General features: G+C 39.5%; 5 protein-coding genes across 13 annotated transcripts; 2 read left to right on the top strand and 3 right to left on the bottom strand.

The window, feature by feature from the left end:
* Nucleotides 1-553: 553 nt before the first annotated feature.
* Nucleotides 554-19250, bottom strand: pgap1 (post-GPI attachment to proteins inositol deacylase 1). Its single transcript, XM_022209959.2, has 26 exons — nucleotides 18800-19250; nucleotides 16836-16989; nucleotides 15144-15319; nucleotides 14426-14597; nucleotides 14143-14303; nucleotides 13349-13401; nucleotides 13176-13242; nucleotides 12262-12367; nucleotides 12019-12077; nucleotides 11730-11813; nucleotides 11344-11393; nucleotides 11203-11254; nucleotides 11045-11122; nucleotides 9593-9668; nucleotides 9434-9507; nucleotides 9296-9347; nucleotides 9154-9220; nucleotides 8973-9078; nucleotides 8825-8863; nucleotides 8498-8682; nucleotides 8083-8313; nucleotides 7838-7973; nucleotides 7497-7547; nucleotides 6757-6968; nucleotides 6269-6373; nucleotides 554-6182 (listed from the first exon to the last, which is right to left on the bottom strand). The coding sequence occupies exons 1-26, from the start codon at nucleotides 18929-18931 to the stop codon at nucleotides 6044-6046; spliced, it is 2817 nt and encodes a 938-aa protein (XP_022065651.2). The 5' UTR covers nucleotides 18932-19250; the 3' UTR covers nucleotides 554-6043.
* A 119-nt stretch (nucleotides 19251-19369) lies between these two features.
* On the bottom strand, nucleotides 19370-23714 carry maip1 (matrix AAA peptidase interacting protein 1). The gene is made up of 5 exons (XM_022209941.2): nucleotides 23363-23714; nucleotides 23170-23241; nucleotides 21562-21688; nucleotides 20542-20695; nucleotides 19370-20440 (listed from the first exon to the last, which is right to left on the bottom strand). Exons 1-5 carry the CDS (start codon nucleotides 23669-23671, stop codon nucleotides 20362-20364), a joined length of 741 nt encoding a protein of 246 aa, XP_022065633.1. The 5' UTR covers nucleotides 23672-23714; the 3' UTR covers nucleotides 19370-20361.
* Nucleotides 23715-23884: 170 nt separating this feature from the next.
* Nucleotides 23885-34023, top strand: tyw5 (tRNA-yW synthesizing protein 5). Of its 2 annotated transcripts, none has more exons than XM_022209938.2 (8): nucleotides 23885-24063; nucleotides 24697-24851; nucleotides 26401-26470; nucleotides 26564-26608; nucleotides 28353-28490; nucleotides 29013-29100; nucleotides 29244-29360; nucleotides 29576-34023. In XM_022209938.2, exons 1-8 carry the CDS (start codon nucleotides 23983-23985, stop codon nucleotides 29893-29895), a joined length of 1014 nt encoding a protein of 337 aa, XP_022065630.2. In that variant the 5' UTR covers nucleotides 23885-23982; the 3' UTR covers nucleotides 29896-34023. The 2 variants fall into 2 exon arrangements, with proteins under 2 accessions (XP_022065630.2, XP_022065632.2); XM_022209940.2 differs by having other exon boundaries at nucleotides 23918-24063; nucleotides 24702-24851.
* Nucleotides 34024-35080: 1057 nt separating this feature from the next.
* lrrfip1a (leucine rich repeat (in FLII) interacting protein 1a) lies at nucleotides 35081-88978 on the bottom strand. Of its 8 annotated transcripts, XM_051958429.1 has the most exons (19): nucleotides 88334-88940; nucleotides 68004-68090; nucleotides 59937-59954; nucleotides 59713-59784; nucleotides 58022-58063; nucleotides 57287-57337; nucleotides 48249-48275; nucleotides 47972-48097; nucleotides 47247-47318; nucleotides 45930-46100; nucleotides 44368-44460; nucleotides 44045-44137; nucleotides 43764-43856; nucleotides 43482-43626; nucleotides 37387-37436; nucleotides 36561-36675; nucleotides 36394-36473; nucleotides 36202-36306; nucleotides 35081-36108 (listed from the first exon to the last, which is right to left on the bottom strand). In XM_051958429.1, exons 1-19 carry the CDS (start codon nucleotides 88421-88423, stop codon nucleotides 36001-36003), a joined length of 1638 nt encoding a protein of 545 aa, XP_051814389.1. In that variant the 5' UTR covers nucleotides 88424-88940; the 3' UTR covers nucleotides 35081-36000. The 8 variants fall into 8 exon arrangements, 7 of the variants coding, with proteins under 7 accessions (XP_051814389.1, XP_051814383.1, XP_051814385.1 ...); XM_051958423.1 differs by lacking the exons at nucleotides 35081-36108; nucleotides 36202-36306; nucleotides 36394-36473; nucleotides 36561-36675; nucleotides 37387-37436 and adding an exon at nucleotides 37834-42069 and having other exon boundaries at nucleotides 88334-88971; XM_051958425.1 differs by lacking the exons at nucleotides 35081-36108; nucleotides 36202-36306; nucleotides 36394-36473; ... (1 more) ...; nucleotides 37387-37436; nucleotides 47247-47318 and adding an exon at nucleotides 37834-42069 and having other exon boundaries at nucleotides 88334-88972.
* Nucleotides 88979-92789: 3811 nt separating this feature from the next.
* LOC110952764 (ras-related protein Rab-17-like) lies at nucleotides 92790-95911 on the top strand. The gene is made up of 6 exons (XM_022196476.2): nucleotides 92790-92809; nucleotides 93075-93196; nucleotides 94713-94864; nucleotides 94960-95085; nucleotides 95209-95302; nucleotides 95757-95911. Exons 1-6 carry the CDS (start codon nucleotides 92790-92792, stop codon nucleotides 95885-95887), a joined length of 645 nt encoding a protein of 214 aa, XP_022052168.2. The 3' UTR covers nucleotides 95888-95911.
* Nucleotides 95912-107916: the final 12005 nt, after the last annotated feature.

Below are 107916 nucleotides of genomic sequence, written 5' to 3'. Positions count from 1 at the left end.
CGCTTTCTGTTGTCCATGTTCAGTGTGGTACACACCTTTTCACCAAACAGCAGGGTGACTACTTGTCTCCCTTTAAATAGGCAGACTGACTGATTATGAGTTTGGAAACACCTGTGATGTCAATTAAATGACACACCTGAGTTAATCATGTCACTCTGGTCAAATAGTTTTCAATCTTTTATAGAGGTACCATCATTTTTGTCCAGGCCTGTTTCATTAGTTTGTTTTTTTAAATAATTATGTTAATCAACAATTCAAAAGTAATGTCTGTTTTTGATTATTTAATTTTCAATAAATTTTTATTTATTGTTACTTTTGTGAGTTTCAAGTGATTTCAGTGAGAATTGTGGGTTTTTCCTTCTTTAACTGAGGGGTACCAACAATTTTGTCCACGTGTGTACATCATCTTAAAATTCTAAAATTCACATTGAACTAAAGCTGAATGTATGTATGTGTGCAGAAATTGCAGTTTAAGCAGATTCACGACAGGATGAAGTGTTTTTCAGTTCTTCAGTCATTTCATCATAGTTGGAAAAAACAAACAAAACTCCAGTTATTTTCATAGTTTTATTGAAACAGCAATGGTGCCAAAAAATTGCCCATTTACAATGACATCAGATAAAAATGTGATAAATATAAAAACATCAAAGCAACCAATTTTGACAATGCAGAAACCTGAGGATTAAATACTCTTCCACACTAGAGCCTCGCCCGAAAATATGAATGAAATAAACTCGATGTAAATATTGTCATGTCTCTCATCTACCTGCCTGGGATATCAGCAAGGGTTAGAGGACTAACTAGTTCTGCACGAAAAGGAGCAGCTAGCAGGAGGTTGCAGGTTTCAAAATCCCTCTAGGCAGAAGCAAGAGAAGGGAAACTACCAGACTTTAAAGCACTTCTAGACAGTTCTAACATTTATTCTAATTTACTTCCATGTTACCAGATGACCACTGTTGAATGTGACTTCTTCATTACTTGGTACAGAAAATGAGACTAAATACAAACAACCAGGTGTCTCTCAATTAAAATGAACACAAATAACTTTTCTGCAATAATCAGTTTTGTTACTGAATTTTATAGTTTTGTTGAGTTTCACGTCGGTCGCCATTTAACAGTAACTTCTCAGTAAGAAGTGGTAGAACAAAAAAAGTCTGCACTGGTGAGAGCGCCTGATTCTAAAAGCGAACTTTGCTTGGCAGTGCAAAATCTTGAAGTATGACCCTCTGTGTTTTTTTGGTAAAAGCAGCGTAAGCTTTTGGCAGCTGCACAGAAAGTTTCAAGTGGATGCTTACAGGGATCTATCCAGTCAGGGGGAGGAGAGGATACCTTTTTCTTAGTGTGCTTTGATTGAAATGCAAACTAGTTTCTGTGAAAGAAAAATGAGTTCCTTAAAAAAAAAGAGAGAGAGATTTCGGTGCAAAAGTCCATTTGCTGACTGGCATTCAATATCTTAAAAAAACTGTCACTCATCCGTAAGTGTCAAAGTACAGACACCATGATAAAGCTTTCTGGAATTCTGGGATGCTGAAATATGCAATTTAGACTGAAGACAAATGAGTTTAAATGAAGGCATTTTAAGAGGTAATTTGGACAAATAATGTGGTGACTGGCTTCATCCCTGTGAACACCCCTTGATCTGAATTGGATCTAAATTGCCAAATGTTACACAAATTAACAGATGTTAGACACTGTTCACGGACATCAACAGAGTAACAGTAACTGATTTTTAAACTGCAGTATTTAAGATTTTACTTTCGTTAAATTTGATTCCCTGACTTAAAGTTATGAACCTAACCCTCAGATATGGCACAGAACACATTTGAACTGCCAAATATTCCAAAACAACCAATTGGAAATGAAATATTGTGACTTCTTTTTCTAAGTGTGGATTTTTCAGTTTGGAAAGAAAACCCTCGAGTGTAAATCTGAACATTTGGAAGTACATAATCACAGTGAACACCGATACAAATTACAAGTATATTTATATAAAACATAACTCATCTCTACTAATTTGTTCTACAAAGTAGTGTTTGCCACTAATTCACAACGAGGCAGACAATGTGCGTCTCAAAGCACTAAAACTGCACCAAACGGACAAGTGCACAGAAAAGCTGATCACTTCCACTACTAGTAATTGCACAAATTCAAACACACGTAGAGACATTCAGTGCAAGTACATTCACATTGGGAACAACAGCGGCGTCTTTGCAGAGCATGTTCACTTATGACTGTGTGCTTGCCTGAGGGGGCAAGCTTGATTGGTCCCTAATGAACTTATCTTTAGCATCTAGTTCTTAGAAAGTCACACAAAAGTTGAAGACTTCTTAATGTGCCGAGTCGTGAAGTACACATACATTCACTGTAGGCCGTTGTCGCTCAGCCAGCACACTGCTGCTGAGCACTGAATGGGTTTAAACTGGGTGGCAGGTCTGAATGATGTGCACTGCTGCATGCACGAGAAAGCAGAAAGGCACAGCAGCTGCTTCGCTGACAGGAAGGGAAGGGAGCGAGAGCAACAACAGGAGGTCACAGGGAAAAAACAAAAGTGTAAGACACAGATTTCAACATAAAAAGGCGTAAAATTAATAAAAAATAAGCTGCACTTGATGAGCGACAAACCCTTTTGTTTTGATATCATCCCAATGTTGTTGTTTTTTTCAGAAATATGTGTCTGAAATCATCCTTCAAAGACTAAAATATTACTAAACTGATTTATAGCTAAGGAGTGTCATTCTGAGTGCAACTGATTTAAATAAAGTAATTGGCAACAAAAACTGAACTCCAAATGCAACAAAATGTGAGGCCTACATGAATGCCATAACAACACACCATACCGAAACACACACCATCACACATTGTTTACGACAATCATGAAAACGGTTTGACAGCAATTGTGACAGAAGAATTTCCCCCTTCCTGGTTTTATCCATTTAAAGATCCCCATAAGATCAAATAACACCTTCAATTGAAGAATAAGTCTGGTCTTGTCATTTAAATGGCTCTTCAAATGTTAGAATCTGATCCACAAGAAATACACGTGTACTTTTATATGGACCAATAACATTCAAATCATCACAAGATTTTTTTTGTTGCTGATACGCTAGTCCATGTGTGGTTGACTTTAGTTTGCAATAGTTTCATCAATTTCCGATATAAAGGTATTCAGCTACAAATTCAACAAATAAACCAAAGCTAAATATACAGTTAAAATATATTAGCCAAATCCCTCACCTACCCAAACACTGCAACAGCGAAAAGCAAATTTCATTATTTCTATATAAACAAACAAAAAGGCTTGAAATTCTTATTTGAATCTCAAATCATATTTCATATGTGCATCAGCTGCAATACTACACAGACATCCCATTACCCCTGAACATAAATCTGAGACTCAGAGAAAGTAAGTAGTTCAAAACTTCAAAATAGAACGACGCAAGACTTCTGCATTCATTTCCAGTACGCCCACAGACTGTATGGTGAACGACGCGATCCTAAGTCCATAATGAAAAATCCAATGAAAATGAAAGATTTGTTACGCCCCTTGAAGCTAATTTGCCTGTTTAGAATTTTTACTTTTATCAGCTTATTTTATTTTTTCCACAATCAGCCCATAATCTTTTTGTGTAACTGCATTTAACCTTCTGCACTGCAGCTATTCTGACACATAAAGACACACTGCAGTGTGCTGGAAACATGGAGGTTCCTGGATCAAAACTAAGTACTCACTTCAATTTTTTAACTTTTCATGCAGCATTGTTTTTAAACTAACTCAAGCCCATCACAATTCAGATTTTGTAACACAGATCAGCAGAAAAACTACTTCAATGTAGAAATTATTTCAGAAGCTTCTCATACATTCCTGTTTAGAATTATTTAAGAGTTGTGTCTCTTATAACACCTCTGGTATAATGCTGATTTTGATAGCAATAAGTTGTGTGCATTTTATTATGAAAAAAAATTCAAATAAAAAAAATTGCAGGTGGGCTAATTTGCTAACACAATGTAGCATTAGAACACAGGAGTGATGGTTGCTGGAAATGCTCCTCTGTATCCCTATGTAGATATTTCATTAAAAATGAGTCATTTTCAGGTAGAATAGTCATTTACCACGTTAACAATGCCTAGACTGTATTTCTGATTGATTTAATGTTATTTTTATTGAAAAAAATGCTTTTCTTTCAAAAATAAGGACATTTTTAAGTGACCCTCTACTTCTGTACAGTCGTGTATGTACGTATGCATACAGATATGCTGTTCACTCACTTATGAGACCTCCCTGCTGTTTTTATTACAATCTACAGACAATTATAGTAAAATTGCACTGGTATTTCAAATTAAATGCCTACAATGAACAAAGTAAAATACTACCCATTGGCCCACTGGGAAGCTTTTTTTTTTTTTTTTTTGGAAAGATCTGACCAGCCAGTTTTGAGTTTCATTGGCAAATTTTAATTGATGGGCAAGAATAATATTTCAGATGTTTTTTATATTTTTGAAAACTGTGTATACCAGATCACAGAGTAAGGCATGGCTGTAATGTTGGAATGAGCAGTGTGAAGGAGAACAGGCAAACATGGAAGTCTGAGTTGGACTAGTGCTGAAATTCTCAACTGCTTTTCCACTTTTGAGCTTTTGGCGTATTTCTTCAGGACAGGGAAATGTGTGGCTATTATTTCTGCCCACAAGACTATAAGATGCTTCTTTTAAATAAGCCCCAAGGCAATTAACAGTCACAGCTGCCAACAGTAAGTGAATGCATGAATGACCTCACATTGTGAGTATCTGGTACAGGACATATACATTTGTACCATTGAAAAATAAATACTGCTGTCAGTTTGACTATGCTTCTGAAGCTCTTTAGCTACACCGCTGTAGCGTAGAGATCATGGAACAAACCGTAACATCTGTCTTCTGTGAGCCATTTTAGAATCTGCACATACACTTAGACATTCTCCACTGCAATCCTTCATTATGCTAGCCTAGCCGCGCTAGACCCATGCTCTGAAGACGCAAGGGTCTAGGCACGCTCGACAGGGAGGGAGGCGGGCTAAAAGGTTGTCTATCAAATCACTCTGCAGCAACTGGATAGGTATACAACCAATCAGCGCAACGAATACAGACATGTTAACAGAAAGATTATTCAGAGTCGGTGCTAATGGAGCTCAACGACTGTTGTCGTTTTTGTTGTCGACCCTGGCAGAGAATTAAATTCGTTGCCGTGGGTTGTCTAGCGCGGCTAGGCTAGTTGTTTCCGGTTGTTTCTGTCAGAATCGTCACGCCTCTGTCGTCACTTAGTTACGGCCGCCTTCTGACTCTACACTTCATGGTGATTGGTCCGGCCAGTTTTAGGAGAATCCAGCCTCGAGCCTTATGGAGGGTAACTAGACCCACCCTGGCAGAGAATTAAATTCGTTGCCGTGGGTTGTCTAGCGCGGCTAGGCTATCATTATGCAGCAGCTGCATGTAAAAAAAATTGGGAGAATGTAAACATGATTGCTTTGGATTTTTCTGATGGAATGAATGTATGACACTGCCACTGGTTTGGTGGCGGTGCTACATCAGACACGTACAGCTGTAAGTCATTGCTAAGCAGTAGGCAGTGTAGGATTTGACAGCATTATGACCACAGTGAACAATGCCACTGTTGACACTAGAAACAGTAACACCCTGTTGAAAATCTCTAGCATCAGTAGCTTCACTGGTTGTGGAGTTCTTGCTCCCTGAAGGCAGAGCTATAGATATACAGAGTAAGGCAAACATGGTTTCAGGTCAATCCAACAGTGCCACATTCGCACCAAATGTTCCAAGGCCATTACATCGTCTTATTTTAAAACCTAGTGTAATTGCCATGGAGCTTTTAGTGCTAACGTAGAGCAGGCAGTTCCCCAGGCTATGTATGTCTATGGCTCTGCTCCATGGCAGCTTGATACAGAAAGTCTTCTCTGTACAAATCTGTCTCAACCAGCTTCACTGAGTCATGCTGTAAATTAGAGAGAGGCATGTTATGGTAGAGATGGAGACTGAAACCAGCCAGATACCGTCAGAGGAGACAACACAAGGCCAGAGGGACGAGTGCTGCCAACAAGAAGTAGACGACTCTGTAGAGGTGAAGTGGAGAGAAGGTCACCATGGTGATGGCCAAAGGGAGAGGGAGGCAGGAGGCCAGAGGCAGGAGTTTACTGAAAAAGATTAAGGAACAGTCGGATACTTGTGAAGATAAGAAAACTCAAAGGGAATATGTGTGCTAGAGATGGTGTGTTCATACCTGTTGCTGAGTTTTAAAGTGTTGCAGTTAATGAGCAGCATGTAGACAATAATTAGAGGCACAATGTGTGGCCAACATGGATCAGGATCCAACTGGGTGGAGTACCTGCACAGGATCACCACACAGGTTAAACAAGAACACTGAGTTCTAAATAGACTACATTATTTCACCATGTATTTCCCACATTGCCATAAATTATGCAGAAAAATAGTCTTCAATATAGTGAATCCGATTCATCCTAGGTGTATTTAACTTTAACAAGGAATTGATGTAAATAAATAAGAAAGAAATGCCACTTTGATTGGTAAGAAAGTCCTGCTTTCAGCTGAATTCCAGACACAAGCCGGAGTTCAAGATTAGACACACAGCTGCAGCCCCAGAGCTGGTAGAGGTTCAACAGGTGCTTTTATCAAATATTTAAGAATGCATTTAAGTTCATTCAGGTGCAGGTGTTTTCTGTTTTCACCTCTCATATGTGAACACAGTACCTCAGGTTGCGGATCCAGTGGATAAGCGAGGGTGCGCTGAGCATGACAGGTAGCGTGAAGAGCGCTGATATGCAGAGGTGGAGCTGCAGGTCATCCCTCACCTCCTGCAGAGCGCACTCAGACAGCAGGGGGGTGCTGCTACATTCTTTAGTCTTTCTCAAGGAGTCAGCATCAATCGCGCCGTTCTCAACTTCTTTGTGCTTCCGGGGTGCCTGGAGTTGTGGAGGAGTTGAATTATTTTGTGTGGAATATGACAAGATGAAATTGTAACAATGTGGAATGCTCTGAACACTGACTTATAGAAATCACAACACCATCACACTGACCCTCAGATACTAGTAGTGTTAAAGCAGTACACACCGATCAGCCACCACAGTATGACCACTGACAGGTGAAGTGAATACCATCGATCATCTTATTATAATGCAACGTTCTGCTGGGAGACCTTGAGTCCCGACATTCATGTGGATGTCTGACGTGTTCCACCCACCTAAACACTGCAGGTCAAGCAACCAAATCTTATTGAGCATCTATAGGATGTACCAGGATAAGCCTGATCTCGGTAGGTCCCTCCCTGCAACCCACACAATCCACAGAATGCACTACATCCCCAGAGGTCTTGTATCCATGTCCCACTGGCTCAGAGGAGTTTTAGCAGCATCAAGGGGACCAATACAATATTAGGCAGGCGGTCATAATGTTATGCCTGATCGGTATATGGTTAAACCTGAAAATCTTACCAGATTCAGCATGTGACTCAAAGACCTTTGTGTCATCTGCAGCCTTAGTACCTGAAAGCAACAAAAACAAACAGCACAACAGTTTGAGACTAGCTGCTTGCAACATGTTGGTGAGTGAAAACTGTAACAGTGTAATTTAGCTTATACTTTTAAACAGGGAAGAGTCAGAACATTTGTAGTTTGTACAGTTTCACTGTGAAACAAACATCAAACACTTCCATTACATTATTTTATCTACTGAGAAGCTGAGATGAGCTAGGTCCATATATTCAAGTAATGCATGAAAATGTTTTAATTATTGATGCTGCTCTGCAAAATAACTGTATTTCAATTAGGTTTACCCTATAAAGGTGGAACAGAAAGGAGACAAAGATTGAGAGCGCCCCACAGAACGTTCCACCGGTGACCGTCAGACCCACAGTGATGAGGATCTGGGTTCGCAGTCGCAAGGTGCCACAGTCTCTAGACACAGACGGTCTGCATACAGAAATACAGTCAAAACAAGTGTGAGTGGTCAAGAATGCCAAATGGCCATCCATGAACACTTTCAAAGTACAAACTTCAATATTTAAATGTCTAATTTTACCTGTGCAGCGGAGCTAATAGTAATGAGATCAGTCGTATGATGAGACGGAGTAGTGTGCTGCCCCAGTATGCCACAGCTGCCCCCAAGATGTAGAGCAGAGGGGAAAGAAGGTGGGGCCATTCTTCAACTGGTGGGACTCCTTCATGAAATGTCCCATCAGGAAACGTTGGCGGGAGTGTATCCATCGGTGGGAGGAAAAGAAAGGACCGCACCTCAAGAAAACAGCTACAGCTGAGGAGGTACAAAGGAATCAGCAAGAGGAAGTAATCCTGTGTTGTTTGAGAACATCAGGCAATTTAAATATGACATTCCTATTAAAGTAAAGAGCGCTGTGTGATGAGATTGCAAACTGATGAAAAAAAAAGTTGTAATTGATGTCCATTTCAGTTCAAAAAAATTTGAAAATTTCCATTACCTGAGTAAGATGTGCAGAATGTAAACAGATACGTTGACTTTGTGAGGCTGTAAGCCTTTGGCCACTACCAGGCTCATGGCTGCAGCTCGCCTCAATTTCCTGATTGAGGACAGCTGCCCCACACAGGCCAGGAGGAGGGTTACAGCGGTGTAGACCGGCACCATGGGACCACAGAACCTCAGTACCTGCCAGATAAGAAAGAGCTGATCACACCAACGCTTTAGCCTTTCTGAATCACTGCTCATGAAGAAAAACAAACATTTGCGCACCAATGATTGAAAAGATCTTGTGTTGTTTGTGTGATGTGCGACAAGAAAGTTGTCCTACCTGTCCCAGAACCTTAGGTAATGAAGTTCTTATTGACACCTGAACCACAGGAAAAATCATTTAAACATTTACTGATGTTACAAATGTTTGTTATACTAACAAAGCATTAGGACAGGCTGGACTAAATTCAGTAGCTGGAGAGTTGTACCTTATACTGGCAGTTGGGAGCAGTGTGGAGCTGCAGGAGGACACCTGAGGTATTGTCTGGACGACTTGTATGTAGCATCCCTGAGATTTCTGTCACTGACGGCACACTGGCAGACAGATCACATTAAGTTATGTCAGATATAGTAAATATGACCTGTAAATGTGCCACTTTCAAAACTCACCTAACTGTAGTTAAAGAGTCCTCTCGAAACCACGCCACTTTTATCCTGTACACATTTGGCAATCTATCTGCAGACACCAATATTTATTATTACTACATGTCAGTATGTGCACCTGTGCATATGTAACAAAAGACAAACTTACCTTTGTTCACTTTGCACTGACTAGCAACATTAATTCTGAAAGCCTGGTACACCTAGATACACACAGATAGTTAACAGTGACACTGTAGGAACAGAGATAGTGATCCTGGCAAGAACATAAGGAAAATATGAAAGTTACTTGGTGAAAGTGTTGCAGCTCAATATTGTGAAGAAGGCCAGAGGAGTTGACAGTAACCTCGCTGGCAGCCAGACCTGGAAAACCAACAGTTACTGAGAAGGAACAAGTTTTATATAATTTATATGTTTGTGAATCAGTGTCAACAGTAAGACAACTCACCTAAGGAAAGGACATGAGGTACTGGGACAGATAAAGTCTGAGATTCTTGTCTCTGCCACTCACACTCCACTGTGAACTGTAGACCAGAGAGGCAAACATTTCTATAAATAAATTAGCATTATTGATTATGAAAAATACTTTGTTGGTCCCGAGGAGAACTGACTTGAAGGATGACCATCACTAACAGGATTCAAATCTGTTCTGTGTGGGGAAACCCACCAACACCTTAACTCCTCTACCACCATGACTATACAAGAACATACTATGGTTCCAAAATAAAGGCTAACTTTGAGCTTGGTTTCTTCACCTGTTTATTCTGCTGCTCAATCTTGTTAGGTGGTGTCAATCTTTTACATAAAAAAAACATCGCTACTGGTTGAAGGGTTTTTATGTTTGTTCGATTACTTGACTAGAATCCTCTGATTTTACTGGTGGCTGTGACCAACCCAAAGACTCTACACTGTGGACTTGTGTACACCGTCCAGACTACAACGATGTGTAAACACTGCTGTTCTTGGAAGAGCTGTGGACAAAATATACAGCAAGCATGCTGGTAAACTGCTGAAAGCTGGTGAAAATCCGACGCACATTGATATTTTTATCTATAACGGTTATATCAATTATTGTTTGAATTAACAAATCTGAGGTCACTGCAGTGCCTTCATTTCAAATGCAGCCTATGGATAGCATTTTGCTAGATAAGCATTTCCAGCGGTGCAAGAATAAGACACTACTACCATAATTTAGTCTTCCTCAACGTATAGATGTTTGTACCATGTCTCCTGTAGCAGTTCTTAAAACTGTCACAGATTGAGAAGCATTTAGCCCAAAGTGATGTCAAACTTGTGTTACCGTGCTAGCTGAACAAAAAAAAGCGGTTCTGTGTACTCACCAGTTGCTTACAATTGTCAGTTACACAGACAAGGAGTCACCCATTGATAAAGACAGCAGTATTTAAAACCACTGTGATGTTTCATTTACTGAGATGCAAACATAAGCACTAGTTCCATGAGCAAGCTGCAGTGAAGTTAAGGTATAGGTTGGGGATAGCACAAAAAATATGTATTGGACCCAATAACCAGGAAACACAGAATAGTAGTACTGAGCTAAAATTAAACCTTAGCAACAAAAGCAAAAGACTTGTCACATTCTTTGGTTTACATGGCAGGGGTTTACAGTGTGGTGTAGGTGGTCACTACTGGTCGGTTTGTACATGTGGGGAGGGCTAACAGTTTCAAAGGATGGGATTCACGAGCACGAGCACGCATTAACACATGATAACTTGCATTAATACATGTATATGATTCTATTTGAGTTTTTAGTTTTAGTTTCTACCCTCAGGATAAACAAGCAAAACAGATAGAGACAGATAAAGTGAACACAGAGCAACATATACACTGTTCTTTGCAGGCTAATGTCAAAATAGGAAGTTCTCATTTAGTCTCAAAGTACCTGTCTGCCATTGAGGTTGGAGGCCGAAACAACCAGATGAGTAACTGAAGAAAAGTCACTGAGACTCAGAATCAGGACCTGAGGGGTTCGACAGACAGTTATCAGCAACAAACTGGCAGCAGATTTGATTGGACGAAGTCTGCTCACAGGATAATTACCTTGTATGGAGGCAGAAGCTCAGTTCCCATTGAGAGATCCACTGCATGCACACTGAAGAATAACATACAGACTTTTTCACATTGTAGAAAAATAATAGCACTGATTGCAGCTAAAGAGATAAACTATAATCATGTTCTTACCATGAAGAACCGTTCTTGTGCACACAGCCATACACCCAGCTAGTCATCTCCTGTAGGACAACAAAAACAACACATCAGAATCACATCTGACTTTGACAATTTGCCTGAATTTTGCTGAAGTACAGCACAGAACAGACAAGTTGCTCTTGTTCCTGCTTAAGTATGTAGCTTTAGCACATAAATTTTATACAACAAAATATCTTGATCATAATACTGATCTACCATGTAAAAAAATGATCAGCAGTGTGTGTGGAGGGGTGCATATGAAATTAGTGGATGTTTGTAAAGATTAGTCTGTGGGAGTAAACACTGTATTTTGATTCTGTGCAATTCTCCCCGAGAAATCTAGACGCCATCCTCGGTTGTATTTATTTGCTTTAAATTACCAGGTTGTTGCTCCGACAGTAGAAATGACTGTAGGCTTTCCTGCGACTCGACAGAGCAAACATGAAGTACTTGACTTGTCCTTCCTGCCATGAAGAGCAGAGCACTGTTGAAGTTACCTGCTACATTTATGTGTTTTCCTAGATCATTAGTCAAAGAACAGGGTTAGACATAGCTACACGGTAATCTGTATTACTGCATTTGTTTGTATTAGATAAGACATTTTACAGTTTACTTCAGTAAATTTTCGTGTGAAGAGTTGGATTATTGTATTGATACAAACTCTGGTACCTTAGGAGTGCTATAAGCCAAACGTAGAGTGTTAACTTCACTCCATGCCTCAGGAAAATCTGGAAAATGGAAATGTACAGGACACGTAGAAACTCAATAAAAATGTGCTTCTAAGAGTTACTGAAACTCCAAAAAGTTTAGAAATATAAAGCACATATACATGGCTTAACTAAATATGATGATGCTGCTCTAAATTTTCTCTGTTTATTCCAGCCTCTCCAGGTTAAAGTGTTTGTCTCTGACCTAGGATTGAGATGGAGGTTTCTTGGGTTTCTCCCAGCATCCTGACAGGGTGTCTGATGAAATGATGGTTGAGCACAGTCATTTTCTTCTCCAGGTCTTCTGTGAACTATTAAGAACAGACAAGCTAGTTATGAAACAAACAGAATGAACACTTGACAAAGTAGTTGCAATGTTTCATGAGCTCTGATTATTTGGGTGCAAAACTCCCACTAATCAGTGACATTTATTTATTAAACATTTATGTAACCGGGTAAGTTAGTTGAGAACTGATTCTCATTATCAATATCGACCTGGCCAAGAGGTGGCACACAAACAAGATTAACACAAAAACAGATTAAATGAACAGCAAATCACACAATACTACAAAACAAATTACGCAATGACTGCTAAAATACAAAGGTGAAGAAGTCCTGAAGTGTTACTCTGACTGCGTAAACAACAAGAGCGATACAAATGAGGTGAGTTTTAGGGATTGTTGTAGAAAAGTCCGGTCTTTAGCGGCAGAAAACTGGAATGAGGATCAACTGGGGATGCTATGGAATGTGGAGGTTAATGAGACTGTTAGAACTAAGAGTACAGGTGGAGTTATGAATGGTAAATAATGAATGCAGATATGGTGGTGTTTTACCAATGAGGGTTTAGTAGATGTACATAAACCAGAGCAATTATCTGCGGGAGTGAAGAGAGGGCACCAGTGAATACAAACACAGTGGTGGGTGTTGTAAGGAGCTACGGTAGTAAAGCATATGGCAGAGTGGTGGACGATGTCTAATTCATGGAGGAGGGTTTTTGAAGCGGACATGGCAGCACGTTCTATAAAAAAACATCCATAATTCTAGGCATTACAATTCTGAAAGAAGGGTTCATTTCAGAACAAACAACAACAAAAAAAACATCATGCTTGTTTTCCTGACCTGTCTGGTTTCAGGATCGATGAGGTCAAAAAATGCCCTGACAGTAGCAAGAACCAGCTCTTTGCACCTAAAACACAAAGACATACACATGGCATGTCAATAATGTCAACAACATTCAAATATGGCTCAAGATAAGTGAAATAGTTTGCCAAATTTAACGCAAAGCCTTTTACCAAACAATGGATAGATGATCAGTGGACACCCATGTCCTGGGAACTGCAGTTACCTTGGAAAAGAAAAGAAGATATTGAAACAAGACACCCATACAACTATATTATTTAGTAAGTCAGAGAAAGTAAAAAATCAAAAATACTGGGCTGTCTTTTTACATCTGGTTGGTTTTTAAATTATGGAGGCCAGCCCATTCTGAGCCACATTGCTCTGTGCAGTCACGTACGTTACAGTGTCTCACATAAGTAAAAACAAGGTAGAGTTGCCACGACGGACAAACACATAACAGCTCACTATGCACTATAGACTCTGACAGTGAAAGTTTAAGGTGGAAGTAGTATGATGTATACTGCATGAAACAGTATGTACTTTGTAAGGGCAGCTGTAGTACATACTTAAAGTAGAAACACAGTAGTAGAAACAAAGTAGAAACAAATCTGTGGATCTAGACTTTAAGCAACATCACTGCCGAAATCTAATCACTTGGTCCTTGTGACCTCTGAAAATTTCATCTAAATCTGTTAGTCTGTTTTTGAGTAATGCTGCTAACAGACAGACAAACAAACAAACTTAAAAACGTACGCCGATCATCAAATAACTCCGCCACATTCCCTGGCGGAGTAATAAAACACATCTAATGTGAAGAAGTCAGGATCCAATAGGAAGAAGATACTACATGTGGAAGTAGGGACTGCTTTGGGCACAAACTACACAGCAGAAAGTAAATCTTAGATGATGGAAAAAGACTGGATGATTTGGTCAAATGCAACTTAAACATTTCACAAACAAACCGTACCACCAGTGACAGCTTATTAATGTCTCCTCGGGGACAAGGAAGAGAAGTCAGGCCAGAGCGGACCTGGTAGTCACGGTAACCACCTCCAACTGATAAAACAGTGACATTCCTGAGCTTGTTCGCCTGGTTCACCCACTTCTGTCTAACAGCAGAGTAGAAATCTACGTACAGCAGGAACAAAGAGGAGAAAGAAACAATGTAGTCGCTGTAAACAGCTCTGTCTATATTTCCATATATAAATGAGTCACCTTTCAAGGCTGGCAGTGTAACAGTTTTTCCTTACCCAGCAGGTATGGGTCGAGGGCCAGCACTGGAGCCTGGTGAGGGGAGGCCTGGGTGATGATGAGGCTGACCAGATGAGTGTTGAACCGAGGCAAAGTGAACAGTGCTCGGGCCACCACTCCTCCCATGGAGTGACCAACTAGCACTACGCTCTGAGGAGGGCTCTTCAGGTGCTGGAAGGCAAAAAATTTGTTACATATTTGAGTGCTGTTTAGAACTTTACCCTTTGTTTCTCTTTGTTTTGTGTGTATCATTTGAGGCTGTGATTTTTGACGGTTGCTCCTGCATAAATAAATTGCCTTTGCAGTAAGTTTTCAAAATGCATCCACAGCTTGAGCAGAACTGATAGCCCTCATATCCAATCATGCTTTACAGACGGCTTTTTATCACCTGCAGACTCACACACACGTAATATATTGATAATGTGTATGTCTCCCGAAGGATAACGACATGTGAATGTGTAATGGACACTGGAATAGTTACTGTTTGAATTCTTTAAAGTTTATGATACGGCAGTTTGCTTTATTGTACTGTTGTTCCGTCAATTGTGAGATGTGCAAGCTAGCAGAATTAATTAAATGCTTATATGCAGATGTAGAAGGTGATGGGGTAGGATATGCACATGATCCACGTCCCCCTGAAATACTACTCCACCAGCAATATCCGTCATCTGGAGTAAGTAACCCCATCTGACAAGTAGATGATATTTGAGGCCTGACCTTGTAGAGCCTCAGGATGGCTTTAATGCTCTCGTGCAGGAAATGTGTCTGCCTGAGCAAACTGCCTCCGTACAGCGCCACCAGCTCCTCATTGAAGTCCACGGTGAACACGTTGAAGTGCAGACCTCCTTCCATGTTTTCAGCCTTCCTCAAGGCGACGGAGCCCAGGGAGCGAGCTTAATGAAGACAGAAGCCAGTTGATGGTGTCAAACAGAGTAATTACTGCACAGTAGTGAACTGGCGGAAATCAGAGAGCATAAGCTGCAAAGCGTTGAGTGAAATCATGCACATGTGGGGTCAGTACTAGTCTTTTATTAATTAGTGCCATATGCTCAGCTATGCTGCTCTGCCAAATGACATGCTGCAATGATTATTTATGCACAGCTCTTATGTGCAAATCTCTTTTTTTAATATTTTAAATTATTGATTAAAGACATCGTGTCTCAAGCTTTCTCAGATCCTCAGGGCCACTAGTCCTGACCTAAAAAGAAAACTTAAGTTTTACTATCATTAAATTCATGTAGATTTGATCAGTTTTCTATAAGGAAAATCACTCAACACCAACAACACTCAGGTCTGACCCGACACATGATTTTAAAAACAGCTTTTCTTAAAAAAACACATCAGTTTAAAGAACGGGAATGCAGGAGAAGGAATGCTGAGGAGCAGAGTGCATGAAGCAGCATCTCACACACAACACAGCGCAACAGCAAAATGTGTTTGTCTTCACATGAATGTAAGCCTGGGCCTTCTGCTCCTACACACAACTGATAGCAAGAACTGTGGACCAGCATCCTCTCTGGTGTCATTAGTTAGAAATATCAATATCACAAAAAGGTTAACTGACAAAACAGTCTGATTGTACTTACATTAACAATTGCTCATACAGAGGCCACCCTTTCTAAAACACACATAGCTCATACAAATGTAAAAATAGATGTAATTCTTAAAAATACTGATGCCATTCTCTGAAATAGCTGGGCACTGCAGTTTTAGCACCTTACTTAACAGGAGCAAATCGTGCATGTGTTAGGGACTATTTTCAGCCACGGATTAATACTTTATTTGGCGCTCTGGTGAGTATTTCTGGCAGTAGGGCAGTGTATGTAGGACTGAATTAAAATAAACCACAGTGTGTGTTCATGGAAATGGTGGAACATTCCCCCAGTGCAACGCTGTGGCTCACTAACGCATTTCTTAGAGTTTTTGGACGACAATGGAATGAAGGAATACGATCTGAATACACACAAACGAAAAATAAATGGGTCTGTTGATTGGACAATCAATAGTAAGAAAAATATAGCATACCACACAAGCTCTACCCTTTAGTATCTACAATTGTAAAATGGTTGTTAAAGCAATGGCTATGAATATCCTTAAAAATGATACTAGAGATGTGAAAAATACTACATCAAACACATGGCTGGAAAATGGGTGCCTTAAAAGACCGTGAAAGACTGTTCAGTTTGTTTGTGAGTCAGGCAGAAAGCAATCAGCATGAAGTTCTCCTTAAAAAAAATTCACACAGATTCAATAATTTACAAAAAACAGAAAGCCACCTGCTCCTCTGCTGCCCAAAGTTGTAGTGCATGACTTTGACTCTCCTGCTTGATGGTTGCTAATCCAAATGCTAACACTGCAATCTATCTAAGAGCAGCCTCATTAACCTAGAAATTCACATTATGTACTCACCTTGTTTATAACTTCCGGCATTTCCAGGCAGGAAAAGCACAGGGGCACCGGTGAGTTTAAGAGCCCGGGTCTCCTGCGCGTACAGACCCTCTCCGTACAGGTAGAGTCCGTATGCTGGGTACAGTCTGGCCACACGACGAGGCAGAGCAATGCGCTGTGAACACATACGTACCCACACAGACATGGATTAGAAGGCGAAGTTCCACATACTCACATTCGGTCTCACACAGTTCATTAACCTGTTGTAGCCAAACATAACAGTCTCACTATAAAGCCCTCTGCAAAGCAACTACAGATGTGTGCACATCTACTCTACATCTGGCTGACACCTCCTTGCCCTGCCATCCACCTGTACTGCATTATTTTAAAGACTTACAACTATTTTTGGCTTTATTTGAGAAGTAGAGATGCCAAATTGGTTTTGCCTGATCCTTAAAAGTAGCATCTAGACCTTTGTTACAGGCAGTGGCATGTACACAGTAATAAAGTTGGGATAATCTTAAGACAAAAAGGGAAAATTCTCTGATTCCAGTGTCTCACAGGGGATATTTTCTCTTTTTTTTTTTTTTTTTTTTTAAATCCTCTGTGACAGTACACTGACTATCACTAGGTTGCAGACATCAGCTTGGGCTTTGGGAAAGATTGCTCAACCTTTTTTTTGCACTTTCTGGCATTTTACAGACTGAAAACTAATTGATTAATCAAGAAAATGACTGAAAGCCTAATCAACCATAAAAATCAATCATTAGCTGCAGGGATACTTCTGAGCCATGAATGACCGATCTGTTACAGTGTCAGATTATTCACAAAAAGGTCTCATATTTTCTTATTGGAATTTTTTTTTGTTTATAATGCAATTACTTTATCTATTTACTATAACACAATGGCAGCTTTTTTTCTCCTATGCCATTCAAAAAAATATAAACACACGTTTGAAGCAATTCACACCTTGAAGGTGCCATCCTTGCATTAGAATATAGATATAACAGCCGGTATTTTAATGGTGTCTCTTGTGGTATAGATCTATCATGTTTTAAATATATTACTCAATTATTATCGTAATATCCATCCATTATCTATACACAATTAATCCTGATTCTTCTAGCTGCTAAGCAACATTGCTAACCACCAATAGTCTTTAGAAATTTGCAAGTCGGTATATTTTTCAGCCTTAGTTCTCATTTCTGACCTCCTTGCTGTGCACTAAATATCTGTATATATTCAATGACTAATCATTTACTTTTGTGTCTGCTCTGTATTTGTCACCAGCACTTAGCCAGTCTTAATTCAAGAAATCATGTCCATTAGCAATTTTTTTTTTTGTAAATAGAAGCCTTTACTCCTCATCTCATACATAATAAAAAAGGACACCCTCCTGGATTGGCTGGAATGAGGCTGAAGCTCACACAGAGCACTGCCTCCAGATGTGCTCCTTTTCTGGACAGATAAACACATTAGGAAGCACAGTGACCACTACTAACGTCCTCACAGCAAACCAGCCATGTTCACCTGCCTTGCAGCACAGCATGTGTATTTATCATACGGTGTCTGGTTAGGCTGATCTGCTGCTGACCTCCTGGGAGGGTTCAAGGATCAGCTGTTGCTTTATGGTTCCATAATCGGGCTAATTTTGGATTATCTGATCAGATTCGAATAACACGCATCTCCAGCTACACAGGTGTGCTGTGTGAAACCTCTGAAGGAACACGTGGGCCCGGTTCTGAGGCTGCACAGCGACACACCTGACAGTGCTTTCTGTCAGGTAACGTTAGCGGGTTCAGGAAATAGCACGAAGACACCTGAATTAATGTTATCCATCCTCATTACGATACACATTTGTTCAAGGTGTTGAAATGAACGAACCATTAGGTGAGATATATGTAGCCGCCGTCAGAAAACACTAGCCATTAGCTTTGCACGTGCATTAATAGTGCTTTAAGTGTAATAATTAGCCTGCTACTCACCCGATACTCCGGGTATTCAAACATATAGGTCATACTGCATCTGTTCTCCTCGAAGCCAGTTAGCAACTCTCGCAGGCCGACCGCCAGCAGCCCCAGAGCGACACCGTAAAAGGCCACAGTGGCGAGTTTCATGGTTCGAAGCTGAGAGTGGCTTTTAAATTTTACAGGTGCTGAAGCTCCATTTTTCAATTTTCATCCTGTTTGCTCCCTGCCAGTCGAGACGCCACACGGGCTGTGAGACACGCCGGCTGAAGCTCACAACAGGAAGCACCACGCACCAGGAGAGACTGGCAGGCTGCTCCACCAATCAAAGGACAGCATCAAACACAGTGGACCAATGGAAAACCTGACAGCAAATTACGTAATCTGTACCCGAAATTGTTGCATTTAGCAGTTTCGCCGAGTTTGATTTCATTGTATAGTCTTTTCAATTTGTATATTTTTGCATTGTTTCAATCTTTCAAAAGTACTCTGAAATGTTTGTCTTTCAGACGTAATTTATCTGCAATAAGTTGCAAGTCATAACAAATGTTAAGGGTATAAAATAATCTATGGAACTTGTGGCACACATTTAATTTGTCAAATTTTTAATAAGACAGTCAAAAGTCTGCTGCAGTTTCACAATCACATGTACACACAAGCATGTACAGTAGCCCAAATTCACGTGACTGCAACAGGAGAAATACTTTAGTGTGGGGATGAAAATATGAAAGCTCCATTTATTGTGTGTAGAAAAAAAAGCTGGTACACTAAAATGCAAGATCTGTATAGCACACAGTTCCACAAAGTGAAGACACAATTTCCCTCGATGCAAATACAGATTCAGACAAAACAGTCTTCTTTGAAACACAGAAGTTGTGAGTTTCTATGTAAAGTGCCAAACAAATCTTTTTTTTTTCCTCAGGGAATGATTTCGCACTTTAACCTGTTTTTAACTTACAACACATTCTTCATAAGATCTAAAAGTGACTGAAAAATAAACTCATAGTAGACTTTAACCATTTGAGTCAGATCATTAGACTTGGGTCTGATATTGTCAGCAAATAATCTGGGAGAAATGTATCGCATCAGGACGATCAGAAAGTGTTTTTCTGGTCAGTCAATCTCAGTATTTGCTATTATAATGATAAACCCTACCCACCTGGTACCACAGAACAGCAGAAATAAGCAAGTTGGTTCGCTGAAAATAATGTTCTGTTCCCCTGGCCCCATTCCTGAAAGTACCACACCTTCCAGATAAAGAGTTCACAGATCTAGTCAAGTTCTAATCAGCAGCGTCTACGATATAAGAGGGAGTAAAGAAAAGAATCAGCAACACTGTTACAGTGGATAGCATCGCTGAACCGTTGTGTTTGGCTCATGTGTCTGTGGTGAATGGTGGATAAATCCAGCTTTGTCCTGCTGCCTTCCACTGACCTCTCAGTGAGAAGCTGTGTCTGGATTCCCCTCTGTGGATAAAGCTGAGCCGCTTTGCCTCAATTTATTAAATGCAAAATACTGAGGAGAATTTCAGGTCTGTGACTAGTCTTCCACTGGCACGTGTGCCTTAAATCAAAACCACCTTAATCCAAAAGCTTAGAGTGCTCTATCCTCGTAATGGTCCAGTCTGGAGGCACTCCTTTAGTAAACTCCCTTTGGAATCTGTCAAAGATAAAAAAGAAACATAAGGACTACAAGTCGCACAAAGGTTGTCAATATTTCATACACACGAGTGACTCTACTGCTAAAAAGAAAACACTCACTCATAAATTGCAGTAAGCAGTCTCTTTGTTTCTGGTTCCTCCTCGCCATCTCCAATGTCCACCTTAAAGATACGAGTTCCCTCCATAGACTCATCAGGAAGCTGTGCACTTGTCAAGTACCAGAAACGCATCAGAATGCTGACAAACTTTCTCCCTGGAAAGAATAATACTGACACTGATGAAATGGTAAATGGTCTGCACTTATATAGCGTCTTCCTACTTTAATGGTACTCAAAGCGCTTCACAATGTGTTTCTCATTCATATATTCACACACCAGTGGCGACAGAGCAACTCTACTAGATAAATGCAGAAAGAAAATTTGAATAGGAGCTCGGAAGCTTCAGCAAATGATTCAATCTTTTCTCTTGAAGAACATAATTTCCTTGTTTATGACAACTGCATAGGGGGTGAAGTTTTAGAGAACTCACCCATTTAAACTGTACCACAGCTGACAATTAAGCGTAATTAAAGGCATCGCCACAATGCGTGATTTTTTTTTTTTTTTTTTGGGGGGGGGGGCATCACAGGACAGACTATAAACCAGAGATGTTTGCATGGATGCCTCAGCTCCACTCACATGCTTTGCTCAGTTTTTAGTTATTCTACAGTGCCCAGAGCTACCAATGATGCCATTCACTTCACCTTGTTTTGCAAGTTTAAAAACAGATTTCCCCAAACAGCTGATCATTGTACTTAAAAAAAAAAACCTAACACGGGAGTAAAACAGGGTTTGTTGGGGACTATTTTCAGCTGCATATTAACCCACATTCTGTGATTCAGTAACTGCAGTAGGAGAGTGTATGTGTGTGATAAAGGAACATGTCACCCAGTGTAAGTGTGGCACATTGATGTGGTTGCAATGAAGCTCTACGGCATAAACAAACAAGACCTGCCCAGCTACAGACAGACAATATGAGAGTAAATCAATTGGTGTTTTTTTTTTTAGACTTTTCATGGGATTTGTTGACAATAAAAAGCCACAATAGCATCAGCCTAATCCTAAAACACTTCATTCTTACCGTTATCATCATAGAAGATCCCCACATCTCCAGGGGTTGTGTACATGATCTCATCAGGATCAGCAGAGAGGGCTTTCTTGTAGTCTGATGGCAGAGAGCTGCACTTCTCCTCCAGCTTTCCAATTAGCTGCAAACACCAGAAAATTAGGAAAAGAAGTACACCAGACATGCTATAAGACTAGATATCTTGACTGTGCTATGTTACTATGTATGTCCATGTATACACAACAACAACAGTGAGTTTACCCCTATGCAATATCACTTCACTGTGAAATGATTCAAATTAGATCACCTCTCATTTATTTGGAATTTGAATACTGCATTGCTGACAATACAGGCCCAAAAGTAGAAACGCAACACTACAAAAAATATAAACATCTGTGATCACTGACAAGCAAATCAGAAAACATGAATGTCTTTATAAAATGAGCTTTGGACACTAGAACTTTCTCAGCTTTAAACCTACGGGCTGTATCTATCTGCATGTCTACATCCTGGAGCCACATAGAAAAGAATTAGCAGACGAACTGATAAATGTGATGGAGAAGGTTACAGGAAGACCAGCGAATAACAACAACAACAAAAAAAAATCAGAAATCAAAAAGGTTGCAGGTGTTGAACTCTTGAAATGCTGCAATAAGTAGTGCACCATTTTCACCTCTGTATTTCTATTGTTGATGAACAGACAGTGAGTGTTTCACTAGGCACAGTTATTATCAGTGGGAAAAGAATGCATCATGTTATTTTGTTTAAAAATTTGAAACAAGACTGAAGAATTTGGGGAGCATATTTTTTGTTTAAATGAGACCAAGATAAATTTGTTTAGCTCAAATGGGGTCCAGAATTTTTGGTGTGAATCGAGCCAGGGCAACCACAGTAAATGCATAGTCCTGACAGTGAAACAAATAAGGCGGAGTATGATGGATGTGAGCCTGCATGAGTGCAAAAGCTGTTGGCAAATAATTATAGATGGAACCATGAACCTCTATACATATGGCAAAATCCAGGCTGACAACATCACAGTCTGCAGGAACTTGAAAGAAAAGGAATATTCAAGCATGATCACGACACACAGCATGCTGCCAAAAATCACACGAGAGTTTCTCAAGAAATTGAAAGTGAAAACTATGACTTTGTGTAGCATGCTGTCTGAGTTGAATCCAATAGAACATCTCAGGGTTATTTTAAAGAGAAAAGTAAAGCTACACAACACCTCCAGCAAAGAGCAGCTGAAAAAACAGAACAGATGGGCATCACTGGTCTCCTCCATCAAAAATAAAGGAGGACATATAAAGTACTATGAAGAAATTAAAGGTGTACTGACTTTTGTTTCACAGATTTACCATGGGGCCTCTATTTTGAACATGGTAAATCTAAACTATAACTTTTTAATTCTACATAGGAGTATAAACCCTACCTTCAACTTAGAAGTATTGGAATTACAACGAAGTGATGCAGTTTTTAATTTGACAATGAAGTAGTATTGCACAGTGTACTTTCCTCCTGTTGCATTGTGTACATATTTTATACATCCAGTATGTGTTGTTGCACTGGGATCAGCTTGAGACTTGCGGCTACATTGTGAATAATACAGGTTTTTATACTCACGTCTTTAGCTACGAGCCCCTCCAGAGCCTCAAACTGACACCGAGACAGCAGTGTGGACACATGTGAGAAGGCCTGCAGGAGTCAACACAACGTCCTCATCATTAACTCTACACCAACAACACGCTATGAGTTGCTGCTGTAGCTACAGCTAGTTAACAACAGCATCACCTCCCGTCCTCGGGCTTTAACACACCTGCTTCGCTCCCTCCGCGAATTCTTCAATGTTGAACTCTTTGTCAAAGTAGGTTCTGATCAGAAAGTAGTAGATCCTGGTGCGGAACCAGATGAAGGGATTCGGGATGCCGACCACCACCACCTTCTGTTTGTGCTCGCCCTGCTCTGAGCTGTACGGTCGGACCGATACCGTCACGGCGGAAGCAGAGCACGGAGATAACCGTCTCCTACCGGACCGGTTCAGGACGGGACTTTCGTTTAAGAACAAGCGAGTGAAGCTCAGTGTTGACGGCAGTCTGCAACAACCTCTTAACATGGGCAGCGCCATCTTTTTTGTCGGCTGAAGACTTATTGTCCGTGTTCTTTTATGCTCCGGTTGGGAACAAGTACTTCGTTACAAACATACGCACAGGTACGCAAAAAAATAAAAAATAAAAAAAACACAGACACGATGATGCAGTTTTTAACATGTTTAAAACCAAACACAGAAATTTAGAATTAACTGTGAAGCTACCCTGTTTATCAGTTGACTTGTACGGTTAGTTTTCGTTTCCACGGGGAGCACTGATAATGTAACACCCGTCAAAGTAACACCGAGCTGATGGCTGCTTAGTGGGTTTCTGTAGCAGATCACGTTAAATGGAGCTCCAGGAAAAATTATATGTGCCGGTATTTACAGGTGTGGACAGAGACGTATTTCTGCGTGACATTTCTCCACAGGTGAGACACGGTGCTGACTACAGAGGCTACTAGTGTAGCAGGAAAATGTGGCTCCAGTATTTCCTCAGACACCACACTGCTTAGTCCTCTACTACTTTTTTGTGGCAGCTTGAGTTCACAATGTTCCACGAAAAGGCTGCTTTAAAATGTCCAGCAGTTTAGCTTGTAGGACTTTATGTTTTTAATCCACTATACAGTCGTGGCTAAAAGTTTTGAGAATCACACAAGTACTATATTGGTTGTCACAAAGTGAGTCTTCCCGTGTACAACATCACTTAAATGTCAATGTTGTCTTATTTTGATGTCTGTGTTGTGTTTTGTCATGAAGCTGTCTGTCTGTAACTCAGTCTTACATTATATTGTCTAGTACAGGTCTCTCAGTGTTGTTTATCAGTGACTCGATGTTATTTTGTTATGTTATTTGAATGAGATTACCTGTATACATAAAGGTTTAATTAAAAAAAATATATAAATATTTTTCTGTGACAACCAAAGATAACTATTCAAGCGTAAATTCAGTCCCCTGAGAGACTGTGATATGGATTTTATGCATGTTTGTCTGCCATCAGACCGGTCATGCAGGTTGGGAGTGAAGTCTAAACATCCACATCTTAACAGAGTGTTACTTTGCAGCGTAGACCGGCCGTGCTTAGAGGTGTGTGTCTGGGCTCCTGCCAAGACAAATGGACGGTTGAATACCTTGGCCAAAAAGGAGGAGACAAGGAGGTGAAGATTCATGTATCCACAGTGCCACAGATGGATTTTCTTCACAAAAACTTTGCCTACAAGTGAGCTCACACACATAAGTTTGTGCTTTGTGAGGATATCATGCATCCCTTTGCACCATAATAACTGCTCTTTCGCACATACAGCCAAACTCTTACCCAACTATTTTACGCAGACATTTTGACTTGTCACAGTAATAACAGCGCAGGTTGGACAAATAACATTAACTGGCCATTTTTCCAGTACCTAAATGTAACACAGCCTTATTAATGGTATTATGCATGTGTTTGATAAGTCCAAATGTTTGTAAAAAGTCTATAATTGAACTTTAAACTGGCTGCTTGTATTCATGATCATTGTATTGCCCAAAGTTATTTGATTAGTGCGTCTTTTTTCTGTTTAAGGTTGAATTTTAAAATATCTGGTTCATCCATTGTTGATAATATTGTTAGGGACCGGTTTGGCGAACCCGAGCAGAGAACACACAGCTGAAGCAGGTTTATTGGAGGAAGAGGGGGATCGGAGGGGAGTGCGGCAGGATGATGGGATGGTGAGGAGAACCAGGAAGGGATGGTGCAGAGCGGGCTGGGGACGGAGCAGCGGAGCCAGGGATCGGCGGCCAGCGGGCGCCCCGGGAGGGCAGGAGTGCGGCGGCAGGGAGCAGGTGGACGCCCGACGGTGGCGGGCAGACGGCAGGCTTAGGTTCCAGAAGGGAGGAGACAAGGCACAGGGGATTCCGGAATGTCAGGGCGGCTTGGCGGACTGATCGTTTGGGTGTGGGGCCGAGGAGGGGATCTGAAGCCGGCACGAGGAATCAGGCGGAGCGGGAGAGAGTCCGGGCAGCTGGGTCGACTGAAACAGGAGAAGACAAGCAGGGTTAGAACGGCGAGGTATACTGAGGGAATTTTACTGAGGCGAGATGGTGAACTGACTGCAGGTGCAGAGTTTACAATCTGGCAGGGGATGGATGGAGAGAGCGGTCTTTTATGGCAGAGGATGTAATCACGGGGATGACACGCAGCTGCCCGGATCCTGCGGAGAAGCTGATTGCTGAGTAGAGACAGCCGTGAGGCTGCACTCCACTCAGCACAGTGGAGGGAGAGGGAGAGGGAGAGAGAGCAGGAGCAGGAGCAGAAGCAGGAGGTGGGGGCAGAGGAGGAGGGGACCCTGACAAATATACAGACACTTGTATTTTTCATCTCAATGATGCTGTTTTTTTTGTTTAGTTTTTTTGGTGTGCAAGACCTTTAATCTTCGGAAAATGTTCTGATTTATTTATTTCGGCATGCTTCCTCTCTGTGTAGTATGACAGTTTTCCAGCACAATTCACAGTAACATTCACCCTCAACTCTTGGGCTGCTTTCTGTGTTTGCCTGTTTTACATGCCTTTGGAAGGTAATTGATGTAAGCTGTGTTTTTAAAATAGCACATCATATTACAGTTTTGTATTATGTACTGTATGTCCACCAGCAATGTTTGACTTCATTTTTTGAGGATCTTCAAAACCAAGTGTGAACCACCAAACAGCCTTCTGAGGACTTGTCATAAAGTGTGCACTAGCATAACGTCAAACCAGTACACACATTTTGACTGTGTCTCTCATATTTACAGGACGCTGCCCTTTAATGAATTTGTGAAAAGAGCATCTGAGACAAAACACTCAGACTTCTTTCTGTGTGAGGTCAGTATTCTAAAGTACAGACATGCTGTGAGCATCTATTTTTGCAATATGTTGTATTCTTGTAACAACACAACCTCCTTGGTGTGATTTTAGGATGAGAGCTACTATCTCCGATCACTGGGAGAGGACGTCCGAAAGGTATCAAGAAGGCTACACACGTGGACAAAATTGTTGGTACCCCTCAGTTAAAGAAGGAAAAACCCACAATTCTCACTGAAATCACTTGAAACTCACAAAAGTAACAATAAATAAAAATTTATTGAAAATTAAATAATCAAAATCAGCCATCACTTTTGAATTGTTGATTAACATAATTATTTTAAAAAACAAACTAATGAAACAGGGCTGGACAAAAATGATGGTACCCATAACTCAATATTTTGTTGCACAACCTTTTGAGGCAATCACTGCAATTAAACGATTTCTGTATTTGTCAATGAGCGTTCTGCAGCTGTCAACAGGTATTTTGGCCCACTCCTCATGAGCAAACAGCTCCAGTTGTCTCAGGTTTGATGGGTGTCTTCTCCCAATGGCATGTTTCAGCTCCTTCCACATATGTTCAATGGGATTCAGATCTGGGCTCATAGAAGGCCACTTTAGAATAGTCCAACGCTTTTCTCTCAGCCATTCTTGGGTGTTTTTGGCTGTGTGTTTTGGATCGTTGTCCTGTTGGAAGACCCATGACCTGCGACTGAGACCAAGCTTTCTGACACTAGGCAGCACATTTCTCTCCAGAATGCCTTGATAGTCTTCAGATTTCATCGTACCTTGCACACTTTCAAGACACCCTGTGCCAGATGCAGCAAAGCAGCCCCAAAACATTACTGAGCCTCCTCCATGTTTCACCGTAGGGACAGTGTTCTTTTCTTCGTATGCTTGGTTTTTGAGTCTATGAACATAGAGCTGATGTGCCTTACCAAAAAGCTCCAGTTTGGTCTCATTTGTCCAAAGGACATTCTCCCAGAAGCTTTGTGGCTTGTCAACATGCATTTTTGCAAATTCCAGTCTGGCTTTTTTATGAGTTTTTTTCAGCAGTGGTGTCCTCCTTGGTCGTCTCCCATGAAGTCCACTTTGGCTCAAACAACGACGAATGGTGCGATCTGACACTGATGTACCTTGGCCTTGGAGTTCACCTTTAATTTCTTTGAAGGTTGCTCTGGGCTCTTTGGATACAATTCCAACGATCCGTCTCTTCAATTTGTCATCAATTTTCCTCTTGCGGCCACGTCCAGGGAGGTTGGCTACTGTCCCGTGGGTCTTGAACTTCTGAATAATATGAGCCACTGTTGTCACAGGAACTTCAAGCTGTTTAGAGATGGTCTTATAGCCTTTACCTTTAAGATGTTTGTCTATCATTTTTTTTCGGATGTCCTGGGACAATTCTCTCCTTCGCTTTCTGTTGTCCATGTTCAGTGTGGTACACACCTTTTCACCAAACAGCAGGGTGACTACTTCTCCCTTTAAATAGGCAGACTGACTGATTATGAGTTTGGAAACACCTGTGATGTCAATTAAATGACACACCTGAGTTAATCATGTCACTCTGGTCAAATAGTTTTCAATCTTTTATAGAGGTACCATCATTTTTGTCCAGGCCTGTTTCATTAGTTTGTTTTTTTAAATAATTATGTTAATCAACAATTCAAAAGTAATGGCTGTTTTTGATTATTTAATTTTCAATAAATTTTTATTTATTGTTACTTTTGTGAGTTTCAAGTGATTTCAGTGAGAATTGTGGGTTTTTCCTTCTTTAACTGAGGGGTACCAACAATTTTGTCCACGTGTGTATATGATTTTGGAGCTGGATGAGATTTGTTGTAGATTTTTGCATTTACATGGCAGAAATGATCATTTAAAGAAGCAGGTCCTTCCTCTCCTGTAGGAACCTGCTGATCTGAGCAAACAGTTCCCAGACTTGGCGGAGGATTTTCAAGTCCCGGATTTCTTTAACCCTGATCAGTTCTTCTCCAGTGTCTTCCGCATCAGCTCCTGTGGGCTGCAGCTGTGGACACACTATGATGTAAGTGCTGGAATGAATGTGTCAGATTAGGAGCTACAAGGATGGGAAAAATAAGAAAGATATTAGAAAAAAGCAGAAAATCATTGAGGATTTACATACACAGTCCTCCAGCTGTAATTGGTCAAACCTTGTTGCAACCAGTAAAATAATAATGTAATAAATTTAGCCACTTTAAATGTCATAAAGCTAATACCATAATGACTTGCCAATAACATAACTTCCCAATAATGTCACAAGTTATTACATTATTGGTTGGTTATTATGTTCATGGCCTAGCATCAAAAAAATCCTTTGAAAATGTAATAACTGCAGCAGATAATGTAATAATACATAAATAGGACTGAATTTCCTGGAAGTAACAGATTTTCTTTGCAGTTTTTATGTAGATTGCTCATTAAAAATAGGCATTTTCATTTTTTTGTCTTTGGTAAATGAGTATTAGATTTTCTTTTATTTATTTATTTTTTTGTTATAAGAACAATCATGCAGCTTATTTCTGGGTTTTGGGGTTCATTCTTTCAGGTGATGGACAACCTGCTGGCTCAGGTGACTGGGATGAAGAGAGTGGTTCTCTACAGTCCCCAGGATGCATTGCACCTCTACTTATCAGGTGAAACATGGCAGTCTCTTAGTCTGAATGCTGGAAATGTCTACACTATAAGCATTTCTCTCTTATATTAAGCATTTACAGTGATGCCACTTGGTTGGATGATCATCAGTTTGGTGTAATTGTTGATGTGCCCTTCCCTTTAGGTGATAAGTCTGAGGTTCTGGACATTGATGGTCCAGATCTGAAACGGTTTCCCGACTTTGTGAAGGCAAAGAGATACGAGTGTGTGCTGGAGCCTGGAGATCTGCTTTTTATCCCTGGTGAGGAGACATTCCCACAGCTCTTTCACCAGATCCTAACCACAGAAATGTGCTGTCACGAGACTCCAGCAGTCCCTATAAACAGTAGTGCATTTTTGGAAAGCACCTTGTAAATTACTTTTTAAAGATGATCAAAATAGAATCAAGGAATTTCAATGAAGTTGTTTCTATTATCTAAATACTTGGGCATAATCCATTTCCCCCATTTCCTGCAGCTCTGTGGTTCCATAACACCCTTGCTCTGCAGTTTGGAGTGGGTGTTAATGTGTTCTGGCGACACTTGCCCACAGACAGCTATGACAAAAAGGACCCGTACGGTAACAAAGACCCGGTGGCTGCAACTCGAGCTCTTCAGGCTCTGGAGAGGGCACTGCACACTCTGGATGAACTTCCAGCAGATTACCGGGACTTCTACGGCCGCCGTATGATTCAGCGCATCCAAAAGAGGACGTACTGTGATGGGCTGTCGAGAACACATGCGCAGAAGGATTCTGACACTACATTACCCAGCAGTCCCTCCACTAAACCTGGATGAGTCTGCAGACAAAAGTGAAGTAAACAGAACTTGTATTTTGCCACACGTTGTTCAGCCTGGACACTAGATCTGAGAAATAAAGTACTATTTTGGCCTATAGGTTGCATCAAGATTAAAATCACACAGAATGTTTTTCTGTGGAAAAATCGTAAACACCAGCATGTTTCAATACAGGTCACAGTCCTCTCCAGTACAATATAATTCATCCTCCAAAAGGGATTTTGGTCTGAGAGACTCACAAAACAATCACAATTTATGCTGCAGTTGGTATTCAATTCAACTGCGATATTCTACATTTAAAAAAAAAGAATAAGATCATAAAACCATCAGTACTAGTGTTCTACATTACTTCGCTCAAATCAATGTGATTCATTTAAACATTGGAATGGATTAGCAGTTTTAGGCAGTATTTTTTACTGCACAATAAATTCTGTACTCTTCAAGCTGAACTGCTGCACAGGTTAGACTACTTTATATACAGAAACAGCAGATACATCTGAAGGCTCCAGCATGATTTTAGACCTTTTTTCTAATCTTTATTTCAAGATACTTTTGAAGGTAGTCACCTTTAACAACTAACATTTCAAAAAGAACAAAACATACATAATACTACCATTGGAATGACTACTAATACTTGTATCCCAATTTAAAGTACTGAAAAGCAAAAAACGATTTTGACATTACCCATGCCATTTTGAGTAAGAATATCTCAGTAACTAAAAATATAACCCTGCTGCTTTTTTGTACAGTGATAGAAGACAGATGGAACTGTCTTGTAGAAAAATTTGGGGTCTCTGGTACCTGTCCCACACTGAGATTTTTGCCACCAAAAATAGCCAATTAAAAATCTCGTCCAACTTTGGGAGCTCATATTTTCCAAACTGAGGTACCTAGAAAGCCCCAGTTTGCTAAGTTATCACACAAGTTTGTGTAGAATGGAACCCAGGGGTGTTAGAACACTTCTGTGCAGTATTTCTACTTTTAAGGTCCCAAACTCCACTCATGAGTAGGTGTCTCTTAATTTTTCGCATTTTTAGCAAGCCCCTATGGCCTGCAGAGTGTAGGGAAACACCTGGGGATGTTTGTGGGGCACTAGCTACATGCAGAGGCCTTGTATACCAACTCACAGCTCTCTGGTATGTCGGTCAAACGACCGAATGAAATAACGTTCAATCCGCCCCTGCTGATATATGAACATAGTTCTGCAAATACAGTCGTCGGCCGAATGACGCACTATAGGAACATCTACAACAATGAGGGTTTATGATTATCAGGCTCTACAAGTCTAATATGTGATAACAATAAAGGTTTGAGATCAATCTGGTTTCAATTCGCCACTTCACCCTCCGGCACTGCCGTTCCCTCTGTCTCCAAAATGTGCTTAAGCAAGCATCAAAGTTGGCGCACCGGTGCGCACATTCTCACGCCAAGTTTTTTTTAGAAATCACAACGAACACAGCGTACGCCACTTTCTACACAAAGTTTGTGATTTACGCCCTGTTTTGTGCGTAAAGAAGCATCAAGAATCAAGGTTGGTGCGCCGGTGCGCACATTCTCACGCCAAGTTTGTTTTTATAAATCACAACCTTTGCGCCACTTTCTAGCCCTGTTTTGTGCGTACGCAAGCTTTATAAATGAGGCCCCAGGTCTTTAACCAGCATCCCTAAAATCCATGGAGTCGGCTCCAGAGAAATGAAGGGAGGTCAACTTTTATCAGCCTCCATCCAGATGTTCAACTTGATATCTTTACTTTGAGATTTTTCGCACCACAAACCTTTAGTATCACACTTTATTATCATTTATTACGACTTTAATGGAATCCACCAGCAGATTTAGTTTTTGTTGAGAAACTTTATTCTTGTCATCATGGGACTGCAGGATTTAAAACTGTTCCTTCTATTTGACCTCATGTTTGTTAGTTTTAGTGGAGAAAGTTATTTTAATTGTTGATTAGTCTCTTAAAAACCAAATAATAAATTGGATTAGTCAAGAGGTTTAAATTTCTTACTTTGTCATATTTTAAATATTACAAAAAAATATAAAAATAAAGTGTCTTGCGACAATTTGACGTGTAATTGGCGTTATATAAATAAAATTGAATTTAAATTGTATGTATCTTGTAATGTTGGAGGAATTCAGCCATATATGTTGGAAAACACATTTCTTTGTCCATTAATCTGTTGATTGTTTTCTCCAGTAATTCATTTCTTATTTTGGTTTATAAAATGTTAAACCCAAATATATTCAGTTTACTGTCATAAAAAACAAAAAGATTTACATTCATGATGCAGGAATCAGGCAGTTTTTCACTTTTTTATCTTAGTTTAGTCAGAAAGATAGTTGATAATGTGTGAATTGTTGCAGCTTGTGAGCCGTAAAAGGTTTTAATCTTTGGGGCCAAGTGTCAAAAAAATTTAGAAACCAACATCAACAAAACACTCAAAGATTTGAACATCATTAAAGGGAAATCCAACTTTTGCATGACAATTTATAATTAAAGGACATTTATTTTCAACATAAATGTGTGATATTCAGCCTCTGTAACTTCTCTTCTCATCGTCTTCCACCTGGACTGGTTTGGTCGGGAGCATGTGCAACAAACATCTGAAAAACTGCACTTTAACATCAATGAATTACACTAAAGTTTAATCTCTACATAAATGAGACTGAGTCTGGATGTGCTGCTCTGTCATTAACTCCTAAGTTTAGGGAAAGTTCAAACAAAAGAGGACAGTTCAGATAAGACTTGAGAATGAGCTTATTTTGAACAAACATCTCAGACTTTCTGAGCTTCAGCACCTCGAGCAAGATATTTGAACAACAAGCAACTCAAGAGATCCAGAAGTTGGAGAGAGTTAACTTTAGCTGAGCCAAAGAACATGTGGGACGCTAACCTAGCAAACATTTCAGAATTTTCCCTGTGAATTCTGAGAAAAAATTTCCTATTTAATTACAGAGCTACACATGTGAACTCAGTCTCATTAAAACAGACTCTAATTCAGTGTCATCCATCCATATTAAAGTGCAGTTACCCAAAATGTTTGTTGCATGAGCTCCAACAAAACCTGTCCAGGTAGAAGGCCACTTTGACAAACAGGAAGTGGAAGATTCCAACCAGATTTATAGAAGGGGGAATCGGACTGTACTAAGTGTGGTCGAGTATAGAGGAGTGTTTTGTGGGTTTTTAAGGCTGAAAGTGATTATTAATGAGACATTTGGAGTAGACATTCATTTGCAGTAAATGAAAGTATTTAAAATCTTGGACTTAAACTTAGAACACAAACGAACAGAAAACTTTGTTGAAACATTTGTGTTTTGTTTACAGATGTTAAGTTAAAGGAGTTTTATTTGTGACGTATAACCAATCAAATCACTCCAGAAGACAGAGCGACCATAGCAAGATAAAGGATCCAAACAAAATGGATTTATTTAAAAAAAAAATAAAAGACCAATAATCAGTAAATCAGTCAGCCCACAAAAACTACAATTCTACAGAGTATGTCTTTTCTTTGACTTGTTTATACAATATATATATATATATATATATATATATATATATTATACTATACTACTATGTTTGTTTCCTCCTCTGTTGTTTTCTGGATTGTACTCAGCTGCATGCCTTCGTCCACCCGGCCTCTGTTGACTCGTCCCGCATGCCGTCTCTGGAGCTGAAGCTGGATTGGAACAGACCAAAGTACAGTCCAATCACGATGCCAGCTGCCTCTCAAAAGGCTCCTTCATCTGGCAGCACTTCTTTTGAGGGGAAGCTGAGCTTCAGCAGAACTTTGGAGACGTGTTCCAGTGATTGGTGAACGTGTGGGGAGATAGAGAGGGACCTTTGAATTGCTCAGAAAAGAAAACAGGGAACCCATTGGTAGTTATATATTTAGGGTGTGACTGCGGTGTGTTCTTGGGTTTTAAGATGTGAACAGGAAGATGTTTTTTTTTTTTTTCTATTGATGATCTTTTATTTTGTTCCTGGTTGGAATGCCCATCAATGTCAACGTGACGTTTACTTTTAGTTGTTTATTTATTTATATTTTACTAACACCCATTTGCTTTTGACCCCCTCACATGTTGTGTTGTTGTAAACTTACTCTTTCAAATAAATACTCGTCTAACTTGTGTTGCTCCTCACCTACTTCAGACAGCCGGGACATAACGTTTTGTTTACCAAAGGCTAAACTATGATGTTTTTAGAGCAACATGCTATACCATAGGCTTTTCTTAATTGACATATCCCTAGGACTTTTTTGTTTGTTTGTTTGTTTTAGCAACATATAAGAATTTGAACAGTTTTAAAAATTACTATACTTTTACTTGTCCAATGAATTATTCTTCTATGGCATGTTTTAGACCACATATTATACTCTGTTTTCTTGAATGACACACTATTTTGACAATATACTGCACTTTGACATTTTTTGAACCACATATACATTACAATTTTAGGTAACATCCTATCATTTTGCACTTTTTGAACCACAGAATAATCTGTTTTTTGTTTTGTTTTTTTGCTGGCATGCTATACTATGAACCCTTACCAACTCTTACTTGCACTGAATTGGAAAGATTTTAGAAAAACACACTGAATTACAAGACAAGGCTAGAATTACATGACTTTAATAGTAATAGGTTGTGATCTAAAGTGGGCCGGTTGTGAGGGATGAAAGTCCAGGGCTGAAAATGAGTCCCACTCCGGCCCTGCTGTGTACCAACCTGACCTCTGTACAACACAACTGATGGTGCAAACCCCATTAAGAAGACAAGAAATTCCACAATTTAACCAATGTAAATAGTCATGAAAATGAAGAAAAACTATTAAATGAGAAGGTGTGTCCAAACTTTTGACTGGTAGTGCAAGTATCAACATTAACGTTTTCATATTTTAACAAAAAACTGAGCAACTATTTTTTGTGAGAGTCGCAGTAATATTCAGCTGTACTTTACTGAGTGACTATATAAAGAAATGGAAAATAACCAGCATCTACCTACTTGTTTGTTCTTTAGCTTTCCAAAGTCCTGTTTCCAGGGTCAAGAATGAACTGCCAAGCACCGCCTCCACTAAGGTCCTGATGTGGAAAACAGCCAAACGCATTTGAAGAATAACGCGGAGTATCTGCTGAAACAACCTCACAGTATGCCTTGTGTCCAGGACTAAAATGCAAGGGTGAAGAAACGGTACAGTTTGAAATTTTATTGCACAAAGAATACAGTTCTTTATGTTTCCTTACAAACATTTTAAAGCTTTGTAAACAGTGAAGCAGCATCTCCCCAGTTTGTTCAGTGTCTCCTGCAAACACTGCTTTGAGTCCCTGTTGTCACATTTCTTCAGTAATTCTCAGCATTTATGGGGGAAAGAGCCAACCAGTGACGGACTATATAGAGCAGAGGAAGCTCTGAGAATCGACTGTGTCTTAGCAGAAGGTGATTACACACTGTGAATCAAGCCTGTCCAGCAATCAGTTAACTGTTGGCTACTTAAAGGAACTACAGCTGAGAGTTGGTCAGTTTTTGGCTATGATGAAAAGTTTGTGTTGGGTGCTCAGCAATGTATCTGAAAAAGGTATTGTTTTGTTGACAAACACCCAAATAGGAAATTTTAAAAATAGTTTGGCTTCTGAAGGTAACAGTCTTCACCACACTGACATCTGTCTTGAATTTCTCTGTCCTCCGTGTGAGCGTGGTGAGGAAGAATCTTGATGAGAGGCAGCAGAAAAACAAACAGTGCAACATTTTGTCTCTCACTATAGAAGAGCTTTGGTACTCTCCATGTGGCTTGTTCCTCTTCAGCAGAGCAGTGCTGACGTACAAACAAAGTCACGGTGGAGGCAAACGGCTGCTCCCTCCCTTCATGTACTCTCTGGGTGTGTGCACGTCGCTACGAAGATTTCTCATCAGACAGAAAACAAAGAAATGGCACGTTGCTTGTTGGTGTTCTCTATTCTGTGGATACGACAGCTAAGTTTGATTTTTTTGTTCTTTTTCTAAAGGTTGCTTTTAGGCAGATGGAAGAGAACCCCAGAAAGCAGGATGATTCTCTTCTCAGTGATCAGCCATCTGTGAATACAAAGCAGGTGGAGCGGGTGTGCGGCCTCGCTGCTATGGAGTCTGTGCCATGCCCCGGCTAGACTTCATCTTCTCCAGTCTTTTCGATAGATGGTTGTTGTTTGACTCAAGTTCATCGATTTTATCCAGTGCTGATCGCAGCTGTAGGGTGCAACAGGGACAAATAAAAGATCATCAGTTAGACAAGGCCTCCTGAATAAGCCACTTTGCAGTTTTAGTTGGACAACACTGTACCTCTCTCTGCATTTTCCGTTTCTCTGCTTTCAGCTCGTCCTCCACTTTCTCTGAATTCTCTGCTGCAGACTTGTAACGAGTCACCTGACCCTCCAGTCTGGTCACCTGGATCCAACAGCGTTGAAAATCGACATCACTGTCACGATACTAATAGCAGTATGGTGTGATCTCCCAGGATTGCTCCTTACTTACATTTTGTTCTAAAGCAGTCACTTCCTGTTCAGCCTTGACAAGTTTGAACTTCAAGTCACTTATTTGCCTGTTGGAGTCTCCTGGAAAGATTTAAGAGCAAACTATTTTTAGGAGACACCACACATAACATCAACTACGACATTCTTCTTTCACACATGAACTCTTACTCTGTAATTCCATTATGTTGGGATCATTGCCATTTTCAATTATTTCTCCGTCTGGACTAGAGTCTGTGCCATTCTTCTGGGTCTTCTGTTCCAGCTGGGCTTTCAGTTTCTTTACCTGTAAATGGAGGCAAACCACATCATCTGCTAGTCATCACACTCAGCCACAACATGTGGCTGTGTACATGGACAGTTTTAATGTCAATTATTTGTTGAGGGATATTTTTAGTTGTGGATTTATGCACATTATACACATTTTGTACTTTGCATTTTGTACTTTATACTATTAGCTTTTTCTATTTTACTACTAATCTCTGTGTAATTGTGTATGTTCCACTAACCTTTGTTTATTGTACCCTGGTACAATAATATCCTCTGGGATGAATAAAGTAGATCTTATCTTAAGTGCTCTACTGAGTATTTGCAACTGCAGTCCATCAATATGGTCTTACCTGACCCAGAAGACTCTCGGGCACTATTCAGTTCAACGAATTCACTGACATTTCATGTGGGATTTGTTGACAACACAAATAATATGGAATGCTGCCAGTATTTTATATGTAGAACATACATTCAAACTAAATTGTGCAGCATATAGTGTTTATACTTTAGGCACATCAGTTTTTTTCTAGTAAAAAACCTACAAAAATATGTTTGTGTAATGTAGTTTGTCAGCTTCTTCTTGGTGTATTTACCGAATTGTACAATTTTAATGACAGTATAATTTTTCAAGTCTGTCCGTAAGAGACAAAAAACTGTAAATTTATCTGCTCATCGTGGGAAACGCAATTAGCTAGTCTTGTGAGATAAGGAAGAATCACTGACTCACCTGCTCTATCATTTTTTCACGCTCATCTACAAGTTTCCTCAGGCGAATCTCTGAAAGATAAAGCATATATTTTTGAAAAAAGGAACAATTTCTGACAATTTATGAAGATCACTACACATCAGTTCTAATGGAGTATCAAGCATCACAGTGCAAAATCACTTCTCACAACATCAATGACAAGAAAAAGAAGTTAACATACCAGGGGTGGAAGGAGCCAAGGAGGTGGGAGGAAGGGGACTGAGGATGATGCATGCAACAGAGCAGGCATCCATGGGGGAGTGATGGAGTGTGAGGGGGGTGTTAGCATGCACAAACTGTGGAGAGGAGGGTCAATGCAAGAGCACACAGCTTCTAGGACTACATTCACAGTATATGAGCACAAACCATAAGCTATAATAAGATATGGACACTGAAGTGTAAATGTGAATAAATAGAAGCATTCTAACATTTCTTGTAAAGAGCTTTATGTCATCACAGAAATGCATTTAGAGCAACGTTTTCAGTTAGGTAACAGCAGGGAATTTATTAGCATTTCCATCATCTCAATTTAGTGCAACAGAATGCAAACATACATGTATCTACATTTCTGTGCTTAGAATTCCGTCAACAAAATCCTGTGAACAGGACAGGATTTCTACTTTTCACTTAAAGCTTCAACATTATGGCTAAAATGTGTATAGCTTGTTTACTAGAGTCTTAAAGAGAATTATGAATTGACATTTTTTGTTTTTTGTTGTGCATGTATAACGTGAAAACATGAATGAACTCCTTAAATGGCAAACAGAAAAAGAAATGGTCCATGATGCTGTTGCAGAACCATTGCAGAGCAGTCTTATCAATGACATGAGTCATTACAAGCAGCATTATAAATGTGCATCATAAACTTAATAAAAGTTACAGCAAGTGAAATATCATTTACAGTTGTCTCATATTTTAGATTTTCATCTCTCCACAAATACGTTTTTTTTTTTCCATTTTTGCACAAAGACATCAAAGACAAGACTCCAGTAATACACATACTTGCACCCATGTTCATTTGGGAAAGAATCAAAGTGCTGTAAAGTTTGGTGCATTTGTTGCTACTTTGTCAAAAGCAAATCAAAGTACATACATACACCATATGCATCTGCAATTTAGGACATCTTGCAATCCTCTTTGCCCTTGCCTTTGCCTTTCTTACTACTCTTCTTCACATCCCTCCCTGGCTGCGGTGCCTCTTTGCTGCTGTCCACTTGGTCTGCACTCTTAGGTAAATCTAAATCTTCACCCTGCAGTTCACTCCTGACAGCATCTAATCCTTCCTCTACTAGTGAGCATACTGTTTGTTTAATGCTCTCAGCAACAGCACCCAACCCTCCAACACTCAACACACCGGCTTCTTCTTCTGGTGTGTTCTTCTCTTCCTCACAAACATTTTCCACCTCTTCAGATGCAGCTTCAACATTAACCAAAGAGTTTTGGGTTTCTTGGGGTGCGGTATTTGATTTTTCTTCTAGTGCATCTACCTGGTTATCCGAATCAACTGCACACTTCTCACTGTTGCTTTCAACTGGTTTGATTTGTGTGTTTTCATTTGACTGAGTGTTACTTTGACACAGTTCTGAACTACCGCTGGTGGTTTCATCCAACATGACTTCAACTCCCTCCTCAACTTCTTCCTGCTCAGAATTTTTGGGGACATTTGACCCTACAGCTGCTTCCATATCCATGTCATCAAAATCAAAAGACATCCCTTCATCATCTTCACCGTCGTCTTCATCACTGAGCAGCTGGGTGGGTTGAGATAAATCATTATTCTGACACTTGTCTTTGCTGTCATGTGGCTGCTCATCCAAAGGACAAAGAGATGATTCACTTTCTTTAACATGTTGACTGCCTTTAAGTTCTGAGTCTTCTGGAACATCTGTCTCCTGCTCTGTGTCAGAACCATTCTCAGTAGCTTCCTTGGGAAACTCTGGTGTATCTAATGTGACATTAGTATTGATCTCCTCTGTTTTCTCTTCAGCATTTGATTCTTCAACTGGATCCATGCACTCTAATATTTTGCTTTCTGCATCATTCAATTGTTCATTCTGAACTACAGCCTTAAGACTCTTTACAGAGTCCAGTGTCTCTGTGGTATTTGTTAATGATGGTGTTTTGTCACTTTTTTCATCGTGCAGCAAGCTGTCTGGTTCAACTAAATCTCCTGGTTCCTTCACATCACCATTCAGATCTTCCCTTCCTGTTCTGCCTTGATGAATGCATTCTTCTTCAATCTCTGCTCCTGCATCCCCATCATCGGCAACTGCCTCAGTTGCCTCTTCAAGAGCTTGATCAGAATCTTTCATGGGAGGGTCGTCGTTGCCCAAGCTCATGGCTGCCGATGGCTCTGACTCAGACAAGCTCTTGAAGTCATCACTGAAGACCTCAGTAGATGGCAGTGACACAGATGTGTTATCTTTACTCTCAGAACTGCTTATGAATTCAGATTCATTAGCAGCAACATCATCATTGCTTGAAATAAGTGATTCAGCTTCTGTGCTTTCTTTATTGCATGTTTTAAGGCTGTTTTCAGGCTTTATAGTTGTGCACTCAGGTTTCATCTCATCAACAGACTCTACTTCAGCTTCTACTTGATCAACAATTTCTGATTTAGTACAGAGGACTTCGCTTTCAGAATCATCTACACTCTTTGTGTCAAGGTCATCAGTGCTCTCTGTACTCTTAGAGTTGAAGTCAGATTTAGTAAGGCTGGCTTCTGGATCAAAACTTGGTATAGTTTCACATTCTTCTTTGTTTTCTGTTTCTGATGTTTGTTTGCCATCCTGCTCATTCTTCTTGGAATCTGTCCTGGTTTCCTTGAAAGTTTCAGCAGCCTCTACTGATTCTACCATCTCTGTTTCTACAGTTTGTTCTTTGTCTTGCCCATTATTTTCTGAGTCTGTTCTGGATTCCTTGGGAGTTTCAGCAGGTGGTTCCACAGCCTCTATTGATTCTGCAGTTTCTGTTCCAAGAATTTGTTCTTTGTCTTGCCCATTATTTTCTGACTCTGTTCTAGATTCCTTGGGAGTTTCAGCAGGTGGTTCCACAGAGTCTACTGATTCTACCGTCTCTGTTTCTAGAGCTTGTTCTTCATCTTGCCTATTACTTTTTGAGTCTTTTCTGGTTTCTTTGAGAGTTTCAGCAGGTGGTTCCATGGAGTCTACTGATTCTACCGTCTCTGTTTCTAGAGTTTGTTCTTCATCTTGCCTATTACTTTTTGAGTCTTTTCTGGTTTCTTTGAGAGTTACAGCAGGTGGTTCCACGGCCTCTACTGATTCTACCGTCTCTATTTCTAGAATTTGTTCTTTGTCTTGCCCATTACTATTTGAGTCTGTTCTGCTTTCCTTGACAGTTTCAGCAGGTGGCTCCACGGCCTCTATTGATTCTTCCGTCTCTGTTTCTAGAGTTTTTTCTATCTCTTGCCCATTATTATTTGAGTCTGTTTTGGATTCCTTGAGAGTTTCAACATGAGAAAAACTTTCAGTAGGCTTCGCTGCCTCTACTGATTCTACTGTCTCTGTTTCCAAAGTTTGTTCCTCATTCTGTTTATCCATAAGCTGATCCAGTTTTGCAACACTAAGAGTTACTACTTCAACATCATTTAATGTCTTGGTTTCCAAAGTTTGTTCCTTGTAATGTTCATTTGACAAATGATCTGTTCTTGGTTCTTTGACAGCTTCTGAGTTAGAAAGGATTTCGGTTGGTTCAGTTGGTTCCACTGTATCTGCTTCCACAGTTTCTTGCTTGTCTTGCTCCTTCTTGACTTCATCCACTTTTGATTCCTCAAAGGTTTCAGTTACAGGACCACCAGATTTAGGTTCTGTTGCTGACCCATCATTTCTTGCTGCTGATTCTTCATTTTTGTCTGTTTTGTTTTCTTTGTTTGTTACATCTTTTTGTTGGTTCTTGGTATCCTGAGTCCCTCCTTTCTTTTTTCCTTTCTTCTTTTTTTCTTCTTTTTTCCAGAGGCAGATTTACTTGGTGTTTCTTCTGCCTCAACGTTGTCTGCCTCATCAGCATTCTCAGGCCCTTGCTGAGGTTCTGAGTTTGTTAGAGCTAGGACAGACTCATCGGTTACACTTTCTTTCATAACATCTTGTGCAACTTTTTGCTGAGGACATGGTTCTGTATTACTCAAATCACTTTCTTCAACACCTTCCTGTTGGTTGTCTTGCTTTTCATGAAGGCTGGTACATGTATCTCTAACATCACTGTGTGTATCAACACTATTATTTTTGGTTTCCGTCTCCCCTAAATCTGAGTACCTCGTCTCTTTTAAATTTTCCCCCTCAGATATTTCTGTTTCTGAAACATTTTCCCCCGGACTTGTTACAGGGTAAACGTGTTTAGGTTCAGAGCTGCAAATGATTACATCTTTGGCTTCTGTGGTTGGACTGTCATTAATGTCAACAGTGAGGTCCTTGCTGAGACCACTTTGTCTAATGCCGTCCTCTTCTGTGGGTAAGATTGCCTGTTGTTCTTCTGATGGCTGTTTATCACTAGATGTATCCACATCAGCAACACTACAGAGTGTAGAGTTCAGAGAGTCAATTTCAGAACTCAAGTGATTCTCTTTGACTTCCTGAAGCATTTCTTGTTGCTGCTCTGGATCCACCTCTTCCTCTCTGCTACTTCTCAACTCAGTCTCCTCTGTGTTTCCTGAGAGATCATGAAGAGCATACGATGATAGAAGGCCATAAAGAAATGTTGACTTAAAACATGACTTTCAACACTATAATCTTCATCAAGAAGAGCATCAGCAGAAGTCAAAATAAGGCAGAACACCTGGCTGATTCGGTGGCCAGAAAGAAAGGAAAGCAAATAGCCAAGATGATCAAGAGAAGCACAAGAAGGAAACGCCAGACAGGAAGAACACCAATATGAAGTCCTTGATCTCCAATACTTCAGCATGACAAGAAAACAAGCCTGAGGCCACATACATACAATAATCCAAAGAAGAAGAACTCTCAGATGCTTAGGATCATTAAATCCTATCACTGAGATCTGTCAGCATTTATACACCAACCAATGTTTCATTAAGAGGTTAGTTGTGATTCAGAACAAATATGTGTCAGCTGAAATGATGATGATAAAGACGCAAGAGGCAAAATATTAGTAAAAGACGACAAATCAAGTCCATAAATGGGATCTTAGTTTGTACAAAAAAGCAAGATGTGAGAGAGATGTTGCTGACAGGAAAAGACAGGTGATTCTGAATAATTTTCTTGCAGTTCCTTTAACAGTATGTCAATCTGCTTCTCATTACTTATTGACTTCACAAAAGCACATTGTTTCCTACTCTGGACATGCATCTTAAAAAGAGGTCAAAAATATCAAAATATTTCACTTTTAAAAATGGTTCAGCCATATCTTAAAACAAATGGCCACTCAAACAGGAGTATTTCAAATTTGGTGACTACTATCAGCTGTGGACTAACACACATTTGGTGTTATAGTGATCAAAAATATTCATGGTAATGAGGGTACATGTCACCCAGTAAACAGAGTGGCTCAATGATGCTTTAAAATGTTTTTGAAAAACAATGGAGCTCAGTGGTAGTCTTTATAATTAGTTGATCATTAGCAGACCAAGTTTAACTAGATATTGAAATGATTGATTCTGACAACTTGAGGAAATCTCTATCATGCTGGCTTCAGAGCAACGACTAAGAGACCCGTGTTGAGGTTGCTGACCACCCCACTCTGTTTCCAAATTCTGAGGTTCCACAAATGAACTGTCAGTTGCAAGAAAAATACAGAATATCACCAAGTTATCTTATAAAAGTCAATGCAACTCAGAATTTGAGTAATACTTGATATTGCAAGAGCACAAATCTAGACACCAAAGAGTTCACTCCAAAATCAGACAACCACTGATAAGGTCACATCGCTATGGTGAAATTAAAATATGTGCCTACATGCAATCCCACTAGTTAGTATTTGTATTGTTAATGAGCAATTTTCAGTTTTGTATTTACTTTAAAGCATTTTGGAGTGAAACTCTTCAGTTAGTCTTCTGCTAAGACATGTAGTAGGAAGGAAAGCAGTTTTAATTGGATAGTGTGTTTTACCGAGCATGCTGTTCCCCTCTGTTGGGGAGGTCTGAGAATCCTGAGCTGATCCGGAAGCAGGATCTGCAGTGGGGGACCCGTCCACTTCTGAATCACCAGCATCCCCATTGATGTTCAGATCCGGTCCCAATACTATTCCATGTTTCTACGCAGTAAAAAGTCTAAATTAGCATGGAAATTATACATGGAAATAACATTTGGTTGAGGTAAAAAAAAATTACAGACATAAAAGGAATTTTCAAAACAGTTCAAGTACAGTCAGGTTTTTCACACAACAAGTACCTTCAGAATATCTTTCAGCTGCACCACTTCTTCTCTGAGCTCATCTCGCTCAATTCGGATTGCATCTGTGTATTCTTTCTGTCGCTCTAAGGCCTGAGCAGAGCCCCCAAGTGGCAGAGTGTGAAAGAAAGTGAAAATAACAGTGTAGAAGAAGTGAAAGTGAAAAGAGGAGTTCAGTGTCATGCAAAGAAGAAACTGAGATCTTGTAAGAAAAAGCTATCACTGAATGTGATTAAATGAATAAAACGCAAAAAAACTGCATTACGGTTCATAGGCCATACCCCAATTTTTTTATCCTTCCACTCCACTGTCTCCTGCAGATCAGATATTTCTCTAACAAAACTGTCCTGTTTCATACGCAGTTGACGGATATCCTAAACAGCAGGAAAACGAAAGGTGAAAGTAGAGAAAATGAAAGAAAAGCAGTGCAAGAATTTAATGAGTGAGAAAAGAAAAGGAAGCAGTGAAAAGCACCCCGATTTGCAGCCTTCCTAAATTAAGTAAAAGGTTGCACATTTTTTTCTTGTTTTTTATGTGTCTTAACCTAGAACCTCTGCACTGTGCTTCACACCGTTAATGTTCAGGCTGAGGGACAAATACTCACATTTAACAGCTCTTCACTTTGTTTCAGCGTCTCTTTCATTTCATTGAACTGGAACTGAAGCACACCGTGGGCATGCTTTTCTCGCTCGTATTCCTGTGGGAAACAACAGACAGCTTGACAACCAATAACCCGACATGTTTTCATTTTTCAACATCAAACACACACAAAAACCCAGTCCAGAACAAGCAAAAGTGCTACAGGAAAGCTGCTTCAGTCACTGTTAAATGTGTTCTCTTCATCTGGCCTATGAGCACCATGTTAATGAAGTGGAGTGAATGAAGAGTCGAACAATATTAATTGAGCAAACTCAGCTGAGACTTGAGTAAGCTCTGGTATAGGGGTACAGCTTCTCTACTCTTCTCTAACATCCATCCATCCACATATTATCTATACATCACTTAATCCTCATTAGGGCTGGAGTCTATCCCAGCTGACTTAGAGTGAAGCCAGGGCACATCCTGGACAGGTCATCAGTCTGTCACAGGGCTACACATAGAGACAATCACACTCACATTCACACCTACGGACAATTTAGAGTTACCAATTAACCTGAGCATGTTTTTGGACTGTGGGAGGAAGACGGATTATTCAGAGAAAACCCACGCATGCGGGGGTCTTCTTGTTGCAAGGCGATGGTGCAAACCACCAATCCACTGTGCAGCCCCTTCTCTAACATACAAAGCACTAATGATCAAGTTCCATCATGTCTTAAAGACCTTATTATACTGTATTATTCCAACAGAGTCCTTCATTTTGAAAGTACAGGTTTACTTGTGATTGCATTGATGCACTAAGCATCTCTCCTCTACTCTCTTTTTTCACTCACCATGCAACTTACCTGCCACCACTGCATGTCATTAATTTTGTCATCTCTCTCCTGTTTGTGAAATCCCCTTTCTGTTCATTCTGCTGCTCAAGTGTGGGTTGCTAACTTTCGCTCTATATTGTAAGGTCCTGATCTCACTATGTCCTACCCTGGCATGATTTGCGCTACCATGCTGTGATAATTCTATGATAATATAATTAAGAGATTGTGTTCACTGTAACTAATTTGCTCTCTCAGACCACTTTCTGTATGTTTATTGTCATTTCAATGGCTTTGCACAAGGTAGGACATCAGTTAAAAGACTGCAATAAAGGTCTTGTCTCTGTTTCAACTATATACCAATAACACCTAATTCCTTAGGTTTAGAGTGCTGAGTTGAATTCAAAATACAGAATTCAACAACTGCAAAAACTGTATCGGATGGCATGGACTAATGCCATTATTATTACTGGTGCTTGAAAATGTGTTATTTCAAGTGTGCTCACAATGTTTAAAGAGACATTATTGGCAAGGAAATGCATTACCACATGGCCACTGACATGGTAATTTACATGTTTCATACAGATGGACATTTGCATATTTATCAACCAGACAACCTTTTAGATAGATAGATAGATAGATAGATAGATGTAAGCCATTCAGGTTTTCTTTCCTTTGTGTTCGGCCAAATAAATGTCACACTGCATTCTATGTTAAAGACAGCTTTAAATAATGTCCTGCTATCTGCTTGCTGTACCTTGACTTTCTCGTCATACTCCCGGCGCGACTCAGACAGCAGCTCCTCCAGCTCCATGAGTGAGTCTTTGAGTGTGTCCACCTGGTACATTAGATTGTTTTTCTCATTGTCCAGCTGAGCGTTGGACACCATGGCCTTACGATACTTCTCCTCCACTTCTGCTAATGCATCCTAATGGAATGACAGACAGAATGTGACAGGTGTGAGCTCAGGTACATCGTAGCCGCAAGCAAAACTGCAGAGGCCAACTTTCCTCTATTGGATAATACTGAGAAACAGGATGATGTTTGCAGGAATGGATGCTTGCAGCGGGCAGAGTCACCAGACAAGTGAAACCTGTCCTCTTATCTGTATAATGATACTGTAAGTTCTGGTAATTGAATATTTAAGTAAAGACACACATGCTAACAAACACACATCAAAATCAAGACAGACAGGGATGTGCAGATGCTGCTTTAAAGGTTTGATCAGCAGTTTGCATATTTATACACACGTTAGAAAGCAAATGGTCAGGGGGAGAAGGAAAAGAAAAATGGCCTCATGCTGGATTCAGACAACAGGAGGTTAAAGCAAATTTTAAGAATGGGTTGCATTACACACATAAGGAAAAAATTTAGATTTCCTGCTCCCTAATCTTTCACGTCCACACAACAAGATTTGAAAATATGGATTAGATTACAGGATAATATTAAGCCTATCATGTCAGAGGGGCCAGTGCTTCACCTCATGTGATCTCACAGGGAAGCAGATGGAAACAAAATAGAGACTGTGGTGCAAAAATTTGCTGAAACACTAATACCACCTTGCAATGACAAAATAAAAGCAGATGGCTAAAAAAGTCTGGATGTGACAGAATTGGAGAGGAAACTTAATCCATCAGTTTTCATATCTGTGTATAATGACATTTGGTGTTTCTTGGCAACAGTGAAACGGGTAAATTGCCCAAAAACTTAAGTAGCGTGAACCCAGCATTACACAGGCACAGCATTTGAGCCTCACAAAAGTACTGCGGTTACATTTCTGTGGTCTGGAGCTCTATTATTACACCAAAAATCCTGCAGATGAGGCAAATATTTTACAGTTAGGACAACAGAACAGTCACTGTTTGTCAGTTTCTATTTAAAATCTTTCAAATTAGCCAATTATAGGTTGATTTATTTATTTGTGATGGAGGAAGTCTGTGCTCTTTGTTGCTGACAATTACCCTATGAGGAACAACAACAAAAACATTGGAAAATTGCATGCTAATCAGTTCTAGTTATGGGCAGAAAACAAACTGGTTAATAGTGTAAATCTGGAAGTGTCTCAGGCATATACCTTTGCTTCTTTTAGGTTCTGTGTGTACTTGGTTTCCACATCTTGGATTTGATCCTTCAGTTCATGAATCTCCTGGCAAAGGGTGCAGCAGTGGTGAGCAGAGAAGCACAGTGTGACATCAGCAGTAAAGGTGAAGCGGAAAGTTTGGTGACAGACAATGAAAACAAAAGTGTTTTGTTGAAATGATAAAAATGAATGGCAAGAAGGGGGCTGAAGTCGATTTCTGGTTGGTTTAGAATGAAGACAGAGTACACCCTGGATAGGTCCCCAGTCCACCACAGGGCCTGCTTGACTGCATTCGAAAATTTGAAATTAAAACCTAAAATAAAAATCAACAAATGATGATTCTACTGCATAGCTGGAAGCTCATTTATCTGCCAGGGTGCTGAACCAAAGAAGGATTTGAAGAGAGGCCTTAAAGATTTTAATTAACTTATTTAAATAGTGATGAAACTTAACAAATATTTAATATATGGCATGTGTTGGGGAGGCAAAGACCATTAAAGCATGTCCAAAACAAAATGTGAATAAGAATTTTAAAGCAAATGTGATGAACTTAGATGTGAGAGAGTCATAGTCACCAAATACATTAACTGGCCCAGCTAGATTTTTTTCAGTGGCTGTCCGAAGAAATTCTTGTTTTCATAATAACTTTATCTTTCAATGGGGTTAACACTAATGTCACAGTCAATGATAGAATGTCCTCTCTGTCCACAGGATCTTACCTTTATTTCTCTTATGGAACTCTCTACATCAACAGTTAGAGCGGTCTCTCCACTTCCTCTCCGGGAAGACGTCCCGCCTAAGGAGGTGAGTGTTCCTGCTGTCAAGGCAGAAGCTGCTCGAGATCCCTGACAAACACAAAATATATCATTAAAATCCCTTGATAAAGCACAAATACAAAATACATTCCAACATACTGCAACATCCCAAGTCACTGCTATCCAAAGACTGATGCCACTTCCAAAATAAAAACAGGATTTGGTGTTGTGATTTACTCACCTTCTCAAGATAATCCCGGTCCTCCACCTGTTGAGACAAAAGAACAGTCAGAGCAAGCAGAGGCTGCTGTAAGGTCACAGGGCCAAAAGGATGAACTGAGGGAGAAAAGGAGGAAAGCTCCACAATCTTCATTGTGGCAAGTGCAGCAGTGATGGGAGATTTATCTTCATATCACCTAATAATAAGGAAACACTCAAACCAAACTTTCAGGTCCATTAATCTGCTGTCCACTCATGAATATAATACAAATAGGCAGAAGTTTGCTTCAGTATGTAACACCATGCAAATAATTAGTATGGGTGATGTCAAAACTCAAAGTTGGTTCAACAACAAATCTTAAAAAGTTCTCAACAATCCTCAGTTGTTTCCACCCAACACACGGAAAACATTGTCACAAGACAAAAGGGGCGGTCTCCACTTCAGTAAACACACAAATTAACCTCTGACACAAACCCAGTGTGCAGTCGCCCCTCTTTGTAGGGTAAAGTGCACAAAAAGGAAGGCTGGATGGCAAAACAAGGCAAACAAGCAGGAACTTGACTCACACCATGATTTCGGCTTCCTGCACGTGCAAAGTAACTCACATCAGCAAAGTCAGGAATAGTAACATCATCCAGGTCCCTGGGGAGGGCACTGCTACTGGCCGCGCTTCTCAAAAAACTGGCAACTGAGCTGCAGTTGTCCTACATTGGCCACCAGGGGGCGAAACACAACAACAAAGAAACCAAATACTCAGAGGATGTCAACACTTCAAGAAACATCAATGTCTACATTTAAAAAGCATATGAAAAAGTGACACAGTAGAATCTTTATACTTATTTGCAAATCCTTGTTATTTCCCTAATGGGACAGAAGGCTTTAAATCTGTACTGTTGAACTTAATCTTCCACAACTGAAAGTCTGTTTTGATTTTGTCAGAGAAAGAAAAGGTAGTTGCATGCATGAAATAAAGGCAACTGCAAATGATACTTAGCTCCTATGGCTAAATTTGGCACCTTACCAAGACTCAGACGTAGGTGTTCATGGTAATAAATGTGCACTGTCCCTTGTTTAATAAAATTACCATAAAAATAAAAAAAATACGGCAAGCACCACAACGTTAATGACTGTACTATGTTGTCCATTAACAACAATGTACAGAAGCAGAAAATATAGTCGCAGTGGCAACATTTAAAATACTTTAGTAAGTTCAAAATGAAAGAGCAAGATTTGGAACAAGAGTTATATGTTCACTGCCACTTCATTAGGTACACCCGTTCAATTGCTTGTTAACACAAATAGCTAATCAGACGTGATCAAGACAACTTGCTAAAGTTCAAACTGAGCATCAGAAAGGAAAAGAAAGGGGATTTAAGTGACTTTGAACATGGCGTGGTTGTTGGTGCCAGATGGGCTGGTCTGAGTATTTCAGAAACTGATGATCTACTAGGATTTTCCCACAGAACCATTTCTATGATTTACAGAGAATGGTCTGAAAAAGAGGAAGTATCCAGTGAGCAGCAGTTTTGTGGAGAAGAATGGGAGACTGGTTGGAGATGATAGACAGGCATCAGTAACTCAAACAACCACTCATTACAACCAAGAAATGCAGAATACCGTCTCTGAACACACAACACGTCCAACCTTGAAGATGACGGGCTTCAGCAGCAGAAGAACACATAGGGGGTCACTCCTGTCAGCTAAAAACACGAAACTAAGGCCGCAATTCACACAGACTCACCAAAATTGGACAATAGAAGAAGAAAATCATTGTCTGGTCTGACGAGTCTCCATTTCAGCTGTGACAATCAGATGGTCAGAATTTGGCGTAAACGACATGAAAGCATGGATCCATCCTCCTTGAATCCAGGGTTCATGCTGGTGGTGGTGTTACGGTGTGGGGGATATTTTCTTGGCACACTTTGGGCCCTTAGTACCAACTGAGCATCGGTTAAACACCGCAGCCTACCCGAGTATTGTTGCTAACCGTGTCCATCCCTTTATGACCACAGTGTACCATCTTCTGATGGCTACTTCCAGGATAATGCACCATGTCACAACACTTAAATCATCTGAAACTGCGTTCTTGAACATGACAATGAGTTCACTGTACTCCATTGACCTCCACAGTCACCAGATCTCAATCCAACAGAGCACATTTGGAATGTTGTGGAACAGGAAATTCACATCATGGATGTGCATCTGACAAATCTGCAGCACCTACGTGATGCTATCACGTCAATATGGACCAAAATCTCTGAGAAATGTTTCCAACATCTTGTTGAAAGTATACCATGAAGAATTAAGCAGTTCTAAAGGCAAAAGGGGTACCTAATAAAGTGGCCAGTGAGTGTATATTCTACTTTAGCATATAGCTTCACAAACTTCTGATAAATCAGTGGACACCTTTTTTTTTGTAAAAAGAACATTTTGGGGACTGTATCAGGGACAAAGTCTCTCCGTGACTACAGGCTTGTGACACATAGCTCCAATCAGTAACTGTACACCAGTAAAACAGAGCTCAGAGAACTACTCTGATGACCACAGGCTGTGGCCTATTTTTTTATAGTTCCATTATATGTAAGTGTTCTTATTCTTAACAGGCAGGGATTTCAGCTTTAATTCATAATTCACTAACATGATAGCAAACTGTAACTTCAGTACAGTACAGGCTCACCAGGAAATACCTGCTTGTACTCTCCACAGAACAAATAATGCTTTCATGTAGAAGAATTCTGCGCACCATGCCAACTCTGAGTCACTAAACATGGACACATTACTTCCTCGTACGTCAAAAAGTAAATCACAAACTAAATGTTGCAGTCGAAGTGCATGATGGCTCACAGTATATTGATGTGGTACCAAAGCATCATGTAGCCATGTCATTCAGTGTTGTTTACACAGAACATGCGGGTTAATCCTTTTTAAACCCTGGGTTCAGGACCAGGGTGTTTGGTGAAGGAATGCTCACCACTGGGCTAGTGCGGGCTGAACTGGCCCTGCTGGAGGCTCTGGAGCTGGAGCTGCGATAACTAGTAAGTTCTAAAGGCTGCAGACAAAAAAATGTACAGTTATATTTTATCACCAACAAGCATGCAAACGCCCACACTGATGTCACTGCAGCCTAAATGTGGAATCCAAACCACTCCTACCTTAGTGGAGTAATAATGTGCATTTAGTGTCCAACACATAAGAAAACAAAAAAATTAGCTTTGTCTTTGAACTACAATCATGTAAGACTTAAATGAAACCATATGAAGAACCAAAAGAACTTCCATGCAGTAGCTAAAAACAAGCAATAAAACTAACATGCACACACTGCAATATTTCACCACAGAGTCACACTCAGAGTGAATTTATGTGTTTCATTCTTATCACTAACTGTATTATCAATCCAGACAGTATTAACATGTAAAGTTTTCACACTTAACCACGGCACACTGCACCACGATTCCAACAGATTCTTACATGGGAGCTGGAGCCGGTGACTCGCCGTGACCCACTGCACAGACTGTCGTCATACAAGGAGCTCTGCACATGTGGCATGTCACACACACACATGGAAGATGAGTAGTGTGCTCATGCTTCAGCAGGTTGAACAATGAGATTTCACTAATGCAAATTTTATTAAATGCTCTTCTGCTCAAGTGAAAAATGTGACAGATTGTCTTCAATGCCTGATGTGTGTCTTTTTAAAGCACACAAACCTCAAGCACACAGTAAAGTTGCATTGTCAGTGCTGAGTGAATTTAAATGTGATAATAAATTTGACTTAACTGCCAAATCCGCTGCTCTAGAGACAAACAAAGACAGTTTTAGTTAAACATGCTTGTGCAAATGAAGAATTGTGGGTGTCAGTTAACGCTGAGTGGGAGGGATAGTAGAGTAGCAGATAAGCTGGAAATGAAGGGAACCAACCCTATGATATAGCTGCTTGGTGATCTGACTGAGTGACCTATAGAACTACAGAAAGGGATGGAGTGGAAAGAGAAAATGACTTTTCAGCAGTTATGACAGAAGGTGAATAAATAAAATTATACTCTACTGATTATATTCTCCTGACTTTGACTCATCCAAAGAGGATTCATTATTTGGAGCAAGCTGCAGACACAGAAATTAAATTGTTCCTTCAAATGTCTGTTTGACTGTCGATTGTATATCTCTATACAGACCTGGTAGCCATTGAAAGCTGAACTTGGATTCCTGGAAGAACTGAGGCTGTACATGTCAGAAGAGGCATAAGAGGCCTGAAATGAGGAGAGGGGAACACGCAAGCCAGCGTGATGAGGCAAGAACAAGAGGGGAATGAACGAGCACAACAGATTATTTTTAGAAAGTCAATCAACTTTTGATCAAAATGTGAAATACGGAACCTCTAACATGCCGTCACACTATGTAAGAATGCAGAAGTGAGAAGACCACGGCAGTGTAAGTCATAAACTCTGAAGCAGCCTTACTAAAGTTATATAGTACACAGAATGATTCCTTGAAGTCACAAGTGCAGCTTATTTTCAATACTAAGATGAAAAACAAGGCAATCTGCATGCTAGACAAAATGTTTCAGCACCAGAGAAACCGAGACTCAAACAGCATGAAAGAAATTCAAACCAGAAAAGATGAATTAATGCAAACCATACTTGCATGTTGAGTAACACACAACATACCCCAATAATAATATTTTGGTGAAAATACGCAAAAAAATAAATACGCAAAACCGTCAGAGGTTATTACAGTTACAGTTTGTAATCCAATGCATTTTACTGACAGAAACAACTCTAGACAGAGTATGACAGATAACTAATTCCAGTTCAGTGCCACCCACCGGCTGCAGGTCTAATCTGGAAGCTCGAGACACTCGACTGTCATCACCCAACATGGAGCTCTGAGAGGCAGGGAGCACAGGTAACAACGTCATCACATCAGCACTACAGTACAAAACCTAAACTCAGCTCATCCCTCTGAAAACACACAAATGAGCTTTAACATCATTGATTTTAACATTCTGCAAAGCACATGCTGTTTGGTTGACATGTGGCTATTAATTTGAAAGTTATTGCTATAAATGTTAGATCTAAATGGAAGCTAACAGAGGTTTAGTTAAACAGCTGTCAAATGCAGAAACAATACGACCATCACTGAATAATCTTTTCAGACCGCACAGAGTACAAAATAAATGGAAAAATTTGCTAACATACATATACATTTTACAATTTGATCAGGGATAAACTATTTAATGTTGCCCATTCTTTCAACTGTTTAAATTCAGACTTTCATCTATGGGTTACCTTCTATAAGCTGTCAAAGTCAAATTCTAGTCATCTATTATCTCTTGAAATTTGAAGTCAACCAATTACCAGCTTATCAAATCAGATATTCAGCATTTTTCCAATAATCAGCCACATTAGTTATTCCAACAAAATAAGATGATTAAAAATGTACTGTTCTGGTTCTGAGTCTTTAACTGCAATCCCCATTCTGTAATTTCCCCCCCCCCCCCACTATCAGAGCACAGTCTGACTGGTTACATGTCATGAGTAATAGCCCACTGACTCTAAAGGATAAATGTCGTCTTTTTGATTAAACACATTTATAAACAACAGCATATATTTATTGATATCCTTGATTACTAATAACTGGGATTAGTATTGTCTCTTAAAAACACATTAGATGAAATTATTTTGTACAAACCAGTGCATGAAGGAAATGAAAGTTTGGAAATGCAGCTTGTTTAAAGATATTTTTCAAGGACAAAGTAATCTCTTCAGATTCTAATTTTAGGCTATGACTGCCCTTTCTGATTTTTGTTTTCTGTGGAACAGCAACATCTGATATCCTGCACTTAGCCTGGCCACAGCATTAGCACTGAGAGGTAACTAATATTAGAACAAAACAATGAGCTTTTCTGCCTCCACCCTGCAGTTTGCCTTAAAACAACAGTATCAACAGACCCTCAACTTATGGCAGGTGTACCTGGTTCATTAAGCTGAAGTAAGTCACATATTGTTCTAGTAGCAAAAACAAAACAAAACAAAGTTATACACAATGTGGATTAGAGGTGTCCAACACGCACCGTTAGGTCTAGTCTGGAGGAGCGAGACACTCTGCTTTCATCGCTGAGTCTTGAGTTCTACAGCACGACAAAGAGGGGAGTCATAAGTGCCAGAATGCAGCTTCTATATAAACTTTCCTTCTCGCGGTGTTACCATGCTGTTAATGAATCCAAGTATTTCTGTATTCCACAAGACAACAAATGCCACTGCTTCTACAGTGAGTGTGACACACAGTTACCAACCCTGCTGGACAGGACACTGTAATCATCATCATAGCCATTTCTCTGTGAATAAAGAACAAGAATGACGTGCAGATGTGATTCCTGCATAGGCCACATGTGAAGGTAAAGTTTGAGCTTTCACATACATCTCTGTCTTTGTGCTTATGTTTCTTCTTTTTCTTTGACTTCTTATGTAAGGAAGAGCCCTTAAAATGAGAGAAAGAAAAAGACGACAGTGAAGTATAAAACCAAGTTGTCTGGAAAAATCTTTTGTCACCCGAAAACCAGAGTTCCACAGCAAACCAAGCAACTCAGTACATGCATGTACGCATTCAACCGCATATCCAGATTCTGGTATTTTTCCACAGCAAAAAAAAAAACAACAACAGCACTTTAAGAGCCATAACAGAGGCTAAAATAGTGCAGACTGTGTTTTGATTGGAGAAAGATAGCGCTTAAACACAGTGTTCTTTATTTAGTCAAAATCTATTCTATTACCCAAAAATTCAATGTTCCTTTACAACAGCAAAAACAAGTCCTTTGCCAAACACAATCACTTGATAGAAGGTAGTCTACAATCATGCACTGTGTCAAACATCTTGGAACAATTCATACATGCATCTGATCATGAATGTTCTTCTACAGGTCCTTCTCAAAAAATTTGCATATTGTGATAAAGTTCAGTATTTTCTGTAATGTACTGATAAACATTAGACTTTCATATATGTTAGATTCATTACACACAACTGAAGTAGTTCAAGCCTTTTATTGTTTTAATATTGATCATATTGGCCAAAAAGTAAAGAAAAACCAAAAATCCCTATCTCAAAAAATTAGCATATTATGAAAATGTACTCTAAACGAGCTATTAACCTAATCATCTGAATCAACGAGTTAACTCTAAACACCTGCAAAAGATTCCTGAGGCCTTTAAAAACTCCCAGCCTGGTTCATTACTCAAAACCGCAATCATGGGTAAGACTGCCGACCTGACTGCTGTCCAGAAGGCCATCATTGACACCCTCAAAAGCAAGAGGGTAAGACACAGAAAGAAATTTCTGAGCAAATAGGCTGTTCCCAGAGTGCTGTATCAAGGCACCTCTGTGGGAAGGAAAAAGTGTGGCAGAAAACGCTGCACAACTACAAGAGGTGACCGGACCCTGAGGAAGATTGTGCAGAAGGGCCGATTCCAGACCTTGGGGGACCTGCGGAAGCAGTGGACTGAGTCTGGAGTAGAAACATCCAGAGCCACCGTGCACAGGCGTGTGCAGGAAATGGGCTACAGGTGCCGCATTCCCCAGGTCAAGCCACTTTTGAACCAGAAACGGCAGCAGACGCGCCTGACCTGGGCTACAGAGAAGCAGCACTGGACTGTTGCTCAGTGGTCCAAAGTACTTTTTTTCGAATGAAAGCAAATTTTGCATGTCATTCGGAAATCAAGGTGCCAGAGTCTGGAGGAAGACTGGGGAGAAGGAAATGCCAAAATGCCTGAAGTCCAGTGTCAAGTACCCACAATCAATGATGGTCTGGGGTGCTATGTCAGCTGCTGGTGGTGGTCCACTGTGTTTTATCAAGGGCAGGGTCAATGCAGGTGGCTATCAGGAGATTTGGGAGCACTTCATGCTTGCATCTGCTGAAAAGCTTTATGGAGATGAAGATTTCATTTTTCAGCACGACCTGGCACCTGCTCACAGTGCCAAAACCACTGGTAAATGGTTTACTGACCATGGTATTGCTGTGCTCAATTGGCCTGCCAACTCTCCTGACCTGAACCCCATAGAGAATCTGTGGGATATTGTGAAGAGGAAGTTGAGTCACCAGACCCACCACTGTGGATGAGCTTAAGGCCGCTATCGAAGCATCCTGGGCCTCCGTAACACCTCAGCAGTGCCACAGGCTGATTGCCTCCATGCCACGCCGCATTGAAGCAGTCATTTCTGCAAAAGGATTCCCGACCAAGAATTGAGTGCATAAGTGAACATAATTATTTGAAGGTTGACTTTTTTTGTATTAAAAACACTTTTCTTTTATTGGTCGGATGGAATATGCTAATTTTTTGAGATAGGGATTTTTGGTTTTTCTTTACTTTTTGGCCAATATGATCAATATTAAAACAATAAAAGGCTTGAACTACTTCAGTTGTGTGTAATGAATCTAACATATATGAAAGTCTAATGTTTATCAGTACATTACAGAAAATACTGAACTTTTATCACAATATGCTAATTTTTTGAGAAGGACCTGTATAATGACAAACCATAAAAGGCCTGCCTTCACTTGCATCTTGTATACAGTAGACAGAAAATAAAGCTCGATGTTTCCGATAACTAAAATCAACTACATTCATCTATTAGGCACACAGACATGCTTTGTATGATAAGTGAGATGTAAGATGTTATTCCTCTTGTTTAAACCTCAAACCAGTTATTAGTCAAAAAACAGTCCATTCACAACAAATCTTTAGGAGAGGTTAAAAATGAATCCACAGCCTGTGTTTCATCAACGTCGACCCTTACCCCTCCTCCATAAGCCCCGACTGCATCAAGATCCGACTGTGCAAGAGACAACAACATCATCACCAAATAGCACCACCCACACTGACAGCACCTTGTTAAGTTCCCAAGAACAGACTCACTGCCTCCACATCAGCAAAAGATCACGAGAACAAGGTCTGTCTTTGTGAATCAAAAAGCATAAGGTATGTGATGACGACTGAAAAGTGTAAGGAAAAAAGGCTTAAAGAGAGGTTTTGAATTTTTATTACTTGTGCTGTTTGAGTGATACTGACCCTGACGCTGCCCCGGCTTCCCACCGACATCCGCTCATCTTCGTCTGAGAGCTGTATGAGAGGCGAGAGATTGAAATGGATGGTTAGGGTTTTGAGATTGGACACAAAGTATAAGTTACATCATTGAAGAGCAGATTCTCACAGCTGGCCTCTCGCTGCAAAGGCAAGTGATTCCAGTGACTCATTCAGTCATTTGTTTATGAGACCTTTCCTTTAATTGGGATCATCTTCTTACGGATAAATGACAGAAAATAACAAACCACACCTGAAATTTACTATGGCTTTTTTTGGTGCTTTGTGACATTGTACATTCTCATGTGAAAACTATGAACTTTCAAAGACTGTCTGCATGTTAGCCAGTAGTAACTAACAAAAGCCAGAATATAAAATTACCTAAAGCAATAAAAGTATATTTCTGAATACAAATTCACAATTCCAGCAGGAATCTTACGGAAATAAAATCGGAAAGACATGCAATAGGTCAACTGACTAACAGAGGTCTGTCTGTAGATAAATAACGGTCACCATTTCAACATTTGCAATAAATAGTGTATTGTCTCAGTAGAAGATTTTATGACACCGTGGTGACTGGAATCTACATAGAAAACTCAGTTGCTCCTTCCTGCAGTCTATTAGGAGTCACATCCTAATGTATTTAAATATTTCCCGAATGACAGAAGACAAGATTACAGAAGAAATGCAGGAGGAGATGGAAACAGAGGGAAGACTACAAACCGTTTGTATCCGTGAAGAACGTGAGTACCTCTCACTGTCCTCCTGGATGAGGAAGGGAGAGGTGAAGATGGAGAAGAGAGGAAATGCAGGATGTGAAGGAGGAGAGAGATGTCAAAGATCAACGAGACGGATGGATGACGAAGAAAACTGTTGCTTGTGTTACACTTTTAAAGTCAGTCTGATCCAGTGGTTTCCAGTCCATAAAGTCATTTTAAAAATAGCAATTAAAATGTGTTTTCATTTCATTTTAGGCATACTTTTAGGTGGTAACACCTACATATATGCATTAGGAACAGGCTCAGATATGAGTTCCCTTTTCAATACTGCTTCAAGTTTGTAAAACTCTCACATTTATTAGGTTCTGCTGCTAACATATTCCCTCACAATCTTTCAGTTGTGATCCTTCTGAGACTCTATTTTCCCTCCTTCTGGCTCTATGGCTATCTGCAAAGTGAAATACAAGTCTTTTGCTGAAGTTTTTCTTTACAGTCCTTCATGTTAAAGAAAAAAAACGCCACGAGGACAAGAGCTCTGCCTGAGCCTACTGCTTGTGTTACAGTAAATTGTATTTTACGGCCCATCAGATTTATTAGCCTGCAGCAGTGCAACAATTTTTAGATGATATTATGCGATTTATGCAGGCAGAATGATACGAGTCATTCAGTTGAGTAATAAAGAGGAATAAATAACATTTCTGCCTCTGCACCTGCAGCATAGCCCCTTTGTGCTGAGCAAAGGGTGTTTTCCATTGCAGAGAAAGGAAAAATAAGTTAAGACCCTCTCTGTGGATGCATAATACTTGGTGAAATGAAAATAATATAGTTTTCATATGTCCTCATTCCAGGAAAAACAAACCACCTAATAAGATTCAATACAGCATTGGATTCAGATTTGATAAAATACTATCAAACCCCATCAGCAGCATGTAGACTTTGGTGTATCAGACTTGACACCACAAGTGGAACAACAGTTTGACAGTTCACTAGTTTATCTGAATCCATTTGTGCAATGCATGTGTTATCCCAGAACACTGACAAATCTTTTTCAAGGTCTGGTGCAGAAGGACTCTTGCGTAGCATTAACCATGCATGCCTTTAAAACCACAGTGAACCAGTAATCCAGCAAACACACCAACAACATACAGTTAGCTTCAACCACATGCAGTGTCCAAATTAACAGAATGTCATTTAAACTATTATTGACGCCACACAGTTTAATAAAATCTTATCACTTCCTACAGTGTAAGTATATCACTTCAGTTAAAACTCATCACGGTTAATCAAGCTGCAAGTCACACATATAACCTATCCTTACTGCTGTGCTGAACCTCTCTCAGGACCGGGGATGACCCAAACTAAGTAACTTAAAGGGTGAATTCGACACAGCAAATCCCATGCAATCTCGCACCAACGGGGCAGATGGTCATGCTGATTCAAAGCCAAACGGCCACCCGGCTCCTTTGAATAAGTGGATTATCATTAATGGCCAAGCTTTGATTCATTATAATCTGTTATTTTCCAAAAAAGGCTTAACAGGAATTATCTGGCATTCAAATCCAGACACTGTAAAAGCTTCCAGTCAACAGACAGAACAGCTTCAGAATATGTACAGATGCAATGTAACACATGCACTGAATTTAGCATACAATAGAAACAGTTTTTAGTATTGTCATCACGGCACACAAACTGTACCATCCATTGTTCAATATCTCCCCATTTGCTGTCCATTCGGTCGTCTATTTTGGTGTTCAAGCCATAGTATTTCTAAGGAGAGAAAAGAAATGAGGGCAAGACAATACAGGTAACGAATGCCATAATTTTCTAGGTCGAAATCTGAAGCACATGCCAAAACTAATTACATAACCACACTAAAATAATATACTGTCCGTGGTGGAAAAGACGAAGAGCAGGCCTACCTTCTGCACCTGAAAGATCTACACAGCAACACCGATGAGCAGCAGAGGGCAAAGATCGGAAAATATCAAACATATAAAAAGAAAAAATAAAGATCAGCCACAGATATGAAATTGAAACACTGAGAAGTCAGCTGTTAAAGAGAAACTGTATGCAGAAAAACACATGAGAGGCCCTCAGGAATGTAAAGTACCTGCTGCTCAGCAGGGACCAATAGGAACTGACCCAAGAACACAAGTTCACTGGAGAATTAAAGACCTATGAGACTGGACTGGAAGGCATTTTCCCATGGGTCTTTAAGGCTGATGTCTCTGGCAGAAAGCTGTAGATTACCAGGGCCATAGTGTAACTTCCATACAATCTACGTTTATGAGTACAAATCTTCTGGAGAGTTTGTATCCTCCACTAGTTACAGCCAACAACCTACAGAATGAACAAGCTTCCTGCACACAGAGACTGTATTTGTTGCAAGGTACAACACATCTTCTTAAGAAACTTCAGTCATTTGAATCAAACAAACCGTTATCGTTTTGTTATTGGGTTAGGGTTATGTCTTATTTCTCTCTTTTTATTTTCATTTTCATTCTTATTACTTGTTCTAGATTTGTATATATATTTATCTCCATTTCTTCATTTTGTCATTGTTGCACTGACTGCCCTACGTGCTTTTTTTAATTGCCCCCAGGGTTCAAATAAAGTTTTCTGAATCTCAAATACAGTGTTGTGCAGTGTGGAAGAGAGGACTGCAGTGGAAAACAAGTCTTGCTGGAGGCAGTCAAAAAATAAATTCAGTTTCAGGATTTAGCGCTAAACAGAAGGATGGAGTCAACAAATGAAGCTGGCAAGAAGATTAAAGTGGATTTTCACAATCCACAAAGCAAAGCAAGGCAAGTCTGATTTGTAAATACATTTCTCAGTTGTTACTGACAAAGATGGAAAGAACTGAACTTTCTGCACAAATGTGGAAATTGCCATGAATCTGCATCCCCATGACGAAACATACCTGTGCCATTAACACGCACATACACTCTTAAAAATAATGTTTGGCCTTAACAACACAATAGTAAGCATCGCTGTTTTTGAGTTATGAAAACTTCTCATAAATTTATATTCAACCAACAAACCACACTGACCTTGGGGAATTCTTGATTAATGAACAGTCAAAGTAATTTTCAAATACCACTTTTAATTATCTAAAATTGACAGAGGACAGAGGAGGGGACTTAAAATTCTCAGCTCAGTGTAAATAAACATGAAGCTATCAAGCTAATTTTATTTATTTAACTAAACTTGGATTTAGTTTTAAATCATCTAATGCATAAACTTGTATTTAAACTTCACATGATACTAAGTTATTTTAATTACCAGCATTATTATGTAAACTCAACTCAGTAAAATAACGGCTGCAGCTAAAAACCTGATGTTTTTATCTTGCAACCATGAATTTAGGTGTTGGGAATGAGTGTTCAAAAGCTCTTCTTCAAACAAAGTATTCTTCAAGATATAACAAGATACTATGGAAATGCTGTCTCTGACTGATCACCTCAACCATATTTTCTTTTTTGGGAAATAAAGCTTCACCATCAAAGTGTCCCACAGGCTTCATCGAAGAGACTGCAGAGCTCTGTCTGTCAAACTGTTGGATTCTGAGCCAGCCTCACTTTTACTGTGTGGACTAAGTACTGAAGGAAGTGATCAAATTAATGCGCTGCACTCACTTATTCAAAATGTTTGATGTCTCGTATGTTGGAGTATTTGCTTAGTTTTTTGGTTAGATACAGTGCTTCATTATTTATGTAAAACAGGGCACACATAGAGATGCAAGACACATTTCAGAAGAACTGCCTGATAATAAAGTGATATCGAATCAAGTCTGAAGCGTGATAAATATGTGAACTCTTACATATCCTGGCACAGAAAACTTCAAGAACCAAAATCAGTGAGCAGTTTAAAATTACTATGTTAACCAAAAATGAATGGCAGACTGCTAATATTTAATATTGTCAAAATAGCATTATTCATCAGCAGAATAAACTAATTATGTGTTACTTTTGGCTTCATCTGAAGAAAAAAAAAAAAAGCTTAATCATCACAATTTTATACTACGTGGTTTGTTTCAAAAATTGCCAAAAACTGAAATGTTTGAACAACCAGCATCTCCAAAAAACAAAAAACAAAAACAGCACTTCTGTGTAAAACCATTAAAACAGTAGAAGCCCAGCTGCAACCAAAAGTCACATGACAAAATTCAGGGACTTTTCACCCAAACAGCAGGTTGTGTTTATACAGAGCAGACAGGAGACCAGTATGGAAACAAATTGAAAAACGCAAGTTATAAAAGCATCTGCAGAAGAGCAGAATCACTTTTTTTTTTTTTTCCAGTATTTGGAACACGTGTGCGCACTTCAAAAAATATTGTACAATTGATTACAGGTTTGTTTCATTTCAGGTAAATTCAAATAAATCAAGTTCTTTCTCTTTTTGGATGATTTATGGAATTAAAGCTGCATCATACCGCACAGAGGAGATTTTATCTTGGATCTATCTACTAGCCATGGCTGTGTTGTTTCCATAGAGATGCAGGATTTGTTATTGCAGTCCACAGTGACTAAAGAGCAAAATATGCCCAGAAACTGCTAGGAGTTCAGAGGGTTAAAAAGCACCAGTTAAAGAAGCTTGACATTTTGTAAGTTAAACTTTCGTTTACACATCTGTTGTTAACTGAGAGAAGATTGACAAGTGTTACAAGTGTCACGTCTTTGCATTTACTACAGCCAGCAGCTGATTAGCTTAACCTGGCATAAAGACCGACGACAGAGGTAAACAGCAAGTCTGGTTCTATTCAAAGGTAACAAAATCTGCCTACCAGCAAATCCAAGCTTGCTAGATTACAGAATGCATCTTGTTTATTCAGCATCAAAACTAAAGTACAAATGTTATGTTTTAACAAGGGTTTACTTGCTACATTATTTCTTGCTTGGGTGACACGTAGTCATACCAAAATGTTGCAGGTTAAGGCGACATTTAAGGAATAACAGGGCATAGCTAAGGGTATGGTAGAAAATCAATTCAAATCAATTTTATTTTTGTCAGTACTTATGAGGAAAGCTCAGGAGGAACATATAAGGAACTGCTATTAATTCAGTCCTCTAGTTGTTAACAACTTCGTCTAATGTTGTGGGAACAAGGTGTTTGTATTTTGTTGCTGGTGTGCTTGCTGTCACTTGTGGGCCTCACTGTCTACAAAGTGGAATGTTTTAAGGAAGTGCACAAATTATAAACAACTAAAGAGGTTTTACCATTTTGATAAATGATGATAAAAACCAGCCAACCCCAGCTGTATTTGTTTGGATAAGCAGTGTTAATTTTCATGTTTTGTGTTTATACACTCATTTGAATGCAAAAAATTTAAATGCATAAAAATACAAATAATAATTCCTATTACATACACCGCACCGCCTGTAGGCACCAATGTCTTATCACACTTGAACTTGTTTTATGGCACTTAACCAAGTTGTTTTCCCCTGACTAGATCCTTGCTTGTGTTGTATGCATCTCAGATGTATGTCACTTTGGATAAAAGCATCTGCTCAATGAAACTGCAGAATTGTAGAATATCACCAACATAGATCTCTGCAGGATCTGTGAAGTCCCTTCCTGCTTTGTTCAATTTACAGATGGAACTGTTAATCAATACAAACAGCCATGAAAACAATCAGTTTTTCTTAAACTGTCCACAGATAAATTTCTTTCATCAGAAAGATCAACACATTTGCTGTTGAATTCAAAAGCTGCCAATGTACTGCCCTTTTGAGCCTGGCTAAAAACCTCTGCAGATCAAATCCACCACACTCTGAAAACACACCCCACCTTCACTGTTGCACTTTTCCCCGCAGTCGTTCCAGTACTTTAATCCAGATTTACAACCACTGTTTCCCTTGTACGCTTGCCCAATAAATGGATTGGTTGTTTTGTGCTTTTGACTTTCAAAAGTCGATTTGCAGATGGCCTTTTTGTCTGCTACTTCACCTCAGTGACTACAGCACTCCAAGGTAATGAATACTGTACGGTCTCCTGTCCTCACCAAATTTATAGTGTAGTTGAAACGGAAAGTCACATCCAAAAACTAGCAACCACAAAGATTTGCTGTCTAGTCCTGAAAGAAAAGTCATGCTAAATTCCATGAAGGTAAAACAGAGTTGTAAAAGGTCAGATTCATTCATTATCTATCCCATACACCATAAATAGTAACAAGTGCCAGGGAATTCTGATACACTACAACTGTTAGCAGTGCAGAAATGCATTGCTGTGTCACAGTATAAGCAAGAACAGCAATAATGTATTGCACACATCTTTCATCACTCCCTCTGTACAAAACTTCATCCGTTTCTCCATCTCCAGGTGGTACATAAGCTCTAGCTTTTCAAACTTTTTATTGACCTTTGACATCTTGCAAAACAATGGATTACAACATTGCAATCAATGTATTACTAAAAATTAAAAAGCAAGTTCAATTTGCACCAACTGCTCAGAAATGAGAGAGTAGAGATCCAAACAAAACATAATGTGGCCCAAAAATGATCAACACACAATCTAAAAATGTTTAAAAACTGACAGGAAGGATTTTGTCGCTTACTTATCTCTTATTACGCGTCTGGACATCGTATTAGGAAGTGAGCCACATACCGTCATAAGCCCATTCATCAAATGAGTTACACAATCAGCCTACATGTTTGCTCCCATTCTATTCAACTCACCGAGTTCCTCTTCCTAATCGGAGGGGTTCTCGGGCGCCCGGTGAGGGCTGCCCTCAGCCCCCTCCCTGTCAGCCGACGCCCGGCCGTCCTGCCTTCCTCAGGGAACCAGGAAAGGTCGCATCCTTCAGCAGTCAGCAGGTAACACCATGGCCAGTCAGGTAGGCAGGATCACGGCAAGATGGACACTGAGATTGGAGCTCAGAGCTACAGCAACAACCACTCTGTTTTTGTTTGCTGCTATAAGACGTCTGCTAATAATCCACTTGTAAGTTCAGTCGTCAGTGTGTGAGGAAACATCCGAAGGTCCTGAAGGTGGCTGCGAGCACACTGACCCATCGCTCATGTCAACAATGTGGCAACAACGACAACAACAACAACTGCTCCACTGCAGGCTGGACCAGGGAGCACAACCTGCTAAGCTACTTTAGAACTCGGCTAAAAGGTTTAAGGGACACACACATACACCCAGACACACAGACGGACCAGACTCAGCTTAACAATGACGGCCTAATCTGGCACATATGACTGGTGGAGCGCTGGACTACCTTTTTGAGGCACGAGTTCTTTGGACAAGTACATTTACCTTTCTCTTGGCTAGGTAAAATTAAAGCAATTAGATTTTTCATTTTGTTGGCAAATTCTCAAGCAGGCATCCAAACAGTGCCAACATTTAAATGATTCCATTTATAAATTTTAATTAAGTGTTTGCACAGTATGCACCATTTTCACCTGAACAAATCTTTTTCATATTCATTTAGATAAAAACAGGCAATGCAGAGATGTAACCTTATAGTAAAACATTAGGCTGTCCGCTAATCACATTGGCTTTGTTGTTATTCCATCAGGATGGAGCTCAGTAAAATGTCACTCAAAGGCGTATCTAAAAAAATAATTTGTTTACTTTTTACATCGCAGCCATTACTTCCTTGTTAATGATCTTTTCATTTGATTCTGAATTGCAAAGCACTTTGTAAATTCACCTTCAATTTATAGATAACTAACTGATCCTTTCGACGTTTAAAATTAATGGATCAAAATATTATTGCAATGGTTTACAGACACATGTGATGCATGGTGCTATAAATAACTACAGCCATGTATAAGAGTCATATGTAGGAGCATTTCTACATCCATTTATGGAAAAATTTGGGAGTGGAGATCAAAATGTGCATGCAGCTTGATAAATAAGACAAAAAAAACAGAAATGCATATTTGTCATTTGGGTACATACAGTCTTGAATCTACACAGAGTTGTAAGTTTTGTGTTCAAACTTGGTTGACGAGCAGGCATACTAAACTGACTGTATCATAGGGATTCATTTTAAATTGGTATCCTGAATGTAGCCATTACTCACATAATTAAATAGTCAAGTAATGAGTGGTACATAATGTGAAGACGTATCTGTGTTTTAAGTTTGTTTACGACTTTTTTTTACTGGGGCAAATATATGTCTCTTCCACTTGGCTACAAAAAAATCCAATGGCCTGTGACTTTATGTCGTGTGTGTGTGCGTATTAGGGCTGGACCCGAATATACGAATAATTGATCATTTCCTACTTTACGATCCGACCCGAATATTCAGACATTTGTCATTAATCGGGCCGATTATTTGGGCCAGCCCTTGTGTGTACGGCTGTTGCTTGGGCTCACCACCTGTGTTGTATTTATAATTGAGTGATTAAGTACTGCTGCAATGCTGATTATCCGGTATACCTCAATGGGAAAAGGGTTTGCTATGACAAGGAACAAATCTCTTTTGCAAAAGCAGGGGGGTAGTTTGGTTGACAAAGTGATTATAAGTGAGATAAAAAAAATTGTGAGTTCAAAAAAATTGCTCTGTCATAACTGAAGTGCAATTACACTAGCAGTTAATTCTGTTTTCTATAATTTGATTAGGAAATAGTGAGCAAAATGTTAAATGTAGCACCACTTTATATTAGTACTTGATTTACAGGGTTTTTGCAATAATACAGTCAAGTATGAAGTTTAAAGAAATTTCACAATTAAAGTCCTAAAAATTTGATATATATATACACACACACACCACAACAACACTTATTAACAACACACACACACACACACACACATACATATGTGTATGTATATATATATATATATATATATATATATATATATATATATATATATATATAAATAACTGTTGTTAATTATTGTTATGCTTTCTGACTAATCAATTCACTGACTGTTGCAGGACTAGACGGATAAAAAAATTCAACAGGTTGCAGAGTACATACACTTTTTTGCCAAACCTAACAATAAGGAAGGGGATTATAAAAAAAAGAAGAGCAGGCCTGAGAAAGTTCAGGGATATTATTGTCCAACGCCACCTGGGTTATCTGTAATTAGAGGCTTAGGGGGTCTTAACTTCAAAACAAGCTTTGGACACATATTCTAAACAACTTTGCAGAGTTCAGTTTCAACAGGTGAGAAGAAGACGTCTGTTTGTGTGTTTGGGATTACTATGGGCTAAGAATAGTGGCCTCGGAAAAGCGCGACTCCCCATGGTTCAGATCAGAGGTACTAAACCAGACAAGAAAAACTCATGTAACACACCGCTGACCTGCAGTCAAAACACACAACCACAAAGCAACATTTCAGTGCTACACCTAATTCAACGTAAGTCAGAATGTAGTGCCAAACGCTAACAGTGGAGCTCTTCTAGGCCCACTTTACAGGTTTCGGTGTCTCTTTAGTTGTCGTATTTATCTAGGATGCAAAACCTTTGCGCTGTCGCAAAGAGGGACATCTTAAATCAAAAAGTACCACAATTTTTACACTGCCGAAAAGCCCTCCTGATTAAGGCCCACTAATTTCTGGAGTAAGTTTTGCCTTTTCGCATCATGTACTATCTGTAGTTACAGAAAGAAGCCATTTTACATAGTTTTTTGTACTTTCATTGAACAACAAAGACTGCTCCTGAGTTGTGTTGTTACAGGACACCGCTGACCTTTAACCTACAGGATCAAGGACTCGCAGCTTAAGAGCGTAAAGTAATGTTGAAAGGAAATGCTTTCGGTCCAACTTGAAAGCCTTGTATCTTTACTGAGGACACTGCATTATTAGGACATGTGACAAAAAACAACATTGAGAGTGACAGATTTTACTGTCATAATAAGTCCAAAAATGTTAAACATATATTGCAAAACTGACGAATCTTTCATTCATGCAAACACAACTTTATTTAAAATGTGTCCTGAAGAAACTTTTTTGCCCACAATGGAAAGTAATCAATTTTCCAGTTTACTAGATCATGCTCTATCATTGGTGAATGTGTATTTTGACTTATGTACCTCTTTCTGTTGTCGCTCCAGCTCTTTCATCCGGATTTCTCTGGCCTCTGCTCTGGCTGCCCTCTTTGCTGCCAGCCTGGCCTCGGCCTGGGGGGCAGGTGAAGAAAAAAATAGACACAGAGTGAGAAAATTGAAAAAAGAGAAGTGAAACTTTGTTGGGTTTAAATAGCGCACATCTACACAGATAGAAATGCTGACCAGACGTGTGAAAAGAGATGCAGTTCCTCGACAGTGTTCCTGCAAAGTTGTCGCACATTGTGCAAAACAATTCAGAGATTCAACTGAAGATGTTCTTCACAGGTGGCCATTTTCTGTGTTTACATACCTTACATTGTGATATATCACACTCTTAAAAATGCTTTATGAATTATAAGCCACATACAAACACAATATCAGGTATCACTTAAACTCTGAATAGATCTAGTGGACTTTAGTAGTACACACTCTTGTGAGAATCTCAAGACTGATGCAAACTTGCAGTCACAACAGTGTGTAAATGCGTGTATGTAATTATATTTCTGTATTTGAGGGACTTGCCTTTGCTCCCCTCAGCACTCAGGCAAGACCAGGACCTTTTCCTTAAAAGGATCTCTCTCAGAGTGTGTACTGTGGGTGTGTGTGTGCCTGAGTGTGTAAGCATTTCCTTCCTCCAACTTTGTGGTAGACACTATGTAGCAGCAGCCTCTCGGCTGGGTAACTCCCACTGCACTAATGCATTTCCCCAATGTCAGTCACCATGACAGAGCAACAGGAAAACATAAAGAAAAGGGTCTCTTTCAAAAGAAAAGAATGTTCACACACATGCACAAACTCAGTTAACCATTTCTGCATTCACTCAAAAGCTTTCCTTTTCTATCTGTATTCTATACTGTTCCTTTTTTAAAATCATCTGCAATATTCATGTCTACTCTGTTCTTCTGTTCATTATGTTCAGCAGCTACAGTTCTGGACAAAAGTTTATATACACTTTTAAAGAACATTTATATGATGACAATCTTCAGTTTCTAATGACTGTTTCAGTTCTTGCTATTCTATGGTGGAATAACTGATACGTGTGTATTAAACTCTAACCACACGTTTTAGTTCTGTCATATTTATTGTAGGTCTTAAATCTGCTGGATCAAGAATATATGTACAGCTATACTAATATTTGGTTAAATGCTGCTTGGACATTTTTACCACACTTTTGGCAGCCATCCACAAGGTTCTTGTATCTTTGACAGAATGTGTGATGATTGTATAATATAAAGTCAAATCCTCATCTTAGACAACACTTTGAAGGGTTTTAATGTTTTCATGGACAATTTTATGACAGCTATCATCATTTTTTTCAAACTGTATTATAAATTGAACTTTAACCAATTTTCTGTGTATAGAATGTATGTAAAGCTGAACCATCTGTGATATCACCCACAGGTTTCCTGAACAGAGGTTATGAAGCTCAGTGTGAATCATGGCAAGCTGAAACACTTTGCACACTACACATTTATCGTGTTCATTTGCAAGGTTTCATTTTTGCATGACATCTTGATACACTTGCTGAGTGTGAACACTGGTGCTATGAACAACAGAGACCACAAAGTAATGTAACCTCTGACTGGATGAAATATGGACGAATCCTCTACAGAATCCCTCATAGGTGAAAAGAACCTGAAGCTAAGGGTGATGGCTCTAGCCGTCCTGCTCTCAGCTGTTCGTAGCTGCTGGCTCATCCAAAAATTAACAAAAAGGCAGAGTGTGAGCGGCACAGAGGAGGGCCATGCAAACATCTCCAGATCATGTGCGGTCCTTGTGACGGCACCCACCTGACACTCCAAGTGACCTTGGATTCCAATGTCCTTCATTATCATAACTTTACACATAAAAACAATTAAAAAGGGTGAACTATATACAGTTTTTACCCACTCTACCTTTGTCATGAACAGGGAAATTACATATATACAAAAGCTGATTTTTGTACCAGGATGTAAACATGTTTTATTTTACTGTTGAGTTTGACACTGAACATGGGAAGTCTATGGGGATCTAATGACTTTTGGAGCCAGCCTCAAGTGGACATTTAAGGAACTGTGGTTTTTGACACTTCTGTGTTGGATAATTTCTTCATCCATGGGGGTTGTGGTTTGGTTCTGTCATGCCATCAACATCACTATTGGTAACCACACTAGTCCTTCATAAGTATTATACTGGTTTTGACCGCATTCAGTACATAATACAAAACATGAGTTATTATTTACTTTTATCCCTATATGATTCTAATACTATCCAGGGTCATGATCCCCTGTGCCTTTGATGCCTTCACTGCCTTCACATTATAAACAGTCTGTAACTTTTGTGGTGATAAAGAGGTGTTATTAAAATGAAACTTTCATTTGTGGTTCCTGACCATGTTTTAAAATCCATTGTGTACTTTAATTCTATCTGTTTTGTTTTTTTATGCAGTCTTTAATTAACTCCTTATGCCTGCACCATCTGGACAGGATTTACACATTTATTTACCTTACGCAAACTAACATTTTAGAAGCGATATCAGTAAAACAGAGGTTAAACAACCACTTGCTTGCATTGTCTGCTGCTAAGCTGCTGTTATATTACTAAAACTGAAACTAACCATTTGTAGTCTGTCAGAAGGTCACGCACTCTCAAAGCCTTCAGTGTTTTATTGGAGCACATTAGGGGGATTTTTACAGTTGTAATTCTTTAAGAAAACATCTAGATATCTAGTTAATGTTTATTTTTTTATTTTTTCTTACATTATTAAAGGCCCGTTAAATGGTAACAGACTTGAACAAGTGCACAAGGAGCCAAATTTACAATATTTCTTTCTCTTCTTTGGTACCTCTCTTCCTGTAGGAGCACTAGGCAACTGCCTATGCTAACAGACACCAATTACTAACTCTCCAAAATGACCAGAAAGTAGTAGCATCTCCTTTTAAAATAGCTTCAGTGTATATGCAAGCTGACCCTTAAGAAGAAGCTGCAGTATGTAAAAAGCAAAGTTCATTTTCACTATAAACTACCAAATTCAGTAGATGTTGACAATACTTGCTTTTGTTGTGTGGTCATGTACAAAAATTAAAATCTGCTGATATGTCAATGTAAGAGGTTTTGACATTCTTATGTTCTCTGTATTGTCTAGTACAGGGGTCGGCAACCCGCGGCTCCGGAGCCGCATGCGGCTCTTTCAGCCCTCTGTTGTGGCTCCCTGTAACTTTGGAAAATAAATTGTTCTGCCTTTCAGGCGCGTTTCAATGCATTTTAATATAGAGAGTTTTATTGTGAAATTACCGCTCTTATTTTGACGTGTCACTTCACCGGATGTGCTGCTGGGGTTCTGGGACATGAGAGCGCAAGGTTGATGCGGAGGAGATGGAGAAGCAACGCCTGTAGTTTCACATCGTTTTGTACTCAAGAATGGCAAGCCTGTATATTAAAGCTCCACTCCAAGAAAGACACGTCTTGTCTTTGAGTCAAAAGTACTCATGGTAGGGTAATACACGTTACACGCAAGAACACGGCAGCAGGTCAGAGAGTCAGAGGAGTGACGTCTTGGAAAACAGGGCAGCGACTTACCGGAGAAAAGTTATTAGCTTAAGATAAATAGATTTTACAAGTCTAATAGGCATTCGCAAAATATTGATTTCCAGCTAACATGTAACATATGAGGTCCAGGAGCAAAAATGACATTAACCAGGTAAGATAAATATTAGTGGTAGGACACAATTTTAAAAAATGAATCTAATTAGAGGCTTTGTAATTAATTAATCACGACTGATTAACAAGGGCATAGAAGAAGAAAAAAAGCGATATATGCAGTGTTGTCTTCATTTTAAATGCCAAAAGGATTTTGCGGCTCCCGGTGTTTTCTTTTCTGTGGGAAATGGGTCGAAATGGCTCTTTGAGTGTTAAAGGTTGCCGACCCCTGGTCTAGTATATTGCCGATTACACCAGATTTGCCATTTTTGAGGCTGTATTGGTATTGACATATCATATTGATATTGAAATTTAGGAAGTGCGGCCAAGATACTTAATCAACATTACATTTTATAGTTGAAGAACACACTTGTCAGTTCTCTCAATATTGATAATGTATCGGAGAATCAACCTTAAATCAGTTCGGACATGTCTTTACTTGTATTTCATGTTTATTCTTCAATGTGAGTGATAATTAATTTATTTACTTATTATATCCTAACAATATGTTATGCCCCCAAACATATGCTGCCATCTGGTGGTTGCCACCTTCTCTGTCCCAGGACTTCACAATGCAGTACTGTGCAAAGCTACATCTCAAGTCTTTATGAGCACCAGTACAAGAACGCACACCAAACTGTCGTGATGTGTTCATTCAGAGCTGCAGCGGACTTGTCAGCTAACAGATATCACTGCAGCAATGCTCCTTCTACATGATATAGCATGTATTGTTTTTGTAAGCTTTAGTAATACAACTTAAGCTCCAAAATTTGCAGATCTGCAGAATGATTTAGTCCAAAGATGTAGAACAGAAGGCTCGTTGCTGCTTCAGTAGACATGCTTTATGCCCTGCGGTGAATTGTATGTGTGCTTAGCACCTACTGCACGTGGATGGGTGTGAATGCATACGAAGACATTTTAATTCAAAAAAGAAGACTGCTCTGAGAAAACCTTGTGACATTATATAAAACACTTCAATTACAATTTTCAACAAAAGTCACCAAAAGCTCTGCAAATCAGCTGATGCTATAGTAACAGTCCTTACTGATTGTAGTTCTCTGTGTGGCTCATTCAGTGTGGATTTCCCATAAGATAATGACAGCTCATTGTCCCTGGGATTCTCAACGTTTCTGCCCATGGCTTTGATACACATAAAAACTAAAATAACACTGTCTTTGTGCTTACTCAGTTATACTGAAAAAACATGTATACAAGGTCTCTCTCTTAAAACATTTCGTCTTCCATGACCTTAGGGGTGAAAAAAGTGCAGCGTTAAAAGAATAATACAGCACTGATCTTATTGCCTTCAGCAGCATAAATAGAGCTCTTGAAAGGCTCCATTACCACGAGCAGCACCAAGCACTGGTACTTACTAGCTCCATCTAATAACAAGCTCCGAGGTTAAGAGCTTTTTACTCGTACAGACCTTATTCAGATGAAAGACAAGCGCAAAAACACAAGCTTAACAGGTAGATTATTGGACATCAGTCAATCTGGGGTTATAGAGTAATACATACAATGCAACAGAATAAAATCAAATACAGTGAGAGACACTGATATAGAAACAATTGGATGTCCCATTAGACCTTCCTGTGAACAACGCTAAAGGCAACTGAAGAATTATTTCAAGTCTGGTACCTACCTACCACATGTTAAGTTTCTCATACTGTATTCATGCATTTTTTTTGTCCTAAATTATTTTTTTGCTAAATTAATTGCAAAATTCAAGACAGTTCAAGTGCATACAAGCGCAAAAACGACCAAAGCCCTCATATGTGAAAAAAAACAAATCAAACTACACTACTGTACAGTACAGCTACATTTAGTTCTTAATCATTTCATTAGATAAGATTACATCAAGTGTTATCAAGTGGTGGCTATTGCGTCAGCATAGGTAGTTACTGCTCAAGTCACTGTGGTTGAAAATAGTACTATTTCTTCATTGATTCAGGCTCTCTGTGCCTGATGTAAAAACAGCCACTTTCACTGGTACCGTGATGCAATGACAAAACAATATACAGCCAATTATGTTAAAAACATAGTGAGGAGAGAGGAAGAGGTCCAAAATACATACTGATAAAAGTGTTCAGGTTCAGGCAGAGAAATCTCAATGGACTTAGTTAAGAAGAAAAAGTGGTCCCTACATTCAATCATGACAGCTCAAATTTTAACAGCAATCACAGTTTTGACTATATAAACACGACTGACCGGTATTGATATTTAAAATGTGATCAACTCATAGAAAAATCAGCTCACAGAAAACTCCGCTAATAGACAAAGTGCATCTTGCTTTCAAATTGGGTAAATCTATGTAGAACACTATTTTCACTGTTGACCAACAAATTGTTGTTGTACACCTGTCAAGAGCTGCTACAGTGCAGCCGCCTGGCAGCGTCTACCATAGCCAGCATGTGCAACACTTAGGGAACTTCAGTCAAAAGTATTATCTACCGATAAGCAGATGTTCAGCAAGCGTTCAGCATGTGCACAGTTTATATCAGAAGAAAACTGGTGACAAAATAACTAGATTTTCAAATTAAAACATTTCACAAATATCAAGTCTTGTATCATTGAAAATCAATGCAACATAACTAGGTTTTGCACAAACAGCTGTTCATCAGCATGCATGGTGGATTAATACACACGTGGAAAAAATTGTTGGTACCCCTCAGTTAAAGAAGGAAAAACCCACAATTCTCACTGAAATCACTTGAAACTCACAAAAGTAACAATAAATAAAAATTTATTGAAAATTAAATAATCAAAAACAGCCATTACTTTTGAATTGTTGATTAACATAATTATTTAAAAAAACAAACTAATGAAACAGGCCTGGACAAAAATGATGGTACCTCTATAAAAGATTGAAAACTATTTGACCAGAGTGACATGATTAACTCAGGTGTGTCATTTAATTGACATCACAGGTGTTTCCAAACTCATAATCAGTCAGTCTGCCTATTTAAAGGGAGACAAGTAGTCACCCTGCTGTTTGGTGAAAAGGTGTGTACCACACTGAACATGGACAACAGAAAGCGAAGGAGAGAATTGTCCCAGGACATCCGAAAAAAGAATTATAGACAAACATCTTAAAGGTAAAGGCTATAAGACCATCTCTAAACAGCTTGAAGTTCCTGTGACAACAGTGGCTCATATTATTCAGAAGTTCAAGACCCACGGGACAGTAGCCAACCTCCCTGGACGTGGCCGCAAGAGGAAAATTGATGACAAATTGAAGAGACGGATCGTTGGAATTGTATCCAAAGAGCCCAGAGCAACCTCCAAAGAAATTAAAGGTGAACTCCAAGGCCAAGGTACATCAGTGTCAGATCGCACCATTCGTCGTTGTTTAAGCCAAAGTGGACTTCATGGGAGACGACCAAGGAGGACACCACTGCTGAAAAAAACTCATAAAAAAGCGAGACTGGAATTTGCAAAAATGCATGTTGGCAAGCCACAAAGCTTCTGGGAGAATGTCCTTTGGACAGATGAGACCAAACTGGAGCTTTTTGGTAAGGCACATCAACTCTATGTTCATAGACTCAAAAACCAAGCATACGAAGAAAAGAACACTGTCCCTACGGTGAAACATGGAGGAGGCTCAGTAATGTTTTGGGGCTGCTTTGCTGCATCTGGCACAGGGTGTCTTGAAAGTGTGCAAGGTACGATGAAATCTGAAGACTATCAAGGCATTCTGGAGAGAAATGTGCTGCCTAGTGTCAGAAAGCTTGATCTCAGTCGCAGGTCATGGGTCTTCCAACAGGACAACGATCCAAAACACACAGCCAAAAACACCCAAGAATGGCTGAGAGAAAAGCGTTGGACTATTCTAAAGTGGCCTTCTATGAGCCCAGATCTGAATCCCATTGAACATATGTGGAAGGAGCTGAAACATGCCATTTGGAGAAGACACCCATCAAACCTGAGACAACTGGAGCTGTTTGCTCATGAGGAGTGGGCCAAAATACCTGTTGACAGCTGCAGAACGCTCATTGACAAATACAGAAATCGTTTAATTGCAGTGATTGCCTCAAAAGGTTGTGCAACAAAATATTAAGTTATGGGTACCATCATTTTTGTCCAGCCCTATTTCATTAGTTTGTTTTTTTAAATAATTATGTTAATCAACAATTCAAAAGTGATGGCTGATTTTGATCATTTAATTTTCAATAAATTTTTATTTATTGTTACTTTTGTGAGTTTCAAGTGATTTCAGTGAGAATTGTGGGTTTTTCCTTCTTTAACTGAGGGGTACCAACAATTTTGTCCACGTGTGTAGCTGTGGCAATCCTGAACCAAAATAAGAGGTGGGGTTGGGCAATCAACTCATTTGCTGGTGTGACCAGCCAGGAAAGTTGGCATCATCAGTGGAAAAGTTAGTCTGAAACCATGTGTAATCAGGATAAAAATGAAGACCGAATCAAGACCGAACTAAATGATAGCACGTATGACGATTGCCGCCTCTACTCAGAAAAACACACCAAACTAGGCCAAAAGACAGAACAAGACATACAACCTCTCTCTCTCTGTCTTTCCAGCTATTTATACCGACCTACATGGACTCGGGTTCTATCAAAACTGTTCTAATTCAGCACAATTTCAATGGGGCGACTGCCCTCCTGAGAGAAAATGAGCTAGTTCAATGCAAAAATGGGATGCTCCAACAAGATTTATGACTGGGATATCACAAATGATGCAAAGAAAAATAGAAAAGTTCAGGGAAGGTAATTTTGGGACATACTGTAGAAAAGAAGATTATGTAACATGCTGTATGTATTCCTTCCTCCTAGTCATGGCTTACTTGCTTGCTCGTTTTATTAAGCTTTAAAGTCAGAATGCAGTATTCAATTTTCCATTACAAAATAATAAATGTAGTGTCTTTCATCAAATAAAATTATTTGAAAAAATGCTTTTTTCACATCAAGAGCTTACACATAAGGCCTTGAAATTGCAATTCTCAACCCTAAACTGTAATTCTTAATACTGAAGGGCCTGTAGAGGCCTGGTGTCTATCAACCTGATTCCTTGTGTTTACTGACAATCTCTAAGGGCACCAAGACATAAAGTGCCACCACAACTAAATACCAGCCTGGTCAGATTGTCTCTAGTGCGCTCAGTTCCCACGGCCTGAATGCCAGTCTTAAGCAACAAAAATGGACGGGCATTTTAATGACCACAAGTGCTGACAGGCTACACAAAGAGCGCATACAGAAATAACTTTGATTTCTGACCAAGTAGAGGTTTGCCATGCTTAGAATGAGGTGGGACCATTACGTGGATTCACACCCACAGCTTGAGCATTATTCAGTTGTGGATGATGATGACTAAGTAGGGAAAAAAACGTCGTTTCCTCTTTGCAAAACCTTATAAATCTCCCAGATGTTTCCTAAAAGGGAGTGGCTGCAAAAAAGCTCCACTCATTCTATAGCCACAGACATGAGTCAACTAAATGGACGTCTTTTTCCTTACATAGAGCACAAATGGATAAATCAAACCCTTGTTTCCAGACACTGTGAAACTCTTGCAAAAATGATGTAACCTACACACAGAGAAAAATACCACCATGAAAAAACTAGAAAAACAACAATACAAAGTTAAAGTTAAACTGATTAAACATACAACTTATGTGGTTCTTTTTAGATCTTGAGAAAATCTGGGCTGCATTACAACAAAGTAGTGCCTTAAAAATTTCGATATATTTTTTTAAAGAGCTGAGATTAATATTGGTAAATCACAGATAAACTGCTTGTGGATTCTTGAGCCTAAAAACAAATATGTATTTCATGAAAATAAAAATCTAACATAATTTATTAAAGTTACTTTTACTAGAAACATCTCTTAATTAAAGCATTCATGATTGCCCATGACCTCAGAAATACGGTGACAACGCAATCTCATTACAAAGTCCATTTTTCAGCTATTTCGTGTCCTTTATTATTGGATTTAATTTGCCCAGTTGTCTTGGGGATGGATCTGCAAACTTGGAAGCCAGTTCTAGTAGCAGCAAATGGTAACTGGACTGAATTTTTATAGCAGTTTTCAGACAAATAGTGACAGAATTGCCTTGACAGGTTGTTGGTTGCGATCAGGAACAACTTATGACATGTGGAGAAGCCAGGAAATTAAACAGGCGATCCTTCAATTAGTGGATAGTAAAGTTATGGTCTAACCTAATGGAGACTGTCAGGTCAGACTTATTAGACATTTACTAAACATTCACTCAAAGTTGGCTTCAAACTAAAAAGAAGGTCTAAGTGTGCCTGCATTTTTTTTTTAAACAGATGATCAAAAAGTTGCCACCAGCTCAACAACCAACATGGCAGATCATCTAAAAACAGTACTCTAAGTTGTCAATGTTAGATTTCTCATTAGTTTAAGTTCTGGGTCAGCAGGTCATATACATTTCGTCATTTCAGTATAAAATATCCAGGCTCAAAGTATTTAATATAATTGCCTTTTGTGTTGATTTATTTTCCCATGGCAGCTAATAAGGCTAGCAGATAGACTGCACTCGCACAATGCCCGATTCAATTAATCAAAATATATTGTGCATAATTTTTCCTCTCTTGCAAAGACCTGATTGATTGAACAGTATGTCTTTTATGTCAACCAAGATGCTCTTTGGTAGACACAATAGATCTAAATATATTCAAAGAACGACATCAGTACAAATAGATTTCTTATCATGCAGTACAATAAACAGATGATAAACTTTTACAGTAGCATGTATCCCTTTCACCTTCTGAATTATCACCGATATTATCATTTACGCCATAATGATTCAGGTATTTTGTTGATAAGTTGTATCTACAAACCTTACAGCAGCAATATTTGAGGGCTTATTGCCTATTGTCTAGGATGCAGTGCCCAACCTGTTTAAAAAACAAATCAAGTAGTTGGAGGTCAAATGTTTGGCCACCTGTCTGCCTTTCCTCATTAAGTATTAAGGATTTATTCAGGACACCTCTACAATCTATTGCATCGAACTGTTCAGTCATAAAGTTTACTTTTATGATGTCTGTCATTGTTTGGTGACACTGTCATTGAGGTGTTAATTAAATGATTTAACAATGAGGTCATAAGTCGTGGCTGTGATGTACAGCATCATAATATTCAGCCTCACTCATATATGTAAACTAAAAAGGCAAATAATATGAAAAGCCTCTTAATATCATGTAGTCCAGTGGAACATCACCAGATGCTGTAGTCATTAACACATATTTAAATGTACACATTCTTAACAATGTCAACAGTAAATTAATGTTATAAACTTCATAGTGCTGTACTGTGGTGCAGGTGTACGTAACAAAAGTGCACTTAAAGAGAAGTGAAAGCAAAGTGTTTTGAGCCTGACACAGATCCATGAGGTATCAGTAAAGATCCATCCTAACCCTGCAGGTTCATGAAATGCCTTAAACTAGAGGTTATTTCAGAAAAAAGGAAAAATTCCTGCATGCCCGTGCTCACACAGCCATGCAACTGAACACAAACACATGAAACAGCTGTAGAGGTCTCAGCACTGCAAACACGCTGGTTAGCAACTGTGCAAGCTACTTCAGGCCAGGAATAAAATAAATAGTATGCTTCAGACATTTCTAAAAATAAAACAAGGGAGGCAGCTGGGTTTGAACAGCGAAGACATCCGATGCAACCTGCACAGCTACATTACAATGTCAGAGGAAGCGTTAGCCGCATACTTTAAGATTTTCTTGATACACAAACATGGAAAGACAAACAAAACGATTCACACCCAGATAATTAATCTTGTTCCCAATCAAGATATTAAATTAGACACTAGGAAATCCTCAACAATCCAAACAAACATGACACTTGACTTCTGCTGATTACAACCAGGCTTTGATCTATTGTGTACGACTGTCATGAAAGATATTTTGGTATGTTACTCGTGTTTCCAATTGCTTATACACTGTGGGCGCCCCCTTGTTTTTCTCTGTGGATGTAATAGGAAGCTTCTTGGTGCCTGTACAGGGCGATTTAGGCAGCAGCCTATGTTGCAAGTCTCAGTGGTACTAAAGCATGATGGGAGTTAGCAATGCTTGGCAGGAAGTTACACAATGTAGTTCTGCGAGTGCTGTGAATAACAACAGTTGCAGAAAGGAATTTCAGTGACATGTTTATTTCCAAAAGATGATTTACTTCCTATGGCCACTTTTCTGGGATGATGCTCTTTCAAGCAAAGACTCCTTGCCTCTGGGCAGTGACACCCAAGGAGGGAAGGGATACGTCGCTTGCACAAGGGCCCAGCAACAAGGTTGTTAATTCAAGAAGTACTATACCAATTATACACATAAAGTTGAATTTCTCGTTACCGGCAGTACTCCAGTAATAAAGAAAGATCTTTTCATTCATTTTGCTAATTTGCAAAGGCACACCTTTAGTTTTTAGTGGTATTAATTTCTTATTGGACCTGAGGTGGGCTATGCAAACATATCAAGGCCATATACTGTTTTATGATGACACCCACTTGTTCCTTGGTGATGCTGTTGACAGCCTGATCCCACACTCACATGCTGGTAAGTGCAGAGAACTAACTATTGTCTACTTTCTTTCCTCCTGAATGACAGTTAACTGAATATCTAGGTGTTGTAGAGAAAACAAGGCATTTGAGAACATAATCTTGGGCTTTGAAAGACATTGATTGACATCTATCATACTTTTATAGCATCAAGATAACTTGTAACCAAACAGGGACTATATTTTCAAACCATTCTATTTTTAGCTTTCTCTGCTGGGACAAAGGAACTGCACTAACTGGACAAACAGAGCATATTTCATGTTGCATGTACCTGCAGGTTAATTGCGATGCAAATTTTGGGAGAACTAAATCAGCACAAATGTTATTACTATTTGAATCAGTCAATTTCTTAAAACATGTGGGAAAGGAGGACAAATTAATTTGAATAGCTACTGCATGCCTGCTGGTACTGTATCATTGCTACTCAACAATCTTTTAACTTCCACATGGATCTTAGTGTCTGAAATGTTTATGCTATCATCACTACTTAGACAATCTGCTTTGTTATCAAGTGCTATTAGTGAATTGCCACTGTCAGCGTCTCTGATTTGTTAAACTGTAATATTTGTACTTAATTCCCTGCCGAGCCCTACCCCCTACTGTTCCCTCAGCTTTGGAAAAAACTCAGCCGTACTGAATAAACAGGAAGGAGTTTGTGATAACAATCTGCATTGGCTGTGCATGTGGTGATGTCATCACAAGGAAATGACACACAGAGACTCCACTTCCTTTTAAGGAGACATGAGTCAGGCAAGCCGAGCTGAACTAAAGCCAGTCCTGTATATATACAGACACGCATCAGGAAGTACACGAGTAACTGTTTGGACCATTAATGTTTAAGTACATCGTGACATAATGGGAGTTCACTGGAAAATGGCAATCTGCTCCAGGCAAATTCTGGGTGGTACAACCGTTTGATTCATCAAAACTGAAATACAGACAACTCTAAAATGCTCGTTTTAAAGGAAAGACAAATTAAGGCATTCAAATGAAATAGTGTAATTGTATTACACAGGGACTGAGTTCTAAAAGGTCACTGTTTATTCAGAGTGGATTTTCACTGCTGGCTGTCATTGTGTAAATGTGTGTTGCTTGCTCTCAGCATTAAAGATTAACTTAGCTGTGACTGCATGAAGGACTGTGGCTTTCTGCCTTTTCCCCAGATGGCTGTCAGAATGAAGAGGAGCTTGCATGGTGGCCTTCTTCTTCTTCGCCATCAAGGCTCAGACTAATGCGCTCTAAATACTCAATTCTCTTCAACGCTTCACTGAGTTTCTGCCAGCAATGAAGCACCAACCTGGCAAGCTAATCCCCAGTTTAGATCGTTTTCTTGAATTCACGCAGAAAAAACAGACAATCCAGAGAAATCTGAAAAGCTGCTGTTGAGTGAGAACCACTGATGCAGAATCATAGGTCTGGTACTGACCACTGGGAAAACTTACAGAAACCCTCAAATTTAGCTGGACAATTATCAGAATTCTTTTTCCTTAACACTATTGTTTAAACCAAATACTCAACCATTCTGGCATTTAAAAAAAAAAAACTTTAAGCCCATTTTTTTGTGGTAATAAATTCAAAAAATTTCAATTCAGATTTCTTCCATGTCATGCCAGGACGAGCATTCACCCTGTGGAGGTGTGTGTACTTATACAAGAATTAGGATGTTCGGCTAACATAAAAACACCTCTTGTCAATCAGCTGTACATGTGAGACTAGAACTGGACATGAACTAAACATGATCCATGTAAGCACTGAACTGCAGATCCTGTAACTTCGGCAAAGTCGATTTCACTTGCTGGTGTGATCTGGAGTGCTTTGATGCAGCTCAACACCTCCTTCAGCCAGATTTCCTCCATCTGTCATACGTGACTTATTGAAATGTAACACACCACATCAACAGTGTTTGTTTCAATGTTTAATTTCTTCTGTGGAATAAGTACAGCAGTACACATTCCTCCATGGCCACTCTGTCTGTTCCCTACTGTGGTCTTGGAAACAATCTGGGGTTGGCATTTGCTCTGGTGGGTCCAAGCACTCCTAGTTCTATTCACATACTTGCATGGACTATGCATTGGGCCTTACAGTCTACAGCCGCTGTGTGGGGCTGTGTGGGGCTGTATTTAGGCGTCTCCATTGTTCAATCTGCACATTAGCTTTATTCTGAATAAGTCAAAGACCAAGTCAAGTGAGTATAAAAAGTACTTTGCGAAATTGGGGTTAGTTTTTTTAGATTGCAGCATTTCCATTTACTCTTTCTGATGAAATACTACCAAATGCACATGAAAATTTTACCGTAATGATCCCTTAAGCTAAATGCTAACGGCAGCGTTCCAATACGTTTACAAATTCAATGCTGAAATACTGATCTTTTGCAGACATTTCCATCTCAATCGCTACATCAAATTACATCAGTTGTTAAATTCTACAATGTTAATATCTTTGACTGCCCTCATCCTAATCCCAATGTCACTGACCTACAATGAGATCTTAATTGAACTTGCCAATGACGAGGCTGTTAGGAGGCATCCAGTTGTTTAAACTATGCTTAACAGGGCAGTTTTGACAGCGGGCAGACCTAATGCAAACAAAGCATCAGAAATGGACGAGGCTTTGTCAAGTTATAATGTGGATAATACTATTTATGTTAACGGTGCTTGTGCATGATACAAAGAATTTTAATGACCTACATAATATGGGCAAAGTCTCATAGGTGCATTTGTAATACAACAAAACTTGAAGTTGCTCCATTATCAACACAAGAAGGAGAGTTTTCATTCTGTAAGAAGTGTGTCAGAGAAGTAAATAACCTTTAACGCACTCTACTAATTGTCAAGAAGCATCTTTGTTTTGACTCTCCAACATATGGTTGACATTTAACACATAGAGGTTAATTCTTAAACTGCTTGTCAATGTTATTATTGAAGTTGCTGTCCAGTTAAACTGAACATTCACAGGCCAACTAAGTTCTCACAAACAAATTTCAGCTGCATTAGCACTGTGCCACATAAAGTTGGGTGTGACGGGGTGTAATTGACGCTAAGACAAAATCTCTACCACAAGCTTTGAAGAAAGACAGCGTTTGCCTCCAGCCAAATTCCAAGACTGCCATTAATGTGACAATCGATATGCAGGACCAAACTGAGGGGAACAACTGATACAAGGTAAACAGCATCTAACTACAACTGCTGATGATTAAAACCAAAAACGATAATTTTAGGGTGGGCAGAGCATTTAATGTTATTTAATTGTTTTTAAAAAAAAAGTTTGCATCTTTTATATATCGTATATTTTGAAGGCTGAGTGAAACTTAACTAACAAACCAATCTGTTTATGTCAATGTCAGTTTGTTCCTTAGAAACAATCATTTCTGGGCATGACTATTGTACTCTATACACCAATCAGTCATTCCATTAAAACCACTGACAGATTAACTGCATAGCATTTGATTGTCTAGTTAGAATGCAATGTTTTGCAAGGAAATATTGGGCCATGCCATTCATGTGAATGTCACTTTGACCCATACCACCCACCTCAACATTGTTCCACACCAAGCACACGCCCCATTCAGCACTTTCCGACACAAGCAGCCTCTCCCAGTGGGACAATGTGCCCCACCACAGCACAAAAATTCTCAGGGATGGCTCAAGTAACATAACAAAGAGCCTGAAGCATGAACCCAACACCCACCAACCCAAGTGAGCATCCATGAATCAAGCTTGAGCCACAGCGGCTTCATAACCAAACCCATGGCACCCAAAAATTCTACTGCCAATATCCCATGTCCACTGTCTGATTGGTCAGAGGTATTGTGGCAGCAAGATGGAGATGAGCATATTAGGTGGGTGGTTTTAATATTGCTGATCAGTGCACGCTCACACAGCATAACCAAGAGAATCATTCAGATATCCTTTTCTTTTTCTCATTCATTGTAATTATTGGAGAATTCAACTTGGATGGTATTATCTTAAATCAATAACAGGAATAACTGCAAAAATATCCTCAGTAACAATTAGTTTAATTACTTTTATTATATACACTTGTGCACAAAACCTACCTTCAGCACAGTCTTTAAAAATTATCTGTACTGTGTGATAAACAGAAAACCATAGATATGGAACCAAATGGCATCTATTTAACATTCACTTGTAAGAACACGTTTAAAAACACTACAGGTCTTTGCTTATACCCATTTGCTTACAAGTTGTGACATCACAAAAGTAAGTAGAATTCATCCTCTAGTTATTATCATAGGTAAATTTAAAGGCAATCCATTCAATACTTGCCTAGCCAGTGCAAAAATTGTGGAATCAACACCACAGAAATTTTCATCCCTGAAGCCAGCTGTCTAAAGCTAGAGATTATAAATGTCACTTAGCTGTAGGGATACACTTTGTTGGATTTTTGCTGATACGCCAATGTTTTTCCTATTCATTTTGAGTTAGAAATATCTACAAATATTTTAATGGTGGTTGTGCATAATTTGCAGCTACTGTGGTGGTGGTGTTACTGCTGATAGTTGACAGTTCCTGCGTGTGATAGAGCCTGCACAGCCATGAATCCAGACAAGGGATTTTAGTTTGTCTGATTGGACCTCCTATCATGACTGTGTGGGAGCGTGCAGACTGTGCTTAACTGATTTGTCCTTGACTCTATTAGCTTTGCTGCAGGGCAGGAGAAATAAATCTTTCGCATAGCAGAAATCTGGACTTGTCACAAGCTACTCCGAAGAACACAGGTGTTCCCAATAACATTAACAACATGAATGTTCAATTCAAGTGTCACAGAAATGCATGTGTGGGGGGCAGTGAGGAAGCATGTAAATATTGTGGCCCTGAAAATAAATAAGCGATATGGAAATCATTCATCTTGTCATTTACGGCTGTTTTACCTGCTGTGACATGTCAAAATGACTTCTGATCAACCCTGTTCGTTCATGAAGTCTGGTGAAGTCATATTCATAGCTTAGTTTTATCAGCCAGAATGACTGAAAACACCTGTGAGGATGTGCACGGAAATTTAACACTCACATGTACTCTTTTTTGATATTAGCCATTTGTTTCTAAAATCGATCATCCAGTTAAAAGCTATTTAGAGCCACAGTGTTTGTCATATTACTGTAACGCACTAGATGTTTGGTTCTACAGCATATTTAAATATTTACAGCATGCATAATTCTTTGCAAAATTGATGAATGTAATCCTTTGCCTCTATTTTTCAAAATGATTTGTAAATTGCTTCTGAGACAAATTCATTATTATATCACAGTGAATCTGGGCAATGAAATTACACATTGAATATGAACACAGCCCTGCACACTTGATTCATATTTACACATATCCGTTTATCAGAATCACTTTATTCATCCCCGAAAGGAAATTCAGTTATGAGCAGTAAAGGTCAGCTACAGTGTGCCACCCCTGAACTACAACACAAATTCATGTTTACAGCTGGATTCAGATTGTTTGACAGACGTAAGGAACCAACTCCCCTAGAGTACAGAATAACTAACGCCCTGGTATCCAGTGTGGACATTCTTTCCTGCTATGTGGTCTTCTTCCATTTGTTCCACGATTAGTCAGGTTTACATTACTGACTCTCAGACTCTTGTAATTCTAACGAGAGTTGAGAAATGTGCAGCCACATTAGTCTGACTGACCACAAATTTACCAACATAAGGAAGGAACTTATACTATCTGCATCTCCAAACTGCTGTACTGCTCTATACAGGCTACATTCTACAGCAGTGCTTAATAGAAACTTGCTGTTTCTATGCTGGTGGGTTGGCCAGTTGGTGAGCCACATCCATCCTCCTCCATACCCATCCCCCACCCACAGACTCAATCTAAAACTGGGGTGCTGCAACAGCTGATCTTTCAGGAGCGTCTATTTTTAAAACTCTTTTGCAGAACGGGCCAACTCATCAGGGCTGGCATACCATCCTGTCAGAGGACTGCCAGTGAGGGACTTGACCCATCTGCTACTTAAAGGCACAGACTTTCTCTTTGCTGCACAGAGGTAACAGAAAACTGGCCACAATTAAGTTTTCATTGCTGGAGCTGTACCTCTCTACCCCTTGAGACAGATGAGGAGTCGGTCATCACGGGCTATCTCCTGTTTGGGTAGCGTGTATCTGCTGCGGTTGGCTACTGTGCACAAGCTCTGTCAAACTCCTCATCTCCTCAAACCTCAGCTGGTTCAACATTCCTGCCACTGCAAATCAACTACAACAAGAAACAATTACTAGCTGCAGGAATGTGCAACCTCAGACAGCCTACTCCAGTGTAAATAGTTGAACTAGCTAGCAGTGGTAGATAACCTTTAAACAGGCAACCCTCTGCAGAATTCAGCCCTTCACAGCTATAAAAAAAGACTCTTGGGTGTGAGTATGTCAGTTAAAAGTGATATGCAAATTTGCTGAAACATCCGGGTTCGGTTAGCACAGACACAACTTCCTCCCAACTGAAGAAAGCAGGCGATGGCTGTGAGTTCAGGTTTTCATGCTCACCATCTCACTGTAGTACACCCAATGTTCAATGCTCAGTATTTCATAATATACACAATCAAAGGCTGCTGCACATGACAATAAAAGTAAGATTTTTTTGTACTTTTTTTTTTTTACATTAATGGAAATATTGATATCTAGCTTTGTAGTTCTACACCTCAGTGGCACTAGTGCAGAAAACGACTGCTGTGTATCACACTTCAAACGGGGCGACTGCAATCCCAAAGACACTATTCCTACAATAAAACATCAATTTACACTTCACTAGACTCATAATAATAGGAGGGATTAGACACTTTGAAACTGACTAAACCTGTTCTAACATGACTTCAGCACCTGTTAGAAAAACCTACGTGCCACTGCTGCCAACTCCATTCTTACAACATTGAGAAGGCAGAACAACAATCCCTGCAGGTCCTCACATGAAAGGCTTCTTCCAAAGTAGACTGAACCAATTTAATCCGCTGTGGGTCATGTTTACAAGATCTGCCACTGCAATGAGTTTCATGCAGCCTGAAGCACAGACAACTATTCTGCAGAGATTATAACGTATAATTACATTAAAGGGCTGTTTTGATGGCATTAACGTCGTGTGACAGACTCATGGTTCAGTTTAAAAATGTATCAGCCAACACTGGCCCTGGATATTGTCCAGCTGGCTGATCACAACCAGGAGATAAACAATCTTTGCAGCTACTAGGACCTGCAATAAAAGGTAATTAAATGTGGAGTTATGGTAATTTTTTCTTTAAAAATTACCCAACAAATAAGGATTAACAATTTAACTATTAAATCATCTGGGTTTTGTTTATCCCACATGATTTAATAATCGATTAACTGTTGCAGCTGCGCTTTACTATCAGTAAGTAGGCCTATTACTACTGTATGTTATCAGGGACCAAAAATATAATTTTGCCATATAGTAAAAAAGACCAAAGAAGTGTGTATCTTGTGTATCATCTCTGAAATGTCTGTATTTCCCCATGTATTGACATAAGAAGGAAATCAATCTAAAGGCTTTGGGCCTGGTTTGTCAAATGATCAAAAAGGTGGAAGTGCAATTTGTGTCTTAAAAGTAACCAAATACATGTGTACTTAAAAACTGTGATGGAAGTTAGGTTGGCAGAACATTATATTTATGAATTGTGACTGTTTCCTGGTTTCTTTCATCCTCTCTGACAGTAAACGGATTATCTTTGGGCTGTGGATAAAACGAGACATCTGTCATCATCGGCTTTGAGAAACACATTTTTCACCATTTTCTGATGCTGTGTAGACCAAAAAAAAAAAAACAAATCGATTGATTGAGAAAACGATAGACAGATTGGTCTACAACGTATGTTATAGTTAGAAGAAGCAGCATTTTTGTGAACTTTTGAATACATTGTGAGTTTGACAGCTACTGAATATGAGCAGCTACCAGCCTCTCTAACAAGCAGACTTCAAGGGACACAGTCAGTCGGTAGGTTTGGGGTCATATACCAATAAGGAAGCGCAACTATGATGCGGCTCTTGAAAAGTTGCGGTTCTTTAAAGTTCTCTTACTGACTTGTAAAGTACTAATAAGGACTTCTAGGCGTGAGACAAACCCCCTCTCACCTCTCTCGCTATGAGATTCAGGGCATCGTCCTCTGCCGTCGACCTCTCCTTCTTGGTGGACCTTTTCCGTCCTGTTCCCTGAGTGCCCATGTTCTCTCAGACGCTCATCCACTCACGGCTGATAAATTCACACTTGCAGTCCAGCAATAATCCAAACGAAGTGGGTTCTGGGGCTGACGGCTCTCACGCACGGCTGAAACGTCGAGTTAGACACGGCGGGGAGCTGAGACGAGCCGTGGCTGGTGGCTCACAGCGTGGGTCATCGTCAGACATCCGTTCGTGCTCCTCTTCCTGTGCTCGAGAACCACTCAGCCTTCCAACATCTGCAGCACGTGCGCTTCTGCTCGGTTTGCTGGAAAATTCAGTCAGAACCGAAACTTCACTGTCCCGTTAATGCGCGTCCCCACCTATCCGCCACTGTAAAACTAACAATTTGAAAGAAAGGGGGGAAAATAACCGCTTCCTGTGGCTAAACTAAGAATAAAACGCTTTCTGATGGAGTAGCGTTCATGTACAAGCAGTGTGCCTCCACCACCTGTCGGAGTCTCAGACCTGTCACACTGATCAGCTTCCAACGCTGAACTCTATCAAGCTGCCTTCATGGGCTGTCGGATTTTTTGCCTTTGTGTGGTAACGCTACTCACATTTGCAAAGAACCACAATGACAATGGAAAAAGTGGTGGGTCCAGTTCATAAGAGTTACCAGGATAAGACCATTACCTAGACAGGGGTGGCAGCATGGCTCGTTTTCTTTTTAGTTTATTTTTTGTTTTCTTTAGTGTTTTTAGGTGCTGCACAGTGGATTGGTGGTTAGCACTGTGGCCTCATAGCTCGTACATTCTGGGGCTGCGATCTTTATGTGTAGAGTTTGCATGTTCTCCCTGGATTAAGCGGTGTATAGATGATGCCTGGATGTTTTGTTTTATTTTATTTTATTTGCTGTTTTTTCCAGCAAATTACTGTCGATCAAATACAGTATAATAGATCTAAGTGTAATTTTGTATGGAGCCTTCAACTGGCAAACCTGCTACAGTTACTGAAGTTGCACTTTTTCAGCTGTTGATAAGATAATTACAATCTAAATTGCTTAAGATAAGTACATGTAAGACACTTACGTCAAAGGTGTTTCTGTTCAAGACACCCACCTCCCTGGCATCACACTCCATCCAAATCTTTGCCTCTTTCTTTTGGCTTCAGGTTTTAGGTCAGTCTTGTGTCACCACTTGCTTGCAGAGTTGTTCAAAGCAGGAGTGTATTCTAAGACCCATACTGTCAGAAGTCTCATTTTTGCAGTATGCAAGGCAACCTGTTTTACTAGCTGTTCTGACCACCAGTCCTCTGCATATGTCACACATAGAGCACATAAACAGAAGACACTGCAGACTGAGATGGCTATATGAGCAGAATAATCAGAGTTTTAAACCAAGTAGAATGTTATAGTTGTATGCATACTGCTTTAAACATACTTAATAAGGGAAGCTGTAGTATGCGGACAAAATAAAAAATCAAAAGTATGTGATTTAAAACAGACTATAGATTCTATTCTTGCAGTTTCAAAGAGTCTGAACATGAGCTTCAGATAAGTCCACAGCTAAACCTAAATCACACGTACATGCTTTAACACAATCTCTATTTACATATAGGGAACAGAGACATTTTTAGCTGTCTAAACACATTTCAATGACATAACTGGAAACTTTGAATTTCAGTATGGATATTTTCTTGGTTGGACAGAACTGCTTGGTTGTATGTGGGTAAATGGGGGTGACCGTGGTTTTAAAATGCACCAATGAACCAGCAGTCATACAAAAATGGTTGCACAAAAATATTCTACCAGAAAACCAGCAGTTGCCGGATGTAACTTCAGTTCTATAAGTACATGCATAGACCTCTAACAGACTTCACTATTGCTTTTGTAGTTTGGCCAGAATTTAGTCTGTGGTCCTCCCCTTGATTCCACTACTGAGTGGAAAAAACAGTAACAGTATTAGCCTATAAAGGCTGGCAAAATAAAAAAAAAATGTTGTCGTTAAAACCATGAACAGTAAAAGCTCATTCAGGCACAATTGTATGGTGTTATGATTGAATAACATGCTGCAAGACAATGGGATATTTCTCAACAATTTTTGGCAATTCAGGTAGTAAAGTACATTTGTGTGTTAATCTCTAATATTTCTAAAGAATTAACTAGAATTTTTTGTTCTTTCTGTTTTGTTTTTCTAGATTAAAAGCTGTAATAGCCAAATTTTGAACCTGTAACTTTGTCCCAGCAACAAGATTAAGACACTAATAAAAACGTATTGCTGTTTTTTTTTTCTCAACTCCTGAATTAAAATTAAACTGAGTTTTTTAGGTGTACAGGTTCAGATTCCAGGAGGAGTTTCCACGCCGCCCTTGAATGCAACTTCAACCTCTGGACAGGGACATCATACATGTTCAGGGGCTCAGTTTCAGCAGAAAGCAGCTCCTGTATGGACTCTGGCACTCTCTCTCTCACACCCCTCTGCTATTTTTAATGATGACCAGCCTGCTCTAAAAACAGTCTAGTGTTTCTTAAAGAGATAGACATGGCCTCAAGTCTGAATGGCTTTGTGCTGCCAGGCAAACAGTCTGGATCCCATAATGTCGATGTAATGACTCAGTATAGTGTGTGGGATAGCTGTTCACACTGTGTCACCGCAAACTACAAAATGTAGAAACCCTTTATTGTGCTGTTTATTTAATCTTCCCATAATTCTAGTGCTATATCAATGCTGTTATGTTGAGGAATATGAGCTTTAGGTGCATACACACTCACTTTACTTATTCTTCAATTATTGTTGTACTTCTTTGTTTTGGAACTTTAACAAAACAAAGAAACTTTTATTTTTGAAAAGTCTCTCATTACGGTGTAATTTGAAGAATGATTTGACCTGATTCACTTTAACTTCTTGAGATGCCATGTTTGATAAGATGTGATATGATGAAAAGTTATTTTCCAATTATAGGGTACTTACAAGAGAGCACATGTTATATTTTAAAAATACTCCCATGTAAACCTGGACATATTCAGAGCTTGAGAAGTTCTGACACGAAATACCAAGAAGAACTATTTCAAATACAACTCTGTATCTAGGACTGAACGAACCCAAGCAAATGGTGAAACAAATGCTGTCTAGTTGTTTTTCAGAGGATGAGCAGTCTTTAAATCATTTCTCTGGAGAAACAAAACTTTGGGTAGGCTTAGACATACCAGCATTTCACAGTAGATTAGAGAAAATCTTCCTTTTGACTGCTGAATCAGCTTTAGGCAGTAGTGACAGTAACATAAGGATGTATGAAAGAAGAGCAACAGGAGAGAAAGTTATACCACAGAGGGCTGACTGTCGTAGACTTTCCTCCACAGTCACCTGATTCCAACCACTTTGAACATTTAAGAGGCATTAAAGACTGACAAACATTTCTGATATGACAAGAAGTTGGCATGTGGGGATTGTGCTGCTGTCTCTAAAGCAAATGTAGGACAAACAAATACTCAGATGTTCTGAAATTTAAGGATATTTTTCACTGCGTCGACATCTCTATGCTTAAATTTTCTGTTTGACAGCCTAAATGAAATGGAACAATCATTTACAACAGAATATTAAAGGATAGATTCACTACAGGGGCTGCACAGTGGTTTGGTGGTTAGCACTTTCACCTTGCAGTGAGAAGTTCCTCGGTTCGCGTACCGGCCTTCCTGGGATCTTTCTGCATGGAGTTTGCATGTTCTCCCTGTGCATATGTGGGTTTTCTCCGGGCACTCCAGCTTCCTCCCACAGTTCAGAAACATGCTAAGGTTAATTGGTGATTCCAAATTGTCCATAGGTGTGAATGTGAGTGTGACTGTTTGTCTCTATATGTAGTCCTGTGATAGACTGTTGACCTGCCCAGGGTGTCCCCTATCTTCACCCTAAGAGAGCTGGGATAGACTCCAGCCCCTCACGACCCTAATGAGGATAGATAACAGATGGAGGGATGGATTCACTACAGAAATAACCAAAGACTGGAATGATGACACTTTATTATGCCAGCCAAGTCTATAACATATGCAATGCTGCCCTCTTGTGTTGTTACAGCATCATTCAAGGAGGAAAAAGGAGGAAAAAACAGACCAGCTGCAGCCTGCATAGAAACCCTGATATACTGTATTAACACAGAGGCCTCATTGTGTTTCTGTGTGTAATTTTGAATGCGTAATTATTTTTCCTTATGTATGTATAACTGAGTTAATGAGAAGTGCCGGTGATATTTGGAAAATGATTAAAGTTTTTACAAAATCTGTTCAGTTTCTGTTTGCACATGCTAGAAATTCACCACTAACAAGAAACATGACCATCCTGATGCAGGTCAAACTACTGAGACTGCATGCGATGGTTGTTTTTTGTTTGGCTGGGTTTTATAGGTCAATAGTAGGCGTGCACAAGGAAGTAAAATGATGTTGCTGGCCTTTACAAGGTGAGACTGGACTTTGGATTTATTTTCATTTTTCAAAAGGAAACTCTCACAGTCACAGAGTCTTAAACACAGAAAACGAAGACAGATAGAATTCCTCTGGGCAGTTTCTGCAAAGAGAGAGCTGGATCAGTACTGAGGACTTTGCTTGACTTTTTATGCCTTGTTCACTGCGCTATCCTGTGGCTTTGGAGGTAATAAAATTTTAAATGGGGGAAAGTCTTCTAAGGGTGCCAAGAGAAGTCCAGCACAATGATGACACTTTTAGGAGACCAGTGCAGACCCTCAGGGTTAAGATGGCACTTCTGGGAAGTTCTGGTGTGGGAAAGTCCAGCCTGGCTTTGAGATTCTGCAAAGGACAGTTCAGAAGTACATCACCTACTGTGGGCTGTGAGTTCACGACACTCTGAGCTGTGGACAGCTGTGGTTAAATATCATATTATAGCATTAACTGACACTTATTATAGCATTAATTGATTTATCATGATGGAATAGTTTGACATTCTGCCTTTTTTTTTGCATAGACTTAGATGAGAAGATTGATGCAGCTCTAATGTCTGTGTATTATATGAAGTTGTAGGCAGGAGATGGTTAGTTTAGTATTAAGACTGGAAACAGGTTGAACAGCTTCCATTAAAATAGAGAATTAACTGAAATAAACTAACAGGGCTTGTTCACTGCACAATCCAAACTTTTGGCTAAAGGTTGACCCGAGATTCTTGTTTCTTATGGTAAAAATGATTTTAAAAACAGTATAGATAGCAGAGGGGAGAAAAAAATCCAATGGAAAGCTTATATCCGAAGTCTACTTCCAATGAGTCAGGCAACCACTGAGCAGAGTTTTACTAGCTTTGTTATTCCCAGTGCTGAAATAGGTCAACTGTGTTTTACAGTAGTTAGCCTAAATAATACACAGACATGAGTAGAATCCAAAGTCAGATTACCAACCAGGCAAAGTTGGCATTCGCCCAGGGGCCCCAAAACCTCTAAGATCTGCTCCATATTGCTTGGGTCAATGACCGGATTATTCACAATTTGAACTGCATTGGCATGCCCGTCATCCTCCATCCTGCAGTTTAAGAGGTATCAGACTGAAATCCTGAGTGGTTCATCCAGAGAGAGACTTTCAGATCTATGAAGAAAGAAAGGAAGCAAGGGAATGGTGCTTTGTTGGTGTCTAGACACACACTGGGGACATGTATTTATGATGAAAAACAATGGGGAAAACAAATTTTGGGTGGTATGGCCTCTTTGAGTTTGTACTGTGCTGATTTGTTTTAAAGTTGTGTCTTATTAAGCCTCCTAAATTTTCTGAGCACAGTCATGTCATGAGCTGCAAGGTAACAATAGATCCGAAAACGATTTTCCTAAAAATCATTTATTACATTGTTACATATAGGGCTGCACAGTGACAAGGTGGCTAGCACTGTCTTCTTGTAGCTAGAAGATCCCTTATTTGTGTCCTCACCTGGGATCTTCTTGAGTACGTATTGCATGTGCTCAAACAGGCATTGGGGAAATGCATATGCTATCTCGGCTGCAGTCTGAACGAAAGTGATATGATGCGAATTTGCGACAATCGGTGTCGAGGGGCTAATGAGGATTAAGTGTTGTAAAGAAAATGGATGGATAGATGGGGTTACATAGAGATAAATACCAATCATTATTCAGTGAAACATACTGGGTTTTTTATCTTTATTTTTGTCATCTGATCAACATGTATGTTGACTCGACTATCATAAAAACAGCTAAATATTTAAATTTTGGATAATGAAACTATGGGGTTCAACAGGGGCTTAATGTTAAGTCTGGGTAGTGTTTATCTTCTAACTCTGGTCATGAATGCTTATTTATATTATGACCTGTTGGAGAGAAAATTAATCCTCTCTGGCATTTAATCCTCCAGGTGCCTACCTGACCCAGGTCGTGCATCTGAGCAACATCACTTTTCGATTTGAAATATGGGACACTGCAGGGGAGGAGAAATACCACAGTATCACCCCACTGTACTACAGAGGAGCCCACGCTGCACTGCTGGTCTATGACATCAGCAAAAGGGTAAAAGGCATAGGCACATGGTAGTGGAAGTGACTTGTCTTAACTCTTCTTGGTTAGTGTACGCCATTGTGTGTCCTTTGCTTGTGTCACTACAGGAAACATTTATCAGAGCTCAAGTGTGGCTCAAAGAGCTTGAGAAACAGTACATTCCAGGATCTACTGTCATATGGCTGATAGGCAACAAGGCAGATCTAGCTATGGATCGGCAAGTGTCAATGAAGGTATGGACCCTAAAAACAACAATAATCAGTTCTAATCAATTGCTCCTTAAAATAGAGTGTCACACTTACAGTTTGTCCTGATCAGTTGATCAGTGGCTCAAGTCTCTTTTTTTTATTCTACAGGAGGGACAGAGTCTAGCCACTGACAGGGGCTTGTTCTTCACAGAGACCTCAGCCCTGTCAGGAGATCAAGTCAATGAGCTGCTGTTAAGTGTAGGTAAGTTACAGAAAATTACATTGGGGCTTTCATACCTGAGTTCAACATTGGAGGTTTTCTGCAAGACTGGCATAGCAAGTTTCGCTAACATAATCCTTGAAAGTAAAGACTTTTAGGGTTAAGGTATCCAAGTCTTATTAAGGAGGGTTTGATTGGTACATGATCTGAAAAGAGTGTCTGCCTGACAGGGAACAAAGGTTCAACATCCAAAGAAATGCAATTCATGTGCCACTAGAGAGCAGTAGATACCAACAGAAGTAACAGGATCTACTTCATCACCGCCAGTGTAAACAACATAACTGGCAATTTGAAAACTATAAAATCCTGTCTAAGTTTAGGTCTGACATGCCAGTTTTCTTTTACAGCCCCAAACTCCTGGCCTTTAAAATGCCTACATGCTCTTGTGCAATACAGCTATGAGTGTGATGTCTTTGGTAATGGATCTCTGGATCAGCCCACAGAGTGAACGAGTGCATTGGAGCGCAGCAGGGAGGCCTGTCAGAGTGGCAGGAGCCAGCACTTGTGGATCTGCGTCATCAAAACAGATTCAATCCATTTGGATCCTGCTGCAAAGTTGGGCCCTAATCCATGTGCCTGTCAGTTGTATTGCTGCCTGTTTCTGTTTCTCTCTGTGTGCCCTAATCAATTGAAAGATGGAATGTGTATTTAAAAAAAAAACAAAATAATTCAATAAATAAAGCTGTGGATTCTGAGTTTGTGCTTCTGCGTTTCTGAGTCCCTATTGATCACTGCATAGCATGGTATGTGTCCTGATATGCACTGCCACATTCACTATAGTGGGCTGGTTTTTTTTATAGTTTTACCCAACAGAGCTCTATCCATTCTTATTTGTTTGTGGTCTCAAACTGTTTGTACTGATTTTCCTCAGTGGGATAGGGATCGGCCTCTAGCAGGGGGCTAACCCCCATAGTCCCTGCCAAATGTTGAACTGCTACCAATTACCTCCACTGTTTCTCCTGCCTGCCTGCTGTTTGCTTGCAATTAAACTCAGACAACAATCCCCCTTGCAGAGTTCACATGAGTGTTGTTCTCCAGGTTTCTAGAGACTCCTGTAAATATCCACTATTACAAAGAACTGTATTTTAACATTCTAAATGATTTGATGGATTTACACTCTGCAGCAAGATGCTGCTTTTTACTGTTGTGCAGCTGAAAAAGATTTTATGTAGGCATACAAGTGACAGACATACTGAAGTAGAAACAACTAAGAAATAATTCCAAAAGTATCACATATTTATTCTTTTTACTAGGTGTTACTCTGACTCTTACTCTTGGCTTCGATGTTTAACTAACTAGTGACAGAAACACTTTAGTTCAACTCAAAACTGAGATGAGAAGATAACTATCAGTTCTATGTGTCTCTGATTTGGTCAATAATTCAAACAGATTTAATTAAACAAAATGAAAACTGAATTCAGTCTGATTATCAGGCTACTTTGAAGCCTGAGAATGGACAAACCTTGAAGCAACAGGGAAATGATCAGCATGTTCTTACCATGTTGTGACCCATTATAACACAATATATTCATTTGTGAACCTAAGAGATGTTTTACAGTTTCTTTTGTAGATTGTTTTTTTTTTTATTTGATAAACTCTTGCATAGGCTAAGCTAGGTTGACCACATCCTGACTGCTTAAAGGCCAATCCATGGCTTAAGCAGCCCCTACATGTTGTCAGATGCAGACTTTGAGAGTGTGTGCTGAGAGGATGGTTGAATTACTCTTCATATCAAACACTGAAGAACACAAGGTTCTCATGGATGTTTCTAGAAGTCTGGCTGTGACTTGAGTGTGTACTTTTTCCACGATACAGCAGGTAGTCATTGATGGGACCATGTTAGTCATTATTCCTGAGAACTGCCGAGCACAGTGGGCCAACATAACACAGGATTTATGAAGAATTTAGAGCGTCTTACTGTATTTGAACACTATCGATGGAAAGCATGAAGCAACAAACCAAAGCACCTGTCAAGTTTGGCAGCGACTATTTGATCAATTACAGAGGTGCGGATGACAATGAATTTCTATGTTCAGTCTGTCCTTGTAACAAGTATGTATTTGGAGCACCATTTGTTTTCCTGACACATGCACAGTCAACGTGGACAATAGGATGGTCACAAATTTTGGGCTGCATGCAGACATTTGGCCAACGAGCATCGTCAGTAAAATGACTAACTCACTGAGAGAACCATGATGCAGGTTGCTGCTCAGAGAGTTGTTGCTTCCTGTAATAGTAACATGCAGATAGCGGAAGAGTAGAAGAAAGCTGTGTGAAATGCACAGCTGCAGTGGCAAATTCCACATTAATCTACACAACCAGTGACTCAAGCTATGAGCCGAGTGAAGCAGATGCTGAGTCTTTCTTTTCTCGTCTTAGCTTCTGTGGTCAAATTCCTCTAATCTCTTAGCTTCTGGCGTTTAATGACAACTCTTCTTCTTTTTTCCATTTTATGCTGGGTAGCAATTAGCATGAAGGTAATGTCAGTGCCAGAAATACAGAGCTGGTTTGCAGCTAGCTTAAGCTTCATAGCTAGTGGTGTGCGACAAAGTGCTGAGAAATGTTACACAACCAAGCTGACTGTGCCAGAACAGTCGTTCTCCCTGTGGTAAGTCAGTTGCATAATGTTGATTTAAACACAAAGTCACCAGACATTTTCTGGGTATGCTCTGTCCTGGCATAATGATTGATAAATACCGTGCATTGGCCTAAACCTTGCAAGACAAGGCCATCATAAATAATATAATAAAAATTTAAAAGACTTCCCTGGCAGTGGATGAAAAATTTCTATTTGGACGGCTGTGGCCCCCATACAGCGCAAAGCAACCATTCTCCCCTGCTGTCAGTCACAGGCTCTTGTCACAATATTCTCCCATGTTTTCTCCATGCAAACCACTTTCTCTGCAGGATGTGCAGACTTCTTGATGCTGAGTGAATTAAAACATTGCTGAGATAGTAGATAATAAATCATTGATGAAATGAGGCTTTATTATGCTGATTGAAACCAGTCTTTCTTTGGGCCAGAGGGGCTGCTGGCCCCTTTTGGTTTGGAGTCCTTACAGAAACAAAGGAACACCTCACACTGAGCAGATGATGCAGTAAAAAATAAAATAAAGATGAATTGCTTTTCATTATGAGTGTATAAATCTTTCTATCAGAGTTTCTTTTGTCAGATTTTGCAGATGTTTTGCAAACTAACGAGTGATCTCAATAACGATTTCTCCATTTTGAACTATCCTTCCATCCATTCTCTATACACCGCTTTATCCTCATTAGGGTCGCGAGGGGTGCTGGAGTCTATCCCAGCTGACTCGGGCGAAGGCAGGGAACACGCTGGACAGGTCGCCAGTCTGTCGCAGGGCTACATATACAGACAAACAATCACACTCACATTCACACCTACGGGCAATTTAGAGTAACCAATTAACCTCAGCATATTTTTGGACCGGGGGAGGAAGCCGGAATACCTGGAGAAAACCCATGCATGCACAAGGAGAACACGCAAACTCCATGCAGAAAGATCCCAGGCCCAAGCCGGGATTTGAATCGAGAATCTTCTTGCTGCAAGGCGAAAGTGCCAACCACTGCTCTACTGTGCAGCCCTCATTTTGAACTATCCATCCATCCATTCTCTATACACCGCGTTATCCTCACTTTATCTCTAAATATTAGTCAAGTGAAGCTAAACAAATGTTGACTAAGGCTTAATTCTTGATTGTATTCAATTGAAAAGTTGTTTTATGGACAAAGGTTACAGAAAGCTGTATTGAAATAACACAAGAAGTAACTGTACCATGGGGGGTTAAAAGCCCAGTATGTAGGAGGTTTCACAGGGTCTAAAGGGACTTGCAGCCATGTACAATTGTAAACAAAAGTTTACATACACTTGCAAAGGTTTGAGTTTCCAATGACTCCTACAACTTTATTTATGATGAAATAATTGAAACACGTGACTTTTTCACAAACAAAAAACCCCTAATCAATCATGATTTTGGTTTGTTCATAGATTTATTTAAAACATCTGCTGGGTCAAAAGTATACATAGCAACTTGAATTCACTTGATAAAATTGTGCTAATAAAATTTTCGCAGTGGTATGACCTTATAATTTCTCGTGAGTGATTTTAATTGACTACAGCTGCTGAAACTGAACCAATTTAAATAGAACCCATTTAATACACTTACTGCAACTTAAAAGTTTAAAGGGTTCAGCACAGATCTGAAAAGCAAATCACTGACTTGAACATGTCAGGAAAGCCACTTGTAGTCATTTCAAAGCAGCTGCAGACTCCAACAACATGAAGCATTACCTTCTGCTGTGAGACAGTCAAGAGTCAAGCAAGAATCACCAAAAAGCAGCTCTTCAATGAAGTAGAAGCTGCTGGAAAAAAGTGTCAGTGTCCACAGTCAAGCGTGTTTTACATTACCGTGGGCTGAGAGGCTGCCGTGCAAGAAGGAAGCCCCTCGTCTACAAATTGCACCTTTAAGCTCAGTTGAAATCTGCTGCTGATCACATGGACAAAGAAAAGGTCTTCGAGAGAAAAGTTCTGTGGTCAAATGAAACAAAAACTTTGGCCACAATGAACAGAAATATGTTTGCAGGAGAGAAGGTGATGCCTTTAACTCCAAGAAAACTGCAGTTCGTTGTGCTGAAAAATTGAAAGACACATTTTGACGACACCCTAGACTTCCATTCATTTACTAAAAAAAAAAGGAATGTTGTTGGACCTTTAAGACTGGAGTAATAAGGACTGTTTGCCTGGTTTTCATCAGAACACATGCTGCTGCATTCTGTATGAGCTGATAGCCTTGTCAGATAAAAGATACCACGATCATCCACCCAACTGGATATAAAAGCATGTCTTAACAGTCCCACTCTGACAATATTTGTAAAATGATAGAATGCTTTAGTCACATTTCTATTGAGGCATTCGTAATTTAGATCAGAGTCAATGACAACATCACTGTTTCTGATTCTTTAGTGTCAATAAGTTTAGTTGGCCAGACAGTTTTCCTTTGGCAGGTTTGTGTCCATAGCTACAATTTTAGATATATGTTGATAAATCAGTAACAGTTCTGAGTCATTCACTGATTTATGTCATGATTGCAAGAAATGAAGTTGGTTGTAGAACAACTATAGTCTTAGCTTACAGAGCTATATATCCTGGTTTTATCTGCATAGTTACAGAAATAGATATGGCCCCCTTTTCACTCATAATATTGTTGAGTGGTAATATATACATAGAAAATAATTTTTTACAGGTGTTTTTAATTGGATGACTGCTCATCCATGACCAAAAGATGTGTGAGTTCAAGTGTGTCCAGCAGAATATGAGCTATAGTACTGAAAGCAGCACTGAGATCTAACAGGACAAGCACAGAAAGCTTTTTCTCTTTAATGTTCATTCTGAGGTCATCCATGAATCAGAATGGTTTCTGTTCTGTGCTGGGACCTGAAGCCAGACTGGAGTTTGCCAGACACAGATAGAGGAAATAATTCAGCTGTGTTTAAAACAGGTTTTCTAAAAAATGTAGCTGGAAAGGCAAGTTGGAGATTGGTATGCAGGTACAGCTACAGAATTGTTTGTCTTCTTTTAACAATGGTTTACTTCAAAGAGTTTTAACTTCATTGTAACTTTAAGGTTTTGAACTTTTTTACAATATGTGGTTGATAGGCACCTGTCACTGGAGCGACACATGCAGCTGCCCTAAAACACACACAGTTTACAGTCCAGCGCTACGTCACAACTGAGTGGAGTCACACTTGCAACAAAACGGAACCTTTTCACCCTCAGAGGTCAGAACAGAAATGTTTTTCTTCTTGCAACATCTAGTCAGGCTTTGACCTCAAATCAAACAAAACACCATTTGATGTTGAATTCTACTTTATTATTTCATGCTGTTCATTCATGTAGTGTGTTTCCATACAAATGCCTTTCCAGGACTTTCTAAAGTACAAGTTGACAGATTTTCATGGATTTTCCTATTTTGATTGCCACATATCGTTAAAATACTTTTATTACCTCTCTGCCTGAAGTCTTTAAAACTCCCATATTTCAACCCACTAAACTCTTGTAAAGAAAACACAGTCATTTATAAAAAGTTTACAGAAAATAACTCACGCAGTGTTTGATAACTATTAAATCTAAGTCCAAATCTCTAACGTAACTCCACACTGAACACTGACAAATGCAAACACAGAAGATATTGAATCAGAAGCAACATTTTTCACTGCGGGATCCAAACATTGCTGCCAGCTTTTGGTCTGTAAACTCTGGCTGTGATGAAACCCAGACGCTCATTTCTCCTTGGGACTTTACGGCCGAATCTCCCAACTGGTCTGATCCCTCTGCCTGTGTACCAGGAGGCATCAATGTCAGGATCTGAGCAACACAGATAAAAAAAAACATAACATGTGAAGCAAACACAACTTGATTCAAATATCATAAATCTCCGAACCCACCAACTGTAACAGTCCAAAACAATTATTTAACCCTTGGATCATGTTATATGTTGCCTCACAGCGAACTTTAAACAAGTAACTAAGTCTTGTCCAGATAGGGCTATTTAGAAAAATCTTTTGTCACCTATATCTAATAATATCTAGGCATACAGATAGTTTTGCTTTAATTTTCAGGGTTTGAGATGTCTGACATTTCAGCTTTCTCTGTATAACTTTCCAGGTGAATGAAACTATTTTTGAAGTACATCCAAAACACAAAAATAAAGCCATCCCCATTATCCTCACTGTTGCTTTGAAAATAGAAAGAAACTGTATGGAGGCACAAAATGCTCAAAATTTTAAAGAAGCTAAAGAAAAAGGAGACATGCAAATATAACATACAATGACGAACAAGTTGGATAAATGGGTAAACAAAGAATTTCACTTATTAAATGTGATTTCATTTCGTAGAGTTAATTGCGGATCAGGTATTGTTTCAAAGCGTTCTTTTCTCAAAGTCTATTTGTGTTAAAAGCTGTTTAAACTGTTCAAGTTGTGACAATATTTTTATCATTACATCTTCATCTGTCTATGAAAACCAGAACAGGGTAGATTAAGTTCTGAGAAAGGCCAACACGGTGAGCTTAGAAAATACACTGGATTATTTCCCAGTTTCCTGATTACACTCTACATTTTGTATTTACTAGTACTTTTGCATCCATGATAAGTAACTAAACATTCAATTAAAAATATATATGAGCTCATGATAACATTATTTGTAAGCACTTATAAGTATTTATTAAAGTATTGGTCAGTTGAGGCTACTATATAAACACATAATGACAATACATCAAGCAGTTGTAGCAACATAAATGTGTCTTGAAAGAATATGTTAATAAACACTCTACGTATATTCTTACAGCTGCCTCCAACAATATCAGAGTGTGTTGAAGCCCTCTTGATTTATACTTCATATACTTTATATACTGTTTAGAAAGGCTATTATTTTTGGATACTTTGTATGCCCGTATAAATGGGTAGTTATGAAATCCCTTCCTTTTGATAATGATGGAACCAGCTGTTTGTGATCCACTTAGAGCTTGACTCAGCAACAGCAAGACAGCCCAGAGCACTGCACACAGCCTCATCGCAACTCTATCTGGAACGCAAAAAAACAAACATAAAATCAGTCACATTTAAACCCAGCATAATGTCATGCTGGGTGGATCTGCCAATTTGCAAATGATACAGAGAACCATCAGAGGTGACACAGAAGATGCTGTTACCAGATTGATCTGAACTCCTCAGATGAAGGAGAATTTGAGAACATTTCCACAGCTGACTTCAGAGTCAATCCAATAAAGTGGAATTTACACCCCATTGCTGGAGCGGTGGCCTCAGAGTCAATGCCAGAGAATGTGTTGGTTGAAAGACTGAATAAGGATCAGGGTCAAAGCAGAAAGCACAGAATGGAATCATCAATTTGCATCACGCTTTTAATATTGTTTTTGATGTATCAAATCTCAGTATGACTCTTCAGACTGTTCAAACTGAATTTCTGTAAAGGTCAGGGGAGCTGAACAGGTGCAGGAACAATGCCTCTGTCGGTCAGTCCTCCTCTGGGTGAAATGACAACATGGTGTACATCCCAATGATGGGATAAAAGCAATTATGAACTGAAATGAGAAGAAAAGATCAAACAAGGTGGTGTCTCACCTGTGGTATAAGGAGGATGCACTCCCGAGGTTCTGGTCTGTGGGTGATGATTTCAGCTTATTGTTTCTGCATCTCTTTATACCCTGGCAGGAGGGGCAGCCATGTGCCGATATGCTGATGTCACCCACCTCTCAGGAGGAATATGTACTATAGACTATAGACTTACGATGATGAGATTTGGAAACGCAAGACTGTCAAATTTCAAGTTGATATAAACAGGGATCCAGAGTGATATTCTGTATTTGGGGATCAGTTACATGCAGCAACAAAGACAATCAGCAGCATTTTGTAATATTAACCCTTAGATGCACAAGTGGGTCAAAAATGGCTCATTTTCTTGCAATATCTTTGTCATGAAAATCATTACAAATTCTAAATAACTAGATGAGCCATCAGTCGAGTGCAGAACCACGCCCTCTGCTGGCGAAAATCCTGTCCTCCCGAAACAACTGATGCAATATGTATCAATTTTGATCATCGTATGTATCTCCCTCCCTACTTGATTTGCTGACCTGTAACTCCACAACTGAGCAGGGGACCTTAGACTGATCTTCAGTGCCAAGTTTGATTATCCTGACTTCAACGGTTGCAGAGATATCGGACCGGACATAGCCACATACATACATACATACATACATACATACATACTGTACATACATACCCAGCAAGATACCGCACCGAATGCAATAAGTCCGCCGACGTACCCGTCGGGCGTGGTTAACTATTCCTCAATAGACATGTTTTTGATATAAATCCATTAACATTTTTAAGTTACCTTGTATACTTTTAAAGAAATTGTAATCTTTGTATAACTACTATAAAGAGGCTTTTTTATCACTGCAAATACAAGAGATGATGCAGTGCACAAACCTGGAGGGACAGAGAGCAGCAACAGTTAGATGAAAAGAGTAAAAAAAAAAGTGTCTACAAAATGGATGTTGACATTCTTCTGTTGCTGTTCTGTGTAATATTCTTCTTTTTCAATTATCGAAATATTCAAAATTTGTAAAAATAAATATATTCCAAACATGAAATCATTTTGATGTGGATAAAATATAATACAAACAATAACACAAATTATTATTCTTAACCAAAATGACAAAAATGGCATAAAAACACATTGATTCTTATACGGGTCATTTTTGATTCACTAATGGACGACTGTAGGGTCCAATCACTCCTGCATCTAAAGATTAAGGGCTGCCAGTGCTGGGTTGATCCTGCACCACACACCAAGCTTACCTGAAGTTTCCATAAATTTACCATGGGCAAAAGAAAAATTATGTGTCGGTCTGGTGCATGTTGTGAATATGGAAATGTAAATTTCTATTTGAATCATTGAATTTGATGGTTGTCTTTCTTTGTAAAGCTTCTTCAGATAACTTATTTTGTGAATCCGTGCTACATAAATAACGCTGAAATGAACTGAAACATTGTGGATTAGTCTTCTTCAAATATCTCATGTCCTACCATCTTAAATGTTGGACCTTGAAAGGATCTTTCCATTGCGCACAAATGAAATCCTTCCTGTGGATTAAAGCAGCCAAAACACCGTTCAGTTGCCATAACAGGGAAGTGGTGTATGAACGTTACAAGAAACATCTGGTACTCAGTCAACAACAAAAGCCTGATTTGTTGAGGTTGTGGTGAGATGATGCAGATTTGCTACAGAAGCTGCCGTTTGATGTTAATTAAATAAACTACGTCATGGGCTCAAACAGGAAAAACGTGACAGTTTTGATGGAGCATAACTTAATTTGACTCTGGTAAAATGCATTAACAGAAAAAAATAGAAATAGAAACTAATCATTTAATAACAACTTGAAACAATCTGAAAAGTGATTTAGTGAGACAAGCTGAACTGCTGACGTGGTGGTTCATTTCTCTGCGTGGTCAGTACAATGTGATTTCAAACAATCACTAAAAATAGGATAAAACAGAACATAGTTCCACAGATGGATGACTAATTCAGTAACAATCTGTGACTGTGGCCCTTTGTGCCTGTGATAAAAGCATCAACATTTCTTTTTCTCCTGTCACACTCCTCATGTGCCAGCCCCTGATCCTGCTAATTAAGCTCAGCTGAGGAGAAGCTCAGCTGAGGAGAAGCTCAGCTGAGGAGAAGCTAAGCTGAGGAGCCACAGCTGAACTCTATAGACAATCACTGCAGCATTTAAGCTGGCTTCTCGGCACAACACGCTGCCGGTTCATTGATTCACCCTCCCTGCTACTCTCGTGTCCTGCATCCGCTTCACTCTGCTCTCCTTTGCTGCATGTCATTCCCCGGCCTCTGTTTTCCCCTTGGACTCTGTCTCATACGACTCTGGACTGGACTCAGTAAGCCTCCTTCCACTTTTGATTTAACCTAGTTTTGTGTTGTGTTTAACCGCTGCCTTCAGGTCCGTTTTCTGTTAGATTAGTTGGTTATTTAGTTAAATTCTCTGCTGTTTCCCACCTGCTTCCTTATTTAAGTTTCTGTTTTGTTTCCTTATTAAAACCTTATTTACCTTACCTTCCTGCGTTTGCCTGCTGCTTGGGTTCAAATTCCCGTTGTATGACATTCTCCACTTGCAAGTCTGCCTTTAGTTTGCAATCTAAAATGTGTGTGCATATAATTAATCAATGCACATTTAAAATCATTCAGTTCTTTGTCATCTGCTGTAACAGTACACTCGTATGCATAGTTATGGTGATTTAAATCTGCTGTCTAGTTGACTTTTGGAATAAAAAGAGTAAACCGTTTAAAAAAATCTTCTGAGCAGAAAGGCAAAGAGAAATCCAACTGCAGAGGAGCTAAAGGAAGAGTTATATGACAGAGGAGTGGTGAGATACTGTTTCAGTTGAAGCTGTGTTGAGAGGGTGTCAGACTTCAAATTTCTTGGAGTCCACATAGAGGAACACCTGACCTGGAGTGCAGTCATTAAGAAAGCACAGCAGAGGCTGTATTTCGTAAGGACAGAGAGAAACAACCACCTCAGTCAGAAACTGCTAGTGTCTTTTACCGCTGCTCCATAGAGAGCATATTGACATACTGTATGTGTGCATGGTTCTGCAGCTGCATGGCAGGAGACAAGAAAGTGCTCCAAAGGGTCGCCACCACAGCTGGGAAGATCATGGAAGAGCTGTACAGTTCCCGTTGCCTTAGGAAGGCACACAAAATACTTAGGGATCCATCTCACCCAGGACGCTCACTCTGTGAACTGTTGCCCTCTGGCAGGCGCTTCAGGACAATGAAAGCAAGAACAAGCAGGATGGAAAACAGTTTTTACGCCAGGGCCATAATTGCACACAACGGACAAAACTAGACACACACACACACACACACACACACAATTGTGCAATAACAGAAACACAGTGATGAATTGTGGTATGAATTTTGTGTGGCATGTTATGTTTTTTAAAAATAGTTTTTTACTTATTTGCACCTTGAGGATTGCACTTTTTAAATTTGTTGTACTGGTACAATGACAATAAAGGAATTCTATTCACTGTGCAGCAGAGAAGCCCAAATACGGTCTACATGTACATAAACAACCTGCCTCCTCCTCACTAAAGTCAGTTTGTAGAGGATGCAGAGCAACACCTGGATAAGCCTGAGTCCTGTTGGAAACAAGCTCTGTGAGCCAATGATATTCAAACTGAACTGTTAGATGTGTTTGGAGAAATAAAGGAGAACTATTTGCTGAAAAGAACACTTTGACAGCTGAGTTGCAACAATTTATTGATTTATCTGTCAGCTGATAAATGACAACTTTTTATTTTAAAGTTGTTTACTTGGTTTGAATAATTTTTAAGCAAAAAGCATATATGTATTCCAGTTTCAGCTTCCTAAATGTGAATATTTTCTGGTTTCTTTATTTCTCTTACAGTAAACTGGGGCTGCACAGTAACTTGGTGGGATCCCGGGATCTTTCTGCTTGGAGTTTGCATGTTCTCCCCGTGCATGCGTGGGTTTCCTCCCACAGTCCAAAAACATGCTGATGTTCATTGGTAACTCTAAATTATCTGTAGGTGTGAATGCAAGTGTTATTTGTCTATGTATGTGATAGACTGGTGACCTGTCCAGGGTGTCCCTTGCCTTCACCGTAAGTCAGTTGGGATAGACTCCAACCCCCATGGAACCCTAATGAGGATTAAGTGATGTACAGAGGATGGATGGGGCAGTGAGTTGAATATCTTTAGACTGTGGACAAAATAAGGACATCAGCTTCGGTTTTGAGGAACATGGATGGACGGACGTTCATCATTTTATGGACCAAGCTAATTTAATCACTGAGAAAATAAAGACCAGATTAGTGATGCCCTGTTTGCCAGCATGGAGATGGAAATATTCTGCTTTGAGGCTGTGGGGCAGTCAGGGCCACAGGACGCATAAGGATGTAGAGAAATTTTTTACTAAATATCATAAACTTCTGGATGCAAATGTCCTACAGTTAGTC

Source organism: Acanthochromis polyacanthus, chromosome 14, assembly GCF_021347895.1.
Source record: "Acanthochromis polyacanthus isolate Apoly-LR-REF ecotype Palm Island chromosome 14, KAUST_Apoly_ChrSc, whole genome shotgun sequence".
NCBI classification, from domain to species: Eukaryota; Metazoa; Chordata; class Actinopteri; family Pomacentridae; genus Acanthochromis; species Acanthochromis polyacanthus.
The sequence above is the reverse complement of the archived record's forward strand: the minus strand, read 5'-3'. Positions and strand labels throughout refer to the sequence as shown.

What these genes read in the sequence shown, in the direction of transcription:
- tyw5 (XM_022209938.2), top strand. Translation starts at nt 23,983, where the DNA reads ATGGAGCTCCAGGAAAAATTATATGTGCCGGTATTTACAGGTGTGGAC. An exon ending in CACAAAAACTTTGCCTACAA is followed by an intron (nt 24,852 to 26,400) that starts GTGAGCTCACAC and finishes TCATATTTACAG; the next exon opens with GACGCTGCCCTTTAATGAAT. An exon ending in CAGACTTCTTTCTGTGTGAG is followed by an intron (nt 26,471 to 26,563) that starts GTCAGTATTCTA and finishes GTGTGATTTTAG; the next exon opens with GATGAGAGCTACTATCTCCG.
- lrrfip1a (XM_051958423.1), bottom strand. Translation starts at nt 88,423, where the DNA reads ATGGGCACTCAGGGAACAGGACGGAAAAGGTCCACCAAGAAGGAGAGG. An exon ending in GAGATATTGAACAATGGATG is followed by an intron (nt 58,064 to 59,712) that starts GTACAGTTTGTG and finishes TTCCTCATCCAG; the next exon opens with GAGGACAGTGAGAGGTACTC. An exon ending in GGAAGGATAAAAAAATTGGG is followed by an intron (nt 43,857 to 44,044) that starts GTATGGCCTATG and finishes GGCTCTGCTCAG; the next exon opens with GCCTTAGAGCGACAGAAAGA.
- LOC110952764 (XM_022196476.2), top strand. Translation starts at nt 92,790, where the DNA reads ATGTTGCTGGCCTTTACAAG. An exon ending in TACATCACCTACTGTGGGCT is followed by an intron (nt 93,197 to 94,712) that starts GTGAGTTCACGA and finishes TTAATCCTCCAG; the next exon opens with GTGCCTACCTGACCCAGGTC. An exon ending in TCTATGACATCAGCAAAAGG is followed by an intron (nt 94,865 to 94,959) that starts GTAAAAGGCATA and finishes GTGTCACTACAG; the next exon opens with GAAACATTTATCAGAGCTCA.
- maip1 (XM_022209941.2), bottom strand. Translation starts at nt 23,671, where the DNA reads ATGGCGCTGCCCATGTTAAGAGGTTGTTGCAGACTGCCGTCAACACTG. An exon ending in GATCTTCTATGATGATAACG is followed by an intron (nt 20,696 to 21,561) that starts GTAAGAATGAAG and finishes TATTCTTTCCAG; the next exon opens with GGAGAAAGTTTGTCAGCATT. An exon ending in CTGCTTACTGCAATTTATGA is followed by an intron (nt 20,441 to 20,541) that starts GTGAGTGTTTTC and finishes TATCTTTGACAG; the next exon opens with ATTCCAAAGGGAGTTTACTA.
- pgap1 (XM_022209959.2), bottom strand. Translation starts at nt 18,931, where the DNA reads ATGAAACTCGCCACTGTGGCCTTTTACGGTGTCGCTCTGGGGCTGCTG. An exon ending in TTGAATACCCGGAGTATCGG is followed by an intron (nt 16,990 to 18,799) that starts GTGAGTAGCAGG and finishes ATGTGTTCACAG; the next exon opens with CGCATTGCTCTGCCTCGTCG. An exon ending in GACTCTTTAACTACAGTTAG is followed by an intron (nt 9,079 to 9,153) that starts GTGAGTTTTGAA and finishes TCTGTCTGCCAG; the next exon opens with TGTGCCGTCAGTGACAGAAA.